This window comes from Myzus persicae, unplaced genomic scaffold, assembly GCF_001856785.1.
Source record: "Myzus persicae strain clone G006 unplaced genomic scaffold, MPER_G0061.0, whole genome shotgun sequence".
In the NCBI taxonomy this organism is placed as follows: domain Eukaryota; kingdom Metazoa; phylum Arthropoda; class Insecta; order Hemiptera; family Aphididae; genus Myzus; species Myzus persicae.
In genome coordinates, this window is record NW_019100680.1 from 394,179 (window position 1) to 513,464 (window position 119,286).

General features: G+C 28.7%; 5 protein-coding genes across 15 annotated transcripts; 2 read left to right on the forward strand and 3 right to left on the reverse strand.

The window, feature by feature from the left end:
• Positions 1-1,764: 1,764 nt before the first annotated feature.
• LOC111040925 (hyphally regulated cell wall protein 3-like) lies at positions 1,765-8,451 on the forward strand. Of its 4 annotated transcripts, none has more exons than XM_022325004.1 (4): positions 1,765-1,995; positions 5,072-5,430; positions 5,557-5,746; positions 6,949-8,450. In XM_022325004.1, exons 2-4 carry the CDS (start codon positions 5,082-5,084, stop codon positions 7,538-7,540), a joined length of 1,131 nt encoding a protein of 376 aa, XP_022180696.1. In that variant the 5' UTR covers positions 1,765-1,995; positions 5,072-5,081; the 3' UTR covers positions 7,541-8,450. The 4 variants fall into 4 exon arrangements, with proteins under 4 accessions (XP_022180696.1, XP_022180721.1, XP_022180707.1 ...); XM_022325029.1 differs by lacking the exon at positions 1,765-1,995 and adding an exon at positions 2,017-2,128 and having other exon boundaries at positions 6,949-8,451; XM_022325015.1 differs by lacking the exon at positions 1,765-1,995 and adding an exon at positions 4,455-5,019.
• A 17,569-nt stretch (positions 8,452-26,020) lies between these two features.
• Positions 26,021-40,187, forward strand: LOC111040941 (segmentation protein even-skipped). Its single transcript, XM_022325041.1, has 4 exons — positions 26,021-26,621; positions 33,698-33,939; positions 35,660-35,817; positions 37,015-40,187. The coding sequence occupies exons 2-4, from the start codon at positions 33,753-33,755 to the stop codon at positions 37,930-37,932; spliced, it is 1,263 nt and encodes a 420-aa protein (XP_022180733.1). The 5' UTR covers positions 26,021-26,621; positions 33,698-33,752; the 3' UTR covers positions 37,933-40,187.
• A 5,721-nt stretch (positions 40,188-45,908) lies between these two features.
• LOC111040916 (liver carboxylesterase 2) lies at positions 45,909-64,414 on the reverse strand. The gene is made up of 3 exons (XM_022324991.1): positions 63,617-64,414; positions 49,347-49,456; positions 45,909-47,892 (listed from the first exon to the last, which is right to left on the reverse strand). Exons 1-3 carry the CDS (start codon positions 64,080-64,082, stop codon positions 46,408-46,410), a joined length of 2,061 nt encoding a protein of 686 aa, XP_022180683.1. The 5' UTR covers positions 64,083-64,414; the 3' UTR covers positions 45,909-46,407.
• Positions 64,415-68,751: 4,337 nt separating this feature from the next.
• LOC111040808 (coiled-coil domain-containing protein 39-like) lies at positions 68,752-87,491 on the reverse strand. 6 transcript variants are annotated; one of them, XM_022324844.1, is made up of 19 exons: positions 87,259-87,491; positions 80,782-80,927; positions 78,200-78,319; positions 77,816-77,962; positions 76,302-76,460; positions 76,015-76,236; positions 75,755-75,946; positions 75,462-75,677; positions 75,164-75,379; positions 74,938-75,102; positions 74,767-74,866; positions 74,523-74,677; positions 73,937-74,366; positions 73,768-73,874; positions 71,939-72,151; positions 71,029-71,252; positions 70,296-70,375; positions 69,347-69,423; positions 68,753-69,233 (listed from the first exon to the last, which is right to left on the reverse strand). In XM_022324844.1, exons 2-18 carry the CDS (start codon positions 80,887-80,889, stop codon positions 69,392-69,394), a joined length of 2,886 nt encoding a protein of 961 aa, XP_022180536.1. In that variant the 5' UTR covers positions 80,890-80,927; positions 87,259-87,491; the 3' UTR covers positions 68,753-69,233; positions 69,347-69,391. The 6 variants fall into 6 exon arrangements, 5 of the variants coding, with proteins under 5 accessions (XP_022180536.1, XP_022180554.1, XP_022180547.1 ...); XM_022324862.1 differs by lacking the exon at positions 87,259-87,491 and adding an exon at positions 80,250-80,432 and having other exon boundaries at positions 80,782-80,881; XM_022324855.1 differs by lacking the exon at positions 80,782-80,927 and having other exon boundaries at positions 87,259-87,490.
• Positions 87,492-92,499: 5,008 nt separating this feature from the next.
• LOC111040675 (latrophilin Cirl) lies at positions 92,500-108,781 on the reverse strand. Of its 3 annotated transcripts, none has more exons than XM_022324679.1 (17): positions 107,351-108,781; positions 99,967-100,058; positions 99,686-99,890; positions 99,514-99,620; positions 99,152-99,445; positions 98,512-98,707; positions 98,271-98,421; positions 97,259-97,586; positions 96,832-97,192; positions 95,959-96,178; positions 95,729-95,894; positions 94,623-94,828; positions 94,433-94,533; positions 94,175-94,343; positions 93,914-94,111; positions 93,593-93,823; positions 92,500-93,528 (listed from the first exon to the last, which is right to left on the reverse strand). In XM_022324679.1, exons 2-17 carry the CDS (start codon positions 100,043-100,045, stop codon positions 92,947-92,949), a joined length of 3,594 nt encoding a protein of 1,197 aa, XP_022180371.1. In that variant the 5' UTR covers positions 100,046-100,058; positions 107,351-108,781; the 3' UTR covers positions 92,500-92,946. The 3 variants fall into 3 exon arrangements, with proteins under 3 accessions (XP_022180371.1, XP_022180380.1, XP_022180363.1); XM_022324688.1 differs by having other exon boundaries at positions 98,512-98,710; positions 99,686-99,878; positions 107,351-108,779; XM_022324671.1 differs by having other exon boundaries at positions 98,512-98,710; positions 107,351-108,779.
• Positions 108,782-119,286: the final 10,505 nt, after the last annotated feature.

Below are 119,286 nucleotides of genomic sequence, written 5' to 3' on the forward strand. Positions count from 1 at the left end.
ACAATACATTATTAATGATTTGAGTTTTGATTTATCTGGAACCTATATAATATTAAAAACAATAATTTTTAGGCTATGTCGAAAATAATTGATTGATTTACTAAATGAGAGATGAGATAAAATTTCAATAAACATATTATAAAATATTTTGAAGTACTAAATGTTGATTTTTTTTTTACTTTTCATTTGTCATTCATTTAAATAAACCAATTTATATGTATGTGTATGTATATACTTGCTGATCCCATGCACTTTGTAGCCCGTTAAAATGCCATCCTTTGTAGGAGACTTGATGGTGATAATACGAGTAGAATATTTATCAGGCAGACCCCGCTTGGTGCATACTATATTACTATCTACATGATTATATGAATAATATGTTTTATTTTTATTTTATTTTTTATTTTGATTGTGGACACTCCGATTAGCGGCTATGAGTCCAACTCAGCCTCCTTGGTAGGCGATGTGCGAAGATTCGATTTGATGCATGCTTAAACCCGTTCTACCCTATGAACCATTGACAACCACCAAAAACAAAAAAAAACAATATTAATTTCCACTAAAAAATTAAGAAAATGAGTTATTTATTGAAATAAACGCTGTATATAACGTATATACTATATTTATTATAATATATATATTGACATATTGTACACGTTTATACACATATTTTATGGCACGACAACTCGCGGGCTTCCAGTAACTTGCAACCTGATCTTTTCGTCCATCTCATTATGTGTTTTACTTGATATTGTATATCTTTGACTTGTTGCATCATTGCGAGTTCCGCAACTTAAGTTTGTATGTCTGATTGCAGGCATTTTTAAAAACAAAAATATTCCATCAAAACTTACCAAAACTCCTTATATTATTGCAATGCTCTGTTTTTTTTAATGTCAATTATATGTATTTTATAGTTTGAAAGTGATACTGATACTAATATTCGGTAACCATAGTGTTGTTGTACGCTCGGTGAGTATTATTATTATTATTATTCAATTTACACGTTAAATCGTTAAATATTATTAAAAAATATTTTGTTTGAGCCACCCTTTACACCTAGGGGTATGAAAAATACTTTACACCACTCTCTGAGACCTACTCAATATACACACAAAATTTCATTAAAATCGGTAAAGCCGTTTCGGAGGAGTTTGGTAACAAACATTTTCCATTGTGACAATAGATTTTTATATATTAGATACTCATGATTATTACGAACTCAAAATAAAATAAAAATACAATATGTACTGACTTATTATATTTTTTCACTTCATTTACAGCTGTGTACCCACATAAATATAATATAATATGCAAATAATAACACATACATAGGCATACAGGTGAGAGGTTTAAATATCAGCGTTGAAATGTATCAGTAGTTAGATTCTGAAGACTGTCGAGAATGCGAATCGACGTCACGTCAGTAATTGAAGGTTATAATAATGTTCCTTATAATCATAAACACGCCGATCACAATATACACTGTACCCAGTACAACCGTGTGTCTTTGTACCTGTACATATATATATAGGTGCCAATATGCCTAAATAAATATATGTATAGGTATATAAATATCTCAATATATCAATATATGTATACCGTGTTGGTTACTGTTCGGTGTTCACTTGGCGGTCGGACACAATGCACCGCCGCAACCGATTTATGCTCAATAATTGACCCTGAACCCGGTAATTCACCATTAAACTGTAAAAACGATTTAGGTGTAGGCATTAGCCAAAACGAATGAGTGTTTTTGTGTGTATTATATGAATTTAGTAAAACGTTTCGCGTTAGACGATTTACTTGGCGAGACAGAGTTGGCTTGAAACGCGGTTAGCCGCGATAGTGTTAAGCGAGTGATACCTACAGCTGCAGATATTACGCGATACGACGATAATATTATTATATTAGTGTTATTTTTAACACGAAAGTCGGTGAATTCATTCGGTGTGGTGTGCGACTATAAGTCTTTTCGATCGGTGTATAACTATTGTAAGTTGTTTTTATTCCACTTAATTAATATTTCACTTTGTACCTATCTACGTGATTGTTTTATTTTTCACGCTAATGTATAGTAATATAATCAGAATTGTTCTTGGTAGAGCGAACGGTCGACATTACCCGGGTAAGCTGTAAAACAATAAACCGACTTTTGTTTGTTTTCCACTAGATTAACATTATTTTTGTTTCAACACTTTTTTTTCTACTGAATCATCAATATGGAAGCATTATATGAATTAGAAAACACATTAGTCCATAGTAAATACCGATATATAGCATTATTATGAAATATATTGCATAATATTTGCATGCGATATGTTCTTTGATGTGTTGATTCCATTTATCAGTATAAATAACAAACTTAAGAACTGTTTTTGGAAATACTTATAATATGATGATACCTATTATTTGAAATACATAAACAAATGTATTGATGTATGTCTATTAATGTATTATTTTATTCAATCGCCCTACTAAATAATTAAACAACGAGGAAATTATAATTTCATTATTGTTTCCAGTCGAATTGCGTACAAAATATTTAGTAGATATAAATACACAGTTGTTTTGAAATATTGTACCAAGGTATTGAATGATAACGTTTTTTATATGTGCCTATGTATATTTTATCTACGCTTCTCCCCAACTCAGATATTTCCATTGATTTGAAGAACCGTTTGACCTTATGGTTTCACATATCTGTCTGAACATAAGTACTATAAAAAGCAAGAATCTGTCCTCGTGTGATTCGTCTGGCCTTAATATTTTCACAATTCTATTCGGTTGGGTATACAATAAACAATTAACAGAGAGAGTCCAACCTCGTATTCATACTGTAATTCTATAGCATGTACCTTAATTGTACTTATCTATAATGTTTGACGCATTGTTTTCTAGTATTTCCTAAACGTTTTAATTTTTGAAAACAAAATATTTACACTTTTGTATAGTTATATTTAAGTAATTATTATTACTATATTACTTATAAATTATCGTATTCTATTCAACCCCAATGTATTTTAGGTATTTATAAAGACATTTTGTCGTTTAAATAAAAATGACATGGACAGTTAAAAAAAAAAACTTTTAAATAGTTCGCCACTCTTTAAAAATCATTTTATATAATATATTATTTAACCATATCATAGTTAAAACAGTTGACTGTAATAAAACTAAAAATCATTTTAAATCTTTAGAACTATATTTATTCAAAACTAATATATATTTATATTCGATGACTATATAACGATAAACTTATACTTACGGTTTCTAATTGTGATTAAAATAATTAGTAGCTGAACGTTCCGTATGATTAATCCGTGACCTTAAATTTAATTTATCATGTACCTACCTCAAATAATAGTGAGTCCCTACTATCTAGACATGCATAGCAATTATAGGCAAATTCTAAATTATTTCTATACATGTCTGTGAATTCATAGGTACTATTTTTAATTAAATACCTACTTATATTCTACAGTAATATTACACTTTTCTGGGTTTACTTTCCAAAATTCCTCTGAATGTTTGTAACGAAAACTGTATATTGTGTTAAAAAATGTAATTTAAAATGTGTGTGTAAAGTTTAAGTCTTAAAAATGTGTTATTTTTTATTAAAATAACAAGTATACAATTTATTCTTCAATGATAATATTGTGTTTACTTATAATATACTGTAATTTATTGTTTATAGATTTGAGCTTGTCACATTTATTACTCTTTGGAAATAATAGTTACAATATTAATCGTATAATAAATATTTTTAAAGAAAAGATATTCATTTAAGCTGCATGCAAAGTGTTTTTGAAACTCGTATTTCGCTATTAATATTAGAATAAAAAAATTGTGTATGAATATATAATAATATAAACCTATAAACAGTAATTAAAGGGTACTTGAACTTATTTAAGGACATAGGTATTATAAAAAAAAATAACAAACAACTATAATAGACATGTAACGTAATATTACAGATAGCATTAAATACATGAGGTAGCAATAATTATATTGTTAAAATCATATTAAATATTTAAATGGCTATTAAAATTGTACCAATAAATTAAGTTCGTTAATAGTAGGTAAACAGTATCTACTTAAATAAATGTTTATTTCATCTATGAAACAGAAAATCAATACAAAACAAAAATTAAATAATTATCAATAAATACAAAGTGCATCAGAGTAAACTTTAAAATTGCAATATAATATTAAATTAAAAATAACGTGAACTTTGAAATGATTAATCTTAATCAATTAAAATATAATCTTTTCTGCCTCTATTAAATATTATATAAGTCATTTTTTTATTCTATCAAATTTTTGCATATCTTAACTTATCTATATAAGAACATAATAGGTCATTATTCGTGCTCATATTTATTTATACCAACCTATACTTATACACACTGCTTATCTTATACTATCTTCATACCCATATAGGTATTCTATTTTATAATCTTATTATAACCAATAGTTAACATTATGGGTTTAAATTAAATGAATAAAACGTAAAGAAAATTAAAATAAGTCGTAGTAAATATACTTGAAGTATCTAGTTGCCATAATTTATATTATAAAAAATTTAAGTAAATTTATTGTTAAATAACAAATAAATAGTAACACACATGTTAAACACAATAATTGTAGGTACAAGCACTTTAGCCTCTATAGGAATGCGAGTTAAATAATGTAATATTTTTTATAAGATCCTCAATAGTATTGGTAACCATGGCAACTTACTCCAATTGGATGGACTATGGACAAACACAGCGGGCGTACTTAACATGCGTAGTACTTAACCATACTACTCAATTTATTATAGTGCATACAGTAGAAAATCCTATAATCAAGAAGACGTAACTATGAAAATCGGTTATCAAAAATATTGACAATATAATTGAAAGTAAAGAGTTTATTTAAAGACAATTATAAATTTGTACAGCGAAAAATATGCTAACGAACACTCAATCTACTGGGAATAATTATCCAGCTTGTAGTATAAATCACGTTCTAAAGGTGACGTTAAAAACTCGAGTGTAGAAAATGTTTAATTAATATTGGTTAACAGGTAGTTGATAATGACAAAAGTTTCAACGGCATCTAATAAATCGTTACATCTAACTGGAATCGGATTGGCAGTCCAGGCGTTTTATATAAATTTAACCCTGGACACAGTGATGGGTGGTGATTTTGTTCAGTTAAAGCCTGCAGGACCACCCATCATCAATCCGGCAGGAGTCTGGAGCGTGGATCAAGTACCCCAGGGATATGCTACAGCTGGCAGTAATTTGGCATTAAACGGATTGCAAGCGTTACAGGCTTTCGGTGGAAACAAAATCGATGCCAACGGATATCGAGACCAGAATGGGTTCTACCGAGACAATAACGGCGCACTAAACGGATATGACGTCGGCAATACTTATGGCGGTGAGTTTTTATAAGTATTGGAAATACTATTGAATTTTGTACGGTAGCTTAGCTTAATAAAATATTGTACATACTCATTAGTTTGATGTATGCACATAATGACGATATGAGTAAATTAAATTAAAGGTGTCAACGACCGTGGAGTTACAAGTGTGGAAGGTGGAGCTTATGGTGGTATAAATGGACGGAACAAGGGACATCAAGTTGCTGGATTCAGTACTTCGTATCAAAAAAATGAAAGCGGTAATAAAGCTACGTATTATGACGATGGTCTTGGACACGGTGGAGTGATTCAATATGGTGCGAAAGATCAAAGGTATAATATAAGTGGAATACGTCATATTATACTAATATTGATGAAGCGTTGTTTAAATAAGATACTATAAAACTATTGTTCAGGTATACGTTCAATGTTTAATAATGTTGTTAAAATTATAGTGTATTATCTAAATATAATATAAATGGATATGTGCTGTATAGTCACATTTGTTTCACAAGATTTAGCTATGCACGAAAATAAATATTTTTTGGTAAAATAGACATTTAAAATGTATTTTACATGCAATAGATGTTCAAATGAAGGAATAAAATAAAAAATATCAGAGTCAAAATGTATTTAAATGTTTAACACTAATTATACATACAACTTATGAGTTTATGATTTATACTTTGTACATTACATAGGTAATTTAAATATCTTAATATATTAAAATATATTAACTATACATTAAAAAGCTAATATCCAATAATTTTAAATTTAACTTCAGAATGTATAATATTTAGGTAATTGCAGTTTTACTTAAACCATAATATTTTAAGTAGTTTATTGAACACGTTTCGGTGTTATTTAAATGTTATATAATATACTTTTAAAAATAAATATAAATATATTACCAAAAACTAAATCAATTGGAGAATTAGGTATTAGATTTTAATAAAATGTATTGAAAATTGAAATTGACAATAAATAGTTTATAATAATTATTAATTAGGACTAATATTTCAATGGTTTTGCATATTTGTTTCGATTGGTGGCATCATTCTTTTTTCGAATGTGGTTCTATCGCATATTATTGAAATAACGAATTTTTCATGGCATTTTGTTTTAAGTTAGTACATTTCAGATTTATCATAATAATCGGATCGTCACACGAGTACACGACCACCAATCAATTTAATAATAATTTATTTCACACGAGCACGCTCATTGTTTTTTTTATAAAATATATATTAAAATAATAATAATTGGATCGTATTCACAAAACTAAAATAATTTTAATTGCGATTTTCGGGTGATTTTTGTCGTTTTTAAGTAATAAATGCATTTCTTAAGATATTGTTTTATTTCTATGTTTTTTTGACACCCAACCCGAGCCCAACATTCATATAATATTATCCACAAACCCTTATTTTTGTGGGGATTGCTCGGGGAAGTTTATACTCTGCAACATTAGTTTTTCGAATGTCAACCTAAGGAAGACGCTATAAGAGTAACACTTTTGGTTTTATAATTTACAGATTCAGAGACGGAGAAGGCAAGGCATTCGGAGGGGGTTACCACGATTCGTCGGTGAAGACGAACGCAGTCGGTCAACAAGGCCAGTACGGTAACGGGGACGGTTACCACACGGCCGGCGGTCAAACGGGCGACGCGGTCAACAATCAGCTATACGGCACGCGATCCGACAGCGGCCCGGGCATCGTGGCCGGCACTCCGTTTTTGGTGTCCACCGCCGACCCATTGCCACCAGTCGTCCATCTGCAACCACAATACGTGCAACAATCCCCACAGTACATCCCTCAGGCGCCGCAGTACGTCCCGCAGGCCCCGTACGTCCCGCAGGCCCAATACGTCCCGCAGGCCCCGTACATCCCGCAGGCCCCGTTTGCGCCCCAGGCCCCGTTTTCGGCCCAGGCACCCGTTTTGTTCCAGAACAACATTCCACAACTGCCGCCGATCATACAGCAGCAGCCGGGATCGATACTTCCGCCGTACAACGTGCAATTGCCCGCCTTATCGCTGTCAGCACGCTCGCCGTCCGGCCAATACGTCGTGCCCATGCCACCAAAACTCTACGTGGACAAACCCAACGCCACGACGGACGGTTGAAAATTCCAATCCATTATTACAGTATATTCTTACGTTGTTGTTTATTAATACATTATTATACGATATTATTCGTGAGTCGGTGGTTATTCGTTTAGATTATAAAGCTCAATCGGGTCCAACGATGTTATAACTGCATAATAATATATGGCAGGTGCCTATTATGTATTATAGGTTGTTGTATTATACCTAGGTTTCTAATCGAGATGGCCATCATTGTTGTTGCTTGTAGATTTTATATTTTAAAATGTTTAAAGTGTAATCGGCTCAAAATGTATAGTACCCACCTACCCACATGAATGTGTAGAGTATCAAACGAATACAATAGTGTGGTGCTATATAATGTATGCATATAAACAATGCACTATCAAAACATTGAAAACTACATTTTAGATCACATTTGTCTCGCACTTTTTTACATTTTCGTTTTTTTTAAACTCACAGTTAATATTTTACATTATTTATTCATACGAAACAATTGCAGATTGTTTTTTTTATTATTTGTTTACGACTAGACCTCTCGGATTTACTTATGACTCAGGGGACAAGGCGTATTCTCCAGGGATGAGGGGTAAATCAAAGTATCTTTTTTGTATACGCACCACCGAGGGTGATAATAAATTCTTGTAGTAACTGGAAAATCAACACCTCCGAAATGTATTCGACGTTTTCCACGAATAAGAATACTTTTAAAAAGTCACGAATTTCCAACTGAAGTAAGTACTAAGTTTAAGCATGAAAATAATGATACAAAAGTATTGAGTACTTTGCACTAATGACGACAAGTATTTCATTATTAAGAAGTTAAGTTTTGATTACTGTAAGGACGTTGATGTATCAACAATAAACAATGAAGATTAGTAAAAACATATTATTGTTTAAATGTAACCATAGTTTTATGTTATAGACTAGCTTAGAGTATCAATTCAAAATTAATAAGTTACGGCTGGCAATAGAAATTATCTATAACATGTATCCTATATAGTCCTAAACAATACATTATACGTTTATTGAATTTCGAATGTAGACAGTAAGAACTCATTGAATTTATATTGTTAAGGATTATCTATACTAGTTATCTATTATTCAGTTGTTGGCGATAATCATTTATTATAATTATTTATAATCACCAATGTGAGAAAATATATTTTCTTCACACAAATTAATTTTTTTATAGAATATAAGGAAAGGAGTTGAAGTCCAAACAAGTAAAGAGTATTTTTTTTTCTTTAATAACATAAAGAAAAAGGTACATTTTTGCTCAGAGTAATTAAAACTATCGATTCGTACTGACCCCTTCTTAAAATGACGCATCTGGTAAATTCGCTTACAAATAAATATTATGTCTTGCATAAACTACAATAGGTAAGTATTTAACCACCTTTCTATCTATTCTATCTATAACGTGGGTTTTATACTTTTATGGTACATTGATTGTTAATAATTGTGATTGAATCTTAAACTCTTCGTTGTGTTGAAAAATGACTCCCATATTTGTATATTATTATCTACCGAGTACGTTTATTTTTTACGGTATTATGTTTTGTATAATTCAATTATAATTAGTTACATATAGTTAGAAATTTTAAATATAATAGGTATCAGAAATGCAAATCATATATTTTTATTGAATATAAAATAAAATCTGTTATAAAATTATAAATTTAAATTACCTACCTATTTATTGACTTTTATAATATTTGTTTTGTGTTAATGTCGAAGAATTAATAATTACACATCGTTGTTATCATGTTATGGATACTGTCGTAATATTAAATACTCTCAAGTAATTCGTCTAAACTATTACTAAATTGGAAGCACTCACTTTTTAACTTATTAACATCCATATCATTCGACATCCACCCAGCCAGCGACATGCAAACAATATTATATGTATGAAACTCAGGTAGGTATTTCTTTTTATACTTTCATATTTATTATTTAGTGTTTCAGGTGACATGAGAAATAAATCTTTTAAAATTTCACTTGCATCTGAAAAAGTCGATTGTATACATCCATACCTAACTTTTGAAAAATTATTTATTTTATGTAGCATTTAATTTCAATTGTAGAATCCGGAATTTCGTCTTGTACATTTTTATTTGCTATCACTTTTTTTTCTTGTTCTTACTGGTTCGAGTTCATAGTTGGATATATTATAATGTGTATGATTTGATAATAAGCTATTATTAAACATAAATAAAGACGTTTGCACGTTGTTAATACTTAATACCTACGTCAATAGTTATGAGCATCTTTAATTTGTAATATTTTATATACCCGGAAAAATTGCTTATAAGCTGAAATGACTATAGTTTAAGTGATTTATACAATTTATTATCAGAATTATTTTACTATAAAGTAAAACCTCTCTTCTGCTGGTTATATATAAATATTCATATTATCTTATTTAATAATTTTGTAGTTTTTGTGCACGAGTTTTAACTATTACATACAAACATTTTTAGATAAAATATGCTTATTGATTATATTACATTAAAATGTCTGTACAATAATATTGGGTTGAATAATGAAATCGATATCCGACAGCGGCGTATTTTAGGAAGGCTGTCAGACACCTACCCAACCTTTTTTTATACTATCGTCCAAATATATAAATAATAAATGTACAGCATGACTTTAAGTTATATTAAGACATTTGTTTTTATTAATAGTGAACTATTTTAAATTGAAACCATATCGCCATATATATTTCAAATGATAGTTATTCAAAATTTAATGCTTTTATATAAATGTATATGTAATTGATAAAATTGAAAACAATTCCTCTACCCCCCCCCCCCCCCCCCCCACAACACACACACACAGTTTGTGCTCAATTTTTTTTTTTGTATGTCTTGTCGTCTCGTTGCCTACCCAGAGAGCGACAGTGTGCAATAAAACCAACGCCTTAGTCCCCTCGGTCACTCCATCCCCTCTGAACTCAAATACGCAACCGACATCCGACAATAATTACAAATTCTTCCAGGTTAAATCTTAAAATCACAGATATCTCGACTTAAAATCGGCAAGGCATTTTGATGTTTAATAAAAATCATTATTACACAGGTTTTGTACAATTTTTAATAAAATACAAATCACACAACAAATTAAACAGATATTAATAATAAAAATATAATTCGAGCAATATTAATTAGTGAAAGAATCGTGAGGTAGGGGTAGTTTGAATATTTCGCTTAAATTATTAGGTTTTGGAGTGATTTTTATCCGAATACATTATGTTTAGAGTGTAAGTCATGTGTTGAAGTGATTTAAGAGAACTATTTATGTAACTACAATATCACCTTAACAAGAACTTAATAGTCAGTTATTAAACTCTTTAAAAATAATTTATTACTACAACAATAGTAACAAGTAAACAAGTTACAATTCATAATATTAATAATTAGTAGTTACAGGTCGTTATAGGACTCACTACCATTCTACATAATATGTTATGTATTTTATAAATATTAATTATTATCAATAGACATTGAGCTTCTCCCATCCTTGCTTCAGAATAATACATTTAGATTATTGTCTATGCACCATAATCCATAAAATATATTGTCACAATAATAATTATTGTCATGATAAAAAAAAGAAATAAAACAATAAATCAGTTATAACACGATTGCTTGTCTATTCTATTATTATCACTAAATAAATCCATGTATTTTCAAAAGAAAAAGTCATTTCGTCGTAATTGTATTATAAGCCCTCCGTATTATACTATTAAAACGGATTACCACGCCCATCGATTATACACGCCGGTTGCAAGAGTTGGGATGTATTATACGAAACTATTATACGAGGGGTGTAAATATTATGATAGAGAGAACAATTTGCGATTTTCATTATTTTATGATTTATTATCATACAACCCTAATACATATTTAACGAATCAATATAGATATAATAACATAGGGAAATAACGATAAGACCCAATTATCTCTTTACGAAACATTGGATTAGTATATTATAGAAGTGTATATATATTTATATAATATAATAATTGGCATAAAATGCTGTGATAAAAGAGAATTGGAATTTAATCGAGATAAAAAAAAAATGGTTTTTTTTTATACTCCGAGTAGAAGTTTTATAACATTATGCTTTGTTTTTACCACTGTGCTTTTTTCGCCTTCTGAAATTGTTTTTCCAGAGGCCAGTATCATAAAATTATTATATTCCTATAAAAGTATTATGTAGGTACATCAGTACATATTATTAAAGTTTCACTATTGAATAGACAGTGGATAAAAGAAGTAATAATTACGAATTCTTAATAGTTCTAGAAAACTATTAGGTACAAACAATAAATTGTAGATCAGTAAAATGGATTAACATTTTTTTTGGAACTCAATTTTTGGAACTTGTTTAAATTCCATATTGTAACAATTATATACTATTTTATCAATACATCATATACATTATACATAATATTATGTTATAAAATATGTATTTAAATTAGACAGGTAACATATCTATAACTACATATTATAGTATAATATATATTAATAGTAGAATAATAAGTATTAATTTCAGATTAGTATACACTTAAAAGTTTGAAACATCTTGGTACAAATATCTAAATTAAATACTTCAATAATCCATTAAAAGATGGAAAAAAGTTAATACAAATGCTCAATATTTCATAGTTAAAATAATAAATGGATAACATGTAATAATTTCTGCTAAGAACATAGCATAATATATTATTTAAAATCCATAATCTACATTTTTTATAGTCTAAAATTGACAAATAAATTATGCATATGAATATAGATTCGATATTATACTATTGTTATATGTATTAACCACTGATTTTTTATCGAAAAATAGATATCATATAATAAACGAATATTAATTGTTTTATTTTATTTTAACATTAATATAATAAATAAATATTACTTAACAATAGGTTAAATAAAATCCGTTGAATTCGCGGTGCTGTATAATTGATTTAGAGTGCAACTCGTCATTAATTTGGTTACTGTAGTGAATGTATTTAATTTGAATTAAATAATAAATCATTGCATACACAAAAAAACATTCTGAATGAAAACAGTGTATTTTAAAGGTATTTTATAATTTATTTAAACTACTAAGTAATTTATGTGTCTACAGCTAACATAGGATGTTATTTTTTTTCTAACGCATCGCATATATTATAATTTATAGTTTAATATAATGATTACTATTGTTATACGATTATATAATTTACCATTGTTATTCATTTTTAAATCAATAATTTTGTAGGTATTTCGGAATATATACCTAACACTATAAAATATATCGTTGTAAATAAAAAATGATCATTTAAGTAAAGCTGGAATGTTTCAAATTTAACAATTAATATATTTTGAATTATTAAAAAAATAACAATACTTGTTTGAGGAAAAATCGTTATTATACCTGAGTATGAATATCAAATGTCGTCTGCTACAAATTGTCACAAAAAAAACTGTGACTTTGGACAAGGAATGATTTAATTACCCGCTTATAATTAAATTTTCAAGACATAAGTTTATTACTTTGAATCCTCATGTTTTCTTCATTTTACACAGTGTAAAAACCACTTATGAGGTTAAAATATTAATAAAAATAATTTCGATCTCACACCTTTGTTTACGTATTTTGAATTGATCTTTATAATATTGCTGTCACTGCTATAGTTTTAGACATATTCTCTCTGCAGCTTATTATTTGATATACTATATAATATGTTTAAGACTATTGACAAGTTGTTTTAAATTTTTTTCCATTACATTAAGTTTTTCATTACTTCTGACTAGTTCTGAGACGCTTTAAATATTGTATTTTATTCTAAGCTACTTGGCTGTTGGTAACTATTTTTCTTTAAGAGGACGCCACACCCGCATGACGTGTGGTCCCCGTCCTACAAACGCGTAACATACCAAATTTACGCTCAGCAGTTCACGTTTTACGCCGTTAGCTTAAAAATTAGAGTGAATCGACCTATTATGAAACTTGTTTTTAAAAACATTATCTATGTTTTATAGGAAGCTTTTTTACGATAATTCAGTTTTTAAGTGAGGTATGGTTGTATAATAAATGTAAATTAAAAATACTCATAATTCACTTAAAAACTTAATTATTGTAAAAAAACTTCCAACAAAACACAGATAAAGTTCGTACCAACAAGTTTCATGATATATCGATTCCTCTAATTTTTAAGCTAACTCCATGAAATTTGAATTGCTGAGAGTAAATGTGGTATTTTACGCATTTGTAAGGCGGAGATAACATGTCCGGGTGTGGCGTCCTCTTAATAGTATTTTGCATGCTTATATTAGGTATTTGTACATTTATTTAAGTATTTTTAGTTGTACAAAGTTTTGTTTTTGTTTTTACGTTAGCATGGTCTTTGTAACTAATAACTATTTTATTTCTTGATCCATAATAGTTTATTGGATTTTCGATTTCAGTATAAAATGTTTAAGTTAAGTTAAGTTCGCTATTTAAATGATTATGTCAATGGATCTTTTAACTGTGATTTCGAAATTTGTTATTTCTGGTTCTTTTAAGTAAAAGTAATTTTAGCTTCAAGAAGTTCTGTAGAAAGGGTCTGGTGGGTAAAGAAAACTATACCTTTCTTGGCAGGGCAAGGCCGTAACTAGAAATTAATTGTGGGAGGGGAAGAGGAGGAGGAGTTAAGCTAAAAAAATGTATTCTAATTTTATTATAATCTTTGAGTTCCGTTGTGGTTTTCAACCCACCGAGTATCATTGATGTCAGTTTAGTCCACTTAGTATTAGGTGCAATGTTTTTTATTTTAGTTTTAATATATTAATATATAGTTATTTTACTACCACATAATGTAACACGAAAAAATGTCGGGGGGACGGGGGGGTGGTTAGGACCCCCCCCCCCCAACACCAGATATGGCCTTGTGGATCCTATTATTAGATCGATATGAATATACATTATACAATTATGAAATGTGATCACTTCTGGTAAATTGTAGGTAAGAACGTTCAATCCAGTCTTTGTGTAAGATATGCACAAAAGTTAGGTCAATATTAAAAAAAGTAAAAAATACTATTGAATGGAATTATACAAGTTGGTTCAAAGTTATTAAATTCATTAGGTTTTTATTTTCTAAAAATTGTTTGATATCTGCGCTATACCTCTACCATAGAAGAAGCCAGGAATCATCTACATATAGTCGGAAAAACCTTAATCAGTTTTCAAATCCATGGGGGATGCTTTTACCCTCCATTTTTGCTTTACTCTTCCATGTGTAAATCTTTTTTTTATAAAGATATTAACAATCTGTACTAAAGTCTAAAACAATAGATACATTTGGTACATGGTATGTAATAAAAGTTGCACATAAATAATTTGTAGAGGAAGCTAACGGCACCTCTTTTTTCCTACAAAATAATATTATTACAAAATATAACTATAGGGTTTGTGAGGCTGTTTGAAAAACCATGGATTAATTTTTTATAAAATATTTTACTTTATAATTTAAAATCTATTAATTAATAAGAACTACTCAATCACTCCACAATTCAATAGCCTGGTGGCCTTTGAAAGTTGTAACCTGAATTCATAGCCCTTTTTGGCGATTATAACGTGCAGCTGCATCCTTGCGTGCCCCATGTATATGACCTCTACTTGAATAGCTGTATTATTATACACTGAAGTATATGAATAGGTTTGAATAGTTACCCGCAATTAATGAAATATTTAAGAAGTACTAGAATATGTTAAACACTTATAAATAATATAACTTCGTATCAAGTAGCTTGTATAAAGACATGTCGATACATGAACATTAATCATACATTAAAATTTACACCTACCTAAGTACCTAACTACCTAAGTAACAGGGCTTAATTCAGTGGCATCACGAGGCAACTTTTTTTAAGGGAAATATCCCTTTAACTTTTGACTTAGATTTTAATATTAATCAAATGTATCCTAAAACTTTGTTGAGTCCCAATTGTTATGATTAATTTTAATAATAATTTAAGCTAAAATAATTTTCAAATTATAATTAATAATGTAATATCAATTTTTCAAGTTAAGCTATATGTATTGTGTACATACTATTAAATATTTTTATATGGATGATCGGGTGAGTGGGTAATCTTAGTGTTTATCCCTGTGGTCCATAAAGCACATGATTATATTAAGTCATTCGCTAAATTTACTATAATATGTAGATCATATTATCTATTTTTAACATGTATGTTATCTATGTAAGGTAAGGCTAGGTTAATATAAATTGTATGAATTACAGAGTCTGTTACTAGGTACGTTGTTATACATTAATATTGAATGTATTCATAATATTGTTACCATTAATTAAATATCTACCTAACTACTATCAAGTATATTAATAACATTAGTACCTATCGATCATTCATCATAATTCATTAGTACATTATTTGGCTGATTACGATGTCATACTACGATTAAGTACCATTATACATATTGTGATCTATTATTTCACAGTAATAAAACTATTATAATTTATAATACAAAACTATTTAAGAATAAAATAAGTATTCTAGGTTAAATACATACAAATAAATACATATACATTTTAAAATAAAATACACTTATCTATAAGTTTGGAAGTTGGTTATTGGTTTACAAAATAAATAGAAACAAAAGAACAATAACAGTTTCAAAACCCTTTTATATACCGCATGGGACCTGAGAAAATCAATATAATATTAAGTTTATGTTACAAAAGGAACACAGAACGTCGTCTGGTGTATCTAAAATCTAAATATAGTATAGTCGATTAGTAGAGATAAATAATATTTCCAAGACAAATAAGGCAATTAAAGTACTAAACAATTAATAGGGAACTCGCTCTGCTTTATGGAATATGACAAGTATTAAAGTGTAGGTACCTACTAAACCTTATCATTGGGTAATGAGTAAGTGGTAACGTTAATGGATGTCTTGAATTTGAGTTCAACTGATAAAACTAAGTACAATTTATTAGAAAACAATATTAATTGCTATTAGTAATTTAATTTAATATTTATTATACTATTATAAATAAGGTATCTATTAATTTTGGACGAAGACATCACATTTATTACCTATTTTACTAATTATTATAATATCTAAAAGTGCATTATGTATATTTATTTCATATTATTATGTTAAAGTTTTTAACATCTAAGTTATTATCGAATTACAGTAAATTAGTGTATAAATAGGTAAAATCTAAAAAACAATCAAATATTTTGAAAACGTCATTGCGTATTGAAAATTATAATAATATATTATTATGTAAACATTTCAAGTCACCGTGTATGGTAATGACAACCATGAATGGAAAAGGTTTATTTTTTATTTTTATAGCTTTCATTAATAAACAAGGAAAATTGTAATATAAATATTTGTTGTAAATTGCAAGTGTCTAGTTTTTGTGATACGCCAAAAAATGTAACTGATTATTTCAAAAATTCCCAATTTTCCATCATTTTTCTGTCATATTTTTTTGTTTTTCCCGATGTTTTCGAAAATTACTCAAATTTTCAATTTGAATTTCCCACTACTATGCAATAACTAGGTTGACTTTTCTATTAAAAAAGATGCTGATGTCAAAAATCTGAGCATTTTAACTACCCCAGATATTGATGGCAGAAAGTAAAAAAATCACATAGCTATACCCTCAGTATCAAAACAAAGTTGAACATATCTTAAAATAGAACAAAAATATACAAGAAAATGTTGAACATTTTATCATGTTTTGTAAATTCTAATATGAATAGACAGTTAAAATTAAAGTCTCTACGGCCATTCATTTTTAATTGCAATAAAAAACAAAATTAATTTAGTCCTTTTAATTTTTCGACCTAATTTTATTTTGTTCTTGTTAATTTGAAAAGCACTAAGAATTTTTTATACTTGATTCCTCAAAATACCAATATCCTAATATTAGTATATAGAAACTACCTTCAAAAATTAAGATCGTAACATTTCTTCTACTCTAAAAGCCAACAATAGACAGAAAAAAACACATCACTGTAAATGATATAATGATATAATGTAATGTAATATATTTATTTAAACATTTGGTAGTTTTTTATATTATTAAATGTATAATTCTTACAATAAAATATTTGAATTATTTGGATTTAATGCAATTTATATATATTAATATAATTTAAGCACAGCCATCTAGCCCAGATAAAAAGTATTCATTATCACTGTCAACAATAATAATTATTATTATTTATAATTCAGTAAAATGGTTTTCGTTCCCACAATATATTTTATACTATTACGCTGTATATAGGAAAACAGGTTTTCCGATACGACCATGTATTGACAAAATAAATAACATAAATCTTACTACATATACAGTGTAATCGTAAATATTGGTTAATTAAATTCCCTTTTTCATGTGCTGTTCGTTTACTACTTTTAACATATGAAAACCTTACTGGTTTAGATAATGTATAACCATTAAACCTATCAATGCACAACATCTCACTTTTATGTCCAATATGTCTAAAAAGATTACACGAACGACGTTTTGTCCGAATTAATGAACATTTCCTAGTAATTGTACTACACAATATGTGGTTTACCCCATCGTTTGTCAACTAAATTGGATTTCACTAGATATTGGCCTGCCAAATTACTGGCCATTGGTCAATCACGACAATAGGGATACCGTATAAATATATTATATATATATACACGTTCTTGGATGTGTGTGTGTGTGTGTGTGTGTGTGCGTGTATAATGTTATATACATTCATACACCCACATACACACATACATATACCCTGACATGCGTGTATTGTTCTTTTCATGGTATTTATTGCTTCGGTTATATGTCGTTGAAATCAACCCCAATATAAACGTTTGTGTAACACCATTGCAAACAATGATTATTTTTGGTTTAATAAAATGTAAAATACGGTAGACCAATTAACTCATTGTAATATACGAATTATAATGCGAGTAGGTGTCCCACACGCTATTAACTTCGGTACATCTGCTCACTAATCGATTTATTGAAAATATTTATACAGTGTCATTGTAGCTACTGTGTATTTTATATTATATCCTATGGCGGCAGTATTTGACAGTATAATATATGAGAAAACAGAATCACTGAACAGACATCGCTTTTACATTCAGTATAGACTAGTAATATTATACCTATGAATAATATATTTTTACAGCCGATATTTCACAAAAAAAAATATATAGATATTGAAATTCAAATCTTCAATAGATAATATATAGAAATAAAAGTCAGTTAAATACAATTGAATATTGATATTTGGGACATAATAATAAATAGTAAAAAGTAAATTCGAATTTGAGTTAAAGAACAAACAAACAAAAAATATAATGTACCTATAGTTAATTATATAAATATTATTTTTATATAACATAAAATAATTCCCCTCTCTCAGAGTTGTGTAAAAATAAAAATTAAATAAAAAATATTATTGTGTAAATGTATTATTATGATGTACCCATTTAATTATCTTATTATATTATATCTAATTATATTAAAGGTATTATTATCATGTAGGCTTAATAATATAAAACCATAGTCAGGGATTTATATATTGAATGGTAGGAAGGAGGGCAAGCAGTTTATAGACAATTTGTCTCTGGCCACTGAGTGTAACAAAAAAATGTAGTACCCACTTAATTTAGTTTGTTCAATACAATGCAACCCATTTGAGCTGCTACAACCTTTTTCTACAAAAAAAATAAAAAATATAAATATTTGCATTTAAATTTTGCATACTATTCAACAAAATACAGTAACTTAATCATGTTCAAAATACTGCAGTGATTACTAAATAAAACTATTGTTATCTGTATGCCTGTATATTATTATGGAGATAGTTAATATATTATTGGCTATTGACATAAAAACTTTTTTTTACTATACATTTATAACACAATATTCAAACAATTTTTTTTCAATAAACATGGGGCAAATTAGGTTAAGTTATAAGTAGGTAGTCTGAAGTTTTGAGAGAAGAAATCATCTATTAATGGAACTTCGCCGAACCACGTCGAGTAGTTGATTTGAGTTGTTTGGAATGTTATAACACCATTTACAATTTAAACATCTTCTGATATCACCTAAGTTCTAGTTTTTTGAAAATGAATAGGTTTCAAACTTTTTTGTCCGGAGTTCCTCTTTTTTGGACCAAATTCAGCAACAGTGCCCGGCTATGAATACCACAAGACACAAAAATACAAATTAACACTAATAAATTCTCATCGATAATCAATTTTTATCAAAAATATCGGTTATCGTTTGGATATATTCGACTGGAAACGTTTTTAACTATTGGAATGGATAGCTCATTATGGAGGGTATTATTTGAAACTTAGAAGGACATTAAGAATCAACAGTAGTTTACAGTAGTTTTCAGCAGGTTAGCCATAAAAAAATATAGGTAGTAAAAATTATGAATAAATTCCTATAAACTACAATTTCGAATTGGCAATGGATAGACAAACTGAAAACAATTCATATAATGTAGCAATGAGTAGGATTATTATTTGTACCTATATTTAATCAGTGTTCTATGCCCAAAGGCATGCACATGCAGTCAACGGATGGGTCTCATTCTCTCTTTAAAGTTTTGCATTGAGCCTATAGGTACTATCTGGTATTCTGGTTCGAATAACACGAAATAAATTTTTAGTTATTGAAATGACTAATCATTGATAAACAAGTTATTTGGTGTTACTTATTAGTTAGTATTATTTATTACTGAATAATACGTATGTGTAACTGTATAAGTTCATATTATTATCGCCGTAATATAGTACAATACCGAAAGTGAACTTTAAAATACAAACCAGCCAACATTGTTACCAAGTAGATATTTAATAATAACTGTATTTATATTTTGATTACGTATTAACTTAAAACATATTAGTTATACCATCCAGAAAATCTTTCATTTTTATATTTAAGGAAAATAGATGAAAAAGAATAGTAGGTAACTAAAAATTTAATAATAATATAATTTATTGTTTTATTCGTCGTTTAACATACGCTAATAAGTAATATTAATTTAACAATAACTGGAAATCATTCAAAACAGTTACTACCTCTACAAGTCTACAGCACAAAACTTCCATTTTTATATTTTTATATTAAGTCGTAAATTAGATTATTATACAATTTACTTCAATAAAGTATTTAATACAATAAAGTTAATATAATTAAACCGTTAAAAACTTATAACTAACTTTATCAGAATGTTTTTAATTATATAACAAAGAAAAACAATTAAAATATTATACTTTTAAACGAAAGTTTGAGTAGAGTAATAAAACGGTATAGTTTAAATACCTGATATGTGTTCAACTTTAAAACTTTTTTCATTTACAACTATATTGGTACCTACAGATCAATCAATTATAATGTAATGTGTTTATTGATAAAAACCTATTGAAGAATTAAATACAAATTTATAAAATGTATTAATTACTGTTGCCGAAAATATAAGTTTTTTTCTTTCCGCTGTCGATAAGTGATAATAAGTGATGATAACGAATAGAATAATTATTATTTCTGGTACCGATATTTGATTACGTCATTATTATTAATTACACATTATTCACGTGCAACCCGAAATCCCGTGTCATATCTTCGTTAAATATTATACACGTATACAACGATCTGTGTGTATTTAAATATATAGGTAGGTATATATTACAATTTAAGTCCCTCTACATAATACACATAACCGTGTAACAGTTATAATCATATTATTTTTGATGATCCCCTTTTACAATACTACGCGTTACACACACACACACACACACACACACACACACACACACACAACACTGAGCGGGGCGTTTATTACGCTCGTACCATAAGGCCACCGTTGCAGGATATAATATATAACCGAACACGAGTGAATTGTGTATAGAACTGAGCGGCGGCGCTCTCCTCTCTCATTGTCCCGAAGGGATTCCGCCCCATCACGCCGTCGTAATAATATGTTTATGTCTATGTATACGCACCCACACCCACTCTCACACCCACACGCACACGCGCACACCTTATGAATATTAAAATTGTATTTTGTATCTTCTGCCGCCTCCTATCATCCCCACGTATCGCAATATAATACACCGACCGGGGCGCACAATGTTTCCCGCCCGATGATGGATCATTAACCCGCTCCGTAATTGGCTATGCAAATATTAAAAACAACATTCCGGCGTCGTAATTATCGCAGTTTTATATAAACAAAATGAAATTAAGCCCAGGCGGAATACATTTTAACGTCTGTTGCTACAGCAGCAACCTGCCACGCCGCCGCGGCCCTCTATAATATAAAACTAATAAACGAGACCGGGTATTTCATTTTTATTTCTCATCCCCCACGGCCCCACCCGTAATAATATCGCGATGAAACATTATTATTATTATTATTATTATCATCCAACGATGTACTATATTGTTATAAAATATACTTGTATACACGCCGGTCCTTTAATTATACGATAAACACGCAGTTTTATCGGTACGCCATATAATAACAACATAACAATATACAACATAATTATTGAATAATACGTTTATACGTTGTATTAAATTCTAATCTATTATAGGTACATTTATTCGCATTATTATAGTTGGTATACAAATAATGAAATAAATGGTAATAACATTTTTTTGTTTTGTTCTGTTCAAATAAATTATCAGTGTTTGTTGTATGTGATAATTATAATATAGTAATTAGTATTAATAATAATAAACTACACTCCAATATATAGAATTTATAAGGTACACCAATTTTAATACCCTTATAGTTATAACTTATAACTAATTCATTTAGGAAATAGAAAATTAATATTAGTTAAATTTATAGCATACACCACAACGACTAAAATATTATATCCGTCATAGTTCATGGTTTACACTTTACAGCTAAGCATCTAATACAATTAAATTTGTATTATTTACTATAATTGTTTATCTTAAAAAGGCAATTTGATATTAATGTAACATTTTATTGTAGACAATACTAATATATAAAATAAATTATATCAAGTTTATTTATATTATTTATATTAGTTATCTACCTACCTATTTAATACATTAAATATATGACTAATGTTAAAACGATTCATAATGTTATAATCATTTGTTAGTGTTTTCAATTGTATCAAGTTATCACAATTTTATTTAAATACAAAATACTAAGAAGTTTGAAATTTTAAATACAAAATTCAAAATGCTAAGGAATTTATTCAAAACAATCTCTATACGTTTTTTTCATTAAAATAACAAGAGAGTACACAATTTATTTATTACAACAATTAATGGTTTCTACACTGCCTTAAAAATAAAAAAATAAAACCCATACTATGAAATGATTGTTATTGAATTTATCATCGCTTATGAATATTAGGTAACAATGATGCTGAAATTTGAATTCCTAAACAGTAAACAATATTCTAACGAAAAATGTAAGTGTTCGTAAATCAAAAACTCTGAGTGTATTCTTGAAAACTGAGGATGCAAATTACTCTATTCTTTAGTAAATTAAATGCCTAGTGCGTGCACTAAAATTTGGCACAAACAAATTTGACACACCCATATCCACATAGGGAAAAGTAGTACTAAATTACAAAAGACATGTTTGGCATTTAGAGGCCCGGATTAAGGCGTAAACACAGTAGATTTCAGCCTGCACAACCACGAATTTGGGGACAATAATGTTCTGTCAATGACCACGATGTTACAACATATTTGAAATCTTAAATAGTAAATTAAAGCCAGTATCACACTCCATTGACAATCGTTGATCCTTGAACAAAACGTTTTGTCGCACGGCCTTAGATTATCAACAAACGCATTATACTTTTAAATTGTTTTATTTCCATAGAACCGACCGTGCCGACCAACCTGGTGTAAATATCTTTACAAGGGGCTAGCCTAATAGGGGAACAAAACTTTTTACAGCCTTCAAGCACTTTAGGTCTATAGATCCTGGGTATTTGGTATGCTATAAAATAATAATAATATAAGAGCTATATAGAATTGCAAAGTTGATTAGTGCTGGTGAAATTGTCCTTAAGTTTGAAAGTATAAAAAACTATTGAATTTGATAAATTCAAAATGGGTCAACATTTTATTAAAACTAGAAGTTAATAAATTTCTTTAGTATTATTTAGTTATCTTCAATTTTTTATGGATGGTTGGTTGAAAATCAAGTACATGGACTCAGCAATTTTAGGAGTCCGTTGAAATTAATTTGTAATTTTTGAAGTACCAGTCAACTTGGCTAATCCAGTAAAATAGTAATACAGTTAATCTAGAAATCGTGTATGAGACAACCGTATTGTTTCTAATGAATATTGTGTTATATCATTTATTAGAAGTCTTGTTTTCAAAAAAATTTGGTACATTGCCCCAAAATTTGATATGGGGGGTGCCTGAAATAGAGCTTGAAAGTATACAGAATAATTCATCAAACATGCTTGCCCCAATTTGTTCCTTCAATATTGAATTTATCCAACCTCTAATTTCAGGAATTTTTAAATGAATTTAAAAACCATATTATTAAATTGTTGAAATTATTTATAGTACTTAAACGTTTTCTGTAGCGATACAAAATTTTGTTTTAAATAAGAAACATTTCCAACATGGTCTTGTATAGTATCTACCTAATTCAAAATTTGAATGAGTAGTTTCAGAATTATAAGCATTACAATGTTTATACTTAGGATAATATTACTTAGAAATGGTCTTACAAAGATATAAAATAGAAGTTATATAGTATTTAGCATTTATTTTACTTCCACAACTATTTTAGAAACTATACATTTTGTTAGAATAATATTAATAACTAAAAAGTTTAAATCCCCATAGCCCCTATATTTTCTAAACCCATTGTCATGAAACTATTATTTTATAGTATATTAAGTTAAATAACTCGAAGAACAAAAGTTTTATAGTATCACATGACGCTCCTTAAGTAGTAAAAAAATCTCACGAGTTTGAAAATATAGTCTTTAAGTTCGTATTTAAATATTATATATAAAAATTCCAAAAATCAGATTTTGAGTAACTGCATTAATGAAGAAAAAAGGAGTTGCGAGCATACTATATTATTCACTAGCTCTGTGTAATGAACATAGATATTTTTATTTTGTTATAACGAATAACTATATAAGTCATATACCCTAGCACATTCAAATGTAATACTGACTATCAATATGATTGTAACTAGGTATGTTTTATATTACATGTGTCGGTTATGTTTACTAATTACTACAGTTTATTAACATTTGCAATTTCCATGGTATAGTTGTAAGAATTCAAAGTTATCTATCAACAATAAACATGTTTTTAAGATTGTAAAAATCACCAATCAAATGAAGCTAATCTCATAATGCTTAGACGACACATAGGTTAATATTATTAGATATAAGGTATACCTATATATGCACCATTACTCGTGCCTCACGGTACATACATATACCTATATTCTTACCATCATATTATAATCATATTCGTATGATACATGTGTCTACGATACATATATATCTATTTTTGTATACAAACCTTTATACCTTTTAATAATGTGATATGATAATATGATAGATATTATTATATCCAACTACTTATTTAAACGTGAGGGGGCGTGTGGGCGTGTGCGCACAATATGTCTATGCTCTCGTGTACCCCATGTGTGCGATAATAATATATACTCATAGTATGCACGGTTTGCGGGTGTTAGGAGAGGTAGGGTATATGATATGTATATATATATATTCATAATATATATGTGTATAATGTATATGTATATTGTGTACACATGATATTATTGGAGAAACGATCGGGTAAGTGGCGCGCGTGAAGGTGGTTGAGGAGGAAGAAGAGGTGGATGATGCTGAGGTGGTGAGGGCAAATGAAATACTCATGAAAACAATCTGAACGACAACCATTATTCACGCCGTTAAATCCTTAATATCGTTGCTATTAGTTTGCTCCCTGCCGCCGTCGCGGATATAACGACGATTCCGACTACGTAGTGGAGGGATGATACGCGAGTTCGCGGGGAGGGTGCGCCGGTTGGAATGTGCGGGTGGGCTCGCGCGCGCGCGAAACACACCCCGACCACCAGTAGCCACGCCCTCCCCTTGATATGCCTACTTCCACCCCCAAACACCACAGCGTGCAGAGAACGAGTATAATCGTAGTCACAGAGGAAATCAATTTCGAGCGCGTATATACTGGTCGGAAGGAGGGAAGGCGTGTGCATGGTGCTAAAATGGGAGTGGACCAATCGCCAGAGGGATGAACGCCGTCCCTGCCGCCGCCACTGCCACCGACTCGACAGAGGGAGGGACGCAGCGATAGTATCCTCGAGGGGCCCATGAGTCTCATTTCACAGCGCGATAATATACCTTATTATAACGCATTCGCGAGCGCCGCCGCTTTATACACGCATACATAGAGAACGTAATGTAGCTGTGCGTTTTATGCGCGGACGAAGATACGCAGGCGCACTCGCGAAAGGGACGAAGATAGAGAGATTGACCAGGGGTGGAGAGATAGAGAGGGTGAGAGTGAAAGAGAAGGTGTGAGAGAGAGAGAGAGAGGGTGAGTGAGACAGGACAGACAGTCGGACCAGATATATTATCGTCGTCAGCCAAACCGGAAAGGACGTTCAATATTAAAAACCGATTTATTCTCTCCTCCACCCCCACCTCGGTCCACGTTTACTATAAGCCCGTCGTCTCCGGCCATCCGCCCCTTCGCGCGCCGCGCCTACCGCCGGCCTATCTGCCGTTCTACCGCCGCCTCTGCTTCCACGGCAGATCGTTTTTCCGACACGCGTCACGACGGATCTTTTTGTCGTCCACGCGAACCTACACGCGCACACACGCGAGCACACGCGACAGTCCGCACATACACGCGACACGCTCGACGCCACCGCCGCAGAAGCTGCAGTCTTGTAAACGCCGTTGCCGGTCGCCAATATTTCTGTGGTTGATTGGTTACCACGAAACATATCCACCGCCACCAACGACGTGTTACTGTTTCGTCGCCAATTATAAGGTGAGTAGGCATACGACCCACGATATTATAGGTTAAAATCGGAATGATATAATATTCATGTCGACCCATGGAGACATTGCGATGGTGGGTTTCCGGACGTCGAGAAAAGAAAGCCTTTTGAATGGGTTTTTTTAGTAAGCAAGCACATAGAATATAGATTACCAGCTATATGTACGTAATTACATAAGATTCGACCCCAGGTAATTTTTTTCTGGACATATATGTTGTATATATGTTGTCTATGTTTTCAAACATTAGTAGATAAGTAAATATGTAGCCGTATAACATAAAAGATGAAAGTCCAGTGTGACTGGTGTAGTCTGAAAATGTGGTTTTCCATATCACATTAGCATGTCTATTGTCGTCTAAGTACCATAAAAAATTGCCGACAATCTTTGAATCATATTTATGAAATGAAAGTAAACTTTCAAGTTTTAATAAAATACCAGCATGCGTAGTTATAAGTATTATAACTGATTACCTATCATTTGGAATTATTTTGATTGATTTGAGATATTTTTACGTTAAGTTCTAAGAAAATGTCTTATTCGTTGATGGTTGATCAGCCACTTGATCTACACTAAATTTAATTTGACCAAAACCAGCAAAACTATTCTTTAATATAATATTTATATTTTCATGTTTCATCAATCCTTGAATACATGTTTCTGCAACTCGCAAATTTTGTTCACATTTTTAGATTGAAGTTCTATACTATCATATCCATTTTCCTATACTGCAGCGATACCTACACTGAATCTTAATTTTTATCGCTCCTATAACTGTATTGTACTGTTTAAAAAAATGAAAATTGATTTATAGAATTTGGTTTTTGTAGACACACATAAGATAATAATTAACAAATAGTATTTAAGGTGTTTTCTATGACATAATATTCAGTTTCATTTTTATGTTCTATACTTAAAATTTAATCGGTCCGGTGTCTATAACTATTTTCACTATTCAATAGTTATAAGAAACCAAATAATAAATAGAAAAAAAGTGACTAATTTAGGTATTAGGTACCTAAGTGTTATTTAAGTTATTTATGTCTTATTTAAAAGGGCATATACTAAAATGTTTATAAACCAATGCTGTTTTACTTAAAAATAAAAATAATTTTACATTAGAGAAGTGCAAAGATTGACAATTTAATACAAATTGAATACATAATTGCATGGGTATATTGTATCAATATTTAATGATACTTTTTTTTTAACCAACTTTTGGCACAGCATTATTATGATTAAATATCATATTCGTATATGAGTTAATATTATATAAATAAATAATTATAACTAATATTTTAAAAATGTACAAAAAACATTAAGACTTGTAAAAAAATACCTACTTATCGTATCTAGATATACCAGATCATTAAATAAAATACAATATTACAACTAATTGAAATATTTATTTTAATAATTGAATGCACAAGTATAATAATAATATGTATACAATATATCCGTCATATCATAATATGTTGATAAAAAGTAATGCTTACTACATATTTTATTGTATGAAATACCTGACTACCTGACTACTTTTAATTTTAATTTTACTATTACCGAAGAAAAGCTGCAGGATATTATTTGTCAGAGAGACAATTTTAACTTAGTCTCAAATTCTTGATTATAAATAGATAATAGTTTAAATAACTACATTTTCAGATCGGTATTATTAAGATTAAATTGAATCAACTTTGGAGTATTATCTGACTAAATTATCCCTCCTTATTCTAATAACTATAGCTGCATTATTATTTATTATTATTTAATATGTACTTAAATATTAGTTTCGTTTATTATTTAATTAAAAGCATAGATAATATAGTCCAAGAAAGCACACCAATAAATTACTATAATTTTTATTTGGTAATATTTTTTTTTTTAATAGGCATCATTGGTATTTATTGTAACCCATTTGTAACCACTTATGTGCTTATTGGCTCATTTCATACAAACGATCCATCAAGGAAGTTAAATAAAAGTTAAATATATTGTGTAAATAAATTATATCTTAATGGGAATATATAAGTAATAAATTATTTAGTATAGGTTGATAAATAGGTAGGCATCCAATAAAATATATAATTTAATATCTTATAAATATTAATTTCTATATCTAATAGTAAAAAATGTATGTGTCTTTCTTCTTGTTTATAGTAATAAAATATAATAGATTACTAATGAAATCTCGCATCTGTACGCTGTACACATTATGCACTATTAATAATGCACTGACCTATCAACTCAATACCTTGCTAATTAAGTCAATTCTTCTAAAAAATTACAACAATAACATAGGTAATAGGTATAAATGTATAATATCTGTTCACTGTTGTTTTGAACTAAATATATAAATATTTGTACACACACTGCAGTAAAATACTAAAATCAGGTCTAATAATAAATTTCTAAACATAAAATAATTAAACACAGTTGATGAGAAATTTAATGATTTATTAAGAAGCAATATAAGTAGTAAATATTTTTAGGGGTACATTATACTATATGCATAGATAACTACATTTTAACTCTACACCCTAAAAATACTCTACCTATCTAAAATTAATTATTAATCTCCAATTATTATTGGTTTATACAAAAATAATACTAGATCTCTTAATATTTTTCTGATTTTTCCACAATATTTTATTCTGTTGCTTATAGTTTCCTTTAAATAAATAGAGGTACTGCAATTTAAATATAAATAATTTTAAATTTCCAATTTAAGACTCTCTTCAGTTTTCCTATTTAAATTCTATTTTTATACATTATTATACAAATTACTAAGCAACATAATATTATAAACATATCTACATGGTATTCATTTCAAGAGAATATGCCGCTGGTAAGATGTAGGTAAAGTGTAGATACAGCCGTAATGCTATTATAGTGGGTACTGGGTTGTCCTGTTAGAAAGACGATTCTAATAATATACTCCTCTATATGATATTAGATTATATATTATGCAAGGCTAGCAGCAGGTACATCGATTCTTTTATAAATAAATTATTACAACCCTTATGGTCCAATATAACTCGCGTATGGCCGAGAGAAAAACCTATGAGTATAAATATTTATATATTTAGGCCGGATTACTGATGTATAAATTACTAGTCCGTTATTCGACCAGTCTATGTAATAAATGCGCTAACGAAAAACAACGGATAAACTATTATAATTTATAATATATAGGTACGTATACGTAAGGTTCGTGCACATAGGTACATACGCAAACACAATAATATGTAGTAGTAGGTATTGTACCAACTCGATCATTTCGCTAGATTCAAATGTGTACCTACTTCAATCACTATCTAAAATGTTTGATTTAAATTCTATACATGTATCTAACCTACAAGAATAGGTATAGCAAATATTATTTGTCAATAAACTCAACTTTCCTTATTTTTAGAATCCTATTATCTATTAAATACTATAATTATACTATTAGGTACGTACAATGACTTAGTCAACATTATGATTTTTGTCTAAAATAACTCATAACCAATAAGTACCTATGGTTGGAATAATAAAATTATAATTTGTATTATATACCTATGACCAGTAGCACCTAAGTAGTAGGTACTAACCGATGACTGTTGCAACAAGAGGAAAGAATTTTTCGGTTAGCTCTTATTTTATTACAGAAACTTATTAACTGCATGAAACTGAATGCAAATACCGTTGGATTTTTCTGTTGCGGAGAATGTAAAAGGACCCGATAGATAATCAAACGGTGCGTATACTACCTATTTAAAGTGAATAATAAGTATTATACTATTATCTGCAATACAAGTATGAAATATAAGAGTATTTTTTCAAATGTATGTCACATTGAAAATTTGAAACATTGTATCTATTTTATAATAGAATGCGTTACACTGTAGGATTTAAATATTATGTATTACAATGTTGAATTATGAAAATGTATTTATTTTAATGAACATTACAATACTTAATAGTACATAGTATCTCAGGGCAAATTTAAGCTAGAAATAAAAATAAATTAATAAATTACAATTACATCTTTATAATTTTATCTTACACTTTATTAAAACGATTACAAAAAATGGTCATTCGTGCTTTTTCAGCAGTTACCTCTATTTGGATAATCCAGAAATTAATAAATTCGATTGTGTTTATTGTATTAATTGTATTATTTCAATATTTATTATAAATAGCACAAACTATTTTTCATACTTAATTTATTCACTTTAATAAAATATTTTGCACATCTTTTTTTATTTATTGCAATGATTTTTCTGTTTATTTAACAGCATAATAATGTATACTTTGTCATCACAATTTAATATATTTTTCAGCTCGTTAAAATGTAATATTACATTTATAATCCATATGTAATAATAGTATATAATATATGAATATTGTTCGTGCATTGCACATTTTCAACCAAATTTATATCTCTTATTATTACCCGTTCTAAAAAGTTCATTCAGATATTACATTTACACACTAACTGAATTTTGTTAGTCCATTGTAATATAAACATTTGACAGCAATTTATTTATTATGTTTTTTTTACACAAAACTTTGTAATATTTGTACATTTTAATGGGTGGAACTGGTTTAATTATCCCAGGATATTGTGATTGCCGCTACATATTTTTTTTAAATCGTTTTGAAACCATATTTTTTTATTCCTATATATAAATGTTATATGTACGTACCTTGTAGAGGTTTAATATTTAATTTATAGAAATTTATTTAGTTATTTTCCTCCCCAGTCTTCATGAGGAAGCCAAAATTTAAAAAAAAATGATAGTTTATATTGTTTTTAATAATAAACTAATTTTTTATTGTTTATTTGTCCAACATTAGTTATTGTCCAACGATGTATGATAGACGCATTGGTTGGGTTAACTAAAAGTAAGATGCACGTTATACTATTGAAATTAAATTATTATTCATTAATAATTGGAGTAATTATTATTAAGGATTATTCTATGAGCTTAAAATTAATTTTCATAATTGATAAAAATATATGGCGCCCTGAGTTGTACAAATATTTTTTTTTTAATTTGCTACTCTAGGCATTTTATGTTCAAATTACTTATAAACACATTTATTAAATAAAAATAGGAAAACATAAAAGAGTGAATACATATTACATACTTTCATATTTAAAGGCGTAGGTACCACATTTCACGATCACAAACTATGTACAAGGTCCTCGTTGATACAATGATAGTTACAGTATTTTGGTATTGCTTGAAAACGAGTTTTTTTATACTAATTTATTGTGTTATAATTACAGACTTCATAATAAATACGCATATTTGAATACTATATTTTAATACTACTTATATAACTATTTATAATAAAATTTAGCAGTTAATAATAATTACAATAAATTATTTACATTTATAAGCTAAATTTTTTTTTCATCTATTAGACATTTACTATTTGTGGAATATTATTTTTTAAATTATATTATGTATAATAATATTTAATACAATTGAATTCAAGTGAACATTTAAACTATTTTAAGAAAAATAATCCCCTTATAATATATCAAATTCATTATTGCTGTTCCCCTATATTTACATCATTTTAACTTAGGCAATAATTGTGTAGTATGTAATGAACCATCTTAACCATTTTGCACATAAATGTGTTTCAATTATATCCTTATAAACATCTCCAATAGTAATTTATCTAAATTGTATATAAATAGTATAATAAAATAAACGATAAAATTAGAGGAATTTATTTGAAAAATAGTAATAAGAATATGTATAAAAATAAATGTATAGTCCATAAAGTTCCAAAATAAAATTGTTTAAACCATCAACAATAAAATAAAACAAATATATTTATTTTTATTTCAAATAAAACTATATAGTATTGATCTTAAGTATAATAGATTTTTTATCAATTTCAAATGTATGAATTAAAAAATACGTACAATTTAAAACTTCCGTGTAAATACCTATTACACAAGGTTTTTAATTTCGAATATTTGTTACCATAATACCATAATATTTCTTCAAATAAACATTTATAAACTCTAATAAGGTATTTTATTATATTGTTATAGTTTAGTTTCATCATCCAGATGACACACAGAACAAGCTGTATTTCTATCAAATACTTAGATTCTATCTGAAAATGTATTTTCATTGTTTATTATTTTGTGTGCAAATGGGTCATTCAAAAATTTCGTAAAAATATTATCATGTGTACAACGATAGTAACCACAATTCACCCCAATTTGTTTATTGAAATTGACTGTATAAGGATTTTTAAATAAAAGTATATTATAAACAAGATAAGTATACAGAAACTTTTTATTATGATGAGATATAATATGTTAATGTACAATGCGGTATTTTCAGAACAAATTGAGGTAAAATACTTAACTTATCTCAACTCGCCGCTGCAGTGTAATAACATATTCGACGTATTAAAATTTGACAATTGTGACTCAGTATTAATGATTCAAATATTTAATATATGAACTTAGAAAAGTTGTAATTGCATAAATAAGGTCGAGAGTAGGTAAATGTAAACTCTTAAGTGACTAGTATTCAATTTTTTACAAACTATGAGTTTTGAAATGAATTTATAAAATAAAACCAAAAACCAAATTAAAGAAAAATATTGTCAAGTTCACTGTTATTTCAAAAACACCAGTTTATAAATAAACACTAATTTTAGCGCTTATGGATTTCTTAAACCCTGTGATCATTATTATGAATTATGATACTACTAAAATAAAAATATTATTTCTTGAAAAATGTCCTCTGGGATACGGAATATTACTTCTCAAACCAGTAACGATTATGGCCACCCTAGCTTACACAAGACTTGAAGAACGCTGATATTATAATATCATGTACAGTGTTTTAAACTTAGATTTGAATAATATTGTGAAATATTAGTAATAATTTGTTCATTTTATCAATTGTATTTACTAATTTACTTCAATGTTTAAAAAAACTATAAATATTTCTATATATAATATTATCTATAATATTTTGTATCAAATTTTCAGCCACTAATAAATACATTAAATAGTACATTGTTAGTTTTTTTTTTACATTTTAGGCAGTATTAAGACTGTAATGGTTCTTACACAAAATATACAACTATTGACTGAGAAATGCATAACTCAACGTATGCTTGTTTGTCACGATCAAACAGTTCAAACCAACCGTCATCCGATCAAGAAGGCTTAGATCGTCAAAACAGTTTAATGTTTACCAAACTTCCATTGCCAAAATTAGAGAATGATTTACAAAACTATAATTTGAGGTTGGACAACAGGCCAAACTCTGAACAGAACAAAGGTAAGTGCTTATAACATAACAGATAACACTTAAGGATTTAAATTATAAAAACGAATAATAATACATGTTTTTAAACCACTGCAATAAAGTAAGCGTGGTACATTTTAAAGTTAAACAATAGTTCCTTTACAAGTAATATTCAAGTTGGAAATCATAATATCAATAATTCAATTATTAATATTTGTTATTCATACAACCAAGTTTTTTTATAGTTGGGTGGTTGTTCAGATCTTGAAGTTCTGTGAAATAAATAATTGCTGTACGGCAGTAGTCCATCAAGTAATAGAGCATCAATGTGTTATGTGTTGATTTTAATTCAAAGTGTTCTGCATATTATTTATAGTTAAAACTTTTAAACTTCAAAATTAACCCAAAAATATATTTTGTGAATGATTCACATTAACTATGAAACCTACCTAAACAAAATAATTATTGTTCTATGTATGTTATTTTAGGTAGGTAGTATTTTCAAAACTGATGTAATACCATTTTAAATGAAATATCTTTTGAAGTGTCAATTAGTTAATTACATTATTAAACTATTTACTTAAGACAACACTAATTATTAAGAATAAAAAAAATTCAGATTTAATTAGGACAACCTTAAAAACAGTATTAAAATCGTAATTTTAAATTGTAATTGAATACATTAATTGTACAAAATATTTATACATTTCAAATATTATCCTGTAATCGCTTCTCATGGTGGTGAAGTTCAAGTAGATCAAAATATGTCTCACTCTTTTATTTATCGGAAAAAATTAATCTGTGTAACTAAATAGCCTATCTCAAACGTCGCGTGATCTTTATTCTATACAATATGTCCGTTAAGTTATCACCAATACACATTATGTCATTATGCTAAAATAATATAACTATCTTCAACAATGTATTCGATTTTGATAGGTTCACTAAACTTTGCAAATGTACAAACATTACGGTGTCATCGTTGCGGACTTATCGGTAAAATCCGGAAATTGAAATAATTATATTACCATTATAAAGATGAACTTTAGTAGACAATTTTCAAAAACAATCATTCAGGCAGATTTAATAGATTTTGGTAAGCTTTCAAAACACAAAAATGAATACACAAACATAGCAATGCCCACATCATGATACTGATGCTATAAATTTAAAACCTCCCATATAAATGACTGCTAGAGATCCTAGCATAGTATGAAAATGAAAATTTTTGTTTATTATTTTTGTATTTTCTGAATAAAGCCAGTGCACCTGCAAAGACGTCATGTTTGTTCGTAGATTTAAAAATTTCAGATGCCCATAGCAAAATCCAAAACCGCACATGAAAATTCAACAAAAACACATTTTTCTTATTAGTTAGGTAAATATGTGTATATAATCCTAGCATAATTTTCAGGTGCCAACTTGAAAAACATTGAATAAAATTAAGATAATTTATGATATTTTAATAATAGGTCCAATGGTTATTGCAACGCAAGGGAATGCATGTGTGTCAAAATAAGCGTTCATTAAAATAATTTAGTCCGCATAAACATTTTTCATTGGTGTAAAATATATAAAGATGCACACAACAATATTATTGAATTACCTATCAAATATATGTACCGTTTTATATATCAACTAATTAGTTATAAATAATGATAACAATTATGCCCTATAATAAAATATTTATTTAAACAATCAATATTCTCCAAATGCTGTTCAAATGTATTAATAAATAATAATCGATGATTAGATGGTACAGCGGATCAAACTATAAGAAGGTATAGAACAGCGTTCACGAGAGAACAGTTACTTCGATTAGAAAAAGAATTTTATAAAGAAAATTATGTGTCCAGGCCAAGAAGATGCGAGCTTGCTACCGAATTGAATCTTCCCGAATCGACGATAAAGGTATGTCATTTTATAGATATTTATATATTCGCTGTATTGTTGCTGGCTTAATAATATTCATAGGCGGTCTAGCTGAAGAGATATTATATAATGGGACATAGGCATAAAGTTGATAAGTATATAACAGAGTGTTATTACTTATTACATATTAGTGATTAGTTAGTACGGAATATTATTTATAAATATAAATCTGTGACAATCATAGTCATGTCTAAAAATTCGTCAAGGCAACTATAATAGTTATATCGATTTTACTGAAAGAAAATATCATGGTAACTTATCTTGGTAGCATGATTTGATGGGAGTCATCCTGACACTCCTATAAGTCATTATTTCCACATCTAACAAACCTAAATATTTTGTGCCCAATTTGTGTCAATTTGTATCTTTTTTATTAAAATGTGAGTCTATTTCACTTTCACTCAAAACTAATATTTAAATCGAGTGCTATAACTGCGTCGTTCTAAATGCAAGAGTTGTATGTTAAATGAGTATAATAGTGAATTTTCAGTTCTTCTAAAAACCTTACCAATTTTTATGACCTTACACTTGGTCTGACTTTGTATCAACCGGAATATTTTTTGTTAGACAAGATGTAATACGGTTTGTATAAAATTACGACAGTTATTGTAGCCATGCAATTGTATACATATGCACTTACTATGTGATTTCCTATATGTAATATTAAAAATTATTGGTTACGAAAATTGGGTAAACGCAAGACAATTATATGAAATGTAATATTTCGTTGTAACCACATTTTTAAACTAAAGTGAGGGTTACGATATTTTGACTTTTTGACCATCGATATAATATGTTATATGCCATAATAAGCAATTCCCGGTTTTAAAATCACTTTCCCAAAATGGAAGGTCATTTTTAATTATAACTATTAAATTATTTATAATAATTGTATGCGTCGAATGAACCTAGTAATATTGTTTTTTAATTTATTGTCATCGTAAAAATAGACGATGTATTGATTGTTAGCTTATTGAGTACCTAAATTATTTTCATTGTTTCTTGATATATTCCTAGCACCTTACATTAATTCTTGAATATTATAATATAACCATTTTACTCGATATCGGTCAGCAGTGTTGATATAAGCAATAGCTACCATTTATGCCTGACACGGCATCTTGCCTGTTGTTTATCTGCCACACGTCAACGAGTATTCTCGGTTAATGATTTCAGGTGTGGTTTCAAAACCGGCGGATGAAGGACAAACGGCAGAGGATCGCCATGGCGTGGCCGTATGCCGTGTACACGGACCCGACGTTTGCGGCCACGGTGCTGCAAGCGGCCGCGGCCAGTGCGCACGCCAACGGCACGCTGCCCGACATAGCGGCCATTGCCAATGCCTACCAGTACTCGGCAGCGGCGGCGGCCGCGGCCGCTGGACCGTCCTACTTCCACGGCCCCGGAGGCGGCGGCGGCGGCGGAGAGTACGGTAAGTTCCAGCCTCAGCACTACGTCGGTCCGATGCCACAACCGCCTCCGGGACCGCCTACCCAGGCGCTTCAGCAGATGATGAAGAAACCGTTCGGGCCGTTCGTGGGCCACCATCACCACCATCACCATCACCATCAGTTCGCGGCTGATGCCGCTGCCATGGCCGCAGCCACCGACGCCTCCGCGGCTGAATCCAGCAATGGCCTCCACCACGCGGCGGCCAGTTATGACGGCCACAAGCTTGCGGCGGCCGATCAAAAAACGCCTTCGACCTCTGTGGAAAACCATAAGACGACGACCGCGGCGGCCACGACATCGTCGTCGTCATCGTCGTCGGCTGCGGACGCCGCCGATTTTTCCGGCGCGGCCGCCGGTACGAGCTGCAAGTGCGGCATAGTCGATTGCGTGCTGACCACTTCCGGAAAACCGGTTAACAATAACGGAGCGATGGACGAGTCTACGCCACCAGCCACCGCTGACCGCTTGCCGTCACAACCGTTTTTCATGACTGCCAGTGCACCCGAAACCGGTAGGGATGACATACAGACTGCGGAATGTTCGTTGGCAGTCCACAAGCACGTCTACCACAAGGAGTACGCCAAAAACAAACTGTTCCAGCCCTACAAGTCGGATGTGACTACAGCGAAACTCAACCTGTAAACTTTAAACACTATACCTTTAATAATGTAGCACACATAAATATAATATTATTATTATTAGGCAGGTACCTACGTAGTATAACTAAATTATAAATAGTACGACTTACCTGTTGTAACACTATCATACCTATTATTATAAGCAACGTTAAACTGCAGTTCACTACTATAATTCCTATATGGTAATAAACAATATAGGTATAGGTATCTACTCTATTCGACAATATAAATATATTATTATCGTATACATACAATACGATTATCTCATTGAAACACTATTAAATTATTATATTATATTATCGCGTACAGGGTGTGTAAACATAGTCATAATAATACGTATAATGTTTATGATGTTAAAGGAGTTCAACCACGCGCTCTGATTTTACCCGTAATACAATAAATTATTAATCTAATAATATTATGGTAACCTGGAGTTAGTGCCAATTCAATGTTATTGTTTCGCTAAATTCTAAACTTCGGGGATAAATGCATATTAAACACTCGGTCCGGTGTCAAAATCTTGATGGCCAAATATATATTCCATTAGACAGCATAATAATAAAACAAAACTCTTGGCGCTTACCCCTTGAAAATTTCCCATCCAGACCTTCATCAACGCAGTATGATAGTTTATTTTATTGGACGTCCTTCGCGGGGTTTTTGTTTCTACACAGCTTGTGCAGTTGTATTCAAATTCGAAATAGATGATTTGTAATGTGAATTAATCACCTCACAACAGCGTAGCATTGTTAAATACAATAAACTGTAACTATTTTGTTATTATTTTGAACTCCATATTTTCTTTTTATTCAATTTTTGGTCTTATCGGGGAATACGTTTTCGATAAAACATATTTGCGAATCATAATTAGGACATTGTTCTTCGAATCAGGGAAAAAATAAGATTCAGGATAAAATTAAAATTTCCTTCGACCAACCTCCAGTTAACTTCCCTTTATTTTGTTCATTACCATAATTATGTACAAACCACATAATTTAAGTAAAAAATATACATGTGTACCAATAACAATCTGCCCTATTGATTGTGGCAGATTTATAGATGTGAGCTCCCATACCTTTATTCGTGAGAGGCCCTGAGTTAATAATTTTAGTACATTGGGGCGATCCCACTGCCTACTGGTATCTGGTACCTCCCTCAAATGCGGACATGGGTTTCCAAAATATTATATAATGAAATGTAGCTTATAGAACAAAACAGACACCCCAAATACCCAGAAAAAATGATAAAGTACTCGAATAACTAATTATTATTCTTTCGTTGTTCTTGTACAATGTATAATACAAATTATAAATATTCTTGGAATGTGTACTGTGTATGTCCCTAATTTTCGAGGGTCTGTTCGATTTGAATGTATAGTTTGAATTCGTATTTCGTGCCATATTATTCCACACATTCATATTTTCCTATAATTTCATAATTCTAACCAATTTATAGTTTTAAGTGCCAATTTTACATTTATACCATCGCCTCCGGACGATAGGTATAATTATTAAAAACAAAGCTCGTTTTGTATGGCCTGCAACACATAGGTATATTATGGGTAGGTAATCAGTGGTGTGCTCCGGAGTTTTGAATGAGAGATGGGGGGGGGGCTTAAAATGTTTTTAATATTTAAATAGGAATTTAAAAATTTTTCACTTTTTAATAACGAAAATGTATTGAACGAAAACATTTTAACAGTCAAGTGAGAGGTTAACCTCTCTTCCCCCTTGAGCTCACCTATGTACCTAGGTATTAACAATTTGTTAAATCCTGCAGGGTCTACTGCTTGTAATTTGATTTCATACATTAATTTTAAATTAGTCAGCAGTTTTACACATGATACATTTTGTATGTGTTAACAAAATAACCAGTACATTTTTTATTTTTATTTAATTTTCTTGCTTTATGTTCACTAATGTTACCAGAAAATACATAATGTATTTCGAGTAACCAATTGATCATTCAATTTTTCATGTTTTATCATTGGTACTTATTAATTATTACCTATTAGTTATTACAAGTCCCTTTATAGCTAACTGTAAAAAAACGATGAACTCTCTAAATATATTAAAAGTCAACTGATGTGAGTATTGAAAAACTGTATGAATAGAATAATATTTTGAATGGAACGTTTAATAATTTTTTTTTTCATTTATATTTTGAGCAAAGTAAGTTATTACTTATGCTATGATGGTATTTGAAGACCGCGTTAGTTTTTATTAAAATTGTGTAGACATAAAACTTCAAATTAACAATAAAACAATTTTTATAAAACAAAAAATTTAACAAAAAAATCTCCAGTGAAAAGTTCATATTTTTATACTAATTACCTGCCATGATTAAAATAAACAAAATAATTTTGTATATTGTATCATTTTCATGAAAAAAATATAATTGCTAAATACAGTTTTTTTAAATGTATGTTTAAACTTAAATACATATCTACACATTGTATTTATATCTTATATTAAACATTACATTTCCAAGACATTTAAAAGGTATTAATGGAATTTTTTTTTAATGTTATTTATCCTTCTCATAAATATTGATTTGATATCTAAGCAGACTAAATTCACTAATACCATGGTGTATTAAAATATTCTTTAGAATGTCTTGACAAAAAATAAAATGCTTATAGCACCTATCTATAAACATTTATGTTTAAACAATAAATTGTAAACAATTTTAACAGCATTGTATTTAAAATTACATTTAAATGTATATAATTAAAACATGAGAAAGCAATTTTATACATTTTATAACGGTCTAAAACTTTGTGATTAAAGATAATGACACACAGATAAATACTAAAAATTAAAATTAAATGGAGTTCATAGGTATCACATTTGAATTTGGTTTTTTGTAAATAATTGGATTACAGAAATAATATTATTATGTTACTTGAACCATTGATTATAAATTATTATTAGTATTTATAATCAATGCTAGTAGGCACGTGTCTAATATTAATGTAAATGTGTACGTATACATAGGAATAATTTCCCCGGTAACTATATTGGTTCAAGAATTATATTCTAATATTTACACATGTTTATTCGGAAACCTGTAGAACCTGTAATATATATATATATATATAATTTATACTTTTTTAATTTTTTGTAAGTAAAATTATTACAGTTTTATGATGCCACATATAATAACGCTGTATTATTCTTCTTCTTCTGCTGGTATTTAGTTCTCTCGAAAATGCTGTAATACTTATTTTAATTTAATAGTTAAGTCTATTAGCCAATGTTAAATGTCTCCTATACAACTATTACATTTAATTTATTATACTTACTTGTACATTTGTCCCTTCTTTCATCTTAAAAAGTATTTGTTAATTATAAGTTATATTTGTGTAATATATTTAATATATAATATTTTGTTTTAGTGTATAATATTATACTGACTGAAAAAATGAATACATTTTGATTATAAAATCGTTCTACCAAAAAATGAAACTCAAGATTTATGACAATTAATGTAAAAAAGAATAATTTAGTTTTTAATATTTATGTATAATTAATAGAATATTTAATATCTAGTCATAGAATTTCGAAGTACACTATTAGACATTTTGACTTTTATTATGAAACAACAATCCATTAAGTTTAAAATTAACTAAAATAGTTGTAATATACATTAGATACCTTTAATAATTTATTTACTTTTGTATATAGATAATATTAATATTTTAGTAGAATACAACTAAACATTTAAGTAAATTTACTTATTTCACTTATCCAAAAAAATTAAATTAAGTTTTGTATAAAAACTAGTATAATAATATATTATAATATGTTGAGGTAAATAGTTTTTCTGCTAATAAATTGATGTAAAAAGAAAAATACTAGGTACTTAATTTAAGAGTTCCATTTACCAGTAATTTATATTGTATTATTTTTTTTTTTTTTAGGTAGTTGGATTAAACTAATATGAACAAAAAAGGTATTCTTTACATTAAAATAAATATATAATGGTACATATATATAGGTGAAAACTTAATAAATATTACTTTACTCAATTGAATGTATTAGTAATTATAATTGGTAGAAAAGTTCGAGTTTCAAGAAATTATTAAATGTAATAACATTATTCAAGTTTGCTAATCAACAATGTAAATCTATAAAGAATAAACTCAGAGCATAAATGTCCAAATGTTTGACTCTATATATCTACTAAAAAAATACTTTTATTACTATTTTATTTATTCAAAAGAAAATTGTGGTTATATTTTAGCTTTCTTAGGTGAATAAAAATGGCCTAAATAGACAATAGTGATACAGTGTATTATCGTTTTAATTATATTAATACTTACATAAAGTTCACCCTTATGTTCTATTTCATATAATTCTTGATCAATCATTTTAGTAAACAAAAATATAAATGATAAGTATATATAATATATTACAGTGTACTGTTTATAGTATGCATCATTTGAGGATTAATATGCCTGTATATAAGATATACACTAAAAAAATCAAAAACAAACACAATTTGTTCAGTAAAATCTTTAGAACAAAAAATAATACTATATTATGTATTGGTATGGTAAATGTTCTATATTGCTCTAAAATTACTGATATTTATTATAATATTATAAGTTATTATAAGATAAATATTTAATTATGTATCTATTCTATAAATAAGTAGAATAATATAATATAGTAAAATTATAAATATACATCCGGTTCTTAATATAATGTTAAAATTATCATAATATATTCGTGTCAATTTCACATAAACTAGTATTTTTTCAACTTTTTTTAAAAAATAGGCTATTTTATTTCAAGTTTGAATTTACGTCGTCATGAATCCATCAAATATATGTATAGTAATTATTAATTATTTTTAAAGTAAGTAGGCCATTTGAACAGAGAACCCTCTGAACATTTTGGGACCAGAAACTGACCTGAACCTTAATTTAATTTCCTCCTCTAATCGATAAAAGTGCCGATATTTGGTGCCCAAATAGTATAGATTTTTGGCTGCATCCGGATTGGGTCCCGAACATAAAATTGCTATAATAATCGGGCTCGAGATTGTTATAGTTCAAATGTTTATGACATTAATTCTTGGTATTTTACCTCTATGAATATTATTATATCAAGATTTGTAAAATTCCTATGATTTATATTTTTAAAAGCAAAGAAACTAAAAATTACTTTTAAACACACCTTTGGTCTAAACATATTATACCATTATAGACTGTGCTAACTCCTAAGTCTATTAAAATTTAAAATGGAAAGTAAAATTTTAGAACAGTATTATAATAATTACCAAAAAATATTAGGAACCCAACTAGTGTAATACCTATGATTAGGGACTCAATGAGTGTAGTACCTGTGTCTTATAATTATCCACTAGTACTTAGGGCCCAACTAGGATGCACACAGTACAAAAACCTTTTCTCTGTAATTTTAGGAATCGTCCAAAAATGTCACGTTTGCAATGAACTTATACACAAAAACAGTAACAGTGTAAGCCTATTTTATTAATTTGTATCTATCAATTATTGTGAACCTTAAAATTTCATTATTATTTTTAATTAACAAGTTCCATAATGAGAAAATATGAGAAAAATGATAACGACATGGTCCTATCATTATAGCTATATACTTGTATATTATATACTATAAAGCATGGAGTTTTCATTTATTACCAATAAACATTATCTATTTTACGCACCACAGAATGGGTGATGGAACTTATTACTGAGGTGTGTATCTATACAGCACACGGTTAAGATTCAAATTGTATGAACATTTTGATATCAATTGAATTTTATCAATAACAGAATTATTATAAATTTATACATCTATTTATAGTAAGCAATAACACATAAGCGACATTACAGATACAATATAGTGTACATTAACATTTTAAATTACCACATACATATTATAATAACTAAATAACTAGGTATAAAATATTATATAATAATTATTGGTATATTGAGTACATATCTTATTTATCAAACAATAATAAAATGTGTGTGGTGATTATACAATATTCATCTTCAACTCAATACTAGGAATATTATACAGATATAACATTTCTAAAAGTGTAAGAAACAAATATAGTATAGGATAGATCATTTCTACAAATAAATCGTAACGATATAGCCATTTAGGTAATAATATGGTATGGTAGGTAGTAGGTACATAATATTCCATAAGAAAACATACATGCGTGTGTGTAGTCAAAAATAGATTATGTAACTAAATATCAGAACAAATCATTAATGTTATTGTTATTACTTATTGAAAGCATTTTCTCTATTCAACTTTTGTAACAAACTATTAAAAAACTCTTAACGAATTGTTTTTTGTAGGAAACATGTTTCTCTTTACACTTCTGAGATGAATTATTTGGTAATTGCATGATTAAGGAATTATATTATAAATTTATAACTTAAAAGGAATGTGTATTATATAATGTATTTACATTGCTCTGTACGTACGTGAGATAAGTAGGTACGTACGTCGTACGTGCGAATAATAGTGAAGACTAGAAAACGACAAATATTATGGTCAAAACCGAAGTACATATACATCGCCATTTTGTAGACACGGAACCAGTAAATTGAAAAAAATTGCTTTTTAAATATATTTGAAGTGGGTTTTTTTTTTTGAAAAAAGTTTATTTTACCTTATTTTTAATGATTTGGAATGGGTTTGTTAAAATATGGAATGCACGGATGATGTTAAATACTACCACTATAATTAAATATCATTGCAGTTTCGGCAAACAATGACATACGATAAAATATATTTCATAAATATACATAGAGTAATCTTTTAATAGTCAATGCTCATAATTTTGAAAGGTATTGATTTTTTTTTAAAGTTTCTCGGTGGAAACATGCGATACCTACAATAAAATATTGTCTTATATAATATTGGCCTTATTTTTCCTTTTGTATTTGTCAGTGAATCTACCTTTGCAACTTTTGATGTTCAAACGAGTATAGCTATATCTATTTTTATTTTAAAAACTGAAACAGTATATTTTTCTAATAATTTCGATGAATATAAGTATCAATTCATATTTTATGAATTAGTTTTTGTATCATGTATTTTAAGTTTAGAAAAGAGGAGTCAAGTTCAGGAACACGCTACGAGATTTGTAGTACACCATTTTGCTCATCAAGATTTGAAATGCAATTATGAATAAGAAATAAAAAGACTCGTTCAGTATAATATTTCACTATTTCACATGACGTTAACATTTTTTTTATACAAATAAGCTGTTCATTACAGGTTTCCGTTTAAAATTATTACATTGGTAATATTTTTGTTAAATAACATAATAATAAAAATATGAGAGTAGCATGAAATATTAAAATTTCATGTTGTGGAAAAAATAATACCCTAAGCCATAAACTATGTGATAGTACAAGTGATAGTTTCTCAAGTAAATCACACTTTGATTGCAGTTAAATACAATTTTAAAATGTTCAAATAATTATTGATAGGTAGGTACCTAGAATTGAGCAAAAGCATTGGCTGTAAAATATATGTTGGTAATTATTACATACCTACATACATATTATGCATCATCAATAGAGTAGTTATAGAAATTGTTCAAATTCTAAATAAATTTTAAATTTAAGTTTTGTTGAAAAATAAATCCCATTTTATGGACACTTCTGAAATAAAATATAAATATGTGAGTATTTGATTGTATTGAAATATATTTTATGGAAACAATTTTAAAAGTAGGTATAGATTTATGAAACAAAACGTAACTATAATCAAGTCCGTTCTCAAATTTCTACTGATAAAAAAATTCTATAATAATTTAAAATACAGCATTAAGTTCTAAAAACACATCATAACACAAATTAACAGTAAATCTTTATAATAATTGAATATCACAAACAATGCCTTAATACATTTTATATATTAGGTAATTTTTGTTTTAGAAATTCAAACAACAGTACTATAATAATATTTGTATACTTTTGTTGACTTTTGTTTTGACAACTTTTATAAATTTGCTTTAATTTATATTTTATATATATATTTAATATTTATACATATAAAACCGAATTATCAGTGTGGTTCGTGTAAGGTACTACTTATTGTCGACTTTCACGACTGGCGTGATGGTGCAGTGGAGCAGTTATCGTTTTCCGATATTTCATACAATACCTACATAATTATTATAATATTTATTTCGTGCGTAATATTTCACGTGAATTCAATGTCATTTACAAAACAAGTATTTTAGGGAGAGAAATCGATAAGCTCCCGACTTGACGCCCAACCCCTATCCAAGACGCGATTGCGCGCTTTTGGCATTCTCGTAGTTTAAAAATTCAAAACGCATTTCACTGACCTGGTAAGAATGACAATATAATAATTAAAGGACTACATAGCTATAGTAGTAACGCATATTATACTGAAATAATCATTGTCCATGCGATAAAATAACATTAGGTTGGCATTCGTGTGGTCAGCTGGCGTGCTCACACCACCAGCAACAGTGAGTCTGTGATCAACGGCGACGACAGGGCCATCAGACCCAGTGCAATCAGGGTGGCGGGCCCGGCTCCCCCGACAATGGTGGTAGCGGCTGATTCTATGGTGTGATTGGGGCAGCACTGCAGGGCGACAGCCAGCACCTTGGGATAGTACTCGTTCCAGAACTCAGGTTCCTGTTCAGGTTGTGACATGTTTGGCACCTTGTCCAGCACCATGGCGCGGGGGCTGCGCGTCTCGTACTCGTCCCACCGGACGTTGACGGCGGCTGATCTGTGTGCCGGGTCAGCGTGCCGGGCGAAATTCGTCCACATTGCCATCATGGTGTCCGACATTCGGCGGTCTGCTGCCGTCCAATCGATGGCCGCAGCCGACGGCCAGTACGGCATGCCCCACACGACGGGCAGCTCGGCACCGTGTGGCGCGTCCATCCACTCGGCGGCGGCAGGCAGCGCTTTGGTCGCACGCAGCTTGTACTCGTACCGGTACACGTAGGTGGCATTCAGACGTGACACGTAACCGGCCACCCGGTAACCGGTGGCCCCGTATACCTTGTTGGCAGACATGATCACGTAGTTCCGGCGCAGAGTTTCTGGGTCGTCCGTCTGCCTGGCATACCGCAACACGACTGTGTCCACTACAAAGTCGGCGTCCAGCGTACAGTTCCCCTCATCATCGGCGACGCCACCAACACTGCTACCGTCCGAAGGGCCACTGACTCCTTCACCAGTGGTGGCCGTAGAGGCGGGCTGCTGTTGCTGTTGCTGCTGAAGCCGCCGCAGCTCACGCATCCGACGATCGTCCTCGTCTTCGTCCGCGACGTCTTCTCGCACTAACGCCTCAAACCGATCTCTGGTTATGCCCTCACCGCCACCGCCACCGCCGTCCCCAATGTCAAACGCATCGAACGCATCCTCCATCCGGTTGTAGCCGATCATGTGTGGAACAGCGGCAAACCGGCCATCCTCCATAAGCGAGGCCGGCATGTCCGGTAGAAATGGTTCTAGGCCGCTGCTGTCGTTGGCTAGCGCCAGGCCGTCGACCACCGGGCCCCAACGAGTCAATGAACCACCACCCTTCACTAGCAACTCGGCGTCCACGTTCCGCAGGCACCCGGTCAACGTGTTCCGGAAGCAGTTGAACTTGTCAGCCAGCGCGTCAAGTACCGCTTCCGGTCCGTCCGATGTCATCACGGCCGTCCGAAGCAGTGCGTTCCCACTCATGCTGATCGCCCGTTGGAACTTGTCCCGGGACCCGGGTGACACCACATGCAGGCCCACGCTCACTGCGCCTGAGCCCTGTCCGAACACAGTCACGTTCTGCGCCGCGCCGCCGAAGTTTTCGATGTTCCGTTGCACCCAGTCCAGTGCGGCCGCCTGGTCCATCAGTCCCCAGTTGCCCGACGCCTCTGCAGTGTTGTCTGTATAGAAACCCAGTATGTTCAACCGATAGGCCGTCGTTACCACGATCACCTGTGGCACAAATCCAGATAACACATATTTTATATATTAATATAATAAAATATAACATATAATACTCGTACATTAACCTACAGTGTTGATGATTATATTTTATACTTGGGTTGAAAAACACATTTTATCACTTGGAAGAATTACTTAAAGAATTCTAAAATGTCAATAACTTCAGAAGAAATACCTTCTATTATAAATTTTAAAATTAACTTACTATTAATCTGTTAATCCAAAATTGTTAATATTAATAGGTCTAATGAAACACTAATATTAAACCATGAACCATATATCCTTACCTACAGTAAAATCAGATCTATTTTTGTATCAATATGCATGATATAAGATATATTTTTCAAAAACTGGTAAAAAGTAAGTTATTCATATTAGATTGAACAAAAATATTAAAAAAAGTTTCTTCATCAATGATGAATCTTCATATTTATGTAATTATAATATTCATAAATATTATAGCTAAAAAAGTAATAACATATTATTACTTAGGTAATTTAAAGAAATTATATTCTATATCACCAATAAACGTTTTCTTTAATTGCAATATAGATTACAGTTAGTTGTTATTATAAATTGTTAATCAAATTCTACATTTTAAATTAATGTCAAAATGATTGATTACATTTTTTATAATAATACTAAACAGGTTAACCGCCCTGATTTACCTCTTGTTTTGGGATTATTAGTGATTTACTCCCTGGTGGCATGACGTTTTTCGATAGGCTTACATAAAAACAGTTTCTCCAGTAGAGTCACAAAATTCAAATTAATTTTTTTTTATGAGACCCTAAATCATGTCCCAAAAGCAAATTTGCGTAAGTAACTTGGAAAAATTAGGAGGACAACCTTCTTTTAAATAAAATATTTCATCAAGAAGTGGAAAATATAACTTTAAAGTTTATATATTTTGATATAAAGGATAAGTGATTAGTTACAGTTTACCATAATCTATTGGATTTCATCGTTTATCTTGAGTTAGGTTGTTATAGGTTACAATAACATAAATACTAGAATACTGAATATCGTTATTTAAAGTTTGAGCAGATGTAAAAGCTTTAAAATCAAAAGAAATTTTGTGACCTGCCTATATGATTCCACATAATACATTACCTATACCTGATTCATTTTTCTTAATTTAAAATTTACTTATTGGCAATCTTGATGATTTGTAGGAAACTATATTTTAGCTTATGAGCTTACAACTTTTCGTATATGTAATAGGCTTATAGTGTTACGTTTCAAATAGGTAAGGAATGTGATACATTTGTCAGGTACCATCAACTGAAAACAATTATTTAATACATTTAAGACCTTACATTTGTATAAGAGAAGAAGGTTAGTGTGTAGGTACCTAATGTACGTTAAGATATTTTTAACAGGAATGTTTCTGTTTGGTATATAATAATAAATAATAATTATATTAATGTAACTGGTGAACATACTTTGTGTCTTGCGGCCAAAACTGAAGCGTCCCAATAAATCGGTGTACCCCAATGAAAATCACCGGGATGAAACCAAACCATGACTGGAAACTTTTCTTCCGGAACCGCACCTATGCAAAAAAAAAAAAAAAATGTATTAAATTTCAAAGATAGACCCAAATACAAGCAAATTGTAGGGGTGCTATATTTGTATACTGTAACGACTAAAATGACGTAAGTGTAGGTACCTATCCCCGCCCACATAGAAATTTTCAAAAAGTTGTTGATAAATATTTAGCATGCCAACTTTAATACTATACAAGACAGTTTTTATTGCATGTTTATAAAATGACACTTCATTATATAAATTACAGTTATACACAATTTAAAAATCTTGAAACTTATGATTAATACATAGTTGATAGAATTGAGCATTTAATACCTATGTAAATGTTTATCATAAGTGTGTAAGTCCCGTGTCTACAGTCCCTCTCAACTTAATTTTTCATGTCATGACAGTGTAATATTCATGTTTGTAGTCTATATGCGGTTCTTTGTATTTTCTATTTTATCTATTTGAACATTGTAGGTACTTGTCTTATGATCATACAACATTATATTACTATCTCACTTGTTATAATAATAATAAATTATAAAACTTATCTTCAATGTTAAGAAACTTGGCTAAAAATCTGAGTACAAAATAAAATTACAAAATATTTTATTATTCAAAACCCTCGTAATGTAATATAATCTGTGAAACTTAAAACACTATTATTAAATGAACGTCAAGCTCTCCTTTTATTTTTTACTATTTTTTTTTTCGTTGTTTTTATTAAAACGTTTAAAACTTTTTTATTAATTAAATACCCAACGAAGATTTGAATAATAATTTTTTTCCTGACACGAGTATTATTAAAACGACATGCTGTGGGTTTTAATTTATAAATGTAAACTTTAAATAAGTTCACAGCTCCATTTATAAATAAAGACTTGACAGAGTCTTCGACTAAAAGTTTTATTTCCATAAGTATCATGCGGTTTCATAAATATAGCACGGTTGAAAACGTGCAGGACAAAATATATAAATGCCAATTATTATAACATACACAAACAACAAACTTATCGCGTGTTACATTACTGCACATATTTTGGCAGTAGTAATAACTAATAAATCAATATATTATACTTCGATCGACGCTACTTTTGAGTTTTGACTCACTTATATAGTGCGATAATAATGTTTGTACCTATTCGGTTTACTCAGAAAATTGACCTTGCAACAATGCAACATTAAAACGAGACTCTCTTTTATCGTTTATCGAGTTAACCCCGCGCGCTATAGAGTTCGTCGTCGTCATAAATCATAATTAATACAAATATACAATAAATACCATCGTATTTTCCATAATCGCGTTTCGTGCTAAGTCCAAATGAATTGCTTTTATATAGGAGCTATATGAACGTAAAAAATTACAAAACTATTATCATGCAAAATCAAGGTCAATGACATTGAAAAATAGTTTTTTTCCGAAACCTCCAGTACCTTTCCTAGTATATTAAATATAATATAATATTGTTACAACAATACAATTTATTCCTACAATAAATACTAAGTTCGCCTACCTTTGAGCGTGATAATGGCGCCTATTTCATTATTGCGTGTGTTTATGTATCGTATAATATTATAGTGATCAAATCGTAATAATAATTATACAATGCTAGGCTTACCTTCTGCAGCTATTAAAATTGTATTATACCATCCACCTTATATTTTATAGTGTACAGTACCTTGTCACCGTCAAGATATTAAAATGATTTTTAACAACAGTCCCCGCGATTATTTCAAATGTCTTCCGTCCTATTTTCGACATATATATGACACATAGACAGAATAACTCTAATTATTAAAGTTATTTCACTTATTTTTAACCTATCTGTATACGGTATACGCGTATAAAAACGATGTAGGTATCTAACTAACTACTGATACAATAATTTACGGATGCCTATGCATGCAGGTACATATTATTATAAAAATGTACCTATACTATTATGAGGGTGTATAATTTTTTTAATAGACTGAATGTTCGTTTTAAAAGAAAAAGCAATGCGCACGCACTCGTGGTTTGACAGAATCGCATGTGAAACAAGTGACTCACCTGCGCGGTCTGCATTAGTATAACAATTTGTTTTTTTCAAGGTCGTAATACCTAAAAGCTAAAATAATTCACGCGAAACTACAGACATAAGACATATTTTAATTAAATATAAATTATACTTTGAACGCTTTCAAATAATGTTTTATTGGAACCTAGCTATTTCGTACAGAAAATTATCCACATAATTATACCCTCAGCATCGTGGGTATGATTTTCCTAGGTTCATATTACTCCCAGACTAAATTCTTTGGATGTTCATATCCTCTCAATTATCTACTGGGAATATCTACAAATATTCTGGAATAATAATACTTCCATGGGGATATGAATATCTTAGGATAATATTCCTAGGAAATCTTTACCTCCCAAAATGACATACGAGGGTACGAATATCCTAGGAATTTTATAACAACCAAATTATTTATCGGAGGTACAACTTTTATAAACTCACTTTTATCACTATTTTACGTTAAATGCGACGATTACCTATATATGACACTAAAACATGCATCCCACAAATCGAGTCATAGATTTGGTCTCAAGAGCATTAATTATTCGTCCGTTGAGTATACGTATAGTATGTACAGACGTACAGTATAGTCGATGATACAAGATATATTTTAAATACAATTAATTAAATACCAGTTACTAGATATTAAATAAAAATCTATTTTGTTTTATAGGACAGAGATAATTGTCGATATGTTGCCAAATGTTTGCAGCTCAGTGAAATAAATGAGTGGTGTTACGGTTTCTTTTTCCATAATTGACACATAATATTATGATCATCGATTCGTTTACGTTACACTTGCAGGTAAACCCATAAAAAAATGAAAATCAAATACTTAATATACTTCATAGATGTAAAAATAATTATATTGAATCAGAAGGAATGTATATTTTTAATTGTGATGATAATTCTTAAAAAAATTCTTAAAAATAATTGATTTGAATGGCCACAAATAGTGAATGATCATGGGCACAATTTTTCTAGGTTATAAGTACCATAAAGTAAACTTAAACTATTTAGACCTAAATTTATCATTTAAGATGTTAAAAGTTTCCAAAATATAGCAATGCGATTTGTTTCAAGTGTTTCACTAAACGCGCGATGCAAACAATTACAACGACCATCAAGTATGACGAGAAGATGGATATTATGAATCTTTTGAGAGGAATAATTGGAATAATTGGTCATCACCAGAGCTCGGGACTTGTATCACTTAAAATCATTAAAATAAGCGCTTAAAAATATTATTATAAGCACTCAAATAAGCTTAAAAAACTTAAAGTTAAGCGAAAATATTTATTCAAAAAAAAAAAAACTGAAAAATTCAAACTATGAAGTCAAAAATAAATAAATAAATCTTTATCTTTATATTATTACAAAAAAATATAAGCGTTGGAATATTTTTGTTAAGCCTTCAACGATAATGCTTGATAATGTCAAGTTAATTTTTTTTACTGAAGATTTTATTTATAGGGGATTTTTTTCTAGCGTAAATGTTGTGAAGAAAATTTTTTGGCGGCGATGCATCTAATTCAATATTAGTATTGCTTACTGAATTTTCAAAAGTTTGAATATTTACCTATACGTTTCCGACCCTAGGCTACACTTATAATACCTATATAGGTATAGAAGCTAGTATAGGTACATAGTATACTGTATCGACTCAGTTCGCTACCATCTGTTTTTTTCCCTTTTATTATAACAAACAACAATATAGATTACTCTGTGCGTGCAAGAGAAAAATAAACAAGGTCTGTTATTTTTTTCTTTGTTTTGCTGTCTTGCGTGATTCGAATTGACAATTTAGACGATTTTACCGTTCCGTGCAGTGTACGTTAAAATAAACGACAACCGGTAAGCGAATTATTACAGTTGTTTTTATTTTTATTTTTATGAAAATTCATTCGACTAACTCACTCCATATTATGTATGAGTAAAAATATTATTATTTTGATATATTATACCTACATTTCACAAATAATAACGTATTTGATTCTAATCTGACGAAATAAAATACATCAAGTTATGTTAACAACAAAGCGCACCTGCGTTTTTATTGTAAATATTATACGGTACTTTTCGTTGCTCGCCTATTTAAAATTTGTGATTTTTACCCACTTATGTAGTTATGTGGCATTTGAGTATTTGATGATGGTATACTAAGGAAATTAATAATTATACTTTATTAATTACTAAAACAATATAATATTTGATAAACATCACAATTTTCTGTATGAGTATTAATAATACTTAAGGTTTCAAACTTTAAATTTTAAATGTTAGAAATAACTTATCAAAAATAATTTACATTACATTCACGCTACTCGGTAAAAATCCAACGAAATTACACACGCGCTAAAACAAAGTAGCATCGTTACAGTAACGCACTAACGCATTATTTTCGTTACGTACACAACACTTTATCTGCAGGCGTGATGTAATAACTAGCTATATATAATATTATGGATCCGTTTTACGTTTAGAGCAGTCACTACTCACTATTCATGCCAATATAAAAATATACATATTCATTATTAATAGCATAACCAAGAGATGGTCAATAAATTATAAAGTGTATACCAACAGGCAACTACCCATAAATTTCTCTATTCGTGCGCGCAATTCGAATTTCGAGTTAAAATTGTGATGGTAGACGGTGTTACAGAACGCATTTAAAATTAAAACTAAATCAGATAAACTAAATTAGTCCAAATGACAGGCGACTTGAGTTTTAAAAACCGTACTGGTGAACGAAGCCCGGAAAATAATTTTAACAACTGTCGTGACTGTTTCCATAATACAGCACGTCAGCACATCAGTATTCTCACGCGATGTTGTTGAGTTTGATTAATGAAACGAGTAATTAGTACTGTCTGCACTTCATGAAAACTTTATTTATCACTTTCGATGTTCCATCTATAATATATAGTTTATACAGTGGAATTGGCAGTTTATGACTAATGAAGTAGAGTCACCTGACCTATATACTAATATAGTCGTATAGTCTAGTTGTACTCCTAAAACTTTTTAATTAAAGTCTATAAAAGTTCAATATGAAATATTTTATTCTTGTTATTTTAGTTGTGATTAATTAATTTCCGATGTAAAAAATGTTGTCTTTATTAATTTTTTAATAACTAACACATTAAGATTTAGTTAACGTACAGAAATATTGAAAATATAAACGAAATGTATTGAAAAAAAAATTGGGCACGTTTATTCTGTTATTCTGTATATTAGCTGTCACATGAGTCACTGTAATGGATGTGCTAAATTTCAATTAGATGATGTAATAAAATCATTGCATACGAAGAAAGATTCTGAGTAAAAACAGTCTGGAGCTATATAAATATATTTATTTTATAATATTATTATTATTAATAAGTAGCTAATTTTACTAATATCTAATACCTACGGTAAATAAAATTTATTTTTCCAAAAAAAAAAAATACCAAAATACGATAAATTACTTATGAGAAACATGATTTTACATTTTAAATCCGTAGCTATAAAAATTGAACATTTTATACATTTTAAACTACAATTATGTAGGTAATTTTCAAATGTTGATGAATTTTGCTAAAATGTGAACTTTAAATGATTTAATATGCTTACGTATCTGTAGTATGTTTGAACTGCTATTACATCAACTTATGAGTTACCGGGTTACCTTGTATTATATTTTCAAGCTATTCGATGTATAGAAAACGATAAAATAAACTTTTGGTAAAATTACAAGTATCTATTCATTTGAATTGCATCAAGAAAATCATTCAATGAGAAATCGTTAAACTACGGGTCAGTATACTTGTATTGCATATATTTTACCCATTTTTGGACATTGGAAATGTATGCATCTAATTTTAGATTCTTGGCAGAGCGATGAAGATTAACGTATTGTTTTTACAATGATTTGTGTGTATATATATTTTTTTTATGTATTGTCGTCCTTAGAGCAGTTAAAATAGTTAACCTTTCAACTTTGATGGAGGTTTCTGGTACGAAATTACATCTAATATTGGTACAGTTAAGAGACCAGAAGAAAGTTGTCTATTTTTTTTAAAAAGAATCTGGACAAACGAGAAATAAAATAGAAATAACGACGAATGTCCGCATATCAATTTTGTTTTATTTCTGTAATTCAAAAATTAAAAACTGTATAAGACTATAGAGACTCAAATTATTCACCAAACATTTATATAATCACTTTCGAAACTCGATATAATATTCAAAACATTGACAGACATTTACAGACAAGTGAAATTTTAAATCTCTTAAGAAATGTTTTAAGATACATTTTATTGCGAGTAAAAAAGCTTAATGACTTGATAAAAGATTCCTCATAAGTTATTCATATAGAAACATAAAAACCTATATGAATATAACAGCATAACCGCTCTTCTGAAAGCCTGTGCAGCAGGTGTCGAGTGGGTCACTGTAATATAATTTGTTAAATTTGTTGAATTCAATGATATAAAATAAATGTACAGAAAAAACGATTGTGAGCGAAGACTTTCAGCCTATAATTGCTATAAGTTAAGTATATTATATGAAATAATTAAAATTAAAGTAATTTATTTGACTATTAGTAGGTAAAACAATTAAACATATATTTACTATTCACATTCAAATTATTAGAATATTTAGATTAATTTTAAACTAGTGACCTATGTCCTACGTACAGAATCTAATCCATTACAATGACTTTCTCAATTACGAGATACACTCGGTCCAAACATTAAAACAGAGCTACTTCAATATGTTTTTCTCTTACAAATGCATTTAGCTGGTACCTTCTTATATATCTACAAGGAGATCTATAGTTATAATTTGTGAATAACAGAAACCCTCAAACCCAAACCGTCAACAGAGGTTATGGTATATGCGATAGTATCTATGTTAGTGCATAAATCAACTATCTAAAAATGTACTTATTGACTAATTATATACGTAATTATTAGTTATTTATATAAAAGTTATACCAACAAAAAAGTTGAGCTCTGACTTTGAGAATACTAAGTAATTTTTTTTAATTCAATAACATGCCTTACCTAAATTTCATAGAATAATCATAGAAGTGCATTTACACAGCGATAGAATTACGTATAACTAATAATATCATTCTAAAAATTATTATAATTTTGAGTACTATTTGTGAATCATAATTTATTGTTAGAATATTATGCATAATATTTATATTTGTATTTTATACATAGTATACCTAAATACTTGACAATAATATTCCTAATATTCTGTACATCCCAAATTTCTGAAGTCAGATCATATATGAATCATTAAATGCAAAAAGGGCACATGTCCATAATTTTCATAAAATCACATTTTTACAGATTTGTGTTTAAGTTCGATAAATACATCGTTCTGTGCAAAAAAAGCACGTATCCAGTTTACAGGTACACTATAAAATAATCATGATATTTTGTGCCTAATGCAAAAAAAGGTACATGTGTTAGTTTTTGTCTCCACTGAACAATTTAAGAAGTGACGTAACATGTTACATTTTTCAATTACGTGATTCATCTAGTGCCATGTTATACTTAAAGTTTCAAGCAACCCAAGACTTTAGATTTTTTGTGGAATTTAAATTGTTATTTGTGTACATTTCATAGCATGTCGCATGTAAATGTCAGTTTACGTTTTAATATAGTATTCTGACATTCTGTAATTCTGTTAATTCTAACGTAATCGTTTTACGTAAAGAATGTACCTATATAGGATGTAGTATATTGTATGTGACATACATGATTAGGTACACCGTGACCACATTGATATAGATTTAGTTAAACGTGAAGACAATAGGTGTATATGATGCAATTGGACTAGATTAAGGTGATCGGTTAAGGAAGTAAATCCTACTAGTTTAATTTAATATGTCTCGACCCGGATTGACTTTTCTAATCCTATTAATTTTCTTAGCCTGAATGTCATCACCAAATGTCAACGTCGTACAGAGTATAATAAAAAAACCATCAATAACGTACTAAAAATTAATATTCATTGGAAAAGCTGTAAAGCGCGTTATACAGTGAAAAACTATTCTTAGAACTTTCACGTAAAATAAAATATATATTTTTTTTTTAAATTGTACGTGTAGGCACCTCCTTTGGAATTCATTACCATACGATATTTGCATTATTATAGTTTAATGGTTGCGTGTTAGTTAAAAAAAAACTGTCGAAAGTGCTTATATATAATGTATGGGCTATCACATAAAAACCATACAGGATATCCGTTCTGAATTAATCAACACTAGAAAACATTTAAGCTAAACAAAAACAAAAAAAAGATCAAAAAATGATACTGAATTCATAAAAAAATAATTATTAAGATCACGATTTTTCTTTAACTGCTTTGAAATTTATATTATAATTTAATCATTTTATTCAAATTTTTAACACTTAGGTGGTCAATAATATAGTTAAATCAGATTTACACAGTTACTTACTAACGTCTAACGCTAGTCTATAAAATTATGAAATCGTTTAGTTATGTTTTTCAGTGTATTGGGTAAGTACCTGAATATAAATTATTGTACTCTACTTTACACATAATAAACTTATAACATTTAACATATAATTATTGTATTTATTAATATTATTATGTATTATTATTTTGTATTAATATTATTATTATTATTATTATAGCCTATTGGTATATCAGATACAGAGTTACTTAACCAGTAAAAGAGGCTTTTAACTTTGAGGACATTATACCTTTTAACTAAATTATTTAAAATACTTAAAATTCACAAAGAACAGTAAGTTTACCCAAAAAAACAAATACAATTGAGAACGAATTTTCGAATAACGTGGACATATAATTATTTAGTTTTAGTCATCTTTTTAGTTTTCCAATACATAATTCTCTTTTTTACCACTTATTTACTTCCAAAACGCATCTTCGATTTCTTTTTACAAAACATTGTAGACAAAAATTAATTAAGCCACTTTTGTAGTTGATCAAACTTTTTATATGTTTCGAAGTTGATTTTAGCTTTTCACCAAATAGTGTGCCTAATCTTTTGATAACAAAAATTAAATAAAATATGGCAAAGTAAAAGAAAAAAATATAAAATGAGCTTTCTCGATCGTATTACTAAATATTCAATTCTCAATTGTAATAGAAACCACACACCCCGAAATTTGTTTTAATATCACATCATATTATAATAAGTAATTAACATAAAATAAATTATAGGTAGTGTCTTTCAAATACAAATAAACATTGATTGGTGGCTTGGTGAAGCAAGGTCGTAAACTCAATCTTCGGAAACGTTATGAGTATACGTACCGGCCGGCGTTGTTAGCTTCCGGATTAGTGACCACCAGGGCTTTTAGCAACATGTCCTTGCCACACATATACTAAACAAGTGTTATAATCCTTCCAACGTACAAACCTATACAAAAAAAACTCCCTGCCGTACCACCCCACACCCAATGATCTATGTTGCCGAGGGTTCCCCTAATAAAAAAAACCGGCCAAGTGCGAATCGGACTCGCGCACGAAAGGTTCCGTACCATTATCTATAAGAAGTTCTTGTATTAGAATTATATATTATATTTCTTATATTCTTCTATTCTTATTAAGAACGACCACAAAATCATGTCTGTTGTATGGGAGCCCCCTTAAATATTTATTTTATTTTATTATTAGTATTTGTTGATGTAGTGGCAATAGAAATACGTCATCTGTAGAAATTTGAACCGTCTAAGTATCATGGTTCTTGAGACACAGCCTGGTGACAGACGGACGGACGGACGGGCAGCAAAGTCTTAGTAATAGGGCCCCGCTTTACCCTTTGGGTACGGAACCCTAAAAAAAACTTTGATCGCCATTATTTAAAATAACAATATAATTAGTGTAAAATAAATTAGAAATAGTATCTACCTATATAAAAAAAGTGTGAACAACACTTCTTGAATTCAACATAATACAAACCATATAGTTTCAACTAGTTAATACTACCATTGATTAGTATTTATAATCAATGATACTTCCAACCAACTAATCAATAAACGATTTCTATAAAATGTATGAATAAAATGACCATATTAATACCTAGTAGTTACATTCTTATACAGTTATTAAGTAATACAGTTGTTTCTATAAAGTTCAAGTATTAATAATGATTTTGTGATCTAAAAACTTAATATTTTAAATTTTTAACGTATACTTTAGATTTGTGAAACAACTTCTACATTATATGAAATATGTTACATATTTTCTTTGTTTCATACAATAAAGCAACTTTTAAAATGTTCACTTACAAGTTGATGACTATATGAACGTTTATGTATAATTAACATTAGACATATTTTTTTTTGATAGAAATAAAATATTTTAAGAAAATGAATTTCATGACATTTTAAAACCTTATTAACAGGGTTCTGTTTTACTATTGTTACTACTAAGAGTCACGTTTATTTATTATCAATCTGAAATTGGTTTTTAAACATATTTTTGCTTACTAGTCGACCCGTGATGGATAATTATAAATGTTATCAATCGTTATAGCATGTGTCTTATGGATCTTTAAAATATTTAAACGATAGACAATAATAATATTATATTATAAATTATCAACACTTGTTTGAGTGAAATTAATTCCAGTTTCTCATGCGTACGAAAACGAGACGAACAATAGGTATTGTATTTTTTTGTATCTGATGTAATACATAAACATATGAAACCAATTACCTAATATTTAGGGCAATTTATATATAATACACATCTTACATAGGTACAATGTACATCGATATATTTATTAACACATATATGTGATTGATAATTATATTGACGTGACTAAGATAGAACATATTATAATGTTGATTCAAAATAAATTTTGTCACGCTACTATAGTTTTAATTTTTTTTTATGTTTCAAGACTTGATTTAATACTTAGTATTAATAATGAAAAAAGAGGAACATAGGAGATAATGTAAGAAATATAGATTAGAAAATTCGACGGAAATGCGAGATCAATATCAACATTTGACAAATTTGGCAGACAAACGAGGTCTACAATGCAGTAGGTACAATACTTAAACAAATATAGTATCAATGGAATATTGTAGATATCCATATTCAAGAACACTTTCAGAACAATATCGCAAGGTACCTAATGGCTAATGTTATAATAATTACAGATATAGATTAAAAATAGAGATATTTTATACTTAAAAATGTGTTTTACACAATACTAGTCATGTTGTAATTTCAAAGAACTGACTAATTAGTCTATTATAACGTTAAAAAATAGGTACTTACAAAATAATAATAACATGCCATTGAGTTTTTGAATATAAAATAGCAATAATTTCTTTAACCCATAAAATACTAATAAAAAAAAATAAAGGACGACAACATTTATATTTTTCCTTTGAATATTTCTATGAATTAAAAACTAGAAGAGCGTACACGCAAAGTATATGTATATACCACTTAGGACGAGCGTCTTACATTGTTACATAAAATACACTGGTGCACCCATATAAAAATCAAGTTGACATGCGATTGTTGAGATTCTCAGTAATAGTATGATTAATTATCTTGGATGAAAATCAATTTAATTGTAATTTATACCGGTAAAAAATCTATGTTAGATTCAAAATTAATTTAATCTTTATTACTTATCTGTACCCAATAAATATAATGCATGGCAATCGAAACTATGAGTATTCTGTAATATTTTACTCAATCAAAAATGTTACATAGGTAAGGTTGCAATTATTAGGTAATATATTTTTGATAAACATGTAGTTTCAATAAACTTTATCAATTTATCATTCTTAAAATGTTGTCAAAGTGGACTTATTTTTAAATAATACCTATGAATAAAATGTAATTCGTTATTTCTCTAAGTTACTTATAAATAATTAACGTTGTAACTCTTTTATTCCAAGACAAACGATGTAACTATAATAATTTAATGTAACTAAAAAAATACAAAAAAAGTTATAGTAAAATAATTTTAAAAAAGACCAACTAATTTGTTAATTAATACGAAAAAAATTATAATTATAAATATTCGTCCTCTGAATTTTTTTTTTTGTGTATAAGTGCCTGCTCAAATTACTATTCTCATAAACAAAATTGTATAAGTATTTAAGTTAAATTTGAATTTAAACTTTTATGTTTAATAGTTTATTATACCTGCGTAGTATATAACTCGCACCTTAATAGTGTGAAATTTTTAAGAATCCAACTACTACTATTTGAATCCTTAAAATCCAAAGGTAACAATACGGAAAAGAACTACCTAAGTTGTAATTATTAACTCAATAGGTATCACATTTCTTTTAGCCAAAACAACACATAAGTACACAAAATTGTTAAATTACATAAAAGTAAAATTGAGAATCTTTTATTTTAAAAATGAGTAAATATGAGTAATTCAGCTGAAATGTAATTTTCAATTTATTTTAAATAATATTTTATTGCTAGCTAAATTCAAATCGAAGAAAATAAAGTGATAATTTCAATATAATTTGGAAACAGAACAGATGAAAAACATAATACAAGAAATATCGTAAACCTCTTAGTTGAAATTGTTAAAAAAAATTAAGCCGGACATTTATTTATGTGTTAAAAATAAGAATATAACTTTTATAAATATAAAGTTTAATTTAATTATTAACTTTGACATTTGTGGTGTACCAACTGATACACTATTTAATTAGTACAAGACGTAGGTACGTATCTATAACATTATGCGGAATACAAAATAAAATACATACCCATAGTGTTTATAAAGTTTAATTTTTATACTTCGTAAATTACGAGAGTGTGATGATTAATTTTTATTTTAAATGTAGCAGTTTGCAAACAGAATTTCTATATTTTCATCTATTTACTTCATGCGGCTCGATAACCCATTCATTAATGTCCAATACCAATGAGTAATTATAAATATTTAGTACAAATTAATAATTATGTACTCAATTACAAATGTATTTGAAAACAATAATAGTTTTTCAATACTTTTATAAGAATAATTTACAACATTGTTTAGCAGACATGAGACATATAGAAATAAACATTTCAAAATATTAAATGTGATAATAGTTTGAACCAAATAAATAAGAAGTGCCAGTAAGGCTTGTCTCGTGTGATTATGAGAGCAAAGTCACTCTTAATTAACTGCATAATATTATATAATATAAAATCATTATAATATACCCAACTTGACAGATAAACAGAACGAATGTCAGAGATTTGCAAATAGCATCATTATCTACGATCTTGTCTCTTTTGGATTAAAACAGTGTCTGTCAGTTGTTACGTTTAAGCATTTTCTTGTCTTCTGTTATTCTTAATAGGCACTAATAGTCTTAAAAAAATCAAGCAGCAAATTGATACATATGACAATTAAACACTTACAGGCGAATTTTAGCAAATATAACTCAGGACTGTTGGTGTAAATGAACTGAAATAAGCATTCCACAACCAGTAGAATAACATAAAATAGAATATCGTTAGAATTTACTTAGGACTACCCTGGACTAGAAAGGTTCACAGTTTATTATGGTGACTTTCTTCGGGATTTGAGCAGGGGCGTATTTACCCTAGGGCTAATCAATGCTCTAGCCCTGGGTGGCAAATTTTAAAAAGTGACAAATTATTAGCCTTGGGCCGCAAAAATTATAATTACATCACTGGACTTGAGTTAGACGCAGCCTTTTCCGCCTTTTCCGACATTTCACTTCTCAGTCAAACCAAAAAGTTTAATGCTATGTTGTACCTACAGAAAAATACTAAAAATATAATTTGTATAAAAATGATTTAGTATTAATTTGTTCTCCGTAGTACAGAGTGTGTACATATATACGATATACTTACATGGTAGTCTCCGTTAAATTCAACGACCATCAATCAAATAATAAATGACAACATCATGTAAGTACCTACCTACCTATGTATTTTTATATTACATAATTTTTATATTTCTTCTATTTTTTATACTTTTCTATACATATAAGATAAGTAATGTAAATAATAAACATTTTGGTCTGGCCGATAAGTGAATCGTCAAAAAATGGTAAGGTAGTACGATTTTGGTTAAAAATGTTCTCACCCATGTATGAGACGAACGAGCTTATTACCTTCGGGTCTATAGACGTTCAGGTACAGGCAGTCTTCGGAAATCTTGACAGGACCAGGAGTGACGGTGGAGAACAGCCGATGGACAGGATGTGACCGGACTGGCGGATCCGGGATGCAGGCTGGCTTGTGTGCGGACCCAACGAGGACGCCGCTCCACGTGGGCGGAGGATCGACATCAGGCGGCGCAAACCGCAGGTTGCCGATGGGTGGCTTGGCGAACGGTATGCCCAGGTACGTCCAGGCCCTGTTCCCGATCTTGTTGAGCTGCACCTCAACACCGGAAACCGCACCCTGCCTGGGGATGTTGACCACCGGTGCATCCCGGTTTCCGCTGCCGGCTCTCTGTGACTGAACTTGGCTGCCACAGATACAGACGCACGCGTAGGCCACCAACAGCAGCGATGGGCCTCGGATCCGGTTGCGACGTCCCAGGGCGGACGACCTTGTCTGGTTCAACGGTACCATGGTATAGCTTCTAGTATAGTATTCGTTACCGATATATGAATATGTATACCGCGGTCACAGTCGTAATGCAAGCGTTTTGTTGACGGACGTAGTCGTGTGTATTATGATAAATCTATTATGAATTATCGTATAGCTGCCGGTGGTAGTGCGCGGACCGCCGTGGACTGTGTGCGTGACGACGACGACGACGACGACGAATGAAAGGAAGAAAGAAAGAAATGAAAAACGTCCGTGCGCCGGGGCAAAGACCGAGAGTGGCACCCTCCACCGCGCCGTGCGCAACCGACCACTTGCCGCGTCCGCCCCTACCCGACGTAATAATAGCTGTTTCACACGGAACACAACAACGGCGGCCGAAAACTCTCCGTAAGTATATTTTTACGAATAATATTACCATCAAATAAACGGGGTGAGAGGTGTCTGCAATATAGACATTTTTCGTATGCGGGGTATATACCGTACGAGTGATAATAATATAAGAAGCGATGAAAGACGCTACGCTCTTTGCGCACGCGACGTATTCGTCGATTATTTCGCTCACTCGGACGCCGTTTATGGTATCCCAAGTCTCAACATGTTATTAAATATATTTTACGTAACTAAGCAAGGGAGTACATCTATAATATTTAAAAATTCACGTATATATAACGTGGGCGATCGTTATTATTTTAAGATGATTTTCATCGATAACGATACCGTGATATAATAATACGCACATAATACAGCGACCGCGTGCAATGTCTGGCGATCGGCGGGAAAAAATGTAAATTTCCCGAAAGGGCGCGAGTGAACAACAATAACAATATAATATTAATAATAATCGTCGAAATTACGTCCTCGGCCACCCCTATTTCAAACCCCACAACACCCACCGATAAGTAGCCCCAATTGACCTTGGTGTAGCCATCGCGCCGCGTGGCAGAATTTCATTATCGCGGCCGTCACGCTCGGACCCGATTGAAGTCTAAGATACGTAGGTATAATATTATATGTAATTGCACGCCGCCTCAATAAACGTGAACTTTAATACATATATGTACTAGCGCATATACCGCTGGGTGTATAATGCGCAATAAGTCTTCGAGTCAGACGATCGTCTTTTTAATGAGAGTTTTTCATAAATATTTTAATATTATTTTAATTTATTTCAGAAAAACTACACTACCCTAATCTATAGTTGAGTACCTGAGTTCTTTAACCTCGTGCTGCACCATATATTTGCATTTTAAAACTATTATGTAAGTATATTATGACGTTTTAAAAAGGTGATTCATGATACATAAAACATAAACCTAATAATCCGAAAATAAAAATTAATTTTAAATTTTAACTGACAATTATAGAAAAAATAATAATATTCTCAAAGTTTAAAAAAGTGTTTCGACTAGTGCTCACCTCTAGGAGTTTAAAATTCAGAACTTATACAGCATTATCTAAACATTGTTATTTTTAATTTTAAAATCAATAAATATTTTGTTTAACTTGAACGTTTTATGAGTGATTTAAGAGTTAAACGTCTTTTCCCTTATAAAGAGAAAATATGCACTTGCACCTTTCACAAATAAATTACATATTGTTATTAGATTATGATTCAATTTATTGTTCTCAGTTTTTTTTAATAATAAGAACAAAATCACAATTATAACATTAACAATATACATACATATAATACTAACAATAAAATAATACGTTAAAGTGAACACAAGAGGCTATTTCAGTGTCTCAATTATAAATAATACAATTAATTGACTTTTGAGGCTCAATAAGAGGAGATTTAGAGACTAAGCCCCCCCCCTGCTACCCCCTCCTATTACAATGAAAAAAATCTTAATAGCTATTTGCGATTATGTCCACGAAACACGTGTAACTGCAGCCGCCGTACTAGAACTATTAAATAAAATAGTCGAGTATAACGGGTTTGCATGACAGAATCAGTGGACTCAACACACCATTACAGCACGATATCTACCTCTGCGTTAGGATACTGGTGTTTTGTGAGCTCTCAAACCCACTGGCGTTGTGCTAGGTAGAGGAAGCAAACCTGATGGAGGACTTCAATTAACATCTCCAAGACGTTGAGAATTTCTAGAGAGCCTCGAAGCTGAAGGCCATCGGGGATCTAATTCGCTCACTCGGAAAGTCTCTCATCGACTAAGGTTTATTATACCTCTTGGAAGTCTGTCTACTCAATAGGTGCTAGTGGCACCGAAACAAGACGACGGACTGTTAGGCGCAATAGACGGCACGATGGGCCCAACAATTGGACGACATGGACGACGATCATCGAACGGTGAACGACCCCGAGATGGGGGCCGTCGACAACAATAGTAACATAGCAAAACATTTCTAATTCGACGGACTTGGATGTACCGGATAAATGAAACTATACGGATTCCTCATATTAACCGAGGCCGGTTTCCAGTAGGACGGTCGGTGTTGTCCCTCGTGGAAAGTGGCATTACCATGCAAACTTCTTTCGAACTACCGTGGGGTAAGCTTATCGATGACTCTACATTAGTGGTTTTCCGGTGCATTTTTGTATGTAAAAAATGCACAGTACATGCTGGTAATGGAATCGTGGATACGTGTAAGATTAATCGCCGATTTCTAGAGAATCACATGTGACTTTCATAATATATTCATAATATTTATTTACAGTTTTCGAAGCACACAAAACTGCACTGTTTCCGAGTGAATGAGTGACCTTGGCTGTTGTATCGTGTATCATGTCCTTAAATGGCTTTTTTCCCACTACTTTATTCACTTTTTATCATCCGTTGTTGTGTCTGCCATAACTTGAACCTACTACCCGTGCCTCCCTGGTATGCTGATTATATATTGTCTGGGGATAAGAAGTCTGTCGAACCTTTAACGTATTGGTGTTTATTTAAGGTGACTGACTTGCAAGAAACTCAAACATGGTTTTATATTTAACACTTAATATATCAAAAGTACAGTGAATAAGCGAGGGGGGACTATATTAGGTTAGGTTAATTACCGATTTTCATGGGCCATGTAAGACATTTAGACACTCAAAATGAACTATCAAAAATTCCAGTCATCGAAAAGAGGTCACTAGAGCACTAAGCCTTTTAACAAATCCTTATAAAGTTATAACCAAGATGTTTCAACAAACCACAACCCTTAACATGAAATTACAATCCTTATTACCTTCTCAAACTCTTGAGTTTTAAACGAACATCAACGAGAGACCAACGTGCTTTACTTTTATGACGTTGTCTCCGAAATCGGTACTCACTCTTAGCAAGTTACACACTTCCACCAGAAGCTATAAGTAGGTAGTCATCATATCAATAAAGTAAATTATTTAAAATTAATAATATCTCACTCCAATTTCTTTTTCGATGATAATCGAAAGTTAAAAAAATTATACTTTGTTCTTAGTTTATTATATTATGTTACTTTAAAATGTATTTGTAGTAGCTTTTATCTTAATAATATTATGTTATTTTTAACTTACATATAATGCACTCTCTGCCCTTTATATCATGAAATAACTAACTTTAAATAAATTCAATAACTCATTATGAGTTATGACTTTTATATTAAAATAACTGTCCCTACCGGCGTTGCCCGAACCAAAGATTTTTTTTTGTAAAAAAATGTATTTTTTTTTCCATATTTCTGCAGGCTTTGCCCGGGTTGTATAGTACTGCTTATATTTTAATGAGGAGCATTTTATTCAGCTTCTGTCGGTCTTAACTTTTTCTCCACCACAGCAAAGACGAGGTGCTTCAAGGGGTAATTTTTTTGCTCGGCAATACTGACAAATCATGCACAACATTTAATCACAACATAATGAAAAATCTAAATGAGATATGCAATGTAAATGAAAAAATAAATATTGTTATTTCAAACGACATTTACCCCTGAATCAGAAGAATTGTGAACAATGAAAAGTGGCTTCAAAATAGCCAATTTCAAATAAAACCACATGTGAATATCGCTCACTGGCTAGGACTTGAACCGGGCAGCTCAAGAGTCAGAGTAAAAAGAAAAGTGAAAATATTCTTACAAAAGCTGAATAGTAAAAATAATGAATCTGAAGTTCGAAACGGTGGTTTCGGTGCAACCACAAGCAAATGAAAACTTTTTTTATATTTTATGCCTTTCAGCGACACTGGGAGGCCATTTTACATGAAAACATCGCACATTGAGATGAAGCTATTAACTAATAAATACGTTTTATTGAATAGAAACTACATTGGCGATTATTGCCAAAGTTTTAACCTTAAATGTTTATTAAAATTTACCGAATCATACCTACGTATCTTTAATATTTTTTAAACTGCTATTATAACAACTTTTATAACTAAATTGCTTGTGCTTATAAATTGCTCAAAAATAGTCAAAACATTTTTTAAAAAAATGTACCATATAAATAAAAATGTCAAGTGTCCATAGTTATCATAGTTATTTAGTTTTAAATAAATTACAACAAAATAAGCTCGGTCATTAACAAATAGTTACCTTACTGGTGAATATCCAATGCCAAAAAACTTCAAATGCTCATAAAAAAATTAATTTGATATTCCAGTCAATTTTTTATTTTTGTTAAAAGTAGTAAAGCATATTATGAAGAAAAATGTATTCAATTTTCAAATCTTAAATATAAAAATAAACTTTTATAAATTTCTATCTGAAAATAATTTTGCAAATGATCGTGATTTTAACAAATTTTGTCAAAATTCCAAGTTCAGGCTCTTGTAAAAAGTCATTGTGAATATACGCTATACCATTTTTCAATTACACAAATAACAACTTATAAGAGACCTTATATTAAATTTTCTGTTTTTTTGACACAGCAAAAAGTTTGTATCGACAATAATTTATTAAAAACTAGCTTATACAAATCAAAAATATACTATAATATTTTGAAAATTTTATCATGTTTAGAAAATGGTTTAGAACATATTTTATGATAAATTCATGTTTCTACTGTAGTACTTTTTGAGTTCCAATAAAAAAAATCTTTAGAAAAGTGTTCTATAAACTTAATGTTTTTACAGTTGTACAGAAATGAAATCCGAATAACCTAATTATTCTAAATAGACATAGTTTTGTCTAATAAATTATCTAAATCATGAAATTGATAATATTCTGCTTCCAACCACCTTACAAGACTTAAGTCTAGAAAAAAAAGACAATTTATTACATTAAAAATCTTTTATACAAGGTATCAATATAGAATTGTGTATTTAAATTAATTTAATAAACGTCATTAATTTGGCCACATTACATACTCTCTAAATAAAAAATATATACATCCGTAAGACTTGAACATTTAATTATTTGTACCGTTTCGTCACGATTGAAGTACCTGTTGGGAAAAAAACACAAGATAATGAAATTAATAAATAATAATAATAGCGTGATTGCTGCTGACCTATCAGGGAGTTATGGAATTTTGAAACATAATATATTACTTCTAAGTATACATATAATGTAGAACAGTAGAAGGTGAAATACAAGATAGCTTGCTTTGCATACCTAAGCCAATGGTAGAATGGTGTATCTTTATTATTTTACAAATTATAATATTTGAATAACATTATTTTGATCGGAACTATTGTGTTTAATCTTTTTTACCTAACCCATGAAAATCAACAAATAATTAACCATAACGTATTTTTAAATTTTTAAATTTATAAAAAGTATCAGTACACTATAAAATTAACCTTGATTAAAATTTTAGACTTTGGAAGTTTTGTTTGTATCGAATTTGCTTTTTATTGACCAGAACACTATTAAAAAAAAAGTAGGTACAGCCAAAATAAACAAAAATGCATCGTTGTAGGACAAAAGCCATAACGTATTTTAAGCTGTTCATACTATTAATGCGAATCAATTGAAATCCTGATCCTGATCCATAAACAGTTAAATCATTATTTATTGTTACCATAATATAAAATGATATTATATAATAATATTTAGAAAAAAAATACATAATATTGTGTGCAAAATATTCGAAAAGATGGCTATAGCCTATATGTATATATATATAAGTATATAACCATTCTGGTACGAACACTGGCCAATACAACAGTCAACAATAATATTATATTATATTATAACAGATTATAAATATCATGTACATTATGTATAATATGTATGTACTGGTTATTGGTACACACTACATATTATACTCGATACTCGAATACGTGATTCGGTAGTGTAACTTTATATATTTACCAGATTTAACAGAACCACTTAAAGCTGTAGGTCCTAAGTTCACTACGGAATATGAACACTGCTTGTCTTCGTCCGAATAACTGTAATTTAAATAAAACATTTCAATGTATTATTCAATACCTACATCTTATATTATTAATTTATTTTTTCTCTTATTTAAAGTAAGATTTTGAGTACTTTTTAAATTTAATTTTTTTTTCAAGTAAAAGATAAACATTACAATCCCTATTTGTGCATTATTATAAGTACATATTCTGTTATACAGAAGTCAAAAAAGAAAACCTTAACTTCCGTTCAAATATTTTGCTTTTCCCAAAAATAGATACTATTATTATTAACTTTAATGACGATGTATATTTGCATAACATAGATAATGGTTTTGTTTTATAATAAATGTATTATATTTTATTATGAAAAAATTATATTATTATCTTATTATTATACAATATATAATATAAAATTCGTAATATAAATTTAGATATTACCGTTGATTTTAAAATTGTATATGGTAGGTATTTTATTTCATTAATATTAATAATACAGTAATGGCATAATAAGTAGAAAAATCATTAAAATAATTTATATTTCAACGTAATAAATATTGAAAGAACATATATCACATAACCTGTCTTACTAGTTATAAATAATAATAGATAGTTTAGAACCGTTGGCGCAGATAAGGAGGTGGGAGGATAGAAGTTTTAAAACTGAAATTGCCAATGGAGTTTCGAACCTTTTAACGCTAGAATTACTGCTCATCAATGATACCGAGCTAGACCCGCAACTTGATTTTGCTTTATTCAAAAACAGACCGGACACGACAGGTAATTCCAAATCCTTTTCCGACAAATATTGCTTAACAGTCGGTTCGACTTCTATGTGTCGAACAGACATTTCCGACAACTGCTCCAAAACGCACTTGTTCACTTTTTTCATCATCCTCACCACGATATCCCGCTGTAAAAACTCGAGCATTAATTATGTTCTAATCATTTGAGTGATTTGTATGTTTTCATCATAAAGGCATTATAAGATTAAATATAATAACCAAAGGGGGGGACGAGGTGACCGAGTGGTCTGACTCTTCCGCTGCGACGCAGCCGGTCGCGGTTCGATCCTCGGCCACCGGGCGGCATTTTTCTCCGGACAAGTCGCGGTGACCGGAGAGCAAGTGCTGCCATCCCCCACCCCCGGGGCATGGCAGAAACCTACGGGTGCCCCATTCGAAATTCTGCCAAAACAAACACACACGTGTTCCCCCTACCGTTCCAAAAACCTACAAACCATCAATACAAAAACCTACAGTACCTACTAATAGCTAATGGCCACAGTTGCCGGGCTCAGGATCAATTAAAAAAAAAAAAAAAAAAAAAAAAATAACCAAAGGAATAATTTGTAAATTTCTATCATTTTATACTTAAAACAAACAACCAATAAGTAACATCATTTTTTTTAAATCGACAGGTCAGGTTTATTTTGTCCAAGAAAATACGTTAAAAATATTTACTTATACAGTTATACAATTAAGTTCACTTTAATAATATTATCTTTTCTCACAAATTAAGGTTAGAAAATATAATATATCAATTACAAATTATTCCAACATTTTTATATTAGGTATGCATCATTAATACTTATCATACTTTTATCAATTCAAGTGCATTCCGTTTATCGGGATCACAACACTTGTCAATTGTTTTCATATCAAACTCGATTCGGTTATTTGCTCGGTTTAGTTTCATTATTTGTTCATTGGACTCTTTGAGCACGCGTTCACGTTCACCGTCTTTGATGTCTCGAATGTTAATCAAACTTTCTAATTCTTCACTTTTTACTTTATATTGAACTTCTAAATCCTGTAGTGTATTATTTATTATTATTATAGAACACATATGGTAAAATGTCTTATGCCTAACTTATTTAGTTATCTAATAATAATACCCATGTCTACATTAGGTATCCATGACATGTATATTCTCGCTGTCACTACTTAATCAGTTACATTCTTACATATAAAAATAACTAGATATGATAATAATATGATATGAATATCTATAAACTAACTATTTTTAATGTTCTTAATAAACAATGCGTTGGAAAAAATCCAAAATTGAAGGATATTAAAATCTAAAATATCCATTAGGTTGTAATAACGTATATGTATCAATTCAAAATATTAATTCAAGTTATGACAAATAAATATTTTGTATGTTGTCTTAAGGTCATATTATAAACCAAATCTAAAAATATTTCAATTTTTATTAAGAAAATAAACAATCTATAATTTAAGGAAAATCATCATACAAATATCTATTAGAGTAGACCAAATCAAAAAAATAACAATTTTGAAAAAGAGGCATCTCTTAACACAACTTAATTTTAATCCAAAATAAAATGCCAGAAAGATAAATTAATTTTGTATAATATCAAGAAAAATTATTATTAATTTATTATTATTTATTATTATTAACTAATTATTATTAGTGCAATGAAGCAAAGACTTTAAATTCTACCTATAGTCTATAGATATTAGATATAATAATAATTCCAAAAAAAAAACATACTATGATATTTGATACAATTGTACTTAAATAATAACATTGTTGAGTAGGTATACTAACAGTTACACTTTTACTTTTTTTAACTTGGACAACAACAAAACCAAAAAAATTTTTTTCATTGTTAATCATATCCAAACGCGATAACTTAAATAACTGCCAATACAAAAATACAGAATTTACATTTTCATTTTAGAAGATCCAACTATAATCTATCATAGTTAATTATTATATTAAAATAAAAATACTGATCTGCAGTACAGTAGGTTACAAGAGGATTGCTAATGTAGTTACATAATTCAATGATATGATATTAAAATTGTATACGAAAAACGATTCTAAGCGGAGACGATGTATAATATTGATATATTGATGATGTGCAACACTAATTTTTAAAAAACTAACAAAAATAGAAATTGTCTTATATCTATAAATAGCTCAGAATCAAAATATTTTTAAATAATCAAAATGATGAAAATTTAAATTACTAAATTATATAAAAGTTTTTTAGTTACACCAAAAAAACTAAATCAATTTTGTCAAGAACTAAAATTTGTCTGACATTTTTAAATATATCTGTGAACTTTAAACTTTGACTTCTCAAAAGTACCTACTAAATAGATTTACTTTCTCGCCATAAAAGATACGGAAGTTGAAAATTGAAGAATTTTTTACACTTCTTATCTTGTAAACAATGTAAACAGACGCAAAAAAATACACACATCATTGTAAAATCAAAACATTCATCAATCCGCTGAGAATCTAAAATATACAGGAGTAAGTACATGAGTTGGTACAATAAAGTTGGTGAACCACCCACTGCAAGACAATCTACACCTGGTACCGCGAATTTATTTGAAGCGCTATAACTATAGGAATACGACGTTTTTGTTTGAATGTACATATTTACTCACTCGAATTTCGTTCTCCAGATTTTCAAGAGTTTTTTTTTTCTGCAGCCACATGCTGTTGAGTTTTTCGTATGTCTCCTCCAGAACAACTTTTTCCTTGTACTCCTCACCTACAACAAACTCTCATAAATTTGGGAACTAGTGACTGTAACCGAGTCTGAGGCGAACCGACTTTCTGGATTCACAGAAGACATTCCGGACTTGTAACAGTGGTTGTTGGCGTTGAGCACGTGCAACGTGTTCTCCATGGCCCGGATCTCGGTCTCCAGCTTTTGCACTCGCTCGTCCAGCCGGTCACCAGTCTCCTGCAGTTCAAGCTTTTCCTGGGCTACTCGGATCCGGTGCTCGCTCATCCTGAACGACGATATGTCTTCGTCAACACCGTCGCAATCGTCGTCACCGCTGCCGTCCACGGTAGTCCTGGCTGAGGGACCTCCCATTGTAGACAAAAGTATCTGGTGCTTGGTCTTCCGTTGTTCGATGTACTGGACCATCGAGTCCAACTTGCGTTTTATCGTTGACTTCTCATCCAACAGCAATTTTTTCTCGTCACTGATCCGCTTATAAATTTCCGCCACTTCCTTTTTTCTATTGTTTATGCCCTACGCACGAGCAAAACGCCAATGCTCAAACAATATTACAATTTATTATGCTATGCACGCCAAGTTTAAATTTAATATTATATGAACATGTTTCAGCTGTCATCGTAACATTTTGTCATGCTGTAATTTAATTGGTTATGATAAACGTGTACCTACCATAGTTAATTCTTCACGCTGCTGAGCCAACGAGTACACTTTATCGCATTCGTTGTTCGTCAACTTCTTCATTTGTTCTATCTTAAGCTTCACCATCATTTCTTCCATGTGATACCGGTGATTAGTTTCTTTTAAGACTTGAATTTGTTTTACACCTATATTATAAGAGGAAAATAAAACGTAAAACGCCGTTAACTAGTTTAACCCAATAACACCAAAGGCACAATTAACAGCAGTATCGAACCTCCTTCATTAGTCACGTTCAATTCTTCTACTCGATTTCGGAGAATTTCTAATTCTGTAGTATTTTTTTCGATTTGTTTGGTTATACGTCGGGTTTCACTCTATAACTCATAATAGGTAATCTCATTATTATTATTTTCTAAGGCGTGTAGTCGTTTTTATCGTCACCCACTTCAGTCGATTTTAACTGCTTTTCCAACTGATGCTGGTGATCGATGGCCTGCCTTAATTCTTCGTTACACTTTTGCAACTTTTCTTGCATAACTTTCATCTCTTCAATATCCGTGGTTCCCTTGGCTTCAGCAATTCCTATTCGTATAGTTTCGAGTTGAAAGCTCTAAAATAATCGCTGTATTAAATCTGTTTACATTGTTTTTCTTGATATGCAATCCTATTACCAAGTTGTATACGATTTCTTTTTTTTCCAAAATTAATTTTTTTAATTTCGATTCTTCCTTACTCAGTAGATTTTGTTTGTTACAAATTCGTTCTAATTGACTTGTCAACAAATCGATGTTAATTTTTTCCTGGCTTATCTCATTTCGTACGTTATACGCAATATTAAGTAATTTATTTTTTTCTGACATAAATTTTTCTGCTTCACTTTTTTTTTGCTGAGACAAAACAAACAATAATGACCAAGTAATTTTAAATAATAAATAATAATTGTTAAAATTTAAAATCAAACTATGATACATTGTAGATCAAATTCAGTTCATTTAATCTCTCCTCCGTGGTCATGGACTGATTTTTGATTTTAGACAAATCATCCTTTATTTTTGCCAAGCTTTTTTCCTTTTGTTGTATCTGGGTTTTTAATTTTGTTAATTCGTTTTCCATATGCTTACGTTTTGTACGCTCATTTTCTAACTTATTGCCCATAACACTCAGAGCTTTTTGAGCGGACAACACCTGTGAACATTTTAAGAGAATAATAACATTGATAGCAGGCTATGCACATTGAAATATAGTATATTTTAAAACTTAACCTCTGATTGTAAATCTTCAGTTTCCGAAAGCTTATTAAGGGTCGATAACTTCAGCTCATTATTGACTTTATTTACTTCTTCCATTTTATTTTCTAATTCTTCATTTTTCTCCAAATATTCTTGATACTTCTGTTTATTTTCATTCATATTATCATACACTTCACGAGCAGCTAACCTAATTTTATTGATTTCCTGAAATCGCCGTTAATTTTAAATATTTTGAATGATTGTCACATTTCAAGTATGATTATGATACTGACTTCAATGGTATTCTGAGAATCTTTTTGATTAGAGTTCAAAAAATTAACTGCATTTTCCCATTGTTCAAGCCGGTGGTTTCTTTCATGTTGTGCTTGTCTAGTTAATCTAGCAGTTTGTTCTAGCTCTCTTTCTACTTGAAGTAGTTCACCTACTTCTTTTTCCACAAGTGACTCCCTGTCAATCACATCCCGTTGAAGGTATTGTCTTCGTAATTCCAATTCCTAAATTATGCAAATTGCATAAATGTACATATTTGAAACTATTTATGCTGCAATATAGCTATTACCTTAAACCTGTTATTATCCTCTAAATGATATGTCTCGAGAATATTAACATCTGTACATCGTTTAACCAAGTCGTTGTTCCATGCCAAAAGCGTTTCATCACCCCATTCGATAGTTTCTTTCAATTCTTTTATTTTTTCATCGGTTTTTGCCAACTCATTCTAAATAATATCATATTTTATAAGAATATGTATTATAATAAACACATAATTTATTTGTAATTTGTTTTAAATTATATTTCATCATTATAAATGTGTAACAATATAGACATAATGTACTATTATCTATAACTATACAGTATACTCAACTTGAGTGTTGTACATTGATTTATTTTTAAGCTAATTTATTTTTTAGTATAAAAATGTGGTGCAACGACGAACTGTAAAACATTTTTATAAAAAACACAATCATTTTTTTAAAATATATTATACAATACAGGTATCTATAATCTAAGGATTGATACATTTAATTGTATTTACTATTTAATAACTATTATTATATTTTATAATATAACAAAAATTGAGTTTTTTTGTACCCGAATATATTTGTTCAGTTTGACATTCTGGCATCCTAGATGTCTATTTCAAAAGAGAAAAAGAGAAAAATAAAAAAAAATGATTGGTAATAATAATTTAGATAATATAAAGATTAATTTTTTTATTTATACCTAGGCTTAAAAAAGTCAGCTAAATATTAATCATAAATTTATATAATATCTCTACATATATTATATTTTTCTTAAGTAGATTTTAAAACCATTTTTATGTATATCTTTTTAAACATCAAATTTTATTTTACTTCTAGATTCTGAGCGGAGCGAAAAAATGTATCGATTTTACAATGATAAGTGTTTTCTTCTTTCTATATTATAAAAGTGATTATAGTTGGTACTTTGGTTAAAGGAAAAATTCACAGTAGTTTTCAAAATCATCGGGCAAAACAATAATTTATTTTTATAAAAATCCAATTTTTTTGTCATTCAAAAACTTATCGTAGGTACTTTAAATCATCTAAAAATGTTAACAATGACAATTTACCAAACATGATTAAATTTTCAAAATATTTTAACTCTCTATGATCTATTTATAGCTATTTAGCCATGAAAACCTTTCGATTTTTAGGACTATCATGTAGTAGTATACAAGAGCTATTGCATCTTGGAATATCGTAGTAAGTACCTGATAGTATTAAATAAATATTTATGATTTATGGTTTAAAATTTATATTTATTTAAATTAAATATTTTAAACTATTTTTAACATTTTCTAAGCTATGGATAAAAATAAATCAACGGACATAACAATCTAGATTATGGAAACACTATTTATTGTTCAATACTTGCAGAGTAATTGTGTTGGAAATCACTTAATAATTTTGAATTTAATTAATTAATGATTCATAGCTCATGATTTGATTAAGCGATATCTAATAGGTCATAACTCATAATTAATTATAATTAATATTTAATACCGTTATAAATATAAAAGATTTTAATCATTATCCAAATATCCCATACTTCCATTTTATTCTGGTTCTCAGTCAATTCATTGAAATTATTTTTCAATGTTCTATATTCCTTGGATAAACAGTCGCTGTCTCTTTGAGCTGCAATCAGCAGATGCTGTTCCGTCTCGTGTTGTTGGCGATTGGCTATGATCAATTTCTATCAAAAAAATTTAATAAGTATATAAATATGACTTTTACTATATAACGAACAAATACTAACAAATATAAATATTAATATTAACATATTATTTTATAATTTATTATTATTAGTATATTTAATTGCATAGCTGTAAAATTATTTTTGAAAAGTATTTTGATTAAACTGGGTTCTATTATAACTGATTTTTAATAATTTACAACAATGCTTATTAAAATACAATTTTAATAAGATTACCTGATTTTGATTCTCGTGATTTGATAAATTGGTTAATATGTTTTTACTATCACGTAATTCATTATCCATTGATTCATCGATAACCAACAATTCTGCTTTTTTTTTAAGCAATTCTTTTATCTGTTAAACATTTTATCAGATTATAGAATAAAACTTTTATTAAAACTAAATTAGAAGTAAATATTATATATTAGAATATACAATTAGAGTAAAATAAAGAAACATAATGATATAAAATTATATTAAATATAGGTACTTGCATAATGCTACATTAAATTTTAAAAAGAACCAAGTTATAAAATCTTGTTAAAAACCAAGGATCTTTCTCGCTTTGCTGTCCAGTAGATGGGATTTCAAAATCCACATGTATCTCGACACCTCGTTATTGAATAAGTTAATGCCCCTGTAGGCTGTAATGGTACCTAATGTCCCGATCGTTGTATATTTTATGATTTTGGGCGGATACAGTGTGTCAGCTTATACTACTAAATTTTTTTAATTATATACTAGCTGATAATACCAGTGGAAATAAATGAAATCGAGATAGGGAATCCATTTGCGGCGGATAGTAATACTAATAAGTTTTTTTAAGTGAACCAATTGTAAGCAAAGTTAAACGAATATGTGTTAATAATTTTAATATTATTAATAGCGGGTAAGCTACCTTAAGATAATTTATTCAATCTATTAACTAAATATTTCATGAATGTCAAAATCGTATTTTTTGAAGCATCAGTCAGTCAGCCAAACACTTTTTCTTTCATAAACCTATAATTATAGTTGTTAAATAACAAAATAAAATACAATACAGATAATTATATCCAATCGTTAGAATAATTATTTTGTTATCTGTAAAGAATGACAGCCGTCCTATATTATATACTTAACCAATTTTCGATTATCGTGAGCCACCCTATACGGACCTAGTAAGGGTTTAAAAACAAAACTACAAACCTTCCATAAGTCTAAAAGAATATATTTATTATTTATATAATTTTTATTGAAAACGATCCCATAATTTTTGAACATGTTCTTTTTTATTTTATAATCGATAAAAAAAAATATCTCTAGGTTAAAAAGATTGAACATAAAATACAAGGTTTCTCCTACGTTTTTATAATATCAGTTTTTTTTTTTTTTTTTTTTTTTATTAGCTTTCACAATAAGTATTACAGCTCGACAATTATTTTACATATATAATATCAGTTAAAAAATATTAAAAAACATTGAGACAAATATTAACAAAATTCATAAAAATCTCGAAAATTTGAAAAATTATTTTGTATTTTAGTTTTTTTTTGATTTTCAGTTTTTAAAGCTTATGATTGAAAATTCAAAACAAAGTTTGTCATAATTAGCCCATATTTTAACTAAAAAATGTAAAACGAATATGCAATATGTATACATGGTGACTAAGGCCATTTAGCTGTTTTGTAGGGGTTATGAACTGTGGTAGGGGTAAGGTTGGTACGGTAGGTTGTTTTTTTTTTACGATTGTTACGGTAGATAGCAAATAAGTGTATGTGTAGCAAGGTTCTTAACTACTGTGAACGCGGGTGGTCACCCATCCGGGAACTTGTAGCTGTGGCCGTTACCTACTCACAGTCGTATTCCGCGACTGGCCGCAGCCAACGTGCCACGCCGAGCCACTGTATTAGTATTATCAATGTCTAATAGTAAAATGAATTACTTTATTAGAAATGATATTATAAAATATACTTATAAATATATTATGTCAAGCAGTCTTCACTCTGAGTCGTTCTTCATATACCTACAATGATTTTATATCATTGAATTCAAATTTAACTAGTCCATAACACATGACCCTACTAACCTCATTTACAGTAGAGGGGTACCCATTTCACACTTGCCCACTTTTTTTTTATCTTGTTCAAATTATAAATAAATACTTATAAAAGTCTACAAGGCTATTACACCATTTGTAAGCTAGCAAATCATAAGAAATTAGAAAAATACCCTTGTAGTCACGCGAGGACCTACCAACTTCATTACAGTTTTATTTATGTATAACGACTAACGAGTTAAGTACCTTTTTTTTTTTGGTGGTATCGACGACACTTGACGACGATAAGTACTGAACTCAACTGCATTGTAAATGTAACTTACTGAACTTTTCTAGGTACCTAGGTACCGACTCAAATGTATATAAATCATAAATGTTTTAATAATGTAGGATTGTCTTTCAAGTCCAAGCATGCAAGTAGGTATCTACCTATTTTTAAAATTGATAATAGATAATGGAATAATAGGTAGGTAAACATTTATACATAAATTGACATATTATAAGTATAGGTAATAAATCTATCTGAAATTGTTCTATATTCTTTAGAATCTTTTACACAGCAATACCAGTATACATATTATACCAGTGGTTTTCAAAGTGGGTGCCAAAACACACAGTTGTGCCGCGGTTTTTCCATAAATTACTGATTGCATTGTGTACGGTGTGCCGTGTATAATTAAAGTTTGAAAACCACTGTATTGCATAATTCTATAAATATTGAAAGTTGTGATTAATTATAAATAAAAACAGTTATGTTATAGTTAGATAATGTACCAACCTCATTTTCAAGTAATTGATTTTCTTCATTTGCTACAGGTATGTGAAAGCCGTCACCACAGCCAATGTCCTTCATTATATCTGTTATTACAGAGTTGTCGTACGCCATTTTTACTGATTTTCCAGAACCTTATGATTAGTTAGAAACTGAAGTCAGAAATAAAATTAAAAATCCATTGAAAAGGCACAAAGTGAAAGAGTTGTTGAAAAAATTGTGAAAACAAACGTGAAGTAGGTACACAAAACTGTCGCCATGGTAACATAGTATGGTAGCGCTATGGTAAAAGGATACTTACCTCGTATGATATATAATATATGTATAATATTAAGTCATTTAGTTAGATTATACGACGTTGTCATGGTGCATATGTTGTCGAGTTTATACGTAGGTAGGTAACCACCTAATGTTTAAAAACCTAGACGACATGATAATGTTTAATATGTATTCGACTATCCAGAATGTATAAGACTTGAGATTTATGAATAAGTACTATTTTCATAAAGGTCCTTAGGACTGCACTCGAAGATATCGTATAATACTTTGTGTATTATAATATGTGCATCGTGTATTAACCACATTTTAATTGTAAGCATAAATGTATAAGCAAAGGAAAGGCATATTATACCTCTCTCATTGCTATTAGTGTATCTTTTTGAATTGTCCATTTCATTTATTTTTTATAGCTAACATAAATGTAGGTTTTTAAAATTAAAAGAAAACAAAAGCAGGTAACTGGTGATAACTCTGCTGTACAGTAGGTTTCAGTGGGTCACTGTAATGGATGGTGTTAAATTTGAGTTCAATGATATTATAAAACCATTGTATACGAAATACGATTCTGAGTGAAGACGGTCAGTCTATAATATTAGTTATTACTTAGTAATTTATTGCCTAAATTTTATTATGTTATTGTGACTAAAGTAATCTATTTTACTATTACTCATAAGTACTACAGTAGGTCAAATTCTTTTTTGTCAGAAAAATTACATTTGAAAAGTCATTGTGTTAAAATATAATATTATACACAAAAAGTTTTGAGTAGGTACCCACAAATAATATTTTTAAATTACAACATAATAACTTAAATCATTATTTTTGATTATTTAATAATATGCAATTTCGTTAAAATTATACCATAAAATGACTACAAAAAAAAAACGGTGTTATACCTATATTTTTTTAGATTTTTTGGTTACAGAATTAATTACATGTTTGAAACTTTGTTTTATATTGTTTGATTCTTATTTATAAAAATTAAACATTTTACAAATATTTAACTACAAAATAATTTTTACATTTTCAATTTGATAAATGCTGTCACTTTAAATTCTTATAAACAAAACCGTATCAATGTATTTTCAATATTTTTCAACTGATATTGTAACTACATATCATGTCAGGAGCCTTGTATTAAATTTTCAAGTTTTTCCCCCCGACAAATAAAATTTTATTGACATGTATAGGATAAAAAACTAAAAAAATTGAAAATAAATAGCTCTGTTAGCTATAAAAAATAAATGAAATTAACGATTCAAAAAGACACACAAAAAGCAATGTTAGGGTATGCCTTCACTTTACTTATACATTTACGCTTACATTCAAAACAAGTCAAAATATTTTTTGAAACTTGTATCAGGTATGTATAGGTGATATAATCGTCAATAATAAATTTTCGTGATTTTTATGAATTTTGTAAAAATTCAAAATTGAAAGACTCATAAAAATGATTGTAAATTTACTCTCAATTTTTCTTTTTTAATTTCCACTAAAAACTTACGAGGAGCCTTGTATTACATTATAAAATTTTTGGCAGCCCTAAAATTTTTTTATAAAAATAAAAATAAAAATTGAATATTTTATACATTTTTTAACTACAAACTTATTTACAAATTTTCGAGATTTAGATGAATTTTGTCAACATTTGAATATTTAGGTACTTAATCCTTATAAAAAATATGCATCTTTAATATTTCTCATTTGCTATTCTAACAACTTATGAGGAATCTTGTACCAAATTCACAAAAATTTCGACAAAACGAACAACACTTTATTGACATTATTAGAAAAAAAAGTAAAAAAATTGAAAATGTCTATAAATAGCTTATAACAAGTCGGAATATTTTTAAAATGTTATCATGTATAAAAAATGTTTAAATAAATATTTGGTAAAAAGTATAATCTACTTTTATTCCTTTTTGAATTACAACAAAATAAGACAATTGTTCGATAAGAATTCATGAATTAACGGCCGAAAATCGAATGCCAAAAAAATGTAAGCTTCAAAAGCTCTTAAATAATAATATTGATTTTCCGGTTAACTTTTTATTCTGTTAAAAGTGGGAAAACTTAAAGAAAAATAAACAAATAAATTATAATTACTTCAACATTTTCAAAACTCAATTTTTTATTTGTTGAGATGTTATTGGTACTGATACATAGAGAATTTGTTTGGAATCATACTTATGTCTGTATGTTATAACAGCATAACATTATTACCATTTGACACTTGTAACAGTGCAAATTAGGTATCATATATTTAAAGTTTAGTATTTAGGTACTATTAAATATATTATGGATAGGTACCTAATGAAATTGCAATAAAATCGCCACATCACAGTAATTTACATCAATAACCGTAAAAAGTCTAAAATTGAAAGGTCGAAGCTGAGAGCTAACAGTCATTATAGATTATTATATGTGTTTTCTTCTAAAAATTAATAGGTTATAGGTTTGCGGGTATATAAAGAATTTGGTTATATTAATATAAAATTAATATTATCTATATTTTTTTATATTAATAAATAATATTGTACCTATCTACATAATAAATAGGCATCGTAAATATTTAGAATATCCAATGTTTATTTTTCCTGAATCAGAATTTATTATTATTTCATTATTATTGTCATTTAAATTTAAATCTGTAACAATTTTATAACAAAGGAATCTGTATCTACGCAAAAATCGTGATCGTGTTTCATTACATCATCTATATGATGGGCTTGTACTCTTAAACAGCTATGGATATGCCAATTGCCACGTATAGCCGTATAGGTGCATAATACACCCAGTTATGTCCATAATGTTATAGAAACACTCATTTTAACAGTAAACATACATTTCCTTGGGATGCATGATAGTAATAAAAAAGTCATGACGGGGGATCCATACTAAAGATAAGCAGGCATATGAAAGGAATATTAGTACCTACTAAATACCTACTTAATACCTATTAAATCAATAGAATTAAATTAATTACCTTTTTTTTTTTTTATTATTTTTTTTTATTATGGTATTATGGTATCGAGGACTGGAGGAGGAACTATGGTGCCAGTACTTCTCATCCAGCCCCCAAATTAAATTAATTACCTCCGTTACCTATTTAGATCAAAGTCTAGTCTCAAATTCACAACCTACACCTATAGTTGGGTAACCTTCTTAACAATTACCAATTTTTCACAAATTCTGCAAATAAAATGACGTGTTTCATCACTACTGAAATCACAAAAATACAAAATGAATCATTGTTCGTACACCTAGGGTGTTATTAATGATTGATCACAGCGAACGTTACATTCAATTTTCTTATGGGGGGAGGGGGAGGGGGCAATTATATACCTAAATATTTTTATTGGAGGATAGATGTAATGATGTATCCGGGAGAGCTTTTGAAAAAAAAAAAATGAATTTTGAGTTGCCGGGTAGCGTAAACCAAATACATTATGATTTTAATACCAAATGCTATTAGTATTTTGACGAATAGGTTCTATATTTTATACATACGTATAATTTTCAAGGCATGTATTTTTTTCATTCTAACCATTTCAAAACGTTATTTTTTGTTCGTCCTTGGGAGTATTTAACCCAACCCCCACCCCCACAATTGTGCGCCACTGCCTATTTCAATAATGCAAACTATTATTACTATTGCTATTAGGGTTGTTAGGTGAATTAGCTAAAATTCAAGAGCCAATTAATGGTTTCATCTTTAATATTATTTGAGTTCTCAAATATTGAAGTTTCTAAGTTAATAGTTTGACTAGTCATTGTTTCTGATGGTTTATTATTTCTACTAAAATCTGAAAATAATTTTTTTACAATTTTTCTTCTAGTTGTTTTGTTTCATTTTGTTTTCTTCCCCTTATTGTCTTTCTCATTTCCTTTTCTTCTTCAATGGACTGTCTCATATTTTCGTTTTGTTCACATAAGTTTTTTCTAATTTTTTGATGTTATTACAAATGGTAGGTACCCTTTCTGTTATTCTTGTACTTTTTCTTTCAGTGTCACAAGCCAAACAAGTCATGACTCGATTGTTTATATTTCAAAATATTATTTATATATTAATTATTATGAATTAGGTACATGATTTTTAATGAAAATCACTAATCATTAATGTTTCCGGATGGTAAATTGGACATTGGTGATAGAAACAATTTACCTAAAGACAAATTTAAACCGGTAACAAAATTTATTATAAAGAATAAATTGTAACAAAAACAGAATTCCTTATAAGCTAGGGCAGAGGACTAAAATCTCGACTAAAATGTACAAAATATGCATAAAAAATATGCATTTTAAAATTATTATGCATATTATAATGCATTAAAAATATGCACTAAAAAATGAATATTTTTTAATAAAAAATAATATTATTTGTATGAATATATTTTATTTAAATTTTGATGTCTGCGGCCGACGTCCCCGTGGCCCGTTTTGAAAATATCTTATGCAGTGAAGAATATCTGTGAGTAATAAAATTAATAACCAAAAACTAAATCTAATCGGAAATCCTCGAGACGTGTTCTCTAGGAAAAACATGCATGTGGGAACAGTCGACCACCATATTAATATGATCAACATTTTAAATAATTTTAAATTCAACATTATTTTGATTGTATATTAAATATTTAAATTAAATAACGTCGACGGTAAAAAATATTGATAAAATTATAAATTATTGAAAATATGCATCTTAAAGTATAGAATCGAAGAAACGTGCACTAAAACCAAAAAAACTCGAAATATGCATTTATATGCAAAATAAAATTTCAAAACTAGCTTTGCTTCAGCACGAAACGTATTTGTTTCTTACTCTACAATTTTTTTGATCGCGCAAAACAAATATGCAAATGCAACAAGTCCTCTGCCCTGCTTATAAGTTATAACACATCTTATTCTTTACATACCTTTTTCTGTTAATAAGCTATCTTGGCTTTTATATACATATTATGTCGTCCACGGTCCTACCAATCAATAATATCAATAGAAAAAATGTTCCATTGCTGTAAAATATTTATCTTTTTATATAAGAAAAACTCTGCTCAATTGATTGGACCTCAGACACCACTGTGCTACATCAGTTTAGAGGAACAAATTTCTAGTTGAAAACAAAAATACAAAAAAAAAATTATACACTAGATATATGTTGTTTATGCTGTATTGCCAGTGGCCGGCAATCGCGTATTGATGACATAGCATGTCAATAACTTATCAAGAATTATTTATAAATGTATTATAGTTACAAAATAACATCTGAAAACGTAGCGGTTGAAGGTATTAAAGGACTCAAGTAATAGAAAGTGATTCTCAAAATACAAACGAGGCGAGCGCTACGCTCACCATGATACCAATGACGAGTTAAGTCTGTGTTTAACCAGCAGACAAAATGGATGATTATACTAATTAATAATTAAATATGATTCCGAAAAATTGCACTCTACTTACCACACAATTTTTTCTAATTTGGTTTTTGAAGCTTAGGTAAATCTGTTTTAAAAATTAGTGCCAAACAAAATTCTTACAAATCAATAGTTATTAGTTTCAAAGTTATAGTTGTAATTTTAGTGGTTTTTATAGCATTCATTAAATAAGTATATTTGATTTTTGGAAATAATTTATTGTGGAAGAAACAAAACAAGTGAGTAACCACCGGGTTTGAAAATTATAAATCTCACTCTTAAATGTCGCATGTTGTCAAATACCATAAACATCATTATAATGTACACCAGTTTCCGGAATAAGAAATTAAATGAAACGATTTAAAGTCAAAGATTGACATGGAAACTTTCCTTTTCCAAACAATCTTAAGTCTAAAATATTAGCAATAAAGAATGTCAAATATAGCAAAAAGAGCTCGCTTTGCCTGCCAGATACGGTCTCCTAACTCCCTAATTGCAAAAAATTGAATGCACGATTACTACCCATACCTGAAGAATTCCAATTTGCGAAATATCAACTACCACTATACCTTCGTAATATGATTTGAAGGAATTGTTTTGGACAAGATATGGAAAAAAAATTGCAAAAATGGCTTGGACGAATGGCAACTTAACTGCAACTATTATAACTACGTTTTTTTTAACCTACTTAGAAGAGTAGAAGACCCAGTGAGTTCAGTTGATATGAGATCAGAAATACATTTATTTTATTTATAGACCTTAGTAGGTATTTTAAAGTTACAAAATACAAGGTACTTACTGCTCATTGACACTGCATAACATAAACTGATATTATTATCATAAAATCATCTCCCATAATCTGCATTTTACACCAACGCTAATTGTTACTAAAAAGTAAAACCATGACCAAACTAAGTAAATACCGTAGACGTATAAAATCCTTTATAAAATAACTAGATATTAAAGTCGACTGGCGACTACAGAGAGCGGATGTGTTCAAGATTCAAAATAGACACTTATTTTACATCCAAGCGCATACGAACCGTTCGCTCACACATGAGCGGTCGCAGGCGTACCAGTGGTTCTCAACCCATGTTGAGCTGCACACAAGTGTGCCGCAAACTAGTTGGAGGTGAGCCACGAGCATTCCAGTACCATTACGCACATCAAATAAAACTCATTTATTAAAATATTCATATAAATAATAATAATAATTAATAATAAATAATTCTTTATAATAATAATAATGAATAATTTAAATATTTTATCGGACCAATTGTTACACTATTACACTAATAAGGAAGCCGTATTTTCGTATGAGTATTATATGGTTTTATTCAATGTGCGGAATGCATAATATCTAAACCTAATAGTTGTGAGTAGAGACAGTAGAGTGGTTCTGTTTGGCCCATATTTGTATGGGGATAAATTCAAAAATATAAAATTAAATAATTATTGTTTTTGGCATAATTAAAATCAGGGGCGGCTCCAGGTTCCATGCCCTCCCCTCCCCCCCCCCACCAAAAAAAGCCCATATTTCTAAAAATTATGTACTGTTAAAAACGAAATTTCAAAAAAACCTTTTATAATATCGAAAATTTTCTGAAAATTATTAGCTAGTTTTAAAATAGTGAAGCAACCAATTATAACATTTAATGGTAAGAACTAAGAATATTAATTGTTCGTGAATACGTTCTTTACGATTATTCAATTTTCAAGTGAGTGATGGCTTGTAAGCATTTTTAATTTGTACTCTGTTATATAAGCTAAATACACAAAACTTTTTAAAAACTTGAATTATCATTAAAAACTCACATAAAAACACTAAAAATGTATGTGGTGGTAACTCTAACAATTTTTAAAACTATACCTCAAAGAATTAAAGACCATGCAGATCAAAAAATAAGCACCTGCGGTTTTTTAAATCTATATGTTTATATTATAAAAATTAATTGCCTATTATGAAATTGATTTAAATTATTATTATTATTATTATTATTATTATTATTTACTACAATAATTTAAATAATTGACTTTTTTAAATGAAATTGAAATGTATACATTTTAAAAATTTGTTATAACCTACTTGAATAAAAGTATTCAAATACTTTATAACTTTTTAAGCACCTACTCAAAAATTCAAATACATACATTCTCAGAGTATTTGTAGCTCTATAAGCTACCTATTTAAAATAAACTAATTTACAAAAAATGTTATTTTAGTTTATATATTTTTAATTATCAATTTTATTTACATGAAAATTCTAAAAAAAACTTAAAGAATAAAAAAATATATTATGTAAAACTGTGAAATGTATTTTTAAGTATCTATCTTTAAATGTTTTTTTAAGTAGATATATGTACTTTTATACTCAAATATTTTTTCTTCACCAAGTACTAAAATAAGAAGGTATTTTAGACACCTAGGTACTTATCTTATTATAGATTATACCTTGATTGGTATTTGAGACTAAGTATTTTTTAGGTATGGGACCCCTAAAAAGAATTCTCTAAACACTGCCCGAAAGAATCAACTAGATCCATTTTAAATTTGATCCAACATAAGACATCTCTACTAGTTATTTCACAATACATGATCAACAGTTTAATAGACAAAATATGTTTATGTAGACAAACAGTGCCTACCCAAGTTAAACTGAAAATTAGTATCCTTATTTCAAATTTTAAAAGCTTACAAGTTATATGGAGAAACAGCTTTAATTTTCTATTTACATGACATAATAACAATTAAAACTGTTGAATATTTCTTTTATTAATATACGACTGTTCAGTCATATTCATGTATTTAAATCTGAAATATTAAGACACAAATAATACAAATAAAAAGAAACAAAAAGGAACCTTATATTCTATAACTGTATACATTTTTGATTTACATTATATACACATTACTGTATTGTTTGCATAAAATAAAAAGAACGAGTATAAAAATGAGAGGGCTGAATACAAAATTAATTGGATTTATTTTTAAAACTAATTATATAATTTATAGTACAATTTTTACACGTTAATTATATTAATATAATACTAATGTATATGATCACAGCATACGTCAATCATGTATAATAATGACAAACCTATTGTAATAAGGATACCTATTACTCATTACTTTCAAAGTTAACCTATATACAACTACATAAACCATTTAACCATCATGAGCTACAAAGTATTCATTATAATGTATATATTAAGTTATAGACATTAAGTGTATTACGACTCGCATAATTCAATAATTAAAACGAGTATTAAATAGCTTGAAAAAGTTTCATTAAATTCATTGATTTCACAATACCTAAAATATAACGATTTACCAATAACATTTCGGCTCTTTGTATAACTACTTCAATGATAACATAGTTGAAAACTATGAATTATAAAAAAACACCCTATACTGAGTTTATTACAAGTATAAAAATGGATAAAAATAAAATTAATAATAAAATAATAATTGATACACAACAAAAGAAAAAAAATTCAATTTTGAAAATGACAGTCACACAAATGCAGTTATTAAACAATACATAAATCATACTTACATAAACAATGTATAAAGCACTTTTGTTCTTAAGAATCAAATGTTTATATTTTAAATGAAAATATAAACATGATACATAACAAGCTATATCAAATTTTAAACTACATTATTGGCCATGTCCTTACATAGAATATAAAAATAATATAATTTATAAGAGTACACTATAACTAATCAAATACAGACTATAATATATTCTTATAGTTAATCATAAAGTAATGAAGTAGTGAAGATCGGGAGTGTGTTAATCAATTCTTTTAAAAAGATTTAACTTTATCATAAGCATTTTAAAACTATAACATTTTAACAAATAAACATACTTAAGTTTTGATTTTAATAATATTAATTGTACAAACTTAGGCGTTTTGTACAATTAAAAAAATGTATATAAATATATAACGTAAATGATTTATTTTGATAACATTCAAGGCATGGTAAATAAAATTTCTAATATAATTATTTGTTTGCTATGCAAGTACTAAAAGTATAACTGTATAGTTTGTATAAAAGCAAGAATAAATCTGAGTGATATTGTATTAAGTTGTTGTTAACTTCTCTTTAAATATTCATAAGCTACATCGCTTATTCTACTATGAAAATAGTCAAAAATTAACAGTTACGTTTTAAACGTACTAAAAGTAATTAAATATTGAAAGAACACAACAATTTGGGATTTAATTAAGTACATACATAATTCAAATTGTTTTATTAATTACGAAAACAATTAAGTTAAACTAAAATTACGGAGTCAGTACAAAATGTAACCTAATAAAATTTAGAAGAAAGGGGAAACTATTCTTTACCTACAGATTTTTTAACTTCTCAGAACTGAAATAGAACATAAATATGATGTACAATTATACCAAATGTATCTCTCCATTTTATACCAACTGCCAAAAATTTTAATATTTCATCATTGGATAATTAGTAAAACCAGGTAAACGTAAGCCACAATATTGCTAATAATTTGAATTAATTATTATTACTATTATTATTTATTTCTATTATAATATTTAAAAAAATCTCATACTAACATTTAATTATAATTAAAATCCTAGAGAGGTTATAAACATATATTTTTAATCATTTTGAATACCTTGTGAATAAAATTAATTTAAACTACTGATGGAGGATCATGTTTTAAGAGGTGATAAATTAAGTAGAATTCTATTTTGTTTACTGAATTAATAAATTAATTGTTGATATTACAAATTTTCAATATCCATAGAATAACTCAACAATAATTGTATACATAGAATATTTTAAAAATGGAAATGTTCATACGGATATTTGGTGATAAAACATACAAACTGAAAAGCCAGTCTCAACTCTCAATAATCAGTCTCAGTGAAAATATAGACAATAAAATATTAAAATTCACAATGCATCAGAGAAGAATAAATCTATTTAGGAACGTTTAAAGCAAATTATGAAATACATGTTTAAATAGTAGGTTAAATTAAATTGTAAGCTAAAAATGCAACATGGATTTTATTTTATGTCAGTATAAAAATAAATTTGATAAAGAATCTAAGAAAATTATTTATTTCAGAAATAAACATAATAGGTAAATAATTACTAACAATAATAGTTATAGGGTGAAAGTAATTAAAAAAATTAATAATCCACTATTAGAATTAAAGACATTTCAGTAAACAATAAAATGAATTTCTACTTTGTTAACAGCATTGTGAAAATAGATTGAAATCCTCCCAAAATATTTATTGAACTCATTTAATCCATAAATTTAGTTGTTTTTAAATAATTACTATACAAGTACATGAGTTCACTATTGTATTTGATACCTTCAATGAATAAAAATTCAAAATGAATTAATAATAAATAATAATAATAATAATAAATATTTTGATTATTGGAAATTAATGATTTGAATTCATGTCCTCCAAATTATATAAATATTATACTAATTAATGAATAGTTTAATACTATGTTTAATGTTTTATTATAAATTAGTTTTCAATGTTGGGAAAAATGTTCAGTGTTCAGTTATACATGTATAGTGTATACAATAAATATACAAATGTTTTAGTTTTTAGAGGCTTATAAATGTTATGTTTATAACTGTATAAAAATTCTAATATTATTAATTTAATTTAAAGCAAAATAACATTGAAATTAATGGTTTCACTTTCGAAGCAATAATTTCACAAATTCATAAAATTGTAAGTATTTATTATTTGTATTTGAGTAGTTAAAAATAATTTAAAATTTGTATGTCAATGAAATATTTTCTAATCAAAACCTAAAATTAATTAATACTTATTATATATTGCAGGTTTTTATTATTGCATGGTTTAATATCAATTATGTTATTGAATAAGATATAATTTTATTGCTTTCGTTTATAGGACTAGACGATATACATCAGATTCTATTAAATTATTCCTCTAATAATATTGACATGGGTACCACTAATAATATTAAAATAATTCACTACAGAATTAGTTTATTTTAAAACTAATTGATTGGACATTTAAGGAATAGGCTAATACTAATTTTGTAATTTTGTTTAATACAACATTTAAATTAATACAAGCATGTATTTGAAAAACAAAGTTTGGGACTAAAAAACCGAATGATCTGCCTAACATTTTTTATGTTATAGAAATAATAGTCTGAATAGGTATAATTAAAAAAATTAAGAAGTTCGAATAAATTATAAGCATGTCGTCTAATTTGTATAATTTGTTTGAAATATAGAAATTGTTCATGTATCAATATCAACTAGAGAAGAAATAACCATTAAACCAATTTAAGTTTGTTTATCAATTATTACTTAATTAAATTTTAAGTTAAATACATTCATATTTAATTCTAATGTAACTTTTATGGAGTCATGTTTAAGGTTTAGCAGTAGAAAAGTTAATTTATATATAATGAAAATCATTAATAGGTACCCTCCATTATAGGCCATCAACATTCGTATGAATAATGTTGAATAGTCTGAGAGTTAAACACATCATTTTGCTCAGGTTGCAAATGACACACAACGGTTTGCCCATCCAGTACAGCAATTGTCCTAGCTGTTTGTTCTTTAAGCTGCTGCCTAAATGCAGCGTTGAGAGCAGTATGGAAATTATGAGTTTCTGGATTTTGTGTGGGAGCCATAATAAGTGGCCTATGGTCTCCATAACTCTTTGATGACTGGCGACTCATATCACTGTTTCGTCTTCCATCTTCATCACTCAAATCAGACACAAGAGCAGCTTGTTCCCGCTCTCGTTCGCGTTCTCGTTCTATCTCTTCGTATACCGGATCATCTAGTCCGGCAGACGCAGATATACCACCCATAATTTCAGAGTATGTGTGATTCCATGGACTAGTAGCTCGCACACCACTTACTCCAATGTATTTTTTTGATGAACAATTATTGTCAACAAAACCATCACCAATAGTATTACATCGAAGTGAACATATGTTCGGTGCCCCACGACTGCTATGTACATAAGTAGGTTTGTTAAGTGTAAAACAGTTATCTTGGATGTTTGGTTTACTCTAAAAAAAAAATAAAACACATAACTATATTACTCAAATTTTAACATGATTTGTTTTTAAGTACCTGAGATGACTGTTTATGAAGGGTGCCACTACTGAATACCGCAGAATTTTTTGGCAATTTGGTACGCGAATAACTTTTTTGGCAAGAACGGGAGTAGGGTAACGTTGCACCACATATTCCAGATTTTGGATCTTCATTACATATTGAATTATCCAAATTTGGCAGGTCCATTTCATTTTGTATATCAACAACTTTTGTCACAGCATGTCGCTCATGAGGTTGGTGAAATGTCTATAAATTAAAAATGCCAATGATATATTTTTAAGTTAATATTATAAACTATTTTTAGTACATATAGACTTGTGTGATAAATAAACTTACATTCATTCTATGAGATGACAAAGATCTTGGTGTTGAAGATTCTGCTATACTGCCTTGACTGTTTTGGCCAACTGATGTACCATACAAACTAGTTCTTTGATTTTTATAATTGAGATTCAATTCTGGAGTAGAATTTATTAAGCAGCATTGCCATGGTAAAAATGAAATTATTGTTAACTCAGAAAAAACTTTATATACCTATAAATTAATAATATAAGTTAAATTTCTAATTTTTTATTCAACTTAATTTCATGCACTCACTGAATTATTTTTAATACAATAAAGTATTATTATTAACAATCCCTGTGAACAATTTACTGCCGAAAAAATGTACAACATAAATGTTGAATATGATGCTATGTATAAAAAAGCTAAAGTCCACGTTGACGTTATGAAAACAAATAATAAAATTGCACTTTTCAACCACATCCTATAAATACATTTATATTAATATAAAAAGAATGCGACAAATATATAATTATTAATTGTAATTATAACTTTCTATATTCTATAACTTACTTCAAAGATGTTATTTTAACATTTTCTTTGCATTTGACCGACATCAAGGAAGAATTACTTTTAATAATATATAATGATAGACATAGAAAGACTAGATTTACCTAAACAAAGAATAATGATTACATAAATATTATTTCAAACAATGTTTTAGTGAAAATACTATGAATAATCAAAAATGATCATGACTTACTGAAACCACAAACATTATGCTATAAATAATAATAGTATTAGCTTGCAGGCAGAAGGAATTATTTGTGTTGTAGATATAAGTGTTATCCATATAACAAGCTACAATAACCACTGTTAATGGAACTCCATAACCAACTAAATAATACAAACGCATTTGCAATTTTTCAGAATCAAATGCTTCAATTAATGTAGCATATAAATGGAAACCTAAAATAATACAAATAATAATATAGTAAAAACCCAGTGATGTCAATTGAGGTTTTCTAGAATATCAAAAGTATATGCCCTGCAAAACATATTATATTGTATAGCTTTTACTTAGGAAACTTGCAATTCAAAGTAATTCTAACCAATTTTTTTCATTGACAGAGCAAGTCATTTTAAATTTAAGTATTTTGCAACACTTCTGTAAGTACAATTATCATTTTCACATACCATAAATAATTAATTAATATTATATTAATGAACCGTATAAGTTATCATACGGGTTCTGTTTTATGCAAGGTATACATTTATTTTTATTGAGTTTATAACAATTAGGTACGACAAAAATAATAGATTAGAATGTAATATTCATACAAATTAAATAATAGTTTAGGTTAACCCCACGCAAATCAGATTTAAAATATGATTTTAAGACATATATATAAATATATATATATATTAATATAAATATATAGATATATATATATTAATATAAATATATATATAACTTTCAACTAGTCTAATAAAATAATATTTCTAAAATTGGTTTCAAATTGTTTAACATAGTAAGAGAAATATTCAGATATTAAAGAATGTTTAATATCACTTTTCTATAATTTTGCACATAAATAATATACTATCAATATGTATTTTTAATATATTTGAAATATATACATAATATTATATTATACAAATACAAGGAGCTGCATATATTGTCACATTTAATTATTTGATCTTCTAAATCACTGGCGTCAGGAAGATTTTATGCATTCATTAGAAGAAATATTTTAAAATGAATTGGACTTATGTACTGAGTAGTAATTACGAAAATTTTATATTTGTTTTATATCATATATAATATGTTTAAATAAATCCTTTTTTTATAACCCAGTTTTAACATACCTTCAATTAGCGTCCATGTAAATGAACAAAGCAACAAAATATGTAGGATTGCTGCCATTATTGTACAAATAAACACAATATTTTCTTGTGTAATTCCAAACATGAAAAAACATTCAACCAAGAAAAGGCAAAAAAATACGTTTTTCAAAATTACTGTTCGATTTGACTGAAAATAAAAATTACATTGTATTTTTTACATTTTAGTTCAAATAAATAGTAAATTAATTTACTTTAACTGTTAGTTGTAGAGTAATCGCGGCCAAAAGAAAACAAATTCCAGAAAATATACAACTTATATACATGACCATATTATTTGATGCAATGCTTAAAGGTTCACTACCAGCATTTTTAAGGTCCATTAATATAGCAAAATTCGTCAAATGATTACATTTACATAATGTATGAGTTTGATTTGAATATATTACGGAACATCCTTCTTCTGACCATCCGCTGTGAAAAACATAAACATGAGAAATGTAAAAATTATAACAGACCAAAACAGACACACATTAATGTTTTTTATTTAACATATTTTATCTTATGTCATCACTAGCTCATAAATCTTACCAATTATTTGTATATTAACAAGGAAAGTTACTACTTTTTGAAAATTGTATGCTGGTACATTAATTTCTTTATCGTAAGGTTAGGGTAAAAATGGGCAATAAATTAAATTATACATATTTTTTTTTGTGGACAACATTCATCACATGTTTGTTAGATATTTTAAATAATAATTCATTTTATAGTGATAATAGTTACAGATTAGAAATTAAAATGAAATGTAATAGAGATTTTGGAATCAATCCATTAATAATTTGAATGATTTGTAAGATGAAAATAGGTTAAGTTTTGTCAGGATCGACAGGTGATTTAAGTCAAATAAATCAAAACAATAATGTTATTAAAAACTTACTAAAGACATCAATACCTATAGTTATTATCTGTATTTCTGGGATGGAATGTTTTGTTATGAACTATCATAGCAAATATAAAATAATATTAATATTATAATTCAAAATAACAATTATAATTATTGCAATAATTATTTTTATGTATTTTTATAATTAAATAATTTGAATTAAAAAATATATATAACTCACTTTTCTGTATAATCCCAAAACACACAAGTAGGATTACTAACGTTGTCGATTTGAAGATGTTGAAAACATAATTTCACTGGTTGATGTAATTGAATATGTTTTCCTTTACCAAGGGATGCTGATATAATTTTACTATTTATTATTCGAACACCATTGTTTGATTGCGGTTGTAAAATATTTTCTAGACTGTCAAATGCTATGTAAACAAGTCTTATAAATCCTGCTTCACTATTCTCAAGCAATGCTGTTCTATGTAATTGTAACCATGTGTTATTCATAAAGAATCCTGTATTCGACGAATATGAATGTGGAAATACTTCAGTGTCAACATTTTGTGTAGCAATAACCCTTACACTCAATACTAAGAAAAATAAAAATTTGAATAGTATATTATGATAATTGGTGGTAAAACGTATTAGAAGCTTACAAATATTTTGAACGCTATGAGTGATTGTTTTTTCCTTCATCATTATATCAGCAAGTAGAAAAGAATTCTCTTCTAAACCAATCAATAAACTTGTTGCAACACGCATTTGCTCACTAAATGTCAGGTCCTTCCATGAAGGATATTGAGAAGCATTAAGTAAATTGCTGCCAATCCGCACCACACATTGTAATAAATCAGTAACCATTGCCTCCTGTTGTTGCTTATCAGGAAATGTAACCATATCCTTTTCCATTTTTTGAGCAACATCTCGTAACATTTTTGTTGTAGTCATCATATCACCTCCATATAATGGTTTACTATCAGTCACCTAAAATAAAAAATAATAAATACAAACATGAAATCCATTCAAACAAAAATTATTTATTCACTGAACCTCGCTACTACCAACAATTTTAATTCCAAAGACCAAAAGTTTTGACAAAATTAAAGTCAGATTATGTTAAGTTCTGAAAAAAATTTAAATTCCATTGTGAAATGTTTATAAAATATAAAAATTATGGAATACTTGGATAAAATGTTATTTTGAACTATAATTGAGAACTTGAAAATATGGATTTTATTTTCAAATTATAATAACATATAAGCTAAAATTTAAAATTTAAAGTGTTCTGTGCAATCTAGAATTTTAGACATTTTTCTGCTAAAACAAAAATATATTTTTTACAAATTAAAATCAAACTACGTCAAACTAACTTTAATTTTGTCAAAATATAAAAATTGCCGTAAAGTTCATAGAGAATTTAAAATTTTAATAGAGTTAGATGTGCGTATGAGAGTGGCATTTATCGGTACCCGCATTAAAACCAACGCATACTAGTAATAATTTAAGACAACCACATAGATCCTGGACAGCAAAAGCAAGATTAGAAATTTCCAAATTGTTGCCTTTCAAATAAAAATCATAGTGAAGAAACTTGCCCCATAATTGAGATACAAAAATAGTACAAATTAACTTTTATTAGATAATATTAATTATTATAAAAGTATTTACCTGTGATAGATCATTTGCAATACTGATAATAGAATCTCCCTGATGAAGTCTACCTTCTAAACTTGACAACCATACTGAACGACACTCTGAAAGATCTGGTGTAGGAGGTGATCTAAATGTTACACCCTTAATATAAGTCTGACATCTCCATCTATTAAATACAAATAAATTAAAACATTAAATTTCAATATTATCATAATATAACAGTATAATTCTATAGTCATATCTCATAAAATTTAACCTGGCAAGACCAGCAGCACCGCCAGGACATGGTTGTACAGCTTCTTCTCCAGATTTAGTCCAATTCCAAAATAAACTTCTTGACGTTTCAGGAGCACATGACAATGATAATCTATCATCCATTCCTTCAACATCAATTATGCTTAACTGTGGAGGTAAGTCACTGGTAGGTACAATCCATTCAGTCGTTATGGCGCCTGCTATGATAAAAATATAATTATATAAAACATCAATAAATAAAAATACACAAATGTTCAGAAATTAGATACCAAGTTTAATTTAAATAGTAAAAAAAAACATGTTAAACAAAAATTACAGGTAAATAAGAAATATAGTTTATTACAGATTTTTACTTTTTAGAATTGAAATAATTTTTTTTATTAGATTAAAATGTAAAACAAAAATGTTTAAGTAGTTGAATCTTGAAAAATATTTAATTTTTTTAATTTTAGGATATTTTATAAGTTATTTATAATAAACTCTATATAAATAATACTATTTTATCAACTAGAAGCCCATAAAACTTAATTTTGCTACGACAAAGTTTCAATTTTGGCATAAAATTAATATACAGACATTGTCCATGTAATAAACTATATTTAATAATTGGTAATAACCATAATAATTAGAGTAACATTTACTTGATTGTAAGTGTTGTTCATTATCAGTCTTGGAATTATTTTCTTTATAATTATTAACAACAATAGACACTTCTGGTGCAGCAGTTGTACTTGTACTTGTAGTGGTCACAGAAACTGATACAGGCTCCTCCTCAACACTCGACCCAACAATATCATCTAATTGTGGTGATGACAAAATTGGTGGGATTGGGGTAGCAGGTTTCAGAGTTAATAATTTATCTGCATTCCAAACACTGGGTTGTGATGTTATTAACCAAGGAGGATTTGGTCTGAGCGTTGTAGTTGATAGTGATGCTAAAATTTAATAAATATTATAGTAAAAATGAATCAATAAAAACAAAAGTTTCTGAACATTAAATTACCAGGAACACAATGATATTGTGCCTCAAGATACTTCATAGTTCCGGGGCATGGATCAGAAAATAAACTTGTGTTTGCTTGTATGCTGCAGTTTCTTTTTTCATTACATCTAAAATAAAATAACAAATTAATATTAAAAGTTTAATAAGAACAATATAAATAAACATTAATTACCTGGCTTGCAGTAGTGGTAAAGTATTTGTGGACATGCAATTGACACTCCAGTCCGTATTACCGTGATCATTGCAAACGGTAATAGAATATCTACCATATATAGCCCTATCCAAATGAATGATTTCACCATCTTTACATTCCAATTTAAGAGGTTTTCCTTCACAGGCATAAACAGTATCATAACGAGAAGTATCTATAAATTGAACTAAATTATTTAAGTGAAAATATTTGTAACTTAAAACGTATCATTTTTTAATAAAGTAATTGATAATGTATAATACCTTTAGCTAAAGTGACAGGAAATAAAACAGTCAACAAGAAGAATACAAGTTTTACATTTCCACTGCTCAATCTTGCCATCTCCTTTTTGACACTAAAAACAAAGATAAAACATTTCATCATTTAGAGCTTTGTTGTCGACCTTTAATGTTTTTACATAATTACATTATTTTAAATAAGAACCAATAGGTGATCATCAATGATATTATTAAGACATTAAATGTGTTTTAATTTTTAAAAAACACTAACATTTCAAATTACTATAGAAAATTGAATTTTCAATAAAATATTTATTAGGAACTGTTACAAAAATAATAAATATGAATAAGTATAGTTTAACTGTAGGCTAATATTCTTATCACAATAAGTACCTACATTAATTTAGAATATATTTTATTTAAAAAAATACATGATTAGAAACTTACAATTTTTTTTTTCATTTTTTTTAAGTATTACACTTCTACATTCAACATTCATTAAAATAACATTATAAACGAGTTCCCAAATCATAATAATTCAAATGAGTATTTTTTTTGGAAAAAAAATGTATAATATGTTGATCAAAAAATAAACTCAAACAAAAACCTTTGTGCAATATTATATAAATCATCAAAAACACACAATGAACAGTTATTGCAATACATTAAATATATTCTATATTACCAACAAAGCCCTATCACTGGGTAATTCTACGGTTTACTAATCATATCAGTAAAAGCTGAATTTTTATTTGGGCTATAACTAAATGACAACCTAGAATACACAAATCACGGCACTAAAATTTGACTGACCCATAATAGAAAACTAATAAGATTTATTGCTAATAATTAAAAACTAAGTTAGGTGTATATTACTAAATACTTACTTTATAGCATACAAGCACTCACATAATGTTAAGAGAAAGTCAATGTACTGTCTGCCATTTATTTAAATGTATCATTTTGAGGAAAAAAACTATTTTAACTCTTTGATTACTGTTGTCACCATAAATGCAGTTTAGCTCCGGAGAAATGTATTGGATTTTTTTTTTTCAAAATGGGTGTATTTGCATGGTTAATTTGGTCGACATTTCAAAAAAGTAGCTCAAATTTCATATGGAAGTTAAGATAGAAAAATTTTAAATTGTCAATTTTTCAAAAATTTTGTTTTTGAGTTAAAAATGTTAGTATTTATATATGCTCAGCATTTTAATAAAATCAAAATTTACCTATTTAACAGACTTACATTTCATGTTATTGATAATAAAGTACGTCAAAAGCTAAGTAATTAAGTTGTTTCAAACCTTTGCATATTAAAATAACTCAAAATTGATTAATTTAATATATTTAATTTATGTTCCCTACCCTTCTTTATATGGTTTTTAAAAAAAACACTTTTAATAAGTCCAAAAAATCAATTTTGAGTTACCTAAATATGCCTAAGCTTGGAATAACTTTAAAATGTAGTTGTAAGTCGTTTATTAGCAATAACATAAGATATGAAGAACAATAGGTTAATTCTGAATCTACCAAAATATTAAACATATAAATACCAATATGTACAATTTGAATTCAATGACGAAATGGAAAACGATTCTGAGAGAAGAAAGTCTATGATTTTATATTATTGAGTAAATTTTATGATATTTTTTTTTTACTATTTAAGTAATTTATTTTACTATTAGAAATACAGAGAGTTAAATTAATTTTAACAGGAAACATCTCATTTGAAAATGTACAAGAAAATGTCATTCAGGGTATCAATGATTGAACATGAAAAATAATATTTTAAGTTCAACGTTTAAAGCACACAGGAATAATATTTTGAAATTACAACAGTATAAATAAAACGGTTATTCATTATTTAAATGGCATCGAATTTTTATCAAATTTAACTTAAACTGTCAAAAAAAAATTGTATTTATATATTTTTTAGATTTTTTGGTAATAGTTTAAACTACATATGAGGAATCTTGTATCAGATTTTCAATCTTTACCCTTAGAAATTTAATATTTTTACATTTTTAATTATAAAATAATTTGGGAGTTTTCATAATCTTGACAAATTTTATGTGAATTTGAACTTCAAATGCTTATAAAAATAATCCATATTATGCATCTTCAAATATATCTTTAATATTTTTAAATAGCTTTAATAATTACTTTATCGTCATTTCTAAAAAAAAGCTGGACATTTTAAAATGCCTATAAATAGCTTAAAAAGAGTAAGCAAATTTAGAAAATTATACTGTGACATAGGGTAGGAAATCGTGTAGGGAAAAATAAAACACTTGGTGAAATGTCAAGTATCTAAAGTTTGTATGTTTTGTCAAAAATTGGTTTTGTATAAAAGTTCTAGTTTTTATTTTTGTTTATGCAAATTATTTGAAAAGTACAAGGAATTTTACTTTTGAACACTCCTAAAGTACTAACTAGATCTAAGATGCTACTAGAAATTATCCTCAAATTTGAAAATTAAAACATTTTTACTGCCCAAACGGTTGTGAAAGACAGAAAAAAAGCATTGTAATATTTCTTATAAAGTGAAATTAATGCAAAAGCCTAAATGTTAATTAAGGGGCCCAAACAAATTGCACTACAAAAATTCTTTCTTCAATACTTTAGTTTTGTAAATAATTATAACCATTTGAAGCATTAATGATAAAATTATTGAAAAAAGCGCACAACACAAACAAAGTCACTAAGGCCTAAGGGCATTAGATTGACACATCCTTATTCATTTTATCATATCAAAGGTTAGAAATAAAATAATAAAGGCAAAAGAGGTTTTCATATCAAGACAACAAATGGCTTTTCAACATCTACTTAATAGATATAGTATAAAAAATGTATTTAAATACATATTTAATAAAAATATTTTTAGTTTATAGCCATAAGTTAGCTATAAATTATAATCAATATATAGTTTTTTAACTATTGTAAGCAACTTAACTAAACTGTGTCAAAACTCTGTTCTGAGGTATCAATACAGCAATATCTTTGTTTACAGACAAGATTTAATAGCAGATAATTTTAAATTCCATGGTTAAGTAGAATAAAACTAATATCCTTTCAATAACAAACCCTCTGTATAACAGACATTAACAATGAATAACATTAACATGTAGACATTTTATGATAATTGAATGAAATTATATTATTTCTGATTACATTGTAAAATACATTTACCAATGACGACAATAGTCAATAACTACATTGGAACTTTTACAAAAAAGTGGCAAATATCATGAAATCAAAAAAGATTTTTTTGGGTTAAGTCACTACCCAAAGAATTCTGAGAAGAATTATAAACCAATTAGGTACATCTATAACTGTTTCATAAAGAAATTATTTATTGAATCAAATAAATGAATGATTTCATTTAAATAGAATGAAAAAATGAAAAAATATTAAGCTAGGTAGGTACCTATTGAATATTGTCACATCTTATAGGTAATAGACAAACATCCTAATAATTACATTTTGATATCTAGATGAAAACGTTCTAATTTTTGTTGAACAATCAATATTAATCTGGTTTTACCAATTTGAACACAACATAATATACAACTCTCAAATTTCAAAACTCTCTTTTTCAAGAGGAAAAATTTGACCCGTCCTAATTTTCAATAGGAATTTTCTATTTTTATTAAGTGTTAACAGCAGAAAAAAAACATTAATTTATTGAACCTTAAAGGACTTAGAACATAGTTACTTCGAACACTTTAAAACTATAATAATTATTAGGTTATACATATATTTAAATTATTTCTTTTTCTATCAAACCTTGTAAGATGTAAAAATATATTTATTTACCTATAACCTACAAGACTGTAGATTATAATAACTATTATAAGTGGTACTTAATTCAAAAAATATATATTAGTTAAATATTTATTAAATTGTAAATTATTGTTGATTAATGAAAAGTAAGTAAATATATTTGCATGAATAACTTTAATATTGTTTAATAATTTAAGACTGAAGTCTATTGGTACCTAGTTCAAATTTGTTGAGGCAAACTTATTACACTGGTCTGAAATAAAATTATTTAGTAAACTGTTACCTAGTAAGCAAAAATTATTGGTAAATAATAATAGTAGTCAATTTTTAGACTATGTATGTATAATAAAATGGTGTAACAATATACGCCAGATTAGTGGTAAAATAACAGCTAGGATAATAGCTGCCTTCTGTAAAAAAATTTTCTAGCTAGCTAGTTCTATAAACATATATTAAGATTACTACGCATAATAATGTTACAAACAATGAATGTGACTTACGTGTCACAATGATATTTTATTGTATATAAAATGAACTCAGTGTGAATGTAATTCATTGTTAAAGAAGAGAACCATAAAAATATTTATATACTTGTAAGCAGTTTCAATTTTTCTTGCAGAACTACCTAATACAAATTTAAATGTTAAGTTTTTTATTTATTTTATTTATTCATCTAAAACACAAATGTTATACTTCTAGGGCTTAGATTTAAATGCATTGAAATGTTATTTTTCAGTGCAAATTTAAAAAATTGATCAATGATGTCCACAAATCACCTCATATTGATAAGGCAACCACCTTTTTTATTTTGCTTGTTTTTTTCGTATTCAAAGTATAATTCATACCTATTATATTGTTGCATATTTTAAATATATGTGAGAGAAAAGCATATTTTATGAAGTAGGTATTTCAATAAAAATGGTGTTTGACATTGGATCTTACTAAGCAACTAATTTTAATTTCATAAAACTTGGTGTTTTGTCTCAGGTGCAAGAAATTGTAAAAATTAAAAGTAAAAGTAATAAAAAAAGATTTAAATTAGGTACAAAAAAGTAACATTATTCAATTTTTTTTCATTATAAGATGAATATTGTGGTAGTTTCACTATTTCACTTTTTCTAACAGAAAACATTGGTTAACTATCAAGCTAGTGTTTATATGGTATTTAAATACCTATGTATTCTAGTATATATTATAACAAAAATTAATTCATATTTTACCATTTTATATACCATATATATATACAATAACTAGTCATACTTAAGTAATAAGTATTTATAAATAACGTTTTGTAATAGGCATATAATTTATTAAAAAGTTTGTTTAAATAATTTCATGAGCAACATATCTAAGGTAACAGTAAACAGTAAACAGGTCACAGATATTTGTATACGGTAAATTATTAAATTATTAAGAGTAAAAAATATAAGAAAGTACATATAATTTTGTAATTTTACAGGAAATTAATATATATATATATATATTAGGTAACTAATTTATTTTGAGGGGGAAAAAAGTAACTTTAAAATTCATTTTTAAATTGTATTGTTTCTAATAGGTACTCATTTGATTATTATAGGTAACATCAAATAAATGACCTAAGAATTATAACTTGAAGTACCTATGAAATCGATTAAGTATGAATATAATGTAGTATTATATAATAATGCAATTCGTATTTGTAATGTACCCATAAATATTGGGTACTTTCTCGATATTATGGACTGATGTATAAATCATAGGGTATATATTTACCGTAACACATTTTTAGTGAATACCTAAGCTATTTTAATGGATGCTTATACATATTTATCTATATGGCATTGGTGAATATCAATTTATTAGACTAATTAAATATAGTAACAACCTAATTATTGGCGTGCTTAGCTTTTTTTTAAAGGAAGATGCATAAAATATTTTTGAATATACTCAAACCACGTTATATAGCGGTAAATATACCTACTTTCATTCAAACCTTTATCATATATTTTGGATGATATAAAAAACCAAATTGGGGGATAGACATCCTTATTCACCTATCTCCGTGAGCACGTCCCTGTAGGTACGAACTAACTACTATTATATTCAGACTTCATATTATGGTGATATCCTTAACATCCCTTTTTTAAAACTCTCTAATGCAAATAAATATATTCCAAAATACAATAAAAGTAGGTAGTAGTTACCTATAAATACGAGGTATGATCAAAAAATACCAGGACTAAAATTATACCTAAGCTAAAAATAATCAAATCGGGAATACACATATCAAATAAAAGAAGAGATAACACTCAATTACGTTATTCAAGCCACGAGTAAAATTTAATTTTGTGTTAAACTCTGTAAGTCAGCGACTGATAATAAAATTATCAAATTTTTGCTATACCTAAAACACCTCATTTCATTTTGGTAGGCTACAACATTGTGAAAATATCTTTCAGTAAAAATAAAATTAATTCAAGGCAAACCTCATTACTTATATTTCAATAGAAAACTTCTAAAGAGTAATAAAAAAATTGTTGAAAATCTCCAAAAATCGAGATCTGTAGTGTTCTACCTATACCCCATTGTTATACCCTATTGGCTAATTCCTAGATACAGACTAATAATTTTACAATAAAATAATTCAAAATCAAAATAATTTATTGAAGAAAGCTAATTATTATATTTACTATTTAGGTATTTCATTCTTGAAAATAAAATAAAAAGCAGATAAAAAAAGTTCCTTTTTTTGTCAAACAGGTGTATAATTTTTTTTAACAAAATACCACTTTGATGTAAAGTTAATAATATTGTAGATAGTGATTTAAACTCAACAAATCAAAAAAAATACTTCACCTAATATTAGTAAATTAAAAACAAAATTTATGGATGGAATTAACATTCAAGATGTTAAAATAATTTTTTTTATGAGTTATTATATAGTTAGATACCTACCTACCTACCAAAACTAATTTTGATGTTATGAAAAATAAAAATAAAAATATTATGGTCAGTTGCATATTTTATTTATATATATTTTAGTACTCTACAAATATTATAATGTACTTAGTAACTACTCAATATCAACTATTAAGTGATACTACTATATAACTAATACAACAATAAAATATATAATGAAGCATTTATGTAAGTGCATGAATTATCTGCATTAAGTAAGGTAGCAAATAAGCTTTTACAGTAGGTAGTTCAAAACTTAAATTAACAAGTAAAATATGTGGCCAGATTAGAGTCAATCACATGTATTAAATATTACTGTAATAAAATTAACTGTTTAGATAACTTAACATTGTACAATATATATCTTACTAATACCTATTACTTAACTTAATTTAAATATTGCTTATATTAGGTTGATAGGTAACTATGGTAGGTATGAATATTTTACTTGTACAAATAATCCACATTTTTGGATTTTGCTATCTAAGTTGATATTGTACAGTGAGTTATACAGCATATCAATAGTCCACATCGACTATGGGACATGTCATATTGGTAAGAATATCATTTACTTTTAAACAAATGGTAGCACATTAGATCTGTTATCGGTGATTACCTATGATTATAAACAGTAGGTACTCCCGACAAAACGTAACAAATTGTTTAAAGTAAAAAAACTATTTACCTTTTATGTTCGCTATAACAATATGTGTCGCAAATCCATGTTTGTCTGCGTTTGACTGATGGTGTTTTCGACAGTGTGTGACTGTCACTAGGATGGGTGCTGATCAACAGATGTGCAACAACTTACACATTATGCGAACGACAGATAACTGTTCAATGGCAGATCGTTTAACGGGCTCAGCAACGAACATCTGCGAGACGGTCGTACGCTTCTGATCGACTGTCACTTGACGAACGATGAAAATCTCCGTTTCCCGTACGATGTTTGCGCAACAATCGTAGTGATGTCGACATTAGACACCGGCCCGAAGACGAGATCTGGATGGGATACGATTTCACGAACGCGCGAGACACCAGACACACACAGGGGGGAGGGGTGATCACTACATACAAACGCACAAAAACCGTGTAAATAGCAATAAATTGTATAGGAAGTTCTCGAGTTGGCGACGGCGAAATAATGAAATATCAGCGGTGAGCCTCGCGGTAGGTACTGTTGAGAGACGACGTCACTAGCTGCAAGCACCGCACGGAAACTACACACGCGCGAACGCCCGTACGACGGCCAACGACAATAACAACAACAATGTCTACGGCGACGGATTGTTATTATCAATAATTTCGGACAGCGGTGGTCACTGAAGTCTCCTGTCGACGTTCGGAGGAGTCCGTGCTGACTGGTCGCCGTCGTTGTGGTTGTTGTTGTTGTCGTCGATAATTGTGCAAACGCGACAGCGACGGTATCATCTAAACGAAACACGAGAACGAAATACCCGACTACACCCGACGTAATGTGACGCACCGATGATCGACGCGACAACGAGACAACAATATCATTATTTTCTTCTTAATCGGGGCTACCGCACGAACAATATAATATAATAATAATAGTAATAATAATAATAATAATAATAATAATAATAATAATAATAACAATAAGATAGCTGCTGCTACGACGGGTCTGTATACCTATACGCCGTGCGGTCCAACCATTCTGACGATGAGCCGTGTGTGCATGCGCGTATGTATGCGCTGTTGTGCGTGCGAGTGCGAATGGTTCTTCCCGTACTAAACGTGTGCGTGTAATATATATATATATATGTATGTAATACGTGTGTGTGCGGTCACGGAGCGTGTGTTGTGCGCCGACTGTAGTTGTGGTAGTGTAGTAGTAATAATAGTAGGAGTACCGTAGTAGTAGTAGAGTAGTAGTAGTAGTAGTAGTAGTAGTAGTAGTAGTAGTAGTAGTAGTAGTAGTAGTAATAGTAATAGTTCTGGAGTTAAAGTTCGTGGTAAGCGAAGAGGTATGGAAAAAAAAAAATTCTTAGGAAGAGAAAACGAAATGGGGAAAAAGGAATAAAAAATGAATAACGGGTACCGACAATAGCGATTAACGACCATGCGTCCGAAAACAAGGATACAGGTACACGGCTACTTTTCTAAAGCTCCGTACCGTGATCAGGTATAATATTGTAGTGATATTTTCTCCCACCAGTCCCGCTCTAGTACTCTACCCGCCCGACGAACTAACGGATCAACACTACGGCCGCCGCCGCGCTACGCGCCGCATACCAGTGGTGACCAAATCGCGGGCATTCCGTCCGCCATCCGACAACACGTTATACGATTTTAGATCTGTGATCGTGATTTTCGACGATATTGTCGCGATGAGCCTCGACGTCCTAAATATGAATCCATATTATTTATTAGGTATACTATAAAATTGTAATATTAACAATGAATACGTCACTATGATTCTTAGGTGGTTAGTGGGGACCGTAGATTTTTTATATATACTCCTGGAGTCTGGACACCCCTGCCAAGCGTCACGTCGATGGTTGCGATCGTCGGTCTGGCGCCGGGTGGGGCCGACGGTGGTGCTGCGGTGGCAGCGACGACGGTTCGTGTGGTGATCGAATGACGGACGGTGGTGCGTCGCTTGTGTGTGTATTACTGTATAATACACCTGTGCGTCGCGCCGCCCACGGAAGTACGGAATTCACCTCCGATGGACGACGCAGAACGATTCCCATCTCGGCCGCCGCCGTTGACAACTCGTAGGGTGGCGGGTGCAAGTAGTGCAACACTGCACTACTGCAGCAGTAGTGCAGCGGCAGCGATTACGATGATATACGATATTATTTAATATTATTATTACTATCATCGTCACACTGTCGTCTATCACAGTCGCTGAACCGTCTTTATACATTGTTGACAAATGGCAATACACAGAGTATAATAATATGTAGAACTATAAAATTATATTGGAAACAAAATAATTCTTTTATTTTTATTTATAGCTTACATTTTACAAAATTGAAAATGTCCATCAACAGCTTAAAACAAATCAAAATATTTTGAAGATTTTATCAAGTAAATGAATTGATGAAATAAACATTTGATTTAAATTGCAGGTGTCTAGTGCCTACAGTAACGCGTTTTTGAATTACAACAAAATAAGAAAATCACTGCAAAAGTCAAGAGAAATCAAATGTAGAAATTTCAACTACAAACGCTCATAAAAATTTAATTTGATTTTCCGGTAGACATTCTATTTTGATAAAGACTTGTAAGGAGTCTTGTATTCAATTTTTAAATCTTAGATATAAAAAGAAAATTTTTTATGGATTTCTAACTAAATATAATTTACTAATTTTCGTGATTTATACGAATATTGTCAAAATTCTAAGTTTAAACACTCATAAACAATTATTGTGGATTTACGCTCATCTTTTTTTTTAATTTCCATTAACAACAACTTACAGGGAAACTAGCTTGTATTACATTTACAAAGTTTTTAAACAAACGAAAATTTTTTTATTGACTTAAGTTTAAAAAAAATAAATAATAATTGAAAACTTCATACGCCTATAAATAGTTCAACACAAATCAAAATATTTTGAAAATTGTATGGTGTATAGAAAATAGTAACACAAATATTTAGTGAAAATGTCATGTATCAACGGCCATTTTTGTTAAAGTTACACTAAAAAGTAAAAACCAAAATCGATTTTTTCGAAAACTGGTTCTGCGTAATAATTCCCGTTTTTCTGTCTTTCAAGAATCTGTTTTGATTCAATCGATGCCTTAGATCATTAATTTTCTAAATTGATTTTGAATCATGGTAATCTTTACCAATTTTGAATCCACATTATTGCCACTTGTAACAAATTAAGCAAATTCTTTAATTTGTAATTTTTTTTTCAGAATTACAATTCCTATATACAATTTTTTAATTCTGGATTTTTCCCTAAACATTTTTCATTATTTTTACTACAATAAGAAGCCATTAAAATTAAAATGTAGTGTTTTTATGTCCTTTAAGTAGAATATTTGTGAACAATGATAGAAAACTGTAGCTAGAACTTAACTATACTGTATACATTTGATAACCTGAAATCTCCAAGTCCCCCTTGCACCGCCTATGCCTTTTACCAAACTTAAATGTTAAAACATTGGCTTCTTTGGTTGGTTTTTTAATTTTTTTTTAAATTGAAGCAAGTTATTACTAATGAGAAGTTAATTGGTAAGTACTAAGTACCAATATACAGTATGTACATTTTTCAAAAACGATTAACTTGTTTAAAAATGAAAACATTGTGAAAAATCAACGAAAAAACATGTATTGGAAAATGATAATAGATCAATAAAATTTATAGTGGAGTAGTCGTGAATTTATTTGAAAGAGGCGGGATGGCAAACTGTTGTATAGTAGAGACCAGTGGCTTAACTAAAGGATAACTTAAGTTTACTGTTAACTGTTTAGTATGTTGAATAATAAAAACGGTGGGTATATATAACATTTTTTCCTTTTTTATCAACCTTCCTACAAAATACAAATTACAATTTGTATACCTACATTGTTAAGTTTTATCCTTACATAATAGATTCGTTGACATAACACTCTATCACGGAAAGAATTTTTTAATTCGCTATGTTTTCTGTTTCTTTGAGGAGCGATATTTTGAAACACCAGAAAACGTAGGTAATGATATTGCATCATAATTCCTGCCCTATATAGGGATAACTGTAATCAGTATTCAGTATATATTTGTACTGTCTATACTCTATAAGATGTTTAAATTTTAGATTCCAAGCCAAGTTGAAAATGGTGTATTGGTACAATTTTCCCAGGTACTTTATTTCTGGATACTTTTTTTCCGGGAGTCGGAACTATTTTCCTTAAGGCTTTTTTTTTTCTACCATCATACAATATGGATGGATACTATAAATAGGTATAATAATAAAACCACTCGCATGCATTGTTCGGACGATTTTCATTGTGTGTTCGTCTATCGCCGCCGAAGACTCGAATTCCAGGAGTTCCATAGTATTGTTTCACAAATCACAATAATAACAATAATAGAATCAGCCATTTCGAGGTCATAATATTATTATTTCCTCTTATTAATGACTTAATTTGTTAATCATTATAAATCAATTGTTTTGATTTGTTTTTTTCAATTTTTGTATTTTAAGAAAAACGACTTATATCTACATTTATTAGCATACATATTATCATATTTGTTATTTCGCGGAAATAGTTTCTGCTTCTTAAAATTATTTATCATCCGAATAACATTGAATATTTCAGTTGAGGACCATTTCTTCAAAAATATAATAAAATAAATGTAAAATAATTTTTATTTGTTATAGCCTATGTAGATATACTATAGTCTATAGCCAATGGTTAGTCTACTTTTTGTCAATTGGGGAAGAGCATATTATTAATGTAATCATCTTGACAGCCCATATCTGAATCATTCTCTTGAATTAAAAATCATCGAAAAATTATATTTCCACCATATATTTCGAATTTCGATTACTTATATAATTACTACTATATTGTATACACAATTATACAATACACAATTAAATATTAATCCAATTAATATAGTTTTAGGTACGAGGTACCTATATCATAGATTTAATTAATTTTAGTGGCATCGATAGAATATTTGAGAAGTACCTACGGAAAAAGATGATTTTTTGTCAAGGTGTAAAACTTAAAATCCGCACTATTAATATAAAATTTAACATAAGAAAGTGTACTAAAATAGGTAATACTCAAGTATTCACCAGAAGCATAGACACAAGTGCAACAAGGGAGGAGCTTTATACATTCATTATCACTTTCCTGCCCAGAAACACGAAGAAAAAATTGAAAAATAGTTGTTTAATTTCTTGTGAGGCGTTTTTATCGGCTTCAATCCGACAACCATGGTCATAAGCTATTGTAGGGGCTACGATTTTTTTGTGGTTGGTAGGGTTGGTTAGGCAACTCGTGTATGTGTGGCAAGGTTTTTACCACTAAGAACTCGGGTGGTCACCCATCCGGGAACTAGTGGCAGCGGATGATGCGTGCTCTCGTTTCTCAGTCATTTTGAATAACTAATTGCAGCAACCGGGCCGAGCCACAATTGATTTTTATTGGTATTATTACACACAATACAAACAATCTTTTATCTTATAATAATAATAATAATTAACTTATACTAATCTTGAGTTTTTGATAAGTGTTAACTCACTAAACGTCTCTATGCCTATTAATTCTGTCTAGCTTTAATACCTATACTACCAACATTTTAATACAAGGTCAGTGATCACTGCTCATGGTTCATAAATCCATTTCTATTTTCAATTAATGTCCAAAACCATTCATAATTACTTATCATAAATAATATGGGTAGATACTTTCCATTTTAAAAATATTTTATATGGGACCTAAATATTATTCCACTAATGTACCTATACTATTAGTACCTGAACCTGATATACGATTGATATAACCTGATGTCCTGATATATGTATATTGTATATGGTATAAACAAAATGGGATCTACACAAAATCATTTATTGAATGAGATAATACATCATCAATTTCAAATTTATTATAGCAATAAATAATAATACTTTAATACACCGCTATACTATATAGCTATTCAGAGGTGAGCAAAGCAGGTCTGTATCATACTGACTTAAATCATTACTTGTAATAAAAAAAAAAGTAATACGTTCATCAGTTTATCTGTATTTAAAATGTTTAACTTTGCCCACCATGGTTTATAAGTTTATAACTATACTCCAGTGGGTGACCTCAGTAAAATCAAAATAACTGTACTAATTTCGCTCTCTTAAAACTCAATATAAATAGTTGATATATATTACCTATATAAGTTTTATATTATTTACCCGTACTTAATACAACCCTGAAAAAAAAAACAGTTAAATAATGAAAATTAAAACAATTATTATTAGTTGTATTCAATTACCAACTTAAATTCACAACCAATGTAGGTAATGAATATTGGCTTATTTGATTTAAATTCCTTAATTGACTTAATTGATTTCGATTTTTACAAAATATTGAAGTTTATTTATACTAAAAATTGGATAAGATATGCAGGCACCTACCAAAGTACCAACATAAAAAATGTATCAAGTTTCTAAGACATGTTGACCATAACTTAAACCAAGCACCACAAATTGTTATATTATAAATTATAATATAGTTCACTATTATACTAGATAAATAAAGGAGAACTACTTGTATGTAAATATTTCAACAGTAAATTTACTTCATAATAAAACATGTACCTAAATCATACTTATACTGCACTTAAATTGATTCAAAAGATATTTTGTTTTTGTAATATTAAATATACTAATAAATAAAAATTATGTAGGTACTAATGACCCCAAAAGTTGAAGCGTAATCAACCAAATTAATAATTTTTTTATTTTATGCATACCTATTATAATATAAATAAAATAACAAGAAAAATTAATTATTTATAAACCCTCTCTCTAATTCTATAAGTTATGTGGAATTTAATGTTTTTAACTGATTCACTTATAGAAGAATGTACTTCCATATTTATATTTAAAACTATAAATCGAAGATAGTAAATTAACAAATAAATAATTTAATCTCAATTAATATATTTTATGAAACAATTTAAAATTTTGTTTAAAATCAATACATACACGACGATTTGATCTTATCTTTTAGTACAAATCTTTGACACAAACCACACATCTCTTCAAATTGATTTAGTAGTTATACTTTTTTCATTTAATATCAATTTTATTTTTATTTTAGACTTCCTTTCTGCAAGTTTTAAATCATAAATATTCAAAATGCCAATAGACACTGTAAAATAAGTGCTTGTTCAATTTCGAATAAACTTGTCATATTTTAGTTCTGTAACTTCATCCATACTCTTATAACATGGGTTATTGATCATAATATGACAATTATTTGTATTTTTAAATACAAAACAACTAATGCTTAGAATTTTATTAGGTAGATCTCGAGGTAGCCGTAGGTACTGGGTTACTGTATAAACTATAAAGTATAAAGATTATAGGCAACGAAAAAGAAATGATAAAAATTAAAAAGTATATTATTATCTCGAAGAAAATGTATTTGTGATAAACTGATAACTTTACTGATAACAATGATCCGGTCACAACTCACAATTATAAAGAAATTAATATGGTCGTGTTATAAACACACAAGATCTTTAAAGATATTCTTTATAATAATAATATATTCCAGAGTCCAGTGACGTAGTCAAGGGGGCGTTGTGTAGTTGGTATTTTGGGGGGGTGTAAATTACCAAATTTTTCAAAGCGTCAGGAAAAAAAAGCAAAATTAAAAAAGATTTTTACTCTAAACCATTTGTTGACAAAATTGATTTAGTTTTTTTGGCGTAACTCAAAAACTAAAAACTTCAGATTCTTGAAATTTCCATAAAATATTTGGGTAACGATTTTCAAATCACAATAAAACTTTAAAAATATTTCGACTATTTTTGAGCTATTTAAAGGCATAAGAAATTTACAATTTTCATTAGTTTTTATTTAACTATTGTCGATAAAAAATTATTCCTTTAGTAAAAGTCCTTGAAAATGTGATACAATTTAAAAAGTTCCTGATAAGTTATTGTAGATTTGTAGGTGGAAATTAAAAAAAAAGGTTGAGAGTTGAGCTTAGGTAAATCCATAATATTTTTTTATGAGCATCTGAAGTACCTATACAAGTGTCTGTAGAATTTTGACAAAACTCTTTAAAATCACGAACATTTAAAAATTATTTGAGTTGGAAATTTATAAAAATGTTTTTATTTAAATCTAAGATTTGAAAATTGATTAAAAGATTCCTTTTACGTTTTCTTACCATTAACAAAAAAAATGTCAACCGATAAATATAATTAGTTTCAGATTACATTTTTACAATTTTAAGGTATTGGGTATTCACTCGATTTTTCATACAGAACGATTTTCTTGCTTTTTTATAATTCAAAAATTATTAATCATAAAAACTTGAAATGTTCACCAAGTGAAATAATAACCGTAAATGCATACATTTTCAATAATTTTTGTTTTTTTTTTTTGTATAATTGTCAATAAATTATTTTCTATTTATATCTAAGATTTTAAAATGTAATACAAGATTCCTTATAACTTATAAGTCTTCATGATAAAGATTGAATAATATTTAAGATACAATACAATGATACATATTATGAACGAATTTTATTTTTATAGCCGAGGATTGAAAATTTTAAACCAGGTTTCTCATAAGTAGTTCATATTTCAACAAAAAATCTAAACAAATTACATACCTATATAATTTTATGTTTACCTATAGATATTTTAAGTTAAAATTTGAACGAAATCAGTTATTAAAATAAATAATATTAGTTTTTAGTTGTTAGATAATCCTATTTGGTTGTAATTTAAAAATATTCTCTGTGGATACTTGACATTTTTAAAGTACATATTTAATATTTATATTGTGTACTATGAACATGCAATGTTTTCGGACGTAAATTACTTTAATAGCAACATCATATCCTAAAATATTGGCGGATACCTAGGTACTTAGTAATATAATTTAGGCTGTCACCTGTCAGACTATATTCGCTCAGAATTGTTCTATTTATTACGTTTACAATGGTCAATGGTTCTATAGCATTGAACTTAAATTTAACACGTCCATTACAGTGACCCAATCGTCACCTACAGCTGTACAGCAGAGCGGTACCCACTTTCCTACCATTTTTCTATTTCCTTTTTAGTTTTATTATATTACTTGTGTACCTAGTTATGATTACCTAACCGCATTTATTTTTATATTACTAGGTACTATAATTATTATTTATTTATCCACTTGTACTGTACATTTTATTATTTTGTAAATCTAACTGTTATTATTTATTATTATTTATCTGTTATCATAGCAAATTAATAAGTATAATACTATAATTTGTACTGCATACCTATACATAAAATTTAAAATGTTTAACCTTATGTATAATATTATAAGTTTTACTACTGGGTGACTCCTTAAATCAAACTATCCGTGTCAAAAAAAAAAAAATTACTTCAAATATTCTCATTGAAAAAAAAAACTTTACAGATTGTACCTATGTTTTCCATTAAAAATTAAAAAATATATATGCATATATAATATAATACAAGTGTGTACATAATAACAGCGTATAATCTAATGAAATGAAATGTCAATAAATTATATTTAGTTTATAAATATATAATTGAATTCTTGAAAAAATTAAATCATAAATTACGAGTATTAGGTAGATAACTCGTAATAATATTATCGTGCAGACAGTTCTAGTCACACAAGCGCCCTCTATCTCTACAGACGCCGAGTCTTAAATGATTATTACCAATGAGGATAGATAGAATACTAGCATACAACTATATAATATTCACTGTACGCTTGTATGTGCTGAATGTACTGCCGAGAATGAGATTTTTGACTCTCATAATACATTAACAAAATCGCCATTTACTTATGTTACTTTTAGTTTTATACCGGAATAACTATAATAATATGGACTTCAACATTATGAAAGAAAATAGTCGATAAAAAAAAAATTGCAAAAATTATCTGACAGTATAAAAACTCCGAGTTTCTTAATTTTTGACAGTATAGAGAGGATATATTATAATATGAATTCTTTATTACCTAGTAATATTATGACTGAATGAGTTATGCCGGATTTGTCAATTGCTTTCCGCTGATCATTAATATATAGCTTTAATATAAAAATGCATTATTAATGTGTTAGGTATTTTAGCTTGCAATTGTAATGGCGCATGAATTAGCTTATGGTTTCAAAAGAATTATTATATAAGTAGGTATTTCACGAGGACGTACCAAGTAAGATATTATACCTAATCCGTAATCTCCATCAATTTTTAGTTAAACAATTAATTATTAGTTATAACTATTATTAAACTTATAATATAAATTGTATTCTTGTTTATCGATTTTCCAGACCTGGAGTGGCTATAAACTATCGCATTAAAAAGTTATGGTTGGCATAAGCTTAAGCATACAATATTACAATTACCTAGGTTTTCAACAGCAGGTTAAAATATATAATTTGATGCAACTTAAAAGCAATAAAGCCAGTCTAAAAGTCCACCAATTAGTAATTACATATTATATATCGTGGAACATATTATACATTGCTATAATTGTTATTTGTTACCTATAGACTATATAGTGATTTATGCCACGTGCTTACTGCCAAAGAGGGGTTATAACATGAGGGTGTATCATGTATACGATGATGATGTAAAAGATATAATATGTGCATGAATGCACATAATATATAACTAAACAGTGCACAAATAAGTAAAACCATAAGTTTTTTTCTTAATATTTTACTTTTTACAAATTGTTGGGTTTCTCTAAAGAGTACCTAAAGACGTATACATGATATAAAAATGTCACGTTACTAAATCTTTACCTATGTAAATACTTAACAATACATTTTTCTGTTATTTATATTATATTTGAAAAATACAATTAATTTACATATTATAGGTACTTGTTTATATATAAGTAGGTAAATATATAATATTGACTGAAAAAAAGCTGGAAAATATTATAAAAGATCTGTGTATGTACTGTTAAATTCGAAAAATTAAACAATAAAAAAGATAGCACTTGAGATTTCTTTAACATTTTTTTTTGCAGCTTGTCAGTAGTTTTTTATGCTTTACAGTAGATTTTACTGGAAATTAAAAAAATACCTCCCTTCAGTACTGATTAAGCACGATTTATACCTTTGATTCATTACATGATTTTTAGATAAAAAAATATTGTTAAATTATAATATTATTTTAGATCGAATATATTTAGTTTTTCAAAAATGTATTTAATCAAAATTAATATCATAATATTTTATAGTTTATGGATCAACATTTATTGATTCATAAGGCTATAACTGAAAAAAATATTTTCGCTTAAATTCATTTAAATAACAATGTTTTGAAAATTATTTATACACAATAAATTGTATTCGAATAATATGATTTAATAATCTGCCTATGTTTGTAATTACTTAATTGATAATGTATCCTCTAATTCATCTTATAAATAATATTATGTGTTTATGGAGGTACGACATAAGTATATAGCACAAATGTACATTGTAGAAATAATTTATATACGTTATTACTTTTTACGATTAGTTATGTGTTCTTTCAGTGGCGTACACAGCTATTTTCAATGGGGGGGGGCTTACATATAAAAAATTATATATATATATATTATACATTGATAAATTAAAATAATATGTTATTTAACTAATATTTATTTTCATTATAAAACAATGTCTATTTTTCTGGGTTTTTGTCCCAACTCATCAATGACTTCTTCAGGAGTTAAATTTATATCACAGTATACCGACAACATGGTCAATCCATTTAATCTGTCCTGTGTAAATAATTATTTTTCAGTTTAAAATATAATGTTATAATAAATTATAATGGAGTATAATTTGGAATATCCCATATCTAATAATAATTATTATTAAATAATAACTTCGGTGACGACGGTCTTCTCGCCGTACATTTTTAATCGAAACTCGATTGTGACGGTAACACTGAAAT

Bases quoted from the DNA above. Each gene is read 5' to 3' on its own strand.
- LOC111040808 (XM_022324844.1), bottom strand. From the start codon at position 80,889: ATGGCGTACGACAACTCTGTAATAACAGATATAATGAAGGACATTGGC. The intron at 75,380-75,461 runs GTATCATAGTTT...GTTTTGTCTCAG, and splicing joins AACTGAATTTGATCTACAAT to CAAAAAAAAAGTGAAGCAGA. The intron at 74,367-74,522 runs GTAGGTACACGT...GCTCGTGCGTAG, and splicing joins AGCGTGAAGAATTAACTATG to GGCATAAACAATAGAAAAAA.
- LOC111040916 (XM_022324991.1), bottom strand. From the start codon at position 64,082: ATGGTACCGTTGAACCAGACAAGGTCGTCCGCCCTGGGACGTCGCAAC. The intron at 49,457-63,616 runs GTAATAAGCTCG...TTTTTTGCATAG, and splicing joins GAACGTCTATAGACCCGAAG to GTGCGGTTCCGGAAGAAAAG. The intron at 47,893-49,346 runs GTATGTTCACCA...TTTGTGCCACAG, and splicing joins TTTTGGCCGCAAGACACAAA to GTGATCGTGGTAACGACGGC.
- LOC111040941 (XM_022325041.1), top strand. From the start codon at position 33,753: ATGCATAACTCAACGTATGCTTGTTTGTCACGATCAAACAGTTCAAAC. The intron at 33,940-35,659 runs GTAAGTGCTTAT...ATCGATGATTAG, and splicing joins AAACTCTGAACAGAACAAAG to ATGGTACAGCGGATCAAACT. The intron at 35,818-37,014 runs GTATGTCATTTT...TAATGATTTCAG, and splicing joins TTCCCGAATCGACGATAAAG to GTGTGGTTTCAAAACCGGCG.
- LOC111040925 (XM_022325004.1), top strand. From the start codon at position 5,082: ATGACAAAAGTTTCAACGGCATCTAATAAATCGTTACATCTAACTGGA. The intron at 5,431-5,556 runs GTGAGTTTTTAT...ATTAAATTAAAG, and splicing joins CGTCGGCAATACTTATGGCG to GTGTCAACGACCGTGGAGTT. The intron at 5,747-6,948 runs GTATAATATAAG...TATAATTTACAG, and splicing joins TATGGTGCGAAAGATCAAAG to ATTCAGAGACGGAGAAGGCA.
- LOC111040675 (XM_022324671.1), bottom strand. From the start codon at position 100,045: ATGGCAAGATTGAGCAGTGGAAATGTAAAACTTGTATTCTTCTTGTTG. The intron at 99,621-99,685 runs GTAATTAATGTT...ATTTTATTTTAG, and splicing joins TTACCACTACTGCAAGCCAG to ATGTAATGAAAAAAGAAACT. The intron at 93,824-93,913 runs GTAAGTTTATTT...TTTAATTTATAG, and splicing joins TGTCATCTCATAGAATGAAT to ACATTTCACCAACCTCATGA.